The following is a 144,179-nucleotide window of genomic DNA, read 5'->3' on the forward strand; positions in this document are numbered from 1 at the left end:
GTATCACACATGATAGGCTCAGATGCAGGAGACAGTATCACACTTGATGGGCTTAGATACAGGAGACAGTATCACACATGATAGGCTCAGATACAGGAGACAGTATCACACATGATAGGCTCAGATGCAGGAGACAGTATCACACATGATAGGCTCAGATGCAGGAGACAGTATCACACTTGATGGGCTTAGATACAGAAGACAATATCACACATGATAGGCTCAGATGCAGAAGACAGTATCACACATGATAGGCTCAGATACAGGAGACAGTATCACACATGATAGGCTCAGATACAGGAGACAGTATCAGATGGTAGGCTTAGATACTGGAGACAGTATCACACATGACAGGCTCAGATACAGGAGAAAGTATCACACATGATAGGCTCAGATACAGGAGACAGTATCACACATGATAGGCTCAGATACAGGAGACAGTATCAGATGATAGGCTTAGATACTGGAGACAGTATCACACATGATAGGCTTAGATACCGGAGACAGTATCACACATGATAGGCTTAGATACCGGAGACAGTATCACACATGATAGGCTTAGATACCGGAGACAGTATCACACATGATAGGCTTAGATACAGGAGAAAGTATCACACATGATAGGCTTAGATACTGGAGACAGTATCACACATGATAGGCTCAGATGCAGGAGACAGTATCACACATGATAGGCTTAGATACCGGAGACAGTACCACACATGATAGGCTTAGATACAGGAGAAAGTATCACACATGATAGGCTTAGATACAGGAGACAGTACCACACATGATAGACTTAGATACAAGAGAAAGTATCACACATGATGGGCTTAGATACTGGAGACAGTATCACACATGATAGGCTCAGATACAGGAGAAAGTATCACACATGATAGGCTCAGATACAGGAGACAGTACCATACATGATAGACTTAGATACAAGAGAAAGTATCACACATGATAGGCTCAGATACAGGAGAAAGTATCACACATGATAGGCTCAGATACAGGAGACAGTATCATACATGATAGACTTAGATACAAGAGAAAGTATCATACATGATAGACTTAGATACAAGAGAAAGTATCACACATGATAGGCTCAGATACAGGAGAAAGTATCACACATGATAGGCTCAGATACAGGAGACAGTATCAGATGATAGGCTTAGATACTGGAGACAGTATCACACATGATAGGCTCAGATACAGGAGACAGTATCACACATGATAGGCTCAGATACAGGAGAAAGTATCACACATGATAGGCTTAGATACCGGAGACAGTATCAGATGATAGGCTTAGATACTGGAGACAGTATCACACATGATAGGCTCAGATACAGGAGACAGTATCACACATGATAGGCTCAGATACAGGAGACAGTATCACACATGATAGGCTCAGATACAGGAGACAGTATCACACATGATAGGCTTAGATACCGGAGACAGTATCACACATGATAGGCTCAGATACAGGAGACAGTATCACACATGATAGGCTCAGATGCAGGAGACAGTATCACACTTGATGGGCTTAGATACAGAAGACAATATCACACATGATAGGCTCAGATACAGGAGACAGTATCACACATGATAGGCTCAGATGCAGGAGACAGTATCACACTTGATGGGCTTAGATACAGGAGACAGTATCACACATGATAGGCTCAGATACAGGAGACAGTATCACACATGATAGGCTCAGATGCAGGAGACAGTATCACACATGATAGGCTCAGATGCAGGAGACAGTATCACACTTGATGGGCTTAGATACAGAAGACAATATCACACATGATAGGCTCAGATGCAGAAGACAGTATCACACATGATGGGCTTAGATACAGAAGACAATATCACACATGATAGGCTCAGATACAGGAGACAGTATCACACATGAAAAGATTAGATACAGCAGCTCAACAGACAGCAGGTAGTATCATACAGTAGCTCAGCAGACTGTTTCACACATAATAGGCTTAGATACAGCGGCTCATCTGTTATTTTTTTCCCATATGGGAATATTTTGTGATTTCCAGGATCCGAACATTTCTTGCTGTCCCTTTAAGTTAACCCCTGGTGTTTCTGGAGGTTTATTTATGGTGACCTTATTCGCAGATGATATAGTTGTGATCATACGGCAGCTGCGGCCGTCCGGTTTCTCGCTGTCTCTTGAAGGTGACTTTGGTCATTTGCTGCAGGTTCAGGTTTCAGATCTAGAATGCCCCCCCCCCCCCTCCGTTCTCTGTTTCTAGCTATTGTCTCTAATAATAGCATTTTCCACTGAGGGAGACGGAGGTGATAATGACCGATATCGGGAACGTAATGAGCAGTATGGGGGGGATAATGACCAGTATGGGGGGGATAATGACCAGTATGGGGAATAATGACCAGTATGGTGGAATAATGACCAGTATGGGGAATAATAACCAGTATGGGGGAGATAATGACCAGTATGGGGAATAATGACCAATATGGTGGAATAATGACCAGTATGGTGGAATAATGACCAGTATGGGGGAATAATAACCAGTATGGTGGAATAATGACCAGTATGGGGGAATAATGACCAGTATGGGGAATAATAACCAGTATGGGGGAATAATGACCAGTATGGGGAATAATAACCAGTATGGGGGAGATAATGACCAGTATGGTGGAATAATAACCAGTATGGTGGAATAATGACCAGTATGGTGGAATAATAACCAGTATGGTGGAATAATGACCAGTATGGGGGAATAATGACCAGTATGGGGAATAATAACCAGTATGGGGGAATAATGACCAGTATGTGGGGGATAATGACCAGTATGTGGGGGATAATGACCAGTATGGGGAATAATAACCAGTATGGGGGAGATAATGACCAGTATGGGGAATAATGACCAATATGGTGGAATAATGACCAGTATGGTGGAATAATGACCAGTATGGGGGAATAATAACCAGTATGGTGGAATAATGACCAGTATGGGGGAATAATGACCAGTATGGGGAATAATAACCAGTATGGGGGAATAATGACCAGTATGGGGAATAATAACCAGTATGGGGGAGATAATGACCAGTATGGTGGAATAATAACCAGTATGGTGGAATAATGACCAGTATGGTGGAATAATAACCAGTATGGTGGAATAATGACCAGTATGGGGGAATAATGACCAGTATGGGGAATAATAACCAGTATGGGGGAATAATGACCAGTATGGGGAATAATAACCAGTATGGGGGAGATAATGACCAGTATGGTGGAATAATAACCAGTATGGGGGACATAATGACCAGTATGTGGGGGATAATGACCAGTATGGGGGAATAATGACCAGTATGGGGGACATAATGACCAGTATGGGGAATAATAACCAGTATGGTGGAGATAATGACCAGTATGGGGGACATAATGACCAGTATGGGGGAATAATGACTAGTATGGGGGACATAATGACCAGTATGGGGGGGATAATGACCAGTATGGGGAATAATAATCAGTATGGTGGAATAATGACCAGTATGGTGGAATAATGACCAGTATGGGGGAATAATGACCAGTATGGGGAATAATAACCAGTATGGGGGAGATAATGACCAGTATGGGGAATAATAACCAGTATGGGGGAGGTAATGACCAGTATGGGGGAATAATGACCAGTATGGGGGACATAATGACCAGTATGTGGGGGATAATGACCAGTATGGGGGAATAATGACCAGTATGGGGGAATAATGACCAGTATGGGGGACATAATGACCAGTATGGGAGAGATAATGACCAGTAGGGGGAAGATACTGACCAGTATGGGGGAATAATGACCAGTATGGAGGGGATAATGACCTGTATGGGGGAGATAATGACCAGTATAGGGGATATAATGACCAGTATGGAGGGGATAATGACCAGTATGGGGGATAATAACCAATATGGGGGTAATAATGACCACTATGGGTGGGTGTTAATGATCAGTATTGGGGAAATAATGACCAGTATGGGGGGGTATACTGACCAGTATGGGGGATAATGACCAGTATGAATGGATAATGACCAGTGTGTGGGGGGAGGAGGGAATGACCAGTATGGGGGAAAATGACCAGTGTGGGGGGGAGGGGATAATCTGCAACCCAATGACTGAAATGAAAATACTACAAGAAGGGCAGTTCTGTATATAGCGTGTAGAGCTGCTCACCATCTGCTTTGTCAGATAATCTCAGATTATTGGGGTATCTTGAAGATTGGGGCCAATGTTTTTCCAATATGTTGAATTAGATATTGTTAGAGGGGAGCCCATGTTATAGCAGGATGTGCTATATCTGCAGCTGCTATGGGGCCCCTGGAGAAAGTGGGGGCCCGTCCTGGTTAGTGTAAGGGTACCTTTACACGGGATGACTGTTTTACTCAGGAGTGATAGTGGTTCTGTGAACGGAATCAGAGCAGACCAGGAATCCTTCCGCCCGCCTCCATTCACTGGAAACAGGAGACGTTCAAATGTTAATCGGCAGCTGCTCCCGGTCTGCTTTTAGTTGTGCTAAAAACCAAGTGACTCTGACAAGTGAGCCTCTCGGCGGTCGCATGTAAAGGTACCTTCATAGAAGGTTAGAATCTGTGCAGCAACCTCCTCTATATGAACAATGGTCCTTAAAAAACAGGGGGACAAATAAGTAGCACATCCTCATGTGGTCAGGGGTGTCATGGTGTTGACCCTTCACCTCTGTGCCCTTGGTCTGTACAGCCTGCACCCCAGTGATTCCAACAAGGGGCTCTTATATGTTAAACTTATATGTTTCTATGTTTGTTATTGAGGCCCATTTACACGCAAAGACAATATTTCAAATGGTTAAAAGATTGACAGTTCTAGCGATCGTTTTGCATAAACTGCTAATGGACACTAATGTCCATTTCCAGTTTATTACCTTCATTTGCATGTAAATGAGCCTTCAGCAGCTATTTGCAAATCCCAGCATGTGGTCTGGACTTTGCACTCAGCTGCATTGTCTTTGCATGGGCTGCTGCAGGCTGTCAGCTGATTACAATATAATCAGCTGATCCCGTGGGGAACACAGTGTGCGGTCCCTGCCATCTCTCTCCAGCTGAACAATGGATTTTATGCTCACCTAAAAATCATTGTTCAGCTGAAGAGTGAAAGATGGAAGCGTTTACACGCAACGATTATCGCTCAAAAGTCATCGTTTGGATGAATTTTAAACAATAATCATTGCGTGTAAATTGGGCATGAGTTCATTCAACTGATCATGAGGCCGCATGAAAGGGGTTTAAGCCACTGCTGGACACCTATGGGGTCCGTCTCACCTGTGAGAATAAGAGATCATTCACAAGGGCGATTTTACCACATCCCCTGAACAAATCCTCCCCTCACCCCCTACAACATGCCCTCTGCCCCTCCCACCACACACCTTGACTATTGTCTACCTGCAGCACCCCACACTCTCCCCTTTGCCTACCAATAGTCCGTATAAAAAAATCGCAGCACGTCCTATTCAATCAAGTCAATGAGTGTGTTTAAAAAAACGGAATGCGCTCGCATGGCACGCATGTGGGTTTCATCTTTTTTCACCCACCTATTGACTTTAATGGGAGTTTTAAATGGCATCAATTGGTCCAACTTCCATGTTTTTGACGCACATGAAAAACAGATGACAGTCATGTATTAGGCTGGGTTCACACACTGGAATACCGGCGGAAATCTCGCGGTTTGGCCGCAGCGAAAAACTGCGAGATTTCCGCCCGGGGAAGCGCTGCTTCAAAACCCGCGGCACTTAGCCGCGGATTTTGAAGCGGCCTGGCCGCTCGCTCTTCCGCTGCGTCCGGTGCTCCCATAGAGTAGAAGAAGAAAAAAAATGAACATGTTGCGGCCCGCGAATCCACACTGCAGCGCCGGCTTCTGCCAGCTTTGCCGCGGTGGATTCGCCGTCCCGTGTGGACGAGATTTGTGAGAAATCCTGTCCACATGGCTGGCTAATCCAGGGATTAGCGGCCACAGGCGGATTTGCCGCGGCAAAGTTCCGGACAGAATTTCCGCGGCAAATCCGCCCCGTGTGAACCCAGCCTGAGAGACGCAAAAACGGAGCAAACACTGATGTAAATGTAGAATCACTCATAGTGAAATTGGCCAGTTTTAACTGACCTAAATCGCACTTGCCCGTGTGAATATAGCCTTATGGGATCCCGTCGCCTTGGAAGCACACCGTAATCTTACAGGTAGTTATGGTGCTGTTCAGGGGGTGGCGAGGAGCCGGGGGAGTATTTTTTATACTCACCTGCTCCCCGTTCCCACGCTGTTCCTTAGTGAAATCACCACACAGGCTGAAAATACTATAGGGCAGCACATGCGAACTTAGGGGACACTGCGGGAATGAGGGGGTGAGTATAAAAAATACATTCCCTGCCACCTCCCTGAATAGCACCATAGCTTAATTTATGCTTTTCCAAGGTGACAGGTTCGCTTTAAGGATCTTCCATCAGGGGAGAGTCAGGACGCCCCCATATACATTAAATAGTCGTCCGGGGCCCAATGTGTTTGGGTACCTTTCATTGCTGCTCAGACACACTGATAATGTGCCATGTACATAAAGTGTAATACTAGCAGTGGCCACCAGGAGGAGCCGCATTCACACCTGGTGACAAATAAGAGTCATACTCATCAGTGATACAAAGTATTTAAAATGTAACAACACATACAATCTATATACAGGAGAGCGCAGTAACAGGCAGGAAGCGGCGCCGGACGTAACCGCACGGACTCCATGAGTGTGAATGTGTACAAATACATATATATATAGAGAGAGAGGAATAGCTGCCCCAGACTGCGGGTCCCCCTGGATAAGGCTGTTGGGTCCCCCTCCTGTTATTATTGGGAAATCCTCAGTGTTGGGGGGGCTACACTTTTAGGGTCCTTTTTTACAAGCGAGAAACTGTTTGAATGAGAGAACAATGACAGTCGTCTGCATTAAAATGCCGCTAGTTTTCGTCATTTGCTCATTTTCTCGGCTGATGGGCATTCAGGGCGCTGCGCCAGGGAATGAATGATCGCTTTTTAACACATAAGGACCTGCAAACGACTGAAGGATGATTTTTATGTCTGCATAAAATGAATGGCGAACGATAAGTGAGCGAATTATCGTTCGCCATTCAATCATTGAATGATTATCGTTTAGATTCGCACAACCCAACGATTCATTGAACAATAATCATTCCGTGTAAAAGGGCCTGAAGACTTTGCAGGAACAACTTATCACTAACGATGGCTTGCTGTGAAATCCGTGATCACTAGTGATAAATCGATGCAGCGCGAGCCTAACCAGGAGCAAGCTACTAGGGCACAGGCACGCCTGTGTGTCCAAACTGCACGGGATTTCCAATTTTGTAGCATAATGTTTTGATATTGTGACAAAAACCCCGTCCTAAATTCACTCGTATATAGCGAATCATGGGCGATCTCATCCATCTCTAAGAATAGCAATTATTTTGCAACCGCACAGATCACTGGGATTGCACTAGAATATGTCTAGATCTAGCCTGAACTTTAAAGGGATTAGTGCAGAACTAGCAAAAGGATCTGCAGTTTTTCCAGAAACAGCTCCACACCTGTCTACAGGCTGTGTCGGGTATTACAACTCATCCCCATACAAGTAAATGGAGCTGAACTGCAATACCAGACGCAGCCTATGGACGGATGTGGCGCTGTTTCTGGCAAAGCAGCAAAGTCTTTTTGAGTTGTCCGCATGTTGTGTTTGACATCTCTGCTCTGGCTAAGGGGGGGTCGAAATAAGGGAACTCCAACCCCAATATCCTCTAATGACCGATTATAAAATAACCGACATACCTCCTAAAGCTCTGGCGCGCTCCACCTCCATTCACGGAGCGATCATTGCTCCTGATAATCGCTTAAGCGCCCGACAAGCGTTTCGTGTAGAAGGACCCTTCGCTATATCTATACGTGGCTCTCTCATTGCGGGTGCATTCACACGGGGTGGTTTGCATGTGGTAAGAACTACAGCGAAAAGTGCCTTAGAAAAACTGTGTCCATTTTTCTTGCGGTTTTCTGGTGTTTTTGGTGTGGTTTTTACCGCAAATATGACAAAACTGCGGCAAAAAGACGTGCATTTTTCCCAGTACAGTTTTTGCGCAGTTTTTAACACGAACAAACCACCCGTGTCGGCGCTGCTCACGTCTCCAGACATCATTCTGTTTTTCTGTTCCATCATAGAAACAGAGAAATGGAACAACAGCCAGGAATGCATCCGTCATATAAAGGAGCGAGTGGCACGGGTCAGACCCTTTCTCCTATAATGGAGTTTTCAGGCTTCCGCTATGCCCTTGGCTATTTTCCCAGCATGCTGCACTATTTCGTCCAGGATTTTAGGACGAATCTTCATCGAAGGCTCCAACGCCGACATTAACCCTTTCCAATCCACTGTCTGACGTCTTCCTACATTCTGATTGAAGCCTCTACAGCTCCAATGTCAGAAGACGTCCCACAGGGTATTCTTACCGTCTATTGCCAGCCACTCCGCTGTCGGAGCCTTTCTGGTGCACACACACTGGCTTTAGCTAGCAGATGGCACCGTTGTATAACAGCAACAAGAGAAAGCCTTTTAGGAAACCCTGAATCCAAAATTGGATTGGAAAGGGTTAAGAGAGCCTAACCCAGACACTTTCAAAAGTCCTTTAAGTGGAGACACAGTGCTAGTAATGACGGCAGAGCCCGTACCCCATCATCATCCTGTTATGTGTCTGTTTGCACACAAGGAACCCAAAAATCTACAGTCTCCTCTGGAATGTCCACAGCAGAAATGGATGCTAAGTGCCCTCGACAGACTCACTACCGCCACCTATCAGTGCATTCACACTAATCATGAAGTCAAATTCATTCGGGGATGTGGTTTGGGTGCAGGGATGAGGCCGTGTGTCCGGCGCCCCCTCCTCCTCACATGTCTCTAGATTTTAATTTCAGTCCGGAACGTTTGGTGGTCCGTGTGCTTGCTGGGGCTTCTCTCAGCCTTGACAATCAACATGCCATTCTCTCCAAGGACAGAGGTCACTGTGGTGGGGTCCACATCCTCAGGCAGCTGGCACTTGTGGGTGAAGGTGTTCATGATGGTCCCGTCTGTGGCCAGCTGAGGAACAAGATAGAGTGTGTTAGGAGTAGGAGAAGTGAGATAACATCAGAATTGTGAATGTAGCCAATCAATGTGACTGGAGTATAAAAACAGAGTAAGCAGAACTGTGATTGCAGCTCTGGATGTGACTGGAGTATAAGAAATAACTCAGGATCAGTACAGAAAATATAGTCAATGTTATATAAACATCCATATCACTCAGTGTAAATAATAGGAGGACAGGATTTCCGGGGTGTCACTTACTTTCTCAGCATGCACCTCGATCTGGTTGTTGGACGTTGTGACAATGATGTCCTCTGGTGAGAAATCTCTGACATCTACTTCAAACTGATAAGTGTTTCCCAAGGTCTTCACATTCTGAGCGGCTCCAGCTGCAGGAAGATATTAAGAAAGAAGGACCTTATATTGTATTTCCTCTACATTAATGGAAGCAGCCTGTCAGCTAAACCAGTGAATCCCTACATCCACATGTATTATACTCCAGAGCTGCACTCACTATTCTGCTGGTGGAGTCACTGTGTACATAAATTACTTATCCTGTAGTGATCCTGAGTTACATCCTGTATTATACTCCAGAGCTGCACTCACTATTCTGCTGGTGGAGTCACCGTGTACATACATTACTTATCCTGTACTGATCCTGAGTTACATCCTGTATTATACTCCAGAGCTGCACTCACTATTCTGCTGGTGGAGTCACTGTGTACATGCATTACTTATCCTGTACTGATCCTGAGTTACATCCTGTATTATACCCCAGAGCTGCACTCACTATTCTGCTGGTGGAGTCACTGTGTACATACATTACTTATCCTGTACTGATCCTGAGTTACATCCTGTATTATCCTCCAGAGCTGCACTCACTATTCTGCTAGTGGAGTCACTGTGTACATACATTACTTATCCTGTACTGATCCTGAGTTACATCCTGCATTATACCCCAGAGCTGCACTCACTATTCTGCTGGCAGAGTCACTGTGTACATACATTTCTTATCCTGTACTGATCCTGAGTTACATCCTGTATTATACTCCAGAGCTGCACTCACTATTCTGCTGGTGGAGTCACTGTGTATACAGATCAGTGCTCACCCCTGAAGCTGTGCATAGAGGAGGACACTCCAGTAACTTATGAGGATCAGATGGGAGAAGCCATGTACAACAAAATATCCCTATGTCCATTCATGCTAACACTCAACACACATGCTGGGAGTTGTAGTGCAGCAGTGTCTGGGAAGCCCTTAAAGGGATAGTCTGTAGAGGATCGCTTATTTGCTCTCTCGGGTTCCTAATGATAATGCTCCATCATTTCAGAATAAACGTTCTGCAACTTTGATGATTCATTTCTACATCATTTTCAATCAGCACATTTCATCACAAATCCTCCATGATCTAGTTCTACTCACAGCTGAGGGTTTGCTACAGTGTAGACAATCCCATGTGAGAAGAACAAAGTAGCAGCATATCTCTCTCCTGTCTGAGCTGCAGCTCTTATCTACAATGATACATTGTTGCAATCCCGCAGTTGCGTGAGCAGGACAAGATCAGGACACATTTCAGCTTCTGGTCGTGAACAAGAACGTTGCCATTCACTGACAGCAAGGAGAGATCTTGAAAATGGAAAGGAAACTTTTGAAAGTTTGAGAACTTTGCCTGGTACAACAATGAAGCTTCTCGTTTAGATAAGACTGCATCCCTATACCCACATGATGAGCACCAACACTTTGGACACTGATGGGGGCAGTTATCACTCAGGCGGACTCTAGTTGAGATGATCCCACTAACTGGCTGCGCCCCTATAATCCTGGAGTGTCACCCCCATCATACATAAACATCCGCAGCTTCTTTAGGGATGGAGGTTGTGGCGTGACAGTGGAGCGGTCGCCCGGTCGTGGTCACCTCTGTCTAGTCCACAACCCGGTGATCAACCTCCTACTATTCTCCCCGTGAGTCCAACTTGCCTGTGAAGCCCAGGGGTTCATGGGGTCTCCTGAACTTGCCGAAATCCTCAGTGAAGATGCCCAAAGTCTTGTCCATGAACGGTTCCCGGGGCTGCGCGCCGGAGCTGGAGGATGAGGAGGATGAGGTCTTTTTGAAGCTGTGCTCCGAGCGGAAGGCCGACGATGATTGCAGGTTCATTGAATTTATCCGGAATGAAACCGAACACCGGGACGGGCCAATACACAGAGCGGGACAATGTGACGCTGCGGTCGGTGCGGCTCTGAAGCATGGCACATCTCCCTCATTCAGGGTTTATATAGTGACGTCCCGGCAGCCCGCAGCCCCCATGACTATATTTAGCCGCCTGCAGCATCTCTCGGGCAGCTGTGGAAAGTTTCAGCGCGGAGAGGTGATGGTGTCCCGTGATCATGTGACCTCATACCTCAGATAGTCCATAATATTCCCTCTCTGCTCCGGGGGGATTTCCAACATCACTAGATTATTATAAACCGAGGGTCACAACGTTTCTGAAGCCGTCTGAACGCCGAAAGTGTCACGCAAATCTTTATACAGCATAAGGGCTCATTCACAAGGGCATAAGCGGGTTTCAACGTATTTACGTGACCGAAAATCGCAATTGTTTGCGTTTGTCGGCCGTTCCTGATGGTTTTGTGCGCTCATATATGCTACGTATTTATGCATGCAAAAAATGGCAGAAGGGTCCATTGCTTAGTGGCGCAAATACGCCTTGAAGTTGTAGGTTTCCTGCGTTTTCCCTGCATATTTGTGATGGCCAATTCACTTCAATGCCCTATTTTGCTGTGCATTACATACTGAAGTAGGACATGCTGCATTTTTTTTTCATGCAAGCGAACATCTAGTGAAAAAATACACATAAGTGAACGCAGCCATGGGTTCCATTCACTGCATATTATGCGCATAATGCGCTGTGCAAATACGTTCGTGTGAATGAGCCCTAAAAAGTGAGGTATCCACGGCCGGCTGATATCCTGATTACAGATCACGGCATCACATCATTTGCAGATTCTTGACAGACGATCATGACAGAAATGGACCATCTACAACCACCGTATATGAGATCAGGCGTAAATATCCATGTTGTCACTAAAGCGCTCTCGCAGCACGTAACGCGGGTGCAACTGCCAGGGATTAGTCTATCGCAGCCGCTCAATCTTGCACACAGTTTCCACTCAGGCAGCCAATTGAGCACAACACAGTCCATACACCCCAAACTCTGGCTGCCACCACCCCTACTCTCCAGCAATCAAAGGGTTAACCCCACCAAAGGGTCCTTTAACACGGAGCAAAAATCATTCAATTGAGTTAACAAGCAAACCATGATAGAATCGCTTGCTTCAAAACGCCGCCCGTTTACACGCACAGATAATAGCTTCCATTTTTTCGTCATTCGCTCGTTCACTCGATTATTGGTCTTTTACGGGACTGCGCCAGAAAACGGGAGTGACTGGTCCTTGTTGTAGATGTAATAACTTACAAATGACTGAACGATGGTGTTTATATCCGCATGAAAGGAATGATGAGCGATAAGCAAATGCATTATCATTAGAGATGAGCGAGTATTGCCTTTAGCGAGTACCTGCCCGCTCGAGACTGAAGGTTCGGGTGCCGACGCGGGGGAGCGGTGAGCAGCGGCTGTCAGCAGGAGGGAGCGGGGGGGAGAGAGGGAGAGAGAGATCTCCCCTCCGTTCCTCCCCGCTCTCCCCCGCAGCTCCCTGCCCACCGCCGGCAGCCGAACCTTCAGTCTCGAGCGGGCAGGTACTCGCTAAGGGCAATGCTCGCTCATCTCTAGTTATCATTCTTCGCTTTTTTATACTCTCCATGTAATAAGACCCTCGGGGTCAGAGCCGCAAGGAATGCACTTGGCAAAGTTTTTAGACTTTAATGCAGGAAATGCAGAGCTTACAAAAAAGGATAAAGAAAAGACAAAGTAAAGAAAGACATCGTACAAGAAATGCAAAGAGAAACATACAGAAACCTGAAACCTGCCGGGCATTCTAAAGACTTTACGTTGCTGAGGGTGGTTGAAAGGATGGCGCACATTTCCGCTGCGAGCTGCCCTCATCAATACCCCTTGCTATTGCCCCACACATCTCTTTAAAGTTCTCAGACCCCGCTCAGTTTGCAGAATGGCTCTTTAGTTCGTTAAGTGAATCCCTATTAATATTAAAGTGACCGTCCGGTTTCAGGGTGAAATTCCGTCCTGGGACAGAAGGGGGAGGGCTGTATATCATCTGCAGTTGTTCTTCTCTGTCGCCTTTCCTATCCGTTGTTTTCAGCTGTCTGCGATTGCTATAGCAATTTTTTAACTACTTAATGCACACTGTGTACTGCTCTCTTATTGGCCAGCATTAATCACATGAGCAACTCTAGCCAATCAGAAAAAAGATATAATACATTGATAGTGCACGGTGGCGATTAGGTAGTCTGAAGATTGCCTCAGGCATATTGGATAGCCAAAAACAGGACCTGGAATTGGTGGATGGGAGGGGGCAGCAGAGAAGGTAAACAGCAGGCGGTATACCTCCTCCCCCTCCAATGTCGAGGCTAAAATTTGTCCCAAAACCAGAGAGTCACTTTGAAAAGATGCAATCCGTTGGAAGCCTGATGAAGAGACCTAAGGAGGTCTGAAAGCTTTCTGTAACATCATTTCTTTTTGTGAGCCATTACGAGGTATCAAATCTACAAGATCACTTTGCTTCTCTTACTGAGAACAATCTTTCATCCCCAAACCCAATATGCCCCCCGTGGAGTTACAGCTGGTACAGATTAGCTCTGGGCATGTGGACACCGGACAGTGAGCTGTTTGCCCAGATGCAGGACATTTGACTGCATATCTAGACAATGGTGACGAGTTCGACCATTGACCTTGAGGTGACTTGCGGCGACCTTGTGCGTCTCTCTTCAAATCTCTTCTGCTATTTCAGGAAGAACAATAAATGTCAGGCATACAGAGCGCCAGGAATGAGCCCGGCCGATGCCACGTCAGAACGTCTTGTTTTAGAAATATTTGTCCAGTAATCCAGAGATCCAGCGATTATAGTGGATTAATGAGTTAATGTCCAAACAACAGAGGAACAATCCTGCCTGGTGCCAGCCAGGATTCATTGTACTCACCCAGAACATGGTGCCATCAGGGATTGAGTGTGCTCACCCAGAACCTGGTGCCATCCGGAATTAAGTGTACCACCGCGAGACTAGTGCCATCCGTTAAGTGTACCACCCAGTGCACTCACTTCAAGCCTAGTGCCATCCAGAATTCGTTGCTCTCACCATGAGCCTGGTGCCATCTGGGATTCAGCGTACTCACCCAGAACCTGATGCCATCCGGGATTCAGTGTACGACCATGAGACTAGTGCCAGCCAGGATTCCGTGTACGACCACGAGACTAGTGCCAGCCGGGATTCTTTGTACTCACTCCAAGCCTAGTGCCATCCAGAATTCATTGTACTCACCCCAAGCCTAGTGCCATCCTGCATTCCGTGTGCACACCCAGAACCTGGTGCCATCCAGGATTCAGTGTACCACCCCAAGGCTAGTGCCATCCGGGATTCAGTGTGCTCATCCAGAGACTGGTGTTAACCTGTATTCAGTGTACTCACTTACAACCAGGTGCCTTCTGGGATTCAGTGTACTCCTCCGAGCCTAGTGGTAACCAGGATTCAGTGTACTTACCTAGAACGTGATGCCAGCCCAGATTCAATATACTCACACCGAACCTGTTGCCAGCCAGAATTCAGTGTACTTACCCAGAACCTGCTGGCAGCCTAGATTAAGTTTACTCACCTAGAGCTTGGTGCCAACCAGGATTCAGTATACTCAAATAGAACCTCGTGCCAGCCCGGATTTAGTGTACTCAGAGCCTGTGCCAGCCAGAATTCTGTGTGCTCACCCAGGACCTTATACCCTGTATCCTGGTGCCAGCCCAAATTCAGTATAGTCACCCAGAAGCTGGTGCCAGCCTGGATTCAGTGCACCGACCAAGAACCCAGTGCTGGTCTGGATTTTAAGTTACTGTTGTTTAAAAACCTACAAACCCCAGCGCCACATTGCCCTGCGCAGAACTGAATAGAGCTCCATTTATTGCCCGCTGCACGTCGCGCAGAATAATCCTGACGGCTACAAAGATGAGATTTTTCATGGACAGTAAAATAAAATTAGAGAAAAATCATCAATGGAGGCTACAAAGGATTAAAAAAAACTAATCCTGTTTGCTTGAAGCTGCGCAATCTATGTTTTTGTTGTGTCGGTCGCCATAATGATGAGAGAAGACTCCACAGTCTTGGAGGCGCCGCGGCCGCATTGCTGGAGGGCAGAGGCATCTCAGGAATGTAATTGGTGAAATCTCCGAGTCGGCGACATATTGTACAGAACCTCCAGCTGGGGGCACTTATGTGTCCGCTGCTCACCGACCCCGGACTGAGGGGACCTTTACACGTAATGAGAAATCATTTCCCCAAGCAAACGATGTCGCCGTTCGCTCGTTCTCGCTGGCGATCAGTTAAAACACAAAGATAAATCGTTTATTATGTTTTTACAGGATCGTTCAGTCGTTCCGTCCGCTGCAGCGGTGAATGAGAATGAATGAACAATCGCTTTTTAAACTGAACGATTAGAGAATGAGCCAATAATGATTCTTCTGCCTGCATAAAATGAACGATAAGCAAATTAATAAATGTTTATTGTCGGATCATTCAATTTGGAATGATGCAGCGCTTTTTTTTTTTGGAACAACAGTCGTTCCGTGTAAAATAACCTTTAGATTGGGGAACTGCACAGCAAGTAATTGTCTAATGATATCCTAAGGCCGGCGTCACACTGGCGTATGCAAATGTGCAGGAAAAAAACACACTGAGCTGAGAGCTGCCTCTAATTGGTCACAGTGCTCAGCCAATCAGAAGCAGCCCTTTCAGCAGGCGGGGATTTTAAATCCCTGCCTGCTGAAAGCACTTCAGAGCAGTGCAGGCAGAAGACCTGGCTGGATGCACTTGAGCCCCGGCAGATGCAGAGAGGTGAATATATATATATTTATTTTTGTTTTACACATTTTAGGGATGATTTTTCTGGGAAGGGCTTATATTTAAAGCCCTTCCCAGAAAATCACTGCAGGGCTTGCCAGCAGTCCATTGCTTTCATTGAATTCAATGGGAGAACATTGCAATCCTCTGCTACAGCTGTGGCAGAGGATTTCTTCATTTCCACGGGGAGTCCTGGACACTGTGACAATGCTGTCACGGCTGTAGCAGAGGATCGCGATATTCTCTGTATGTCAATGGGGCCGCCTCTGCTGCCGTCGGCCCCATTAACCAGAGGTGAAACCCCTGAATGTGACAGCATCTAGAGGTTTCACATCCAAGGAATCCCCTGCTGCAGCTGTCACAGCCGCAGCTTGGGATAGCGGGCAGCGCATTTTATGTGCACAAAAACGCGGCCAAGTGCATTTCGGTCCCGCAAATTTTTTTTGGCATCCGTTTTTGCGCACATAAATTTGCATGTTAAAACACCGTCTCACTGAGCCCTAAGAAACACCTCAGCGGATAGCATCACTAGGCAGATTTGCCATGCAGGACTCTAGGAAAGCTGGGTGACAACCCCTATAGGAATTTTTCCAGTAGGGATTTGGTCCTGAAAGATCTATGCATGGCGCTCCTGTAGATGAAGGGTTAACAACAAATGATGTCGCCTGGAGCATAACTGATATCATTCTGAGTATGTCAGCTGAAGGGTTAACATAGGGTGAGGCGCTAGAGACAGGCACGAGCCACGGTGCCCGCTCTCCTGTCACCTGTATTATGTTGCTACCTATTATGGAACGTGTGAAATAAAGGATCCCAGGGTAAAGTGACTGGAAAGACTGGACGACCAGAAAACAATCCACTACATGAGGCATATATATATATACACACATCAGACTAACGCAATGCAGACAGACACAAAGGGCCTCGTTTACCCAAACTGTCTCACAGTAAGACTGTCCAATCACTTTCATTTTACCTGAACAGTTTATTGCCCATAGCAACCAATCAGAGCTCAGCTTTCATTTTTTATATTGCTCTGGTGAAATGAAAGCTGTGCTCTGATTGGTTGCAACAAGAACATCTTAGTGTGAGACAGTTTACATAAATGAGGCTCAATATGTTACTACAGACTCTGGTCATATGAGGCGCTGCACATGTCTCTCATCTGTTCGCCGTCCATAATGTCATTGCAACTCAGAATTCCCCAGCATGCTGCACAGAATTTATGAAGCCAACATTTTTTATTGCTTTAATTCATTTAAAATCAAAAAAGTGAGGCAACTGTGCAGAAAGTGGTGCTAAAACATCTCCTGTCTTGTGTATACAGCTCCTGTGTAGATCTGTGTGTCTCCATGGCTGATCATGTAGTCGTGTCTTAAGTCCCAGCATCCCCCCCAAAAAAGCATTATGTCACTAACGATAAAAATAGAGTATACATATGTATGTATATATATACATATATATATATATATATATATATATATATATATATATATATATATATATATAGGGAGAGAGAGACATAGCATAGAAAGACAGCTATGAGATAGATAGATAGATAGATAGATAGATAGATAGATAGATAGATAGATAGATGAGAGAGATATGTAGTACCCCAGAGTTGGGTACTCCAGCACTTTCTGTGCCGACTATATCCTTACAGTCAGGTGATAATGTGATGTATAATAAGTTATGACGTTATTGTTCCTATTCCTCACTGTAATATGTATTCTGGTAATATTCCCAGCCCCTGGTGTGTACAGGTCAACTAGCAACAGTCAGGGGAGTGTTTAGCCAGGCTCAGAAAGAGTAGCCTGGGATTGGCAGCCTAGATTCCCATTACAGGTTGAGCTAGTTTTGCAGTATAAAAGAGAGGTGTGGGCGGAGTTAAAGGATTCTAGTCCAGGGAAGCCTGAGATAGAGACCAGGGAGTAACAAGGAAAAAGCCAATGCGGTGGGAAGTGGGAAGTGTGAGTAACCAAGTACACATTCTCTTGAAGAAGTTAGCAGTGTAGAGAAATAGAGAAGGAAAAGAGTTTGGCCAGCAAGAAGCTAGTATAGACAAGCAAGTCAGAAACAGTCAGTTCTTTGTAATCCCAGCCAGTGAAGTAAAGCTGGAGTGTAAAGTCAAGAGGTCAATAAAGTAGAAATTCAACCCTCACCTCCCACGTCTAATCAAAGTGTTTTGCTAATGTCAAGTTGCCTTAATCTACTTCAAGTAACTGTAATTCTAGTTGTATAACTGCTGCCAAGTAAAGAACTCTCTCTCTCTGCCAATAAAGTGTTTTACCAACTAAAACCTGCTTCTTGGAGCGACTTCCCACCATCTATAACATCTGCACTGAGATACCACACTGAACACTCCAGGCAAGGACTACGACCCTATTTTTGTTTAGTTCACTTTTTTGTATTTATTATTTTCGTTCGGAACGGGTCCCTACCCGTTCATGGACTGGCATCATGACAAAATAACATCTTCCCCTACCCGACTCCGCGGGTAGCGCCCCACTGGGATATCACCAATCTTACCCTGTCTGACCCCGCTAGCAGCACGCAGTGAGAACTGACAAATTTTGCCACTGTCTCCACATCCAGACCATATTCACCACCCTTCCAGGAGGAGCAGCAGAGCCACCATGAATACCATCTTAATCTCTCTTGCTGCTTAACCCCTCCTAGGTCTGTCTTGCTCTAGATAGATAGATAGATAGATAGATTTAGCAATTAAATTATGTGTGTACAATGCCCACGATACAGCATGCCACAGAGAATAACCCTAAAACAATTTGAATACTCCAAATATAATATTGTAATCATTAATAATACAACACCAGAACCAGGCTCAGTACATAAATACAGCCTCAGAACCCGGCTCAGTACATAAATACAGCACCAGAACCAGGCTCAGTACATAAATACAGCACCAGAACCAAGCCCAGTACATAAATACAACATCAGAATTAAGATCAGTAAAGAGATAAACTGTAAAGTCAAGTCAGCGCCTGTTATTTAAGTTTGTACTTCCTAGTACAACCTGAAAAAGACTGCTATCACCCATCATCACTCCACAGGCCATACAGGACTGATCAGAGGCAGCCAGTGCCAATAAACAATGACTCTGTGACTCACACATGACATCAGCTCTAATTAGCATTGTGGTTTTCTTCTTCATTCACTTCAGACCAACATGACAACTCTTGGACACAAGTTGTCTCTTCAGTGGTTTCCACACAGATGTCTTTGACTCTTTGCCTTTTCCTATACTTAATCCCTGTATTAAGATAAACTTTTAATAGTGCCACACATGGTTTCCCCTAAATATCGTATAACAGTGCAGCTCACAGCACCCTCTGAGCAATGAATAACAAGCCACCATATCCACCTGTAATGAACAATGATTTGCACTGCCCCCTGTAGTAAATAAAAAGCCATACTGTCCCCCAGTATTAATAAATTGCCATACTGTTTTGTGGAAATGAAGTCATAATGTTCTCCTGTAGTAATAAATATCTGTAATGCTCCCTGTAGTAAATAAGGAGCCATACTGTTTTCCTGTCGTAATAAATAGCCATACTGTCCCCTGTATTAACAAATAGCTGTACTGTCCTCCTGTAGTAAATAAGAAGCCATATTGTTCTCCTGTAGTAATAAATAGCCACACTGTCCTCCTGTAATAAAGAATGATCTACACTGTCCCCCTGTAGTAAATAAGGAGCCATACTGTCCTCCTGTAGTAATAAATAGCCATACTGTTCACCTGTTGAAAATAATAAACCATACTGTCTCCAGTATTAATATATAGCCATACTCTTCCTGTAGAATAGTATACAGCCGCAATGTCTCCTTGTAGTAATAAATAGCTGTATTGTCGCCTGTAGTAATAGCCATATTGTCCCCTGGAGTAACAGCCAGATTGTTTCTGTTAGTAATATCTATATTGTCCTCTGTAGTAGCCATACTGTCCCCTGTAGAAGCCATGCTGTCCCTTATAGTAATAGTTATATTGTTCCCTATAGTAGCAATACTGTCCCTTGTAGTCATAGCCAGATTGTCCTCTGTAGTAATAGCCATTCTGTCCACTGTAGTAATAGCCATATTTTCCCTTGCAGTAGCCATACTGTCCCCTATAGTAAAGGCCATATTCTCCCCGTTATTAACAGCCATATTGTCATCTGTTGTAAAAGATATATTGTCCCTGTTAGTAATAATAACCATGTTACAACCTGAAGAAGTTGTAACCCTGTAAATTCACTGCCCAGTTGCATTTATCATCAAGCCATGTTTCCATTATTCCTACTATATCATAGTTTTCTTCAGACTTTCTCGTTTCAAGCTCACCCACTTTACCGATCAGACTTCTTGCATTTGTTGCCATACAGTTTTTACGGTTGTAGTTATTTGTTTTCATTATGCTACTCATGGTCCTATTAGCTGCTCTGTCACTTATAACTGTACTAACTCCCACTCCAGCTCAACCCCATTTTCATTCCTTAGTCCCAGAACTCTGTATACATTGTCTTCCCCCCTATTTATTTTGTCCCCCCCCCCCCCCCAGTTTAAACACTCCTCCAACCTTGTAGCCATCTTCTCCCCAGAACAGCTGCACCCTTCCCACTGAGATGCAGTCCATCCCTACGGTAGAACCTCTAATCAACAGAAAAGTCAGCCCAATTCTACAGAAACCTAAACCGCTCCTTCCTACACCAATTCTGGAGCCACTTGTTTACCCCCCTAATCTCCCACTGCCTTTCTGGTGTGGCTCATGGTACAGGAATAGAGATGAGCGAGCATACTCGTTAAGGGACAATACTCGAGCGAGTATCGTCCTTTTCGAGTACCTGCTTGCTCATCAGAAAAGATTTGGGTGCCGGCGGGGGTGAGTGGTGGGTTGCGGGAGTGAGCAGGGGAGAGTGGGAAAAGAGAGAGTCCCCCCCCCCGCCCCCCACCGGCACCCGAATTTTTTCTGATGTGCAGGCAGGTACTCGAAAAGGACGATACTCGCTCTTCTCATTTTAAAACTTATTGAGGTGTGCCACTTCAGGACTAGCCTCCCTGGTTCTCTTTCCTCTACCTCTCCTAACTGTCACCCCGCTAGCTGCCTGCTCATCTTGCTCTACCAAACTACCATCCACCCCCCACATCTACCCTAGTGAGTGCTAATCAGTGAGCAGCAAACTCTTTTCTATGTTGTCAATGAATCTCATTGTTGCAAGCTGTTCATTTAGATCCAGGATCTGGGCTTCCAAATGCACAATGTACTTACATCTTGCACAACAGTATGCACCCTCAACCAGCTGGTCAAGGACTGTATACATGGCAGAAGATGCCCACTGGACAGCATTGTCAAATATGGAGCACATATATATTTTTTTTATATCAAACTCACGCTCCCACTGCCTGCTTGCTCTTAGTCACACTGGTTTATGTGCCCACCGCTCGTTCAAACTCACTTACACCACTTGTTCACACTTGCTCACTTAAGAATTATACTTATCTGCCCGGCTCAGCAGCAATCTTACTAGCTCCTCTTCACCCCTGTAGTAATAGCCATATTGTCCCTTGTAGTAGCCATATGGTCATCTGTAGTAAAGGTCATATTGTTCTAGTTATTAACAGCCATATGGTCCTCTGTAGTAAAAGATATATTGTTCTCGTTAGTAATAACCATAATGTCCATTTTATTAATAGTCATACTCTCCCCTGTACTAAAAGCCGTATTGTCCACTTTAGTAACAGCCATATTGTCCCTGATAGTAATATATACATATATTGTCCTCTGTAGTAGCCATACTGTCCCCTGTAATAGCCATGCTGTGCCTTATAGTAATAGCCATATAGTTCCCTATAGTAACAATATTGTCCCCTGTAGCAATAGCCATACTGTCTCCTGTAGTAATAGCCAGATTGTCCTCTGTAATAGCCATACCGTCCCCGTTAGTAATAGCCATACTGTCTCCTGTAGTAATAGCCAGATTGTCCTCTGTAATAGCCATACCGTCCCCGTTAGTAATAGCCATACTGTCCCCTGTAGAAATAGCCATATTGTCCCCTGTAGTAAAAGACATACTGTCCCCTGTAGTAATAGCCATTGTCTGCTGTAGTAAAGCCATACTATCCCCTGTAGTTATAGCCATATTGTCTTCTGTAGTACCCATACTGTCCCCTGTAATAATAGCCTGATTGTCTCCTGTAGTAATAGCCATAATGTCCCCTGTAGCAATAGCCATATTGTCCTTTGTATTAAAGCCATACTGTCCCTTGTAGTAACAGCCATACTGCTCCTGTTAGTAACAGCCATAACGTCTCATGTAGCAATAGCAATATTGTCTATTGGTAGTAATAGGAATATTGTACTCTGTAGAAGTAATACTGTCCCCTGTAGTAATAGCCATAGTAATAGCCCCTATAAAAAATAAGAAGCCATACTGTCCGCCTGTATAAATAAATAGCCATACTGTTACCTTGTAGTAATACACAGCCACAATGCCCCTCTGTAGTAATAACCAACCATATTGTCCCCTCAAGTAACAGCCATATTGATCCCTGTAGTAATACCCATATTGTCCCGTTAGTAATAGTCTTATTATCCCCTGCAGTTATAGCCACATTGTTCCTTGTAGTAGCTATACTGTCCCCAATAGTAAGAGCCACAATGTCCCTGTAGTAGCCTTAGTGTGCGCTCTAGTAATAGCTATACTATCCACTGTAGTAATAGCCATACTATCCCCTGTAATAATAACCATATTGTCTCATGTAGTAATAACCATATTGTGCCCATTAGTAATAACCATATTGTCGGTATTATAAATAGCTATAATGTGCCTTTTAGTAATACCTATACTGTCCCCTGTATTTATAGCCATACTGTCCCCTGTAGTAATAATCATATTGTCCTCCATAGTAAAAACCATATTGTCTCTTGCAGTAATGTGTCCCCATTAGTGATAGCCATATTGTCCTTTGTAGTAATATCCATATTATCCCCTGTAGTAACCATACTGTCCCTTATAGTAATAGCCATACTGTCCCTATAGTAATAGCCATATTGTCTTCCGTAGTAGAAACCATATTGTCTCTGGTAGTAATAGCCATATTGTCCCTGGTAGTAATAGCCATATTTTCCCCATTGGTAATAGCCATATTGTCCTCTGTACTGTAAGTCATAATGTCCTTGTTAGAAATAGTCATAATGTCATCTTTAGTAATAGCCATATTGTTCCCTGTAGTACCAGCCATACTGTGCCCAGTTGTAATAACCATATTGTCCCCTGTAGTAATAGCCTTACTATCCCCAGTAGTAATAACCATATTGTCCCCTGTAGTAATAGCCATACTGTCCCCTGTAGTAATAGCCATACTGTCCCCTGTAGTAATGGCCACGCTGTCCCCTGTAGTAATAGCCACAATGTCCCCTGTAGTAATAGTTATATTGTTCTCTACAGTAATAGCCACATTGTCCTCTGTAGTAATAGTCATTCTGCCTCCTGTAGTAGTATCCATATTTTCCCCTGTAGAAATAGCCATATTGTCCTTTGTGGAAAAAGCCATAATATCCCCTTATAGTTATAGTCAAATTGTTCCCTGTAGTAACCATACAGTCCTTTGTAGTAATAGCCAGATAGTCCTCTGTAGTAGGCATAGTGTCCCCTATAGTAACATTCATACTGTACCCTGTAGTAATATCCATATAGTCCTTGTTAGTAATAGCCAGACTGTCCCCTGTAAAAGTAGCCATACTGTCCCCTGTAGTAACAGCCAGACTGTCCCCTGTAGTAATAGCCAGATTGTCTCCTGTAGTAATAGCCAGATTGTCCCTGTTAGTACTAGCCTTACTGTCCCCTGTAGTAATAGCCATATTTTCCCTTGTAGTAGCCATACTGCTCCCTGTAGCAATAGCCATATTGTCCCCATTAGTAATAGCCATAATGTCCCCTCTATTAATAGCCATACTGTCCCTTGTAGTAATAGCCAGATTGTCCTCTGTAGTAGCCATATTGTCCCCCTTAGTAATAGCCATACTATCCCCTGTTGTAGTAACCATACTGTCCCATGTAGTAATAGCCATATTGTCTATTGTAGTAATAGCCATATTGTCTGCTGTAGTAATAGCCAGATTGCCCTCTGTAACAATAGCTATACTGTTCCCTGTAGTAATAGCATTATTATCCCTTGTAGTAGCCATACTATCCCCTGTAGTAACAGCCATACTGTCCCCTGTAGTAATAGGCATACTGTCCCTTGTCATGGCCATACTGTCCCCTTCAGTAAAACACATATTGTCCTTTGTAGTAAAGCCATACTGTCTAGTGTAGCATTAGCCATACTGTTCCCTGTAGTAATAGTTAAGTTGTCCCTGGTAGATAGTAGCCATACTGTCCATTGTAGTAGCCATATTGTTCCCTGTGGTAATAGCCATACTCTCCCATGCAGTGATAGCTATACATTCTCCAGCACAGTAAAATAATAAAAGTATTGCCTCCTGCCCACCTCCCGGCGGACTTTTTGCGGTACAACACAGGAGACATGGTGATATCATCATACCGCCTGCATTACATAAAGGTGCTGAGTAGCATAGCAGGGAGCCCAGAGTGGCTTCTAGTGCCAGTGCTGCCAATGTTAATTAAATTTCAATCCAGCCATAGGTGATCAACAGCCAGCGGATCACTGATCCCAGGCAGCAGCATGGCCCACTAGGAATCCATCTGGTAGGGCAGATTACTAGTACAGGCCTGAATGCAGGCAGTGGGGGGCCACTACTGGGAGCAGTACTCAGGGACACTATTACTACTGGCGGCACCATTACTACTGGGGCAAGTAATCGGGGACACTATCACTTATGGGACCACTACTAGGTAACACTATCACTACTGAGGGCATTATTACTACTTGGGCCACTACTCAGGGACACGATTATTACTAGGGACACTTCAATATATAGAAGGGTATCAGCAGCACACTTTCATATACCCATTATGGGTTGGACAAAAAATGCATAGCCACCTGTATGGATCTTAATCCAAAACGATCTGTAGATTCCAGCACAAAGAAAGGATGATGGTCATACTTTCTTTGTATTACTAGGGACACTATTACTACTGGGACTGCTACTAGGGACACTATTACTACTGGGGCCACTACTCGGGGACACGATTATTACTAGGGACACTATTACTACTGGGACTGCTACTAGGGACACTATTACTACTGGGGCCACTACTCGGGGACACGATTATTACTAGGGACACTATTACTACTGGGACTGCTACTAGGGACACTATTACTACTGGGGCCACTACTAGGGACACTATTATAATGGGGACACTCTTACTATGGGGGCAACTATGACTACTGGAACCGCTACTGAAGGACACTATTACTACTGCAGGCGCTATTACTACTGGGGTCACTACTCAGGGACACTATTACTACTGAGACAGCTACTGGGGGACACTATTAATACTGGGGCCACTACAGGGACACAATTACCACTGGGGCCACTACTTGGGGAAACTATTACTACTGGGGGCACTACTACTACTTTGCCACTACTCAGGGATACTATTACTACTAGGGAGACTATCACTACTGGGGCCATTACTCGGGGACACTATTACTCCTGGGACCGCTACTGGGTGCAGTATTACTACTTGGGACACTATTATTACTCGGGACACTATTACTACTTGGACCACTACTGAGGGACACTATTAATACTGGGGCTGCTACTGTGTACAGTATTACTACTGGGGACACTATTACTACTGGGGCCACTACTTGGGGAAAGTATTACAACGGGGACCACTACTGGGGGAAACTATTACTACTGGATGCACTTTGACTACTAGGGCCACTACTCACTTTTACTCTTGGAGGCTCTATTACTACTGGGGTCGCTACTATTACTGGGGCCAGTATTACTACTGGGAACACTATTACTACTTGAGCTGCTACTGGCGTACTTTTACTACATTGGCTTGTGTAAACAGGCAGTACCATCTATGAACGACTGCCTGTTTACTGTGACTGTGGGTGGGAGGGCCAGAACGATTATCGCTGGTATGACTTGTTGCACCCTATCTCATAGTAACATAGTATGTTAGGCTGAATGAAGACAATGTCCAACTTGTTGAGCCTGTTTCAACACCCCCGCCCCCCCTGTTGGTCCAGAGGATGGCAAAAAAAAATACAAGCAGCCATTTAGCTCATTTGGAGGGGAAAAAATCCTTCCTGACTCCACAATGGCAGCCAGAGTAGTCCCTGGACCGACATTTCAGATCATCAATCCTACTGGTCACCTAATGTCTATATCCTGTAATATCATAGCGTTCTACAAAGACATCTAGTCCCTCTTAAACTCCTCTATGGATTTTGCCATCACCACCTTTTCAGGCAGAGAGTTCCACAGTCTCACTGCTCTTACAGTAAAGAACCCTCTTCTATGTTGGTGATGAAACCTTCTTTCTTCTAGATGTAGCAGATGCCCTCTTGTTACCGTCGCAGTCCTGGGTATAAACAGATCATGGCAGAGATCCTTGTATTGTCCCCTCATGTATTTATACATAGTTATTTGGTCGCCCCTTAGCCGTCTTTTTTAGAGGGTGAATAATCCCAGTTTTGGTGCCTCTCTGGGTATTCCAGTCCCTTCATTCCATGTATTAGTTTAGTTGCTCTTATTTGAACCCCCTCAAGCGCTGTAACAACCTTCCTGAGCAACGGTGACCAGAACTGTGCGCAGTATTCCATGTGGGGCCTGACAAGTGCCTTATATAGTGGGAGGATAATGTGCTCGCCCCTCGCCCCTATACCTCTTTTAATGCACCCCAAGACTTTATTAACTTTTGCAGCAGCTGACTGACATTGGTTACTCCAGTTCAGTCTACAATCCACCAGTACCCCCAGGTCTTTTTCCATATCACTTTTCCCTAGCAGTACCCCATTTAGTGTATATTGGTGACATCCGTTTCTCCTGCCCATGTGCAGAACCTTACATTTATCAACATTGAACTTCATTTGCCATTTCTCTCCCCAAGCCCCCGGCTTATCTCGGTCCGTTTGTAGCCGCACATTGTCCTCCGTTGCATTGATTATATTGTATAATTTTGTATCATCTGCAAATATTGATATTTTGCTGTGCAGCCCCTCTATCAGGTGGTTAATAAATATATTGAACAGAATGGGGCCCAATACTGAGCCCCGTGGCCCCCCACTAGCGACGGTGGCCCAATCAGAGTATGAACCATTTGTTACCACCCTCTGCTTTCTATCTCTGAGCCGGTTCTTTACCCAGATACACACGTTCTCACCCAATCCGAGCTTCTCATTTTATATATCAGCCTATTATGTGGCACGGTTTCAAATGTCTTAGAGAAATCCAGATATACGAGATCAATAGACTCTCCCAGGTCCAGCTTAGAACTTCATCGTAGAAGCTGATCAGATTGGTATGACATGATCAACCCCTCATGAACCCATGCTGCTGAGGAATTATTCCGTTGTTCTCCTTGAGGTATTCTAGGATGGTGGCTCTCAGAAACCTCTCAAATATTTTTTCAGTTATTGAAGTGAGACTTACCGGCCTGTAGTTACCAGGCTCTCTTTTGGACCCCTTTTTGTATATTGGAACCACATTGGCAATGTGCCAATCCAGTGGTACAACCCCAGTCTCTATAGTGTCCAGAAATAGCATTGTAGCTATCATGTCACTTAGCTCCCTTAGAACCCTTGGATGTATTCCATCTGGGCCCAGAGATTTATCGATTTTAATCTTCTGTGTTAGGCATGCAATATTTAGCGGGGGGTTCATTTAATTCCCCTGCATCTCGTGTGACATTACTTTTTCATTTGTGAATACACTTGAAAAGAAACCATTTAATAGATTTGCCTTCCTCCCATCGTCTGCTATGGTTTCTCCTGCATTATCTGTTAAAGGGCCAGCGCTCTCAGTGCACATCCTTTTACTGTTTATATAATTGAAGAAAAGTTTCGGGTTGTTCTTGCTCTCTTTGGCGATCAGACTTTCTGCCTCCTCCTTGGCAATTTTGATCCTTTCTTTACATATTTAGTTTTTTTCCCTGTATCTCATGTCCTAGCCCTGTTTTCACTGACATCAGAGCGATGTCATAATATATTACTGACATCGTTATAAGGTGCGGCTCCATGTACAATCAGCTTGTAATCTACATTGAAAAACGTTTGAGGATGTCGCCAAACATACGAAAACCTCTCAATAAATTCAACATCAATATTCTGATCCTAAAAGTGACATTAAAAGTTACAAGTAAATTGTAGAGCGGAGAATGTAACGAGCTGTTATCATATAAACATCATCATACAGACGTTCATACCACAACAGTCATGTGACCCTGGGCACGGCCCACCTCCACAGGGCGCCACCACATTAGGGGGCTTGCTGCCTTTCTCTCCTTCAAGCCTTAAAGGGTGGCGAAATAAGGTGGCATCAACCCGCACACCTGAGTGGTAATATTTGCAATCGGGTCAGAGACGTGTGCTGGTCGAGCAGATGATTTGGTGACGGTGTCAGTCGTCTGGACATAGATGGCGGTGTCTGCGGGCTGCGCTGAACAGCTGTGAACTGCAGACCTTAGTAATGATGAGTCACTGCCCGTCCCCATCCATGACATCACCCCGTCCTGTGCCCAAGTGCCATATCAACAAGCAGCGGGGGAATAATCTGCAGGATATATCACTGTGTATCTGTCAGGAGGTAGAGAGGAGAGAGCGATGTTCTGCAGATCTCTAGAGAGGTCAGTTGTGTAATGCTCTGCAGAATATATCACTGTGTACCTACCAGGAGGTAGAGAGGAGAGAGCGATGTTCTGCAGATCTCTAGAGAGGTCAGTGGTGTAATAATCTGCAGAATATATCACTATGTATCTGTCAGGAGGTAGAGGGGATAGAGCGATGTTCTGCAGATCTTTAGAGAGGTCAGTGGTGTAATGCTCTGCAGAATATATCACTGTGTACCTACCAGGAGGTAGAGAGGAGAGAGCGATGTTCTGCAGATCTCTAGAGAGGTCAGTTGTGTAATGCTCTGCAGAATATATCACTGTGTACCTAGCAGAAGGTAGAGAGGAGAGAGCGATGTTCTGCAGCTCTCTGGAGAGGTCACTGGTGTAATAATCTGCAGAATATGTCACTAAGTATCTATCAGGAGGTAGAGGGGACAGAGCGATGTTCTGCAGCTCTCTGGAGAGGTCAGTGGTGTAATAATCTGCAGATTTCTTCTCTGGGGTGAGGAGCTCTTGTCATTCGCTCCTCGGCGCTGTTATGCCGCAGGTGTCGCTTTGTTGTGTCATTTGTTGTCAGTTCACTTTTATTAAATGTTGTTACAACACGGGGATTTATTGTCACAATAGTTGGGGGGGAGCGGGGGAGGGGCACCGTGTTTGTGGAGAGTTATTGCTAATTGCCTCCATTGTCTCCTTGGATAATGACCACATTTAATCCTCAATCTGCGGTTTTCACCTGTCTGTCTGGAGCGACAGTCGTGGATGCTCTTGGTCGTTGTCAGTGCCGAACCTCCAAATCTTCCTGGAATCCCAAGCGTCAGGCGTCACAAATGTGGAGGGGCTACGAGATTTGACATCTGTCCTCGTCTTCCCGATCCGCAGAGGGTCACGTGAATCACGATTTATACAATCATCTCTGGGAAAAACCGCTGCAGCGAGGGCCGTGTGCGCCAATGTGATCATTATCAGAGGACAATTACAGAGAACTGAAAGTTACAGAGATCCGCAATACCACACCAGAGCCCCCCGAATAACCCAGATGGTCAATTCCCTTAATTTACTCTCAGAATAACATGGAATGTGCGTACCCCCAATCCACCCCTCAAATAACGCAGTGTCACTGTCCCCCAGTGTACCCTCATAAAAACCCACAAGGTTACTGGCCCCAATATACCTAAAGAAGAACAATGAGAGTCATTGTGCCTAATCTACCCTGACTTTAAAGCGGCAGTCAGTGCCCCCCTATCTAGCCTCATAATCACCCCCAACCTACATCCAGAAGAAGGCACCCCTAATCGATGCAAAAAATAACATGGCATTCAGTTTCCACTAATCTAACCCAGAAGTACACAAAGGGCAATTACCTCTAATCTACCCTGAGAATAAAGTAGCAGTCAGTACCCCATAATCTACCCCTAAAATAACGAGGAGGCTCAATGCCCCCCAATATACTTTCATAATAACCTGGAAGGTTGTTGCCCCTCTAGCCTACCACGGAAGAACGCAGAGGGTCATTGCCTCCAATCTACCCTGCAAATAAAGTGGCAGCCAGTGCGCCCCACCCAACCTACCCGTAGAACAACGAGGAGGGTCAGTGCCCCCTAATCTACCTTCAGAATAATTTGGAAGGTCATTCACCCCCAAATAACCCAGAAAAAGGCAGAAAGTCATTGCCACTAATCTACCTTCAGAATAACGTGGGGGTCACTGTCCCCTAATCTAATCCTAGAAGCACACAGAGGTCAGTGCCCCTAACCTACCATGAGAATAAAGCAACGGTCATTGCCCCCCAGTCTGCCCCTGATGTTACCCCCCACCTCCCAGCAGTGGGCTAGGTGAGGCTGGTGTCCCCTCCTGCTGCTGGGATGAAGGTGACTGAGCAGGAATTCTTGCCCGGGGCCGGTTCTGCCTGACTTCTCAAGGACGTTGTAATATTGTCTATAAACCTGGAGGGGGGGCAGCAGGTAGTGCCAGTCCTAGGAGAAGGAGGTGGCACCTGTAGAGCAGCACAGGACCTGCAGTCCAGCAGCACCTGTCATCACCTGGACAGACCCTGCACCCGGTGAGTCCTGAGTGGGGGATGTAATTTCGGAGGGATGGGCAGGGCTGCCGTTCAGGAGCCTGGGAAGGCTGGGTGATAAATCCTGTGGGAACTGTGATGGTGGCCATACTGGATGGGAGCTACATATCATCAGTCATCGTTCAAGCGGACACAGAAGTAAAGTTGCCCCTTCATCATCAGAACGTTCCTCAATAAATGGCGCAGGAATCTCGGATTATAGCTCAGAGAGTGTGAAATTCTTCAGCTTGAGAAAAAAGCAACAGAAATGTTACTGCAGCTTTGGATGTGAGTGGAGTATAAGGTGTAATTCAGGAGCAATTGAAGAGAAGTAAAGCAGATGATTCACATTTACTTAGTGACATCCTGGGGAGACTTCTGTACAGCGATGTCCACAGGGGTGTCGTTATATATGTAACTCCCAGGGCAGCGATGAGAGGTGACAGAGCGCTCCCCACAGAGGACCCCCCGAAATATCCTATGCTGAGCTGTAATTAGTATTACCATATATGATATGTATAAGTACACCACCGGGGGTCATGAAGGGTCTGTGCCTGTTATTTAATTTTGGTATTGTGTGCCTCCTCCAGGTGTCCAGCAGGGGGCGCCTCCTTTCTTCCATCACTAAGGGCAGATATTTGTACTCATGTCTGTATTAGTTCAGCTCCTCTCTGGTGCCTGATATGTTATCAGCGTCCCGCGAATATTTATAGCTCTAAGAGAAGAGAATGTGTCAGATTAATCGCAGAGCGGCGATAAAACAGGCGATGACGGAGCGCAGATCAGATACACAGACAGTGACACAAAGTCTGACCTTCACAAGTCACTGCATGTGCCACAGCTATTCATATCCTGTATACATGGACACGCACAATACCACTTCTCCTGTCCTGTGTGTGTATATATATATATACACACCGCCCAGTACTGTTCAGAACCTCCGTCACTATTTCATCCTGTAATTTCTGGAAAAATGCCAGAACACACTCCATTATAGTCAGTAGGGGTCCGTTCGCCGGGTTGCTGTTTTCCTGCTCCCCAAATGGAATGAAAATCCCTAACACTGATGTCAACGAGGAGTTGGTGGAGTTTAAGTCTGAAAACTGTGCAGGCTATTCCATTCTTTGAAACCTACAGGCTTCTTCTTGTCTTCTTAAGTAGTTCTGATACAACCTAGAAGTATGTGCTGGATCCTTGTCTTGCTGTAATATGAAACCCTGACCAACTAGGCGTGCACCAGAGGGTATTGTATGTTGCATCAGAATGCTCTGGTAGCCCAATTTGTCTAGTGTGCCAGTCACTCTGTGCGAGTTGCCAACTCTGGATCCAGCAGAAGAGCTCCAGACCATCACGCTTCCTTCTCCATGCTTGACAGTTGGTGTCACACACTAAGGCATCACCCTTTCACCTGCTTGAGGGCGTACAAAAACCCTGCTTGATACCCAAGATGTCAGAGTTTGAGTCATCAGTACATAAGACCATCTTCCACTCTTCAGTAGTCCACTGGAGGTGCCACTTGGCCCAGGCAAGTGTTTTATCTTGCACCCTTAGCAGTGTCTTCCTTACTGATCTTCTACCTGTCAGAACTACAGATAGAAGTTTTCTCTTCACAATAGAAACGGAAACTTGCTGCTTTTTTGGTGCATTAAGCAGTGCTTGAAGATTTTGTGCTGTGAGGCGCCGATCACGCAAACTGTTGACTTTAAAACACCGATGCACCGCTAGGGGTCGCAATTGCAACCCAGGCCCCCTAACGTACGAGAGCCTGTGAGCCCCCACCATATACCGTTTCACTGCTGTGGCCCGCGGCCGGCTGTGGATGGCACTCAGGGAGGAGAGGGCCATTACCCGGCAGCCAATTGCAGGTTGCAGACTGCCCCCGGCACGTGGTCCTCCCTTTCCCTGAGAGACTGCAGTTGTGATTAGTCACAACTGCAGTCTATCACTGCACTGCCAGCCACGTGATTGGTCTGGTCAACAGTGCACTGAGAGTGCCGGGGAGCGGAAGAAGAGAGCAGAGTCAGCGGACCATGCTGACAGTATGTACTGTATATAATCATCTGTGTATACAGTAGCTGGAATACGTTATGCCAGTTGTACATACATAATTACATACAGGAGATACCCACTGTATGCCAGCATAGTCCATATCACTATATACAGAAGATGTACATCCCACTGTATACCCGTATATAGTGATATGGACTATGCTGGTATAACCTGGGTATCTCCTGTATACAATTATATACACAGCTGGTATAACTTATATACATCCTGTAACATAGTAACATAGAATAAGCTGAAGGGAGACAATGTCCATCCAGTTCGGACTGTTTCCACCCCCTCCCCTCCCTTCCCTGTTGATCCAGAGGAAGGGAAAAAAAACAATGAGGCTGAAGCTAGTTTCGCCCATTTGGGGAAAAAAAATCCTTCCTGACTCCATAATGGCAGTAATGGCAGTCAGAATAATCCCTGGATCAACATTTGAAAGTTCCTACCTGACTCTAAGACCCGGATCAACAACCACGCTGTTTATTTAATGTCTATATCTTGTAATGTCATAGCGTTCTAGAAAGTCTCACTGCTCTTACAGTAAAGAACCCCCTTCTTTGCTGGTGATAAAACCTTCTTTCCTCTAGACGTAGAGAATGCCCTCTGGTTACTGTCGCAGTCCTCGGTATAAACGGATCATGGGAGAGTATATAGTGATATGTACCATACTGGTATAACTTGGGTATCTCCTGTATATAATTATATACATATAGCTGGTATATGTTATACATCCTGTATATAGCGATATGGACCATACTGGTATTACCTGGGTATCTCCTGTATATAATTATACATGTACAGCTGGTATAAGTTATACATCCTGTATATAGTGATATTGACCAGGGTGGTATAATCTGGGTACCTCCTGTATATAATTCTATATGTACAGCTGGTATAAATTATACATCTCCTATATATAGTGATATGGACGATGCTGGTATAACCTGGGTATCTCCTGTATATGATTACACACTTTACACACAATTAAAAGTGTGATTGTTCTTAGTGAGAGAAACTAAGTAATCTTGTAGATATGATACCTTTTAATAGCTAACAAAAATACATGATGTTACAGCGAGCTTATGGGTCTTCTATCGATGCTTCTTCAGGCTAGAATGGAACTGGTTTGGATGGGGCACATATATAATATCTAAATGTAGAGAGGACACCTCTCTTGATTGAAATACAAATGTTCACACACAGAGATTTGAGATTGTTTTGCACTCAAAGCTTAAAACAACAGACAAACTGAGCTGAGACATAAATACTTAATCAGTCCACTGAGCTCAGGAATGTGACAGGTTTATGATGTGTCTTATCTCTCCTTCAACCCGCACATGGTAGGAGATGCAGCACCACCTATTGGATGGCAACATTATTACAAGTCAAGTTCTGAATTTTTATTAAAGTTAAAAAAAAATAATAATAATAAAATAAAAAAATTAAATGATTCAGAGTAGGACATCCCTCTTGACCTCCTTCAGACCTTTCATATTCTCCACTTATGCAAGAATCCGGGGCTGAGGTTCATTCCATTCTTGAGGGTATCAAACATGGCCATAAATTTGTACTCCCAAATTCTTCTGTGACGCAGCGACTTGAAACTGCCCTTCAGTATGTTAACTCTCATCTGTTCTATGTTGTGTCCGTGACTAGAAGAATGTTTAGCCACAGGTAATTCAGTCCTTCCCTCTTTAAATGAGTGGCGATGAGTTCTCATCCTGGCTCTCAGTTTTTGTCCTGTTTTTCCAATATAAAGCCTCCCAACAGGACATTTGCTGCACATGATCAGGTACACAACATCAGACGTGGAACATGTGAATGTCCCCTGCATCTTATAGTCCTGCTGTGTGTTGGGGATCCGTATCCTGTCCGCGGTCCGTACATGTCAGCAGGTCTCGCAGCTCCTTACATTACAGGGATAAGTTCTTTTTTGTGTGTCAGAGGGTAATGCACTCCTGATTATAAAGTTCCTCAAATTAGGAGGTTGCCTGTAACACAGAGGGAGGCGGTCCGGGAATATGGTATTCAGACGGTCATCCTTGTGTAGGTATGATGGAGTTTCCTTGCAATCTTCCTTAGTACCTCCAGCTGTGAATTGTAGGTCCCTACTATAGGGCACATGTCCGTTTCCTTCCCTCTCTGTGGATTGGACTAGTTGATTCCTGGGTATCCTGGTGGCTCTGGTGATTTTGTCATCAATTGAGGTGGGATGGTAGCCTTTATTTAAAATGCCTTTTTGAGATTATGCAAATGTCCCTCTCTGTCTGTTGGGTTGGAGCAGATCTGGTTGTATCTGATGGCCTGGCTGTAGACGATGGACTTTTTGATGTGTTTAGGATGGTAACTGTCCCATCTGAGGTATGTGGGCCCATCAATCGTTTTTCAGTATAGGGATGTCTGTATTGAGTTGTTCGAAATTTTTATGTTGGTGTCCAAGAAGGTTGATTTCTGTATACGAGTAGCTTAATATCATGTTTATGGTGGGGTGAAATGCATTGAATCTCTCATGGAATTGTAATAGTTCTTGTTCGGAGTTGGTCCAGATGATTATGATGTCATCAATGTAGCGGAAGTAGGCCAATAGTTTGTTGGGGCAGGAGGCCAGAAAGTCACTCTCCAGTTTTGCCATGAAAAGGTTGGCATATTGCGGTGCCATGTTACTGCCCAGGGTGGTTCCAGTGAGTTGCAGGAATTTCTCTTTGTCAAAGGAGAAATAATTGTGTGTGAGGATGAATCTTGTGAGTTGTAGCACTGATTCAAAGGCGACCCCATTGGTCTCAAGGTGCGCCTGGCAGTCAGTCAGTCCATCTTTGTGTGGGATGTTGCAGTATAAGGACTCCAAATCCATGGTGGCCAGGATTGCACCATCTGGGAGGAGACCTATGGTTGACAGTTTGCTCAGTAGGTCCATGGTGTTCAGTAGGTCCGTGGTGTCTTGCAAGTAGCTAGTTGTATTCCTCACCAGTGGTTTGAGGACATCTTCCACCCATCCTGAGATTTTTTGGTTTTACACAATTAAAAGATGCATCAAAAACCTGCATGTGTTTTAAAAAAAAATGCATGCATTGTTTAAATCCACATACGGCTTTTAATAGTGTATGCAGTTTTTTTATGTGATTTTAATTGTGGTTCAAAAATGCTACAAAAAACATGAACAGCCTAAGGGGCTACAAGAAATTTTCACGGAGTCCAGGAAATGAGTCATGGGGCTAGATCATGTATTAAATTTGTTTTTCAGCTGTATGCAGCACGGTTTAGGTATGGGTACGGGAATACGTACAGGTGGGTGGGTGGGGCCTGAGCTGAACTTTTGTACCTGGACCCCTGAGCCTTTAGTTAAGCCCCGGCTCTCCAAGATTTGTCATTTGATTTTGTAGTGGCCTTTTTGGTCGGCCAAGCCTCTTCCTCAGTTTCTTCCAGTTTCCAAGTGCTGTTTGATAGTATATGAAACGGTACTGACGGCAACTTGCGTTTCTTGGCAATTTCTCTATAGGACAGACCTACACTTCTAAGGGTTATACTATATGCTATTATGATAGCAATGTGTTCTGTCCTGGAGAGCAAATCTTGCCCCAAATGGTGTTGTATTACAGTCTGTTCCAACACTGGTTATGCAGAATCAGAGGGTTTAAAAGTAATCTACAAAAGCTGAGACACCTGTAAGAATAGTTTTCATCCAATTTCAAACCATATTTTGCTCTCTGTGTTGCAGAGCAGCTGTCATTGATGTGCTCCCTGAAGAAGCCCTATGGTTAAAATCGTAAATTCAGATAATTGTTGAGTTTCAAAATATTTTTTATGTTTTTAACTTACTTTTGAATCTTTGAACCGCTTCACATTACTTGCTGGACTGTGTTAATGTCAAAAATTACAGGAAAAATGGAGGTTTTCTAAAGCTTTTGACCAGTAATGTATTGAAGGACCACTTTTGTCATATATATATACATACAATACTATGCAAAAGTTTTAGGCAGGTGTCGAAAAAATACTGCAAAGTAAAGGCCCTTTTATACACAACAATTATCGGTCAAAATTCGCTCAAAAGCCATCTTTCGAGTGATAACCATTGTGTGTAAATGTGTGCAGTAAGTGCGGTTAAGTGCACTTTTCGTCCATTGCTGACTTCAGGTCAGCATGAAATCTATAGTCCCTGATAAGACGGACTGCACGCTGAGTTCTCTGTGGGCAGCGCTGATAACATTCTTTCAGCTGCTGTCACTCTGGAGAACAACAGTGATGTATTTAGAGAACAGACCACCCACTGCTCTCTAAACACATGCAAATGAAGCTACTAACTTCATTCATTACTAATTACCTATGCAAAATGATTGATCACTCAAACTGTCAGTTTCTACCGAACTTTGAGCGATCATTTGTGTGTGTAAATGCACCTTAAGAAGGCTTTCAAAAATAGAAGTGATAATACTTAATTTTTCTCAAAACAAAAACTCAGAAAATGTAACGTGAGTGAACTAAAGAGAAATGTAAATCCCATCAATCTTTGGTGTGACCGTCCTTTACCTTCACAACAGCATCAGTTCTTCTAGGTACACTTGCACACAGTTTTTGAAGGAACTTGGTGGGGAAGTTGTTCCAGACATCTTGGAGAACTAAGCACAGATCTTCTGTGGATGTCGGCTCGCTCAGATCCTTCTGTCTCTTCATGTAATCCCAGACCGACTGGATGATCTGAGATCCGGGCTCTGTGGGGTCATATCATCGCTTCCTGGACTCCTTGTTCTTCTTTACACTGAAGATAACTCTTAGGGCTTCTTCAGATTGTGGTATGCACAACTATGGTCGCTGCATCGGAGTGTAGTTCCACATGAACCAGAGTTGTTTTTTTTTGGACCATTCAAACTCCATGCTATTGCGTGCGAGTTTTAAAAAAAAGCAGGAAGATGAGTCCGGCCCTTCTTTCTGCACGTAGCATTAACACCGCTAGTGAAAGCAAAGCCAATGAAATCAACGGTTTCCTTTTGTCCTGTTATGTGGTTTTAAAAAATCATGGCCGCATAAGGCCTCCTACACATGGGCTTATATGCATTGCGGAGTCCGCAGTGGGCGTCTGCCTTTGAACTCTGCAGCAAATACTGCCCATAGCATTCAATGGCAAAACACCATTTCATCTGCAGGAGCGGAAATCGATTGCGATTTTCTGCTCACAGAGAAGAAATTGCAGCATGCTGTGATTTTGTGTGGGTTATGCACGGCCGGCTTCTATTGAAGTCAATGGAAGCTGTCTGTCCTGCAGTACTTCTGCAGTAAGCACTGTGAAAGTATCGCGGGATACGCGTCATCCCCCAGAACCGGCGGCTACTGCGCATGTGCAACGAAGTGCCGGGGGGCACATCCTCAGCGCTCGCAGAAGACACTGGACAGGTATGCAGGGGTCACCGGCTGGGCACCGGGTCGAACTCTGCTGCGGGAATCCCGCATGCGGAGTCAGACCCGCCCGTGTGCAGGAAGCCTTACGGGATAAAATCACGCCCATCTGCTTAAACCCTTAAAGGGACTTATACGAACGGAAAGATGTAACAATGCCTCTACAGCGCCACCAATTGGAAGGCAGCATTCCTGCAAGTCCATGTCAAACTTTTTAACAAGCCTTCTAACAGTGACTGGGAATATGAACTAAAGCTAGAATTTTCCCCAGAAGGAACAGATAACCATGTACAACATTCGGGATATTTACCTCTCATCAGTGTGCAGTAGATTGCTGGCTTGGCTAGGTGAGGGGCTTTTGACATGGGTCGGGAAGTCTCCTCACTTGGTGCTCTTCCAAGGAGAATCTATTCCTGACCCACATCAAAGGCCTCTCACCCGGCTAAGCCAACAACCTACTGCACACTGATGAGGGGCGAATACCTGGCAGCGAAATAATAGTGAATGATATCCTTTAAAGACATTTGCTGGATGTTGAGGGTTGTTGTTGTGCTGTAGAATGAATCTGAAGTCAATCAGACGCCTCCCTGATAATATTACATGATGGGTAAGTATCTGCCTGTACTTCTCAGCATTGGGGACACCATTAATCATGACCAAATCTAAACTCCATATGCTGGATTGTAGCCTCAAACTTGCAAAGACCCTCCATCATGCTTCACAGCTGCTTGCAGACACTTATTATTGTACCTCTCTCCACCATGCTTCACAGCTGCCTGCAGACACCCATTATTGTACAGCTCTCCACCATGCTTCACTGCTGCCTGCAGACACTCATTATTATACCGTTCTCCACCATGCATCACTGCTGCCTGCAGACACTCATTATTGTACCGCTCTCCACCATGCTTCACTGCTGCCTGCAGACACTCATTATTATACCGTTCTCCACCATGCTTCACTGCTGCCTACAGAAACTCATTATTATACCGTTCTCCACCATGCATCACTGCTGCCTGCAGACACTCATTTTTGTCCAGCTGTCGATCATGCTTCACAGCTGCTTGCAGACACTCATTATTGTACCGCTGTCCACCATGCTTCACAGCTGCTTGCAGACACTCATTATTGTACCTCTCTCCACCATGCTTCACAGCTGCCTGCAGACACCCATTATTGTACTGCTCTCCACCATGATTCACTGCTGCCTGCAGACACTCATTATTGTACTGCCCTCCACCATGCTTCACAGCTGCCTGCAGACACCCATTATTGTACTGCTCTCCACCATGATTCACTGCTGCCTGCAGACACTCATTATTGTACAGCTCTCCACCATGCTTCACAGCTGCTTGCAGGCACTCATTATTGTACCGCTCTCCACCATGCTTCACTGCTGCCTGAAGACACTCATTATTGTACCGTTCTCCACCATGCTTCACTGCTGCCAGCAGACACCCATTATTGTACAGCTCTCCACCATGCTTCACAGTTGCTTGCAGACACTCATCATTGTACAGCTGTCCACCATGCTTCACTGCTGGCTGCAGGCACTCATTATTGTACTGCTCTCCACCATGATTCACTGTTGCCTGCAGACACCCATTCTTGTACTACTCTCCACCATGATTCACAGCTGCCTGCAGACACTCATTATTGTACTGCTCTCCACCATGATTCACTGCTGCCTGCAGACACTCATTATTGTACAGCTCTCCACCATGCTTCACTGCTGCCTACAGACACTCATTATTGTACCTCTCTCCACCATGCTTCACAGCTGCTTGCAGACACTCATTATTGTACCTCTCTCCACCATGCTTCACTGCTGCCTACAGACACTCATTATTGTACCTCTCTCCACCATGCTTCACAGCTGCCTGCAGACACTCATTATTGTACTGCTCTCCACCATGATTCACTGCTGCCTACAGACACTCATTATTGTACAGCTTTCCACCATGCTTCACAGCTGCTTGCAGACAATCATTATTGTACAGCTCTCCACCATGCTTCACTGCTGGCTGCAGATACTCATTATTGTATTACATGATGGGTAAGTATCTGCCTGTATTTCCCAGCATTGAGGACACCATTAATCCTGACCAAATCCACAACTCCATTGTAGCCTCAAACTTGCAAGGACCCTCCACCATGCTTCACAGCTGCCTGCAGACACTTATTATTGTACCGTTCTCCAACATGCTTCACAGCTGCCTGCAGACACCCATTATTGTACCGCTCTCCACCATGCTTCACAGCTGCCTGCAGACACTTATTATTGTACCGTTCTCCAACATGCTTCACAGCTGCCTGCAGACACCCATTATTGTACCGCTCTCCACCATGCTTCACAGCTGCCTGCAGACACTTATTATTGTACCGTTCTCCAACATGCTTCACAGCTGCCTGCAGACACTCATTATTGTACAGCTCTCCACCATGCTTCACAACTGCTTGCAGGCACTCATTATTGTACCGCTCTCCACCATGCTTCACTGCTGCCTGAAGACACTCATTATTGTACCGTTCTCCACCATGCTTCACTGCTGCCAGCAGACACCCTTTATTGTACAGCTCTCCACCATGCTTCACAGTTGCTTGCAGACACTCATCATTGTACAGCTGTCCACCATGCTTCACTGCTGGCTGCAGGCACTCATTATTGTACTGCTCTCCACCATGATTCACTGTTGCCTGCATACACCCATTCTTGTACTACTCTCCACCATGATTCACAGCTGCTTGCAGACACTCATTATTGTACAGCTCTCCACCATGCTTCACTGCTGCCTGCAGAGACCCATTATTGTATTACATGATGGGTAAGTATCTGCCTGTATTTCCCAGCATTGAGGACACCATTAATCCTGACCAAATCCACAACTCCATATGCTGCATTGTAGCCTCAAACTTGCAAGGACCCTCCACCATGCTTAACAGCTGCCTGCAGACACTTATTATTGTACCGCGCTCCACCATGCTTCACTGCTGCCTGCAGACACTCGTTATTATACCGTTCTCCACCATGCATCACTGCTGCCTGCATACACCCATTATTGTACTACTCTCCACCATGCTTCACAGCTGCTTGCAGACACTCATTATTGTACCGTTCTCCACCATGCATCACTGCTGCCTGCAGACACTCATTATTGTACTACTCTCCACCATGTTTCACTGCTGCCTGCAGACAATCATTATTGTAATACTCTCAACCATGCTTCACAGCTGCTTGCAGACACTCATTATTATATCGTTCTCCATCTTGCATCACTGCTGCCTGCAGACACTCATTATTGTACTACTCTCCACCATGCTTCACTGCTGCCTGCAGACACTCATGATTGTACTACTCTCAACCATGCTTCACAGCTGCTTGCAGATACTCATTATTGTACCGCTCTCCACCATGCTTCACTGCTGCCTGAAGACACTCATTATTGTACCGTTCTCCACCATGCTTCACTGCTGCCAGCAGACACCCATTATTGTACAGCTCTCCACCATGCTTCACAGTTGCTTGCAGACACTCATCATTGTACAGCTGTCCACCATGCTTCACTGCTGGCTGCAGGCACTCATTATTGTACTGCTCTCCACCATGATTCACTGTTGCCTGCAGACACCCATTCTTGTACTACTCTCCACCATGATTCACAGCTGCCTGCAGACACTCATTATTGTACTGCTCTCCACCATGATTCACTGCTGCCTGCAGACACTCATTATTGTACAGCTCTCCACCATGCTTCACTGCTGCCTACAGACACTCATTATTGTACCTCTCTCCACCATGCTTCACAGCTGCTTGCAGACACTCATTATTGTACCTCTCTCCACCATGCTTCACTGCTGCCTACAGACACTCATTATTGTACCTCTCTCCACCATGCTTCACAGCTGCCTGCAGACACTCATTATTGTACTGCTCTCCACCATGATTCACTGCTGCCTGCAGACACTCATTATTGTACAGCTCTCCACCATGCTTCACTGCTGGCTGCAGATACTCATTATTGTATTACATGATGGGTAAGTATCTGCCTGTATTTCCCAGCATTGAGGACACCATTAATCCTGACCAAATCCACAACTCCATTGTAGCCTCAAACTTGCAAGGACCCTCCACCATGCTTCACAGCTGCCTGCAGACACTTATTATTGTACCGTTCTCCAACATGCTTCACAGCTGCCTGCAGACACCCATTATTGTACCGCTCTCCACCATGCTTCACAGCTGCCTGCAGACACTTATTATTGTACCGTTCTCCAACATGCTTCACAGCTGCCTGCAGACACTCATTATTGTACAGCTCTCCACCATGCTTCACAACTGCTTGCAGGCACTCATTATTGTACCGCTCTCCACCATGCTTCACTGCTGCCTGAAGACACTCATTATTGTACCGTTCTCCACCATGCTTCACTGCTGCCAGCAGACACCCATTATTGTACAGCTCTCCACCATGCTTCACAGTTGCTTGCAGACACTCATCATTGTACAGCTGTCCACCATGCTTCACTGCTGGCTGCAGGCACTCATTATTGTACTGCTCTCCACCATGATTCACTGTTGCCTGCATACACCCATTCTTGTACTACTCTCCACCATGATTCACAGCTGCTTGCAGACACTCATTATTGTACAGCTCTCCACCATGCTTCACTGCTGCCTGCAGAGACCCATTATTGTATTACATGATGGGTAAGTATCTGCCTGTATTTCCCAGCATTGAGGACACCATTAATCCTGACCAAATCCACAACTCCATATGCTGCATTGTAGCCTCAAACTTGCAAGGACCCTCCACCATGCTTAACAGCTGCCTGCAGACACTTATTATTGTACCGCGCTCCACCATGCTTCACTGCTGCCTGCAGACACTCGTTATTATACCGTTCTCCACCATGCATCACTGCTGCCTGCAGACACCCATTATTGTACTACTCTCCACCATGCTTCACAGCTGCTTGCAGACACTCATTATTGTACCGTTCTCCACCATGCATCACTGCTGCCTGCAGACACTCATTATTGTACTACTCTCCACCATGTTTCACTGCTGCCTGCAGACAATCATTATTGTAATACTCTCAACCATGCTTCACAGCTGCTTGCAGACACTCATTATTATATCGTTCTCCATCTTGCATCACTGCTGCCTGCAGACACTCATTATTGTACTACTCTCCACCATGCTTCACTGCTGCCTGCAGACACTCATGATTGTACTACTCTCAACCATGCTTCACAGCTGCTTGCAGATACTCATTATTGTACCGTTCTCCACCATGCATCACGGCTGCCTGCAGACACTCATTATTGTACTACTCTCCACCATGCTTCACTGCAGCCTGCAGACACTCATTATTATATCGTTCTCCACCTTGCATCACTGCTGCCTGCAGACACTTGTTATTGTATTACATGATGGGTAAGTATCTGCCTGTATTTCCCAGCATTGAGGACACCATTAATCCTGACCAAATCCACAACTCCATATGCTGCATTGTAGCCTCAAACTTGCAAGGACCCTCCACCATTATATCGTTCTCCACCTTGCATCACTGCTGCCTGCAGACACTCATTATTGTACTACTCTCCACCATGCTTCACTGCTGCCTGCAGACACTCATTCTTGTACCGTTTTCCACCATGCATCACTGCTGCCTGCAGACACCCATTATTGTACTACTCTCCACCATGCTTCACTGCTGCCTGCAGACACTCATTATTATATCGTTCTCCACCTTGCATCACTGCTGCCTGCAGACACTTATTATTGTACTACTCTCCACCATGCTTCACTGCTGTCTGCAGACACTCATTATTGTACCACTCTTCACCATGCTTCACTGCTGCCTGCAGACACTTATTACTGTATTACATGATGGGTAAGTATCTGCCTGTATTTCCCAGCATTGAGGAGACCATTAATCCTGACCTAATCCACAACTCCATATGCTGCACTGTAGCCTCAAACTTGCAAGGACCCTCCACCATGCTTCACTGCTTCCTGCAGACACTCATTATTGTACAGCACTCCACCATGCTTCACAGCTGCCTGCACACACTTATTATTGTACTGCTCTCCACCATGCTTTACTGCTGCCTGTTGACACTCATTATTATACCGTTCTCCACCATGCTTCACTTCTGCCTGCAGACACTCATTATTGTACCGCTCTCCACCATGCATCACTGCTACCTGCAGACACTCACTAATGTACAGCTCTCCATCATGCTTCACAGCTGCCTGCAGACACTCATTATTGTGCAGCTCCCCTCCATGCTTCACTGCTGCCTGCAAACACTCTACTGTACCGCTCTCCACCATGCTTTACTGCTGCCTGCAGACACTCATTATTGTAGCACTCTCCACCATGCTTCACTGCTGCCTGCAGACACTCATTATTGTATCACTCTTCCCCATGCTTCACTGCTGCCTGCAGACACTCATTATTGTAGCACTCTCCACCATGCTTCACTGCTGCCTGCAGACACTCATTATTGTACCGCTCTCCACCATGCTTCACTGCTGCCTGCAGACACTCATTATGGTATTGCATTTTCCCCATGCTTCACTGCTGCCTGCAGACACTCATTATTGTATCACTCTTCCCCATGCTTCACTGCTGCCTGCAGACACTCATTATTGTAGCACTCTCCACCATGCTTCATAGCTGCCTGCATACACTTATCATTGTACCGCTCTCCACCATGCTTCACTGCTGCCTGCAGACACTTATTATTGTACCGCTCTCAACCATGCTTCACTGCTGCCTGCAGACACTCACTATTGTATCGCTCTCCACCATTCTTTCCTGCTGCCTGCAGACACTCATTATTGGATCACTCTCCCACATGATTCACTGTTGCCTGCAGAAACTCATTATTGTATCACTACTGCCCTGTGGTTCACTGCTGCCTGGAGACACCCATTGTTTTGCTCTCCACCATGCCTCACTGCTTCCTGCAGACACTCATTATTGTACCGCTTTCCACCATGCTTCACTGCTCTCTGCAATCACTCATTATTGTACCGCTCTCCATCATGCTTCACTGCTGCCTGCAGACACTCATTATTGTATTGCTCTTCCCCATGCTTCACTGCTGCCTGCAGACACTCATTATTGTATCACTCTTCCGCATGCTTCACTGCTGTCTGCAGACACTCATTATTGTACCACTCTTCACCATGCTTCACTGCTGCCTGCAGACACTTATTACTGTATTACATGATGGGTAAGTATCTGCCTGTATTTCCCAGCATTGAGGAGACCATTAATCCTGACCTAATCCACAACTCCATATGCTGCACTGTAGCCTCAAACTTGCAAGGACCCTCCACCATGCTTCACTGCTTCCTGCAGACACTCATTATTGTACAGCACTCCACCATGCTTCACAGCTGCCTGCACACACTTATTATTGTACTGCTCTCCACCATGCTTTACTGCTGCCTGTTGACACTCATTATTATACCGTTCTCCACCATGCTTCACTTCTGCCTGCAGACACTCATTATTGTACCGCTCTCCACCATGCATCACTGCTACCTGCAGACACTCACTAATGTACAGCTCTCCATCATGCTTCACAGCTGCCTGCAGACACTCATTATTGTGCAGCTCCCCTCCATGCTTCACTGCTGCCTGCAAACACTCTACTGTACCGCTCTCCACCATGCTTTACTGCTGCCTGCAGACACTCATTATTGTAGCACTCTCCACCATGCTTCACTGCTGCCTGCAGACACTCATTATTGTATCACTCTTCCCCATGCTTCACTGCTGCCTGCAGACACTCATTATTGTAGCACTCTCCACCATGCTTCACTGCTGCCTGCAGACACTCATTATTGTACCGCTCTCCACCATGCTTCACTGCTGCCTGCAGACACTCATTATGGTATTGCATTTTCCCCATGCTTCACTGCTGCCTGCAGACACTCATTATTGTATCACTCTTCCCCATGCTTCACTGCTGCCTGCAGACACTCATTATTGTAGCACTCTCCACCATGCTTCATAGCTGCCTGCATACACTTATCATTGTACCGCTCTCCACCATGCTTCACTGCTGCCTGCAGACACTTATTATTGTACCGCTCTCAACCATGCTTCACTGCTGCCTGCAGACACTCACTATTGTATCGCTCTCCACCATTCTTTCCTGCTGCCTGCAGACACTCATTATTGGATCACTCTCCCACATGATTCACTGTTGCCTGCAGAAACTCATTATTGTATCACTACTGCCCTGTGGTTCACTGCTGCCTGGAGACACCCATTGTTTTGCTCTCCACCATGCCTCACTGCTTCCTGCAGACACTCATTATTGTACCGCTTTCCACCATGCTTCACTGCTCTCTGCAATCACTCATTATTGTACCGCTCTCCATCATGCTTCACTGCTGCCTGCAGACACTCATTATTGTATTGCTCTTCCCCATGCTTCACTGCTGCCTGCAGACACTCATTATTGTATCACTCTTCCGCATGCTTCACTGCTGCCTGCAGACACTCATTATTGTACCGCTCTCCACTATGCTTCACTGCTGCCTGCAGACGCTCATTATTGTACTGCTGTCCACTATGCTTCACTGCTGCCTGCAGACACTCACTATTGTACAGCTCTCCACCATGCTTTACAGCTGCCTGCAGACACTCATTATTGTGCAGCTCCCCTCCATGCTTCACTGCTGCCTGCAGGCACTCTACTGTACCGCTCTCCACCATGCTTCACTGCTGCCTGCAGACAGTCATTATTGTAGCACTCTCCACCTTGCTTCATAGCTGCCTGCAGACACTTATTATTGTACCGCTCTCCACCATGCTTCACTGCTGCCTGCAAATGCTTATTATTGTACCGCTCTCCACCATGCTTCACTGCTGCCTGCAGACACTCTACTGTACCGCTCTCCACCATGCTGCACTGCTGCCTGCAAACGCTTATTATTGTACCGTTCTCCAACATGCTTCACTGCTGCCTGCAGACACTCATTATTGTATTGCTCTTCCCCATGCTTCACTGCTGCCTGCAGACACTCATTATTGTATCACTCTTCCCCATGCTTCACTGCTGCCTGCAGACACTCATTATTGTAGAACTCTCCACCATGCTTCATAGCTGCCTGCATACACTTATTATTGTACCGCTCTCCACCATGCTTCACTGCTGCCTGCAGACACTCATTATTGTATCGCTCTCCACCATTCTTCACTGCTGCCTGCAGACACTCATTATTGTATCACTCTCCCCCATGATTCACTGCTGCCTGCAGAAACTCATTATTGTATCACTACTCCCCTGTGATTCACTGCTGCCTGGAGACACCCATTGTACTGCTCTCCACCATGCCTCACTGCTTCCTGCAGACACTAATTATTGTACCGCTTTCCACTATGCTTCACTGCTATCTGCAATCACTCATTATTGTACCGCTCTCCATCATGCTTCACTGCTGCCTGCAGACACTCATTATTGTATCACTCTTCCGCATGCTTCACTGCTGCCTGCAGACACTCATTATTGTATTGCTCTCCACTATGCTTCACTGCTGCCTGCAGACGCTCATTATTGTACTGCTGTCCACTATGCTTCACTGCTGCCTGCAGACACTCATTATTGTACCGCTCTCGACTATGCTTCACTGCTGCCTGCAGACACTCATTATTGTATCACTCTCCACTATGCTTCACTGCTGCCTGCAGACACTCATTATTGTACCGCTCTCGACTATGCTTCACTGCTCCCTGCAGACACTCATTATTGTACCGCTCCCCTCCATGCTTCACTGCTGCCTGCAGACACTCATTATTGTACCGCTGTCCGACCCTTCAGAGAACAGATTGCCTTCTGCTACAGCCAAGTGTTTCACATTTTAGTTCCTCAGTCCAGAGCACCTGTCGTCATTTTTGTGCACCCCAGTTCCTATGTTTTCTTACACAGTTCAGTCGCTTGGCCTTGTTTCAACATGTAAGATATGGCTTTTTGGCCGCAATTGATCTGTGAAGACCACTTCTGGACAGACCTCTCCGAACAAAGAAAAGTAAGCATGATGTGTTTTTCAATTGCTGCACTATTTCCTTGGCTGACCGCTGTGTCTGCTGCCATACACGCTGCCCGTTTCTTTGTGCTTCTTCAACAGAGTTTGAACAGTACATCTAGCAGACTATGACCTGTGCATGAAATTGTCTTCCACAACCTCACCTATGTAGCAGAGTTTGGTTGTTCCTCGCTCAGTTTCAGCCTCCTACACAGCTGTTACTGTTTCAGATAATGACTGTATTTCATCCTATATATGTAAATAATGATCATTATCACATGTTTGGTATAATTGGTTAATCATACACCTACAAAAGTGTGCGCAGGTGTACTGAGATGAACTAATGTGTGTGTTTTATTTATATATATATATATATATATATATACATGCACTGTGCAAACGTGTTAGGAAGGTGACGAAACAATGCAAATAGTTTGTTTTTCTCAACCAACAAGATGCAAAGTGACTGAACAAAAGAAAAATGTAAATCACATCAATATTATTTGGCGTGACCGCCCTTTACCTTCACAACAGCATCAGTGTACAACTGCACAGTACAAGTTCTGCTCTGTATGAAACACCTTTCTGCCCTCACATACAGTCTATTGGTGATGGCAGATTTTGTTGTGTGCTGCCATCTGGTGGTAGATGTGAGATATTACAGAACACACCTATCTGTGCTGCAAGTGAATTGTTGCTCCATGATCAACAGTATATTATATTGCACTTACGGTAATTAGGTTATATTACTGTATATTGTACTCATTGTACTCCAGAGCTGCTAAGAGGTCTGGTCTTTGGCAGAATGCGGGGTAACACTATGGCTACACCCCCTTCCCCTCCATCCTGTTATTCTTACTTGCCTTACAGCCACAGTTTGTAATCATGCAAATGATAAAGCTGGAAAGAGACATAGGAAGTTCCTGCTCCCAAGAGCTTACAATCTACAGGCAGAGAGATCCGGCCATTATATTCTAATAAATTGCTTCTGCATCTCTTGTCTCTCTTGTATTAGACCCTCCTCTGGGGCCCCTTGAAGTTTCTTGCTGGGGCCACAATTATGGAGTCCCTGGTGATTGAACAGGGGGAAGCAGAGGATAAGCTGCTGGCACAGAAAGATGTCCTCAGGCCGTTCCCCAAAACACGAAGGACGATGAAAGGTGAGGGTGGAAGGTGACCACCAGGGGGCAGCGCACTGCTATAAACTCTACACAAACTGTAATGCTAACACAATAATGGTACTGGGGCCTTAAATTGAGGGGTGGGGTGTGATTATAGCTGAGCTGAGATGATCAGTATGGAGTAGTGAAAGATGTTACGGGCAGAGATCCCCTATACATAAGACACTGAGCTCTTCCTATTTACTGCAGCGCTCCTCCTGGGGGTGAAAGGGATCTTGTTCCGCGTGGGCGATGACTGGTATTTCCTGTTTGCTCTGGGGGTCATCATGGCTCTGATCAGCTTCTCCATGGACTTCACTGTCTCCAAACTGCTGAATGGTAAATGTTTGACCACATTATTCTTTTTGTGAATCGGTGCAGTGCATCGTCCCTCTACCGCGTCATTCCTCACGCCTCACTCACAGCCCTCTATTTTCTGAGGTTTCCCTTTTTAGATTTCCTTCACTTTTCTTCTTCATGTCTCCCCACAGCTCAACGATGGCTCCAGCAAGAACTGGGCGACAACACGCTGCTCAGATACCTCTCCTGGGTTGTCTATCCCATCGCTCTGATCGCCTTCTCCACCGGGTTTGCACAGAGCATCACCCCTCACTCCGGGGGTAAGAAGACCCCAGTGCTGCCCCATTACCCCACTGCCAGGGCAGGTTCGGAGGCACCTGGACCAGTATCAATCACTAGACATGCGGGGGAGAACATTGTCCTCTCCACATCCTCCATATTAGGTCACTTACCTTAAAGGGGTTGTCCCGCGCCGAAACGGTTTTTTTTTTTTTTTCAACCCCCCCCCCCCCCCCGTTGGGCGCGAGACAACCCCGATGCAGGGGTTAAAAAAGATCACCGGACAGCGCTTACCTGAATCCTCGCGCTCCGGTGACTTCTTACTTACCTGCTGAAGATGGCCACCGGCATCTTCTCCCTCGGTGGACCGCAGGGCTTCTGTGCGGTCCATTGCCGATTCCAGCCTCCTGATTGGCTGGAATCGGCACGTGACGGGGCGGAGCTACACAGAGCCCCATTGAGAAAAGCAGAAGACCCGGACTGCGCAAGCGCGTCTAATTTGGCCATTAGACGGCGAAAATTAGATGGCAACCATGGAGACGAGGACGCCAGCAACGGAACAGGTAAGTGAATAACTTTTGATAACTTCTGTATGGCTCATAATTAATGCACAATGTACATTACAAAGTGCATTATTATGGCCATACAGAAGTGTATAGACCCACTTGCTGCCGCGGGACAACCCCTTTAAAGGTCCCCTCTGGCCCCCAACACAGCATCACACTGTAGGAGAGCCGTGATGATCAAAAAAACCCTTAATTATTAATTACAGTAAGGCTATATTCAAAACAAAAATCACAACGTGTTTCTACAAATTGCAATCACAAACTTCCGTGTAAATATACTTCACTTATTGCAGCCACTTTATAAGTCTTTCCCCTCCTGGGTGGAGCTTAGATATCACATGACTGTGCAGGTGGTGGGGAATAGTATGTGGGAGGAGTCTGAATTGCTACAATATAGAGATCTCAAGGCTGTATCGTTAACTATGAGGGTGGGGCAACAAGAGTTTGCTCTGCGGAGGAGGAACTTGTTATGCTGGAAGACTATACAGCTGCTTCTCCATCCCGTTGGGGTGATCTATGGGAGGAGCTTATGGCTCCTCATTCTATAGTGCCCCTTATTCATGTCTCTCCTTATCTCCAGGCTCAGGAATCCCAGAACTGAAGACGATCCTTACCGGCGTCATCCTGGAGGAATACTTAACCATCAAGAACTTTGGCGCCAAGGTGGTGGGTCTGACCTGTACTCTGTCTGCGGGCAGCGCCATGTTCCTGGGTAAAGTGGTGAGTGCTGGATTCATGGTGCAGGAATGATGGGGTTAATGATGACATCTATCATGGGATCTCTTGTGGGGTAATTCCACCATGAAGAACATGTCGGACTGTACATAGTAAGGTGGTCACTTCCTGTTGTTACAGGGCCCCTTTGTTCATTTGTCCAGCATGATTGCAGCGTACCTCGGACGGATGAGGACCTCTGTCACCGGACCCTATGAGGTTTGTATCTCCCCATATGCTGTAGCAGTACTGCTGCTATAATGTGCTTTAGTGATCAATATAAGGTAAATGGACGACCCCCAGAGGTCGGTTTGATTGGGTCAGGCTGAAGGTCATTGTCCATCCTGACCCCATAATTGGTGCAGCCCACTCCCCTATTATATTGTAAAGGTTTACACTCAAGCTATTATAGTAAATTATCTCCACAGAACAAGAGTAAGGAGCACGAGATGCTGGTGGCGGCCGCCGCAGTTGGCGTCTCCACTGTGTTTGGTGCACCGATTAGCGGTAAGCGATTCTGCCTTTTCTCTGTATGATTCTGTTGGTCCATCAGTGATAGTGATGTATGATCTCCGCAGGCGTGCTGTTCAGCGTGGAGGTGATGTCGTCACATTTCGCTGTTCGGAATTATTGGCGCGGATTCTTTGCTGCCACCTGCGGAGCGTTTATGTTTCGTCTCTTAGCCGTGTTCAACAGTGAGCAGGGTAAAACCAAGGCTATGCTTATATATATATATCCAAATACCAAAACTAGTGAGGGGTGTCGAAACTTAGTACTGCAGTGGCCAGGACTAGAAAGCAGGGTTATTGGAGACTGCAAGTAGAGTTTAGGGTTAGTAGAAACTGTGAGTAGAATGTAGGGTTGGTGGAGAAAATAGTTTAGGGTTAGCGGAGGCTGTGAGTAGAGTGTAGGGTTGGTGGAGACCATGAAGAAAGTTTAGGGTTAGCGGAGGCTGTGAGTAGAGTGTAGGGTTAGTGGATGGCACTAGTAAAGTGTAGGAATAGCAAAGGCTACTAGTGGAGTGTAGGGTTGGCGGAGACTGCTAAAAGAGTTTAGGGTTAGTGGAGGCTACAACTAGAGTGCAGAGTTAGCGGAGGCTGTTGGTAGGATTCGTGGAGGCTGTGAGTAGAGTGTCGGGTTGGCAGAGATTGCTAGTAGAATACAGGGTTAGCAGAGGCTACGACTAGAATGTAGGGTTAGTAGAGGCTATGAGTAGAGTGTAGAATTAGTGGGGCCTTCGAGTAGAGTTTAGGGTTGGCAAAGGCTGCTAGTAGAGTGTAGGGTTAGCGAAGGCTCCGACTAGACTGTTTTTATTAGGGTTAGTGGAAGATATGCGTAGAGTGTAGGTTTGGCAGAGATTGCTAGTAGAGTGTAGGGTTAGCGGAGGCTACAATTAGAATGTAAGGTTAGTGGGGGCTACAACTAGAGTGTAGGGTTAGTGGAGGCTACAAGTAGAGTGTAGCGTTAGTGGAGGCTACGAGTAGAGTGTAGGGTTAGTGGAGGCTACGAGTAGAGTGTAGAGTTAGTGGAGGCTACGAGTAGAGTGTAGGGTTAGTGGAGGCTACGAGTAGAGTGTAGGGTTAGTGGAGGCTACGAGTAGAGTGTAGGGTTAGTGGAGGCTACGAGTAGAGTGTAGAGTTAGTGGAGGCTACGAGTAGAGTGTAGGGTTAGTGGAGGCTACGAGTAGAGTGTAGAGTTAGTGGAGGCTACGAGTAGAGTGTAGGGTTAGTGGAGGCTACGAGTAGAGTGTAGGGTTAGTGGAGGCTACGAGTAGAGTGTAGGGTTAGTGGAGGCTACGAGTAGAGTGTAGGGTTGGTTGAGGCTGCTAGCAGAGCGTAGGGTTAACGGAGCCTACGAATAGAGTATAGGGTTGATGAAGGCTACTAGTAGATTGTAGGGTTAGCGGAGCCTACCAGTAGAGTATAGGGTTGGTGGAGGATGCTAGTAGAGTGTAGGGTTAGCGGTGGCTACGAGTAGAGTTTTGGGTTGGTGGAGGCTGCTACTGTAATACAGTATAGGCTTGGTAGAGGCTACGAGTAGAGTGTAGGGTTGGTGGAGGCTATGAGTAGAGTTTAGGGTTAGCGGAGGCTACAATTAGAATGTAGGGTTAGTGGAGGCTACGAGTAGAGTTTAGGGTTAGTGGAGGCTACAATTAGAATGTAGGGTTAGTGGGGGCTATGAGAAGAGTTTAGGGTTAGTGGGGGCTATGAGTAGAATGTAGGGTTAGTGGGGGCTACGAGTAGAGTGTAGGGTTAGTGGAGGCTGCGAGTAGAGTGTAGGGTTAGCGGAGGCTACAATTAGAGTGTAGGGTTAGTGGGGGCTGCGAGTAGAGTGTAGGGTTAGTGGAGGCTGCGAGTAGAGTGTAGGGTTAGTGGGGGCTACGAGTAGAGTGTAGGGTTAGTGGAGGCTACGAGTAGAGTGTAGGGTTAGTGGGGGCTACGAGTAGAGTGTAGGGTTAGTGGAGGCTACGAGTAGAGTGTAGGGTTAGCGGAGGCTACAATTAGAGTGTAGGGTTAGTGGGGGCTACGAGTAGAGTGTAGGGTTGGCAGAGGCTGCTACTGTAGTAGAGTGCAGGGTTGGCGGGCGCTGAGCGTAGCATATACAGTAACGTGTTTCTCTCCTCCTAGAGACGATCTCCGCTGTTTTCAAAACCAACTTTAAGATCACTTTCCCCTTTGATCTCCCAGAGACGTTCTTCTTCATGATGCTGGGGTGAGGATGAGCGCGGCTCTGCGGTCCGACCCGTCACGGCCGTTAGATGAAGTATATGATGCATGTTATAAAAATTATTTTTGTAAAATCTGTAGCATTTTTTCCCAATTTCGCAGCAATTGCAACAATAAACCATGGGAGGGTGTGAATACATATTCTAGGGCAGTGCTGATCTCTGCTTATACCACAGGGTAATATGCGGGACGGTGAGCTGCGCCTACTTGTTCTGCCAGCGCTGGCTCCTGGGCTACGTCAGAAGGAATCCTTACACCACCAAGCTAATGGCGAACGAGTAAGTGTGAGGCTGATGTGTAGAATTGTGGATGCTGCTCTGGATGTGACTGGAGTATAAGCTATGATGTAACTCCAGATAGTAAAGTTGCTTATTTTGAGCTGACATGTTGTCCTGTCCCTCTTTCCAGTAAACCCATGTATTCGGCACTGGTGGGGCTCCTTATAGCATCCATAACGTTTCCGGATTTCCTTGGGCAGTACTTGGCATCACGGGTCAGTGTATACTGTAGTTCTGGAATTCTGTTCATAAACTAGATGCTCAGTTATAAGCTCCTCTCTTATAGTACCACAGAGTAGGGGATGGTGCGTGTCCGGGGAGGAGTGTCATGATTTATGGGGGTCCAGAGGAAGGGGTGGGGGCATATGCTATGAGGGACCCTGGGGAGCTCTAGAACCTTTCACATTAGCCTTTTCTCTGCTGCAGGAATACCCAACATTAACCCTTTCACCCTTTGCTGGGTGCGGAAGCTCTATATCTATGTGATCCATTTCTCACTGTGTTACGCCATTTCCATTTGTCCTTATTCATAGCTCACTATGAAGGAACTCCTCGTCTCTCTCTTCGACAACCGCACATGGTGGAACCTTTCCCAGAACATGTCAGCGTCGAGTCCCATGGAAGTGGACCCCAATAATCTGTGGATGGAATGGGCAAACCCACGAATCTCCATCTTCGGCACGCTGGCGTTTTTCATCGTCATGAAGGTGAATTGCGGTTACATTGTATCCTGTCCGACATTTTCTCTGGAGCTGAATATTATATTAACGGATATGACTGAGCCAGAACACGAACTACCGGACGCATCAACTGCGCCATTTTTAGCTTAACCTCATGAGTGTTAGTCAGTGATGTCACAGCTCAGAATATGGTGGCTTCATTGTTCTGTTCTTCCTCTCTTCTCCAGTTCTGGATGTTCACCCTCGCCACCACGCTGCCCTTACCCGCCGGGTACTTCATGCCAGTCTTTGTATATGGTAAGCGCAATTCCAGAATAATATGGTAAAGTATCCAGAAATAATTCCCATCATGCCTCTCTGCACTTCTACAGGAGCCGCCATTGGACGGTTGGTGGGTGAGACAGTAGCGTATATATTCCCAGATGGTATCACCACTGATGGCGTAGTTAACCCCATCATCCCTGGAGGATATGCTCTGGCAGGTATGTATCAGGTATATTTGGCTCATTTTATTGAGGGTCTGCTTCCCAAGATCTGCGTGAAGATTCAAGCTGAACAATGGCAGCAGAGACGAGATCTCATAAACTCATTCATCCTCAGATCCCTAAAGTAAGACCCCAGACCAGAGCTGCAAAAGTTTGATCCCAAAACAGCGCTCTAACATAAGACCCCAGACCAGACCCCTAAACTCATTCATATCCCAGACTGGACCACTAACATAAGACCCCAGACCAGAGCTCTAAAATAAGACCCAAAAAGAGAGCTCTAACATAACACCTCAGATCAGACTCCTAAAGGAGAAACCCAGACCAGAGCTCTAAAATCATTTAGACCCCAGACCAGACCCCTAAATTCGTTCATACCCAAGATCCCTAAAGTAAGACACTAGACCAGACCCCTAAACTCATTTATATCCCAAACTAGAATCCTAATTTTAATTCTGATTTCCAACCAGACCCCTGAAAGGAATTCAGACCCCAGAGCATACTACTAGTATAAGACCTCAGCCCAGACTAAAATTAATAGGACTCCAGAGCAAAGAAAAAAAACGTAGCGCTCCGGGTCCTATTCACTTTCAGGCCCTGCTGCACACTAAGCCATGACCAGGTCCCTGTGTCAGTTTCTCTCCTGATGGCTGGCTTGCCCACGATGCAGTCAGCTGGCATCCCTCATTTTAATTGTTGTTGTATTCTTGCAGTGATTGGACTTTATATAACTTCTTATACTCCAGTCACACCCAGAGCTGCAGTCATAATTCTGCTGATTTCTTGTCAGCTCTCAGGCTGCAGTACCTCACATTTCACTGCTGCCCCCTGCTGGTTAGTTGTGCAGTACCTGATAGGTGATGAAGTGTTTAGATTCAAACATGTGCAAAGCTCTAGAAAAAGCTACATCACCCACAATGCAGGAAAGGAGGTTGAAAAGCATCATGGGATGTTGTAACAGCAATACATTTTGTTTGCAGCTGTGGATGTGACTGGAGTACGCTGTGACTCAGCTTCAGTATGTGAGCATTGTACGAAAATCACACGCTAACCTTATGTTGTGCGTTGCGTTACGTCTCTTTTTTCGTATACGCGTTTTGTGTGATCTGATATTGGCGTCTGCTTTGTCCCCTCTATTGTTAGGGGCAGCCGCCTATTCGGGGGCAGTGACGCACACACTCTCTACCGCGCTACTTGCGTTTGAAGCCACCGGTCAATTAGCGCACATCCTTCCGGTGATCTTGTCGGTGCTGATCGCCAATGCCATTGCCCAGAAATTCCAGCCGTCCTTCTACGATGGCACCATCATCGTGAAGAAGCTGCCGTACCTGCCACGAATCCGTAGCCGGCAGATAGAGTAAGGCGGAGTTTATACCACCCTGGTACGTGGTGATTATAACGTTATAACGTCTTTCTTTGCTGCAGCTCTTACAAGGTGAAGACCAATGAGTTTATGAAGACGGACATCGAGGTGCTGCCCCGCGACGCCAGCTTCGACCATGTACTCCAGGTCATTACGTCCTCAGATGACGCAGAGTTTCCCGTGGTAGACAACACAGGTACATGAGCTGATGTCCTATCTGGGTGTGGGCCTATGATTCTGTTCATCCTGAACTTTCTGGTTCATGAATAGAATGCAAAAGCTGACAGTACAAGACTGACACACGTTTTGTACTTGCAGTGATCACCAGGTAAGGGGGGCAGCTGAGAGATATGGGGAGTCATATACTGTGTACACTCGCAGTCCCCTTCCTGAGGCTTTAAAACTACAGCAAAACTACAACTCCCATCATATCCTAACAGTCACAGGCTGTCAGTGCATGCTGAGAATTGTAGTTCTCCACAGCTGGAGAGTCAGAGTCTGAGTGCGTCTGGTGTAGTCACTTCCTAGCCATGAGTCCAGACCCCACAGTGAACCTTTCTTCCCACAGAGGCTCGTGTCTTGGTCGGAACGGTGAAGAGAAGTTACCTGATCACTTTTCTGGAGACGCACGAGTCCAACCAGCAGCCCCAGAGCCCGGAGCAGAAGGTAAAGGGGCATCACCGGGATTAAGGGGGCAATCTAGCAGGGTATGCTGTTTGCAGAAACTGAAGCAGCAGAGGGCAGGAAAGAGATGAAATTGTACAGCTTGAGAGTTAACAGGAAACCAGCAGAATTGTGGATGCAGCTTTGAAGGCGACTAGAGTTGATGCAAGTGAAGCGCATTACAAATACATTGTTTACTGCTGAGCGGCCTGAAACTGTCAAACTCGGTTACAGGGCGAACTTTGCTAAAAGAAAAGAAGGAAAAAGAATCTTTTTTCTTTTTTGCCTTAGGCCTTCTTTGTCCTCCTTCCTTCTTCTTTGTCCTTCTCCATCCTTCTCCTTCCTTCTAGTCCTTCGCCTACCTTCTTGCCCTTCTCCTTCTTTCTCCTTCTCCTTCCTTCTTGTTCTTTCCCTTTCTTCTTGTTCTTCTCCTTCCCTCTAGTCATTCTCCTTCCTTCTCGCCCTTCTTCTTCATTCTCCTTCCTTCTTCTTCGTCCTTCTCCTTTCTTCTTCTTTGTCCTTCTCTTTCCTACTTCTTTCTCCTCCTCCTTTCTTCTTTGTCCTTCTCCTTCCTTCTCATCATTCTCCATCCTTCTTGCCCTTCTTCTTCATTCTCCTTCCTTCTTCTTTGTCTTTCTCCTTCCTACTTCTTTGTCCTTCTCTTTCCTACTTCTTTCTGCTCCTCCTTTCTTCTTGTCCTTCTCCTTCCTTCTCATCATTCTCCTTCATTCTCGCCCTTCTCCTTTCTTCTCATCATTCTTATGCTACAGAGACTAGTAGGCCTGTCTCAGCGTACATTTTATATCAGCCCATTCAGGCTAGGCTGTATGGCAGCCATTTTGTGTGCAGTTAGCATTGGTCATTTTTCAGGCCCCTCACCTATTTCCTCCCCCCTGCCTGCTGGATATTTGCATTTAGAAAGGTAATTGTATTACCTCACATTAGCTGTAATGTAAATAAGCCCCTATATTCCCCTTAAGTCTCCTGGCTCCAAATGTCTGCTTAGTTAGAATTAGCATGATGACACCGCATTGTTTTATTGCTTCCCTGTTAATAAAGTCTCAGGAAGCTCATTCCCCTAGGAGTGGAGTTCTCCCCGATGTTAAGGCACCGACAGTCAAATTAAAGGAAAATTTGGTAATAAAGATTCTTGGTCATGTGAAGGTCCCAGCCTGATATGAATTATATTTTCAGAATCGGACGGGCCAGCTCAAAAAAACACACCTAGACTCATTGAGGTCCGAAGCCCAGAACCCCCGAATGCCGTATCCGCATACTTGGGCACAATTTACGTGTCATGCTTAGTACCGCTGAATAGATAAAATCATGACCGGAAATATGCCAGGCACAAATTCACGTTCCGAGGATCTTCTGCGAAGATATGGGAAAAATGGGGAATTATGGTTTTTCCACTAGGGATGCATGGCCCCACCCCAACCCTCCTAAATGACATAAGAGGGTGCAGGGGAAGGTTTGTTCTGAGGGATCCTTTATAATTCGGGGCTCCACAGACCCCTGTTGTCAGACTTAAGAGATACGCCTTGGCGTAAGGCTGCTTCTATTGTTTCAGTGACTCTGCATGGATCAGAATCTTAGGCTGGACATCCCAAATCTGGGATCTTTCGTGTATTTTTCTCCTTGTTTTATTTTAAAATACTGTCTTGTTGTGTATACCTGTATACCCTAATACTCCTGTGTAATAACCTTTTTGCATATCCTTTGTATATGTTTATATATTTGCACTGCTAGTCTTTTTCTAGAATAAATCTGCAATTTATTAGTTAAGCTTTGTCTGTTTTAAAACGAACCATAAATTCTGAAGATTGTGTTTCTAATTCATAGTCTGGATCCCAGCTTCCCTGAACAGCTGGTGGTGGCAGGGTGTGTATGTGCGTCACATTGTAGAGTGCTGGAGTATGTTAGGCCGGATCAGGGGGTGATTTGTGCTTCCGGTCTGCATGTGGCAGGACCCCGTGAAAGCTGGTTACAAATCCACCTATAGTCTGTAGTAAAGTGATCGATCGAGGCTCGGCCATGACACGTTCTCATAGCGGTGAAGTACTCGGAACAGTCAATCTGTGACAAATCGGTGACAAAGGTGGGATCAGTCGGGGTTCCCCCTCTCTCTCCATGATAATTCTCCTTCCTTCTCGACTCTCTCCTTCCTTCTTGTCATTCTTCTTTATTTGTGACCTGCTTTCTTATTGTCCTCCTTTCTGCTTTTCCTTCTCCTCCATTCTCCTTTCTTCTTCTCCTTCTCCTTCTTCGTCCGTCTTTTTTTCGTTCTACGTCTTCTTTTTCCTTCTTCTTTTCTGTCTTTATCATCTTTTTCCTTCTGTCTGTTTTCTTTTTTAAAGGGGTTGTCCAGCCATGACAAATGCATGTATATACTTCTGCACGGTCATTGCAAAGCACTTAATATATAGTACTTAACCCCTTAACGACCAGCCCATAGTGTTTTTACGTCCTCCCGAAGTGGGCTTTATTCTCTGAGGACGTAAAAACACACCTGCTGCAGAGAGGCGACAGCTCCATGCTGTCGGTGTCCGCAGGTAGCCGACAGCATGGAGCTGTCATCCCGGGCTGCGGGGACCCCCCCCCCCCCCGACATTGCGATCGGCGCTATCCAATGGATAGCGCCGATCACAAAAAAGTAAATAAAAGTGCCCAAAAAGTTAAAGTTTCAGCTGCCCTGATGGATCGGATCCATCAAGGCAGCTGAAAATTCTCACCTGGCTTGTCGGCGGTGTCCCCCCCGAGATCTGGTCCTCCCGGACCCGCCGCCGCTCTTCTGCGCGCCAGACGATGAAGTCACGCGCACGCGCAGAAGCCCGGGAGCCCTCGGCAGATTCAAAATCTCCTGGCTCCTGGCTCCTGAAGGTAGCCGGGAGCCAGGAGGTATTACCGGGGACCGTGGTGAGCGGTCCCCGGGCCCGCGATCGCCGCTATCCAATGGATAGCGGCGATCGCGAAAAAGTTTAAAAAGTTTAAAAAAAGTGCTAGTGTCACCTCCCCTCATGGATCCGATCCAGGTGAAAATACTTACCTCGGGTCCGCCGATGTCCCCGGTGTATCGGGACCCGAAGTCCCCCTGTGCGCATGCGCGCCCGATGATTGACATCGGGCGCGTACACAGAGGGGCTCGAGCCCCGGGAAATTCAAAATCCATCTGCTCCTGGCTGCCATGTGTAGCCAAGAGCAGAGGGATGTCACTGGGGACATGATCACTGTCATCCAATGGATGACAGTAATCATGTAAAGTTAAAAAAAAGTGTAAAAAAGTTAAAAAAAAAAAGTTAAAAAAAGTTTTAAAAAGTTTAAAAAGCGTACGTTTCTTCTCCCCTCACGGATCATATCCGTAAGGGAGGATGAAAGTACGTACCTAAGGCCCCCAGATTTATCCGCGGACCTTACCCCAGCTTCTGCGCACACGCCCGTCGCCAAAATGGCGGGCGCATGCGCAAAAGCTGTGGATTGCCAGGATAATAGAATTTCTCCCTGCTCCTGGCTACAAAACTGAGCCAAGAGCCTGGAGATTTCACAGGGGGCCGCGGTGAGCGGTTCCTGGTCACGTGTTCGCCATTATACAATGGCGATCACGTAAAAGTTTTAAAAAAAATTGAAGTTTCATCTCCCCTCACCGATGCGATCGGTGAGAGGAGATGAAACTTTTTACCGGAGGCCTCCGTATTTTGGGCGGAGAAGCATAGAGTCTAGATCACGTGGGGTCGTTATCCCCCTCTACTCTTCCTTAGTCAGACCTCATCTGGAATACTGCGTCCGGTTCTGGGCACCCCACTTTCAAAAAGACAGAGACAAACTGGAGCAAGTTCAGAGAAGAGTTACCAAGGTGGTGAGCGGTCTGCAAATCATGTCCTATGAGGAACAGTTAAAGGATCTGGGAATGTTTAGCTTGCAGAAGAGAAGGCTGAGAGGAGACTTAATAGCTGTCTACAAATATCTGAAGGGCAGTCACAGTGCAGAGGGATCAGCCCTATTCTCATCTGCACAAGGAAAGACTAGAAGCAATGGGATGAAACTGAAATGGAGGAGACACAGATTAGATATTAGACAGTGAGGGGATCAATGAGTGGAACAGGTTACCACAGGAGGTGGTGAGTTCTCCTTCAATGGAAGTGTTCAAACAAAGGCTGAACAAATATCTGTCTGGGATGACTTAGTGATCCTGCACTGAGCAGGGGGTTGGACCAGATGACCCTGGAGGACCCTTCCAACTCTACCATTCTATGATTCTACTGGGGCAACTATTGGAGGTCATTATTACTGCTGGGGCAACCATTGGGGGGCATATCCTGTGTTTTACATCTTCTGAATAGATGCATCAAATCCGATCATGTGACACGTCTGCTGAGACGCTGTATCACACAGGATCTGCTTAGAAACAGCAGCTCAGCAGACGTATCACACAAGATCTGCTTAGATACAGTGTCTCAGCAGATGCATCACATAGGAACAGCGTAACATAGTAATATAGTATGTAAGGCCGAATGAAGACAATGTCCATCTAGTTCAGCCTGTTTATCCTCCTGTGTTGTTGATCCAGAGGAAGGCAAAAAACCCCAAGAGCAGAAGCCAATTAGCCCTTTTAGGGGAAAAATTTCTTCCCGACTCCTTAATGGCAATCAGACTGCTCCCTGGATCAACCCCTAATAGTTCCTACCTGCCTGTATACCCGGATTAACAATTACCTAGGATTTATATCCTGTTCTAAACTCCTCTATGGATTTTGCCATCACCACGTCCTCAGGCAGAGAGTTCCACAGTCTCACTGCTCTTACAGTAAAGGACAGCGTAGATACAGCAGCTCAGCAAACGTATCACACAAGATGGGCTTATATACAGCGTCTCAGCAGACGTATCACACAGGAGCTGCTTAAATACAGTATCTCAGCAGACATATCACATAGGAAGGGATTAGATACAGCAACTCAGCTGACGTATCACACGGGACCGGCTTAGATAAAGAATCTCAGCAGTTGTATCTAAGCCGATCTGCTGAGCTGCTGTATCTAAGCCAATCCTGTGTGATACGTCTGCTGAGACACTGTATCTAAGCGGATCCTGTGTTATTCGTCTGCTGCGGATCCTGTGTTATACGTCCACAGACGTATCATATGATCAGATTAGATACATCTGCTCAGCAGACGTATCACACGGGATCTGCTTAGATACAGCATGTCAGCACATGTATCACACAGGATCAGCTTAAATACAGTGTCTCAGCAGACGTATCACACAGGATCAGCAGACCTATCACATGATAGGCTTAGATACTGCGACTCAGCAGACGTATCACACAGGACTCGCTTAAATACAGCATCTCAGCAGACATATCTAAGCTGATCCTGTGTGTATGTCTGCTGACCTGCTGTATCTAAGCCGATCCTGGGTGGTGGTGTATCTAATCCAAGTGGGAGGGAGGGGTAGTGTATCTCATCCGAGATGGTGGGGTGAGGGGTAGTGGAACTATGCCTGTGAGGTGTGATGCTGTCTTCTGAGATACTGTATCACACTTGAGCGGTTTAGATACACAGCTCAGCAGACAGTCAGCACAGTGAAACTAGAATGAGTGGGAGCAGGAGAAAGTCCAATACTGTAGAGTGAAATTAGAGAGGGCGGGGCCTGGGCGGGGCCAGGAGAGACTGCCTATGAGTTCAATGTGTCCCGCTGTCATTGGGAGCATGCACACAGAGGGAGGTGGTGCAGGGCATTGTGGGATTGCAGCACAACGGCGCCATCTTTGAAATCTGCTTGCAACATCAGTTTATAAAGTAAGAAAAGGACAGAACAGGTAATATGCCGGGCATTTAAACCCGTGGTAAATGCTAAAGTGAAAAGAAAGCATTATTATTATTAAAAAACCTTGACTCTGTGGGCCGGACAACCCCTTTAACTTATACACAGCTCAGTAGTACAGTACTTAGGCCCCCTCCTAGGTGAGCTGAGAGTGCTATACAGGGTGCTTATCTCACAGTAATACATATGTACCGCGCGTTTGCTGCATATGTTAAATCTCCATAGTCTATATTGGAAGGTAATACGAAGGGCTTTCGTAATACGCAGCCCCCATATGCCCATGTGAGTGAGCCTTTAGTAATATATACCAATTTTAGGGGTATTGGTGAAGGCTCGGTTCGAACTGATTCAGGCTGAACGGGATGTTTTACCGAAATTCGGCCACACAGCTGAACTAAACCTTTCAGACGTTCGCTCATTACTATTATTGGTATATCTCGTCTGTAGACTCTTTGTGATGGAAGCCTTAGTGATGGATGCAGGATTGATCCGGTCACCTTCCAGCTGTCGTCATGGATGTCCTTACATGAGGTGGGTCCCAGACAATGATGAGCGCTCAGCAGGACCCCCGTAGTGTCCTCTATAACCCCACCATCTCTCTACCTCAGGCTCATCACCTCTTTGAGCTGCTAAATCTCCAGCGAGCCTTTGTCACAGAAGTTGGGAAGATTGTCGGCTACGTCACCCGGAAGGAGGTACGCCGCCCTCGTGTCCTCCATGTTTGCTTGTGTGGACTTTGAAGCCATGTTGAGACACTGGACATTGATGCAGATGTCTGACGCAGCCATGCAGGTGTAGGCCGCATTTAACGGATTTCATCCTCTTCAGTGGGCAGATCCATACACGTATGGAAACATTTGTGCCCTATAGATAACAGCACGGATTCCCATTGGAAGAGACAGAGTGCAGATTTAATGCAGAATTTGACATTCTGCAGCAACAATCCGCTGTGTGAACAAGGCTGTAGTTATTGCCGTAGATTCGCATGGGGATTTAGCGCTGTCAATGGTCAAAATTGGCATAGGGAATTCTGACACGCTTGAGTGGATCACCGTGGTCCATGTGGAAGCATGGTGGAATTCTGTACTCGGATTTTGGCCATTGACAGGACTTAATCTGTGTATGGATCCACGGCAAAAACTATGGCAGAATAGCCACGGATTTCAGCTGCAGTTTTGCCGGTGAATTCCACGCTGAAAATTCTGCAGCAGATTTTGGTGCAGATCTATGGAAAATCTTCTATGGATTTGCTCCTAAATCCACATCAGAATCTGCACAATTTGGAGCGGATTTTGACTCGGATCCGCAGCAGGCTTTACCCTTTCAACTGAAGGGATGACGTCTGCTGTGGATGGCTGCTTGCAGACGGGCGGAAATTCCGCCGCAGAGTTTCCGCCCCTGGAAGCTGCCAAGTGATTGCATTAACAAACGCAATCCTATCAGATGGCCGCGCGAAATCTGGTGCGGCAAACAAATCGCGGCATGCCCTATTTCTGTGTGGGGCTCGCAGAGCCTCGCACAGAAACGTCACTCACCAGCCGCCGGCTCCGCTCTGCGCATGCGCCGGCGGCCCAGCAGCCGGAACGTGAGAGAGCCGGGACCGTGGGAGCAGGTGAGTGCCTGCGCTGCCCTCTGCAGATGCGTGGGTCGGGTCCCGCTGCGAGAATTCTCGCAGCCGGATCCGACCCGGCCGTCTGCAGGCGGCCGATCTGTGACAAAATCTGCACCAAACAGTATGAATTTTGACACAGAATTTGCTGTAGATTTTGGAGTTTCTGCTGCGGAAAATCTGCTATTTGCGCCAATTAGTCTAGGAATGTTTGTTGCCCTCCGCATCTGTACAGATGACCTCCTGTCCCGTTCCTTATGTGAAGGTTACATGGGGTATAAAGGAGTCTTGCGCTGGCTGCTGAGTCGGGCGCCCACTATTGATTCAGTAATAAATATTTATGCCATATTTCAGATGAGGAAAGCTATCGAGAAACTTGCAGACCCCAAATGAAGCAGCTGGAGGTCAGGAAAAGGACATCTGAAGAAACTTCCATGGCGCCGATCCTCATGAACACAAGATGCTGCTGGCCATTACAGATGGGGATCACAACCCCCAACAGCCTCTCTGGTCTCATGTAAATACATACAGCAAAAGATCTGCAACTTTCTAAGATTCAGTTTTTCAATATTTTTTTTTACATTTTCATGCTCTCTGCTTGCTGTTAATGAATAGAAACACTGATCTTTACATTCAAAAGCTGGAAATCTCCAAATTCTACTTTCAATAATATCTGCTCATTGTCAGTCGCGTCCCTCCCCTGGAAGATGTTGGAATGAAATGAAACTTTCTCTGTGTGATTGTAACGTTTATGTAGGTAAGTGATTACAATATCAGAGCAAAAGGACCATTTATAGTGGAAACCTGGTCTCTACTGGTGCTTGTCGGACGATCAGACGCTCCTCTCTACTGGTGGTCTGTTACGGGTCCTAATCCCAGTCACCTTGTGTGCCCTCACACACCCACTGGTGCCAACACCCCCTAGAAGTCTGGTCAGACGCTCCTCTCTAATGGTGGTCTGTAGGGGGTCCTGAGCCCGGTCACCTTGTGTGTCCTCACACATCCACTGGTCCCAACACCTCCTAACAGACTGGTCAGACGCTCCTCTCTACTGGGGGTCTGTAGGGGGCGTCCTGAGCCCGGTCACCTTGTGTGCCCTCACACATCCACTGGTCCCAACACCTAACAGACTGGTCAGACGCTCCTCTCTACTGGTGGTCTGTAGGGGGCGTCCTGAGCCCGGTCCCCTTGTGTGCCCTCACACATCCACTGGTCCCAACACCCCCTAACAGTCTGGTCAGACGCTCCTCTCTACTGGTGGTCTGTTGGGGGTCCTCAGCCCGGTCACCTTGTGTGCCCTCACACATCCACTGGTCCCAACATCTCCTAACAGACTGGTCAGACGCTCCTCTCTACTGGTGGTCTGTAGGGGGTCCTGAGCCCGGTCACCTTGTGTGCCCTCACACATCCACTGGTCCCAACACCCCCTAACAGTCTGGTCAGATGCTCCTCTCTACTGGTGGTCTGTAGGGGGCATCCTGAGCCCGGTCACCTTGTGTGCCCTCACACATCCACTGGTCCCAACACCTCCTAACAGTCTGGTCAGACGCTCCTCTCTACTGGTGGTCTGTTGGGGGTCCTGAGCCTGGTCACCTTGTGTGCCCTCAGACATCCACTAGTCCCAACACCCCCTAACAGTTGGGTCAGAACAGCCCGGTGAGGGACAATTCATGGATACGACCCTCCAGCTTCTCACATCCCAATAATGCGCCCCTCTCAGACTCTGGTAACGGGGTGAAATCTCTTCCCTGTGTCGTAGAGGCGTCTACAACAAGCTCTACAAGTGGAAGAAGAGCTCACTACACACAAGGAGCCTCTGAGAGCCTTTTATAGGCCAAGGGGAAACCACTTGACAAGACCGTTCATCTAATCACCACAGCTCTCATCATCTGTATATCTGCCTGAGATGGAACTGCAGGTCGAGGTTTACAGCAAAATGACAATTTCCTCAGGGGATCGGATTGTTTCAAGTAACATTGGCCTTACAAATGTTTCTCCTGCCCAGATAATTTGTTACAATGTATTAGTGCAGGTACAATGTATCAGAATAGCGTCCAGACTGTTTACCTCACTGATTATTGTCTATACTGGATACAATTGTAACAAGCCCTCAGCTGTGTGAAGTATTAGGTGGAGATGGCTTTCAGCTTCAGGATGCAGACAAGCAGGGGCGTAGTTATAGGGGGAGCACAGGTTGCAGTTGCTACCGGGCCCTGTAGCCTTATGCCCCCTGCACACAGGCGGAAATTCCGCAGCGGGATTTCCCAGAGAATCTCCGCACGTGGCTGCTGTCATAGGATTGTGTTAGAAAATGCAATCCTAGTCAGATAGCCGTGATTTGTCCGTGCAAAATCACGCGCGGAAAACAAGTCGCCAGGTGCTCTATTTCTGACACTCCCCGGCCGACGGCTCCGCTCTGCGCATGCACTGGCTGGCCAGCAGCCGGCACATGAAAGAGCCGGAGCCGCGGGAGAGGTGAGTGCCGCGCTGGTCCCTGCAGGGGCTCAGGTCTGGTCCTGCTGCGAGGATTCTCGCAGCGGAATCCGACCCGGACGTCTGCAGGCGGCCTTAGGGAGCCCAAAGGCCCTTCTATCATATAAGAAAACACCAGTATTATAAATGACATATGGATGGTTGAGGGGCCATGATACAGATTTGGCATTGAGGCCCCCTACATTTAGCCTCTGCCTAATCTTTTAGCATTCTAGCAATGCCCCCGCCTGCTCTTGTTACATCACTGGGCTTCTTTAGAGTCTCAACGATGCTGAGGAAAGCTGTGGAAGGGCCCCCTGCTGAATGTTTGCATCCGGGCTCACGAGCCTTTTGTTACGCCTCTGCAGACAAGAATATTTCCATTCGATGACAGCAAGCAGAAACATGGTGAGGAGGTGAAACACAAAGTCTATTAGAAAGTTGCAGAAGTTGTCATTGCACAGAAGACTGGACAAGCTTTATAAGGGTACTCCGCTGTGCAGAACAATCCGCACCAAAATCCACATGTCTAATATGTATAACATGCGGATTTAGACGTGGATTTGAAAATGGTTCCAGCAAATCTGTATCAAAATCTGCATGTGGACCTGCGGATTTTGACTGCAGAATATTCTGGTGTGTGTGTGAAATGCGTTAATACTCCAGCCAGGAGGGCGCCAATGCTCTGTATCACCTGATCTGTCACTGAAGACCAGGACATACAGAAGCGATCCATGTGAACAAAAAAAAATCTAAATGACTGGTGGCGGCCATCTTGGATTGTCATTGGCATCTTTTGATACCTAAAGAGATATGTGATTAGTATTTTCCATACAACAAAATTCAACATAGAAACTTTATTAATTTTCAATATGACATCAGCCATAACTCAGAAATGGTTGCAGGCATTGAGAAAATGATTGCACCTATGAATTGCTGATGAAATTCTGCTCTTAGATCACATATCCAAAGACCCCCTTTCCACTTAAGTTTTTTGGGCAGAACCTAAGATGAATGCTATCAGTAATTTTGAACTTTTTTGCACATGGATCGCCTCTGCATGTCCTGGATAGTATTATTACCAAGTTTGATTCAGTTATGCCCGGTAGGTATCTAGACATCTCTAAATAGGGATACTTAAAGGGGTTGTCTCGCGGCAGCAAGTGGGGTTAAGCTCTTCTGCATGGCCATATTAATGCACTTTGTAATATACATTGTGCATTAAATATGAGCCATACAGAAGTTATTCACTTACCTGCTCCGTTGCTGGCGTCCCCGTCTCCATGGCTCCGTCTAATTTCGGTGTCTTCTTGCTTTTTTAGACGCGCTTGCGCAAATGGGTCTTCTCCCTTCGGCTCGACTTGGTAGCAGCGGCGTTTTGGCTCCGCCCCCTTGTACACGTCATCGCGTAGCTCCGCCCCCGTCACATGTGCCGATTCCAGCCTCCTGACAACCTCTTTAAGGGTTATGATCTCTGTGTGTGTGTGTGTGTGATATATATATATATCGTATATGCATAGACCTGTTACAATTTTGCATTTCTTTGGATGAAGCCTGCAGTGTACAGCATGGAGGATTTCATTCTGGTTACCATGTCCATATCTATATATGTAACTGCACAATCTTTTCTGGTCTATACAAGATATACTAATAATATAGATATTAAAAATAAGCAATTCACAAAAATTACAATTACTGCAGAGAATCACTAAGGCTGGGTTCTCACAGGGCGGATTCTCGGCGGAAATCTCGCGATTTGGCCGCAGCAAAAAGCGCGAGATTTCCGCCGGTAGAACCGCTGCTGCAAAACCCGCGGCGGCTTTGAAGCGGCCCGGCCGCTCGCTCTATGGGAGCGCCGGCCGCAGCGGGAAAAAAAAATGGACATGCTGCGCTCGGCAAATCCGCGCCGCAGCGGCAGCTTCTGCCGGCTTAGCCCAGCGGATTTGCCGTCCCGTGTGGACGAGATTTCTGAGAAATCTCGTCCACATGGCTGGCTAATCCCGGGATTAGCGGCCGCATGCGGATTTGCCGTGGCGAAATTCCGCACGGAATTTCCGCAGCAAATCCGCCCCATGTGAACCCAGCCTAAAGGATGCATCCACAGCAACCAGAATTAAATCCCTCCATCCTTTACAGTGCAGGTATATATTACAAAGTGATGTTGTATATTGACTCCTACCATTCCCTGTGGACAGCGTGTCACCACCAGCGCCAGTCTTGTACTGTGTTCCCATTTGCACTGAGTATTGATAAACTCCAGTCACCTGTAATCAGAGAATTGTCACGATAAATGATGCACGGACAAGAGATAAAAGTTTGTATAACTTCTTGGTGTGTGGATTAATATTGTGCAGGGATGATTGTGTTACATCGGACACAGCTGCGGCCCCGTTGCTGTGGGTGACACCTCTCTGTTACGTTGCTGGAGATGTCTCATGTTATTACAGCTGACAAGTTATTATAAGACAGCAGAGAATCCAATTCCTTTGTGTCACTGATCGTTTAAGGTGGCGAAAGCGGCGCACTAGTGACATGTGTAATCATCGCTGCACTACCTGTTACACCCACAAGATGGCACCAGCTTAATTCACAGATCTGCAGCATACCCAACATGTTGTTAATACAGACAATGCTTCAAAGAGTTCAAGGGGGTTTCCCATAGAATTAAAGGGGTTGTTCAGGAATTTTACAGTTGGTGACCTATCCTCAGAGTAGGTCATCAATAGTTAAATAGGACTTCAAAGTGAATGGTACTGTGCAAATATTCAGTGAATACAAATGAACAGTGTATTCGCGTATTTGCGCATAATATCAATCATCGCATCTTGCAGGTTTTTTTCTGTGTGTAAATACGCTGTGCTCATGCGTGAAAAAAATGCAAGAAGGGACAAAAGATCCACTCTGAATAACTGCGTATTCACAGACCGAAACCCGCATATGGCCATGTGAATGAGCCCCGAGTCTACGTGTTTCCTGTAGCGGACAGGCGGACGACATGGTGGGGACTATGGTGTATTGTATAGTTCGGCGCGGTGATGATATGGCGCAGGGATCCTGTCGATCATCCTGTATAATAACGCATTGGATGTAACAGAAAAGGCCAATACATTCACTAACACATCACAGAAGTGGACGACACATGGCGCCGGCACCCAGCGCCCAACATGGCACCGCACAACACATTCCTGTGAAGTAAGGCTCGAGGCCGAACCCTGGAAGAGGTCCGGGCCTCTCGAAGTGACAAACATATTGCTGATAGGACGGTTCTAGACCATCGCTGCTCCAGGGTCCCCGTCTCCCATGTCCAACCTGGAGACCAGAAGATCTCACTGCTTCCAGATTTTGAGCTTTGTAGTTCACCCCTGTAACCAGCGACAAAGACCCCTCTGTAGTGACGGTCCTGAAATAACGTGAGCCCAGGAGCTGACACTCATCAGTCCTTAAAGGTCACTGGACCAGTGAGGCTCCAGCGTCCCGCTCAGTTGTAGAACACCTCATCCTCGGATAACGAGCTGCTGTCCACGTAATGAAGCGAGCTGTTGAGTCGGGGTTTGCAGGGTCCGGGGGCGCTCTCGCCCTCCGCCAGCACCGCCGCTTTGGAGTTTTCTGAGCTGCTGCTTCTCCCACCTGTCAGTAAGGGGCAGGGGAATAAGGACTGGTGAGAACGTGGCTCGCTGATGTCCCATCTCTCCATGGGCAGCACTGGCTGAGAAGCTGCAGCCAAAGACAAGGCGGAGGAATAGGAGAGGCCGGGGAGGCTTCCCCCCAGATCGGAGCCGCAGGCCCCCTGAGTGTAGCTCAGCAGCCGACTCTGCAGGTACAGACTCTCGAGTTCTGCAAGAAAAAGAGAGGGTCAGTTCTGCCGTTACACCAGGTGTTATACTCCAGTCACATCCAGAGCTGCATGCACCATCCTGCCGTTACATCATGTGTTATACTCCTGTCACACCCAGAGCTGCATCCACAATTCTGCTGTTACACCATGTTATATACTCCAGTCACACCCAGAGCTGCATCAAAAATTCTGTTGTTAAACCATGTGTTATACTCCAGTCACATCCAATACTCAAGTCCCATCCAGAGCTGCATCCACAATCCTGCCATTACACCATGTGTTATATTCCAGTCACACCCAGAGCTGCATCCACGATTCTGTTGTTACACCATGTGTTATACTCCAGTCACATCCAGAGCTGCATCCACAATTCTGCTGTTACACCATGTGCTATACTCCAGTCATACCCAGTGCTGCATCCACAATTCTACTGTTACACCATGTTTTATATTCCAATCACATCCAGAGCTGCTTCCACAATTCTACTGTTACATTATGTCTTATATTTCTGTCATATCCTGAGCTGTATCAATGGTTCTTTAGTAACATACCCAAAGCTGCATCCACAACTCTGCTGTTACATCATGCCCTATACTCCAGTCACATCCAGAGCTGCATACACAGTTGTACTATTACATCATATTCTATCCTCCAGTCACACCCAGAGCTGCAAACATAATTTTGCTGTGACATCTTGTCCTATGCTGTGTCACCATGTTTGTGCCCTGTTATGACAGCTACATCTCCTCATAGAGCTGCAACTACAATTCTGCAGTTTTTTCATACCCTATATTCCACTCACCCCCAGAGCTGCATACATAATTCTGCTGCGCCGTGGTGTTTGTGCTGCATTGTGGTATAGCCTTGTACCCTTCTGACAGATACGTCTCCTCACAGAGCTGCGCTCCAAGGTACTGTCTTGTTCCCCACATCTGGCTATTATTCATTAGATGCTCATCAGAGCTTGCTGGGAGCAGTAGTTGCAGTTGAAGGTGACAAGCTGCAGACCACTATTCTATGGTGTACACTCACATCTCCCACAATGCAGCACAGCAGAGTATACTTTGAACAGACAGTCAGCAATGAGAAGTGAAGTTCTGCCGTCTGAGAGCTAACAGAAGACCAGCAGAACAGCGATTTCAGCTCTGGAGTAACAGAATCTTATAGATGAAGTCTCCTCATTTGTCTCTGTCAGTTTCATATATTGCGTATCCTTCATTTGACTGCAGTCCATCCAGTATAAACCAGAGACAGCAGGCAAGGGGTGCAGCACAAGACCCCCAGCGAGCAGATGGGGGCACCCACCTTCTGGATGGCCGACATGACCCAGATTATGCGGCCGGCGCTCGGCTCACACAGAAGCTGGGTTCTTACCATTCATCAACATTGCATAACCCAGAAATAGAAAGCACTCAGCCAGTTACCAGGGGGAGGCGGAGAACGCGGGGCCCCGGGGAGATGTGCGCAGCAGCTGGGGCCCCGTAATTACCTCTACACTAGAAGACTCAGCAGTGTATAACATGACGATGACCCAAAACCACACAGTGACCTGCATGCACGCCATGACACCAGATTTAACCCTTCCCGTCGCAGACAGTTTTAGTTTTCTCATTGTCGTTTCTTCATTCCAAAAGCTGTAACTTTATGACTTTTCCTCATCAGAGTTGGACGAGGGCTTAGACGCTTGTGGGATGAGTTTCACTTTTCTTAACACCATTTAAAGTACTGAAAATCTTTCTAAAAATGGTTAAATTGGTCAAAAAGGAAAAAAAAAACCCCACAATTCTGCCATTATTTTGTGGGGTTAGTTTGTACAGCGCTCACTGAGCAGTAAAGTGATCCGGTGACTTTATTCTGCAGGTCAGTATGAGAGCGAATTCGGGCAGTTTTTTTTTATGTTTGACTACTTTTGAAAACTAAAAAAAATCATTTTGTATCACTAAATTCGGCACTCCAGAACTTATTTTATTTTCCTGTCGATTGTGCTGTGTGGGGGCTTGTTTTTTGGGGGGTGAGCTGTAGTTTAAACTCCGTGTCAAAAAACATTCCAGCCTCTAGAAGAAGTTGTAATTTTGCTGCAGAACCCGGCATGCAGTTCCATCTCAGGGTCTTGTCACCGGCGGCCCTAAAAGTGGTTCCCCCCTTGGCCTTTAAGAGGCTCTCGGAGGCTCCTTGTGTGTAGTGACCTCTTCTTCTGCTTGTAGAGCTTGTTGATCACTTGACGCCTCTACCACGCAAAGAAGAGATTTCACCCTGTTACCAGAAGGGGGCGCATTATTGGGATGTGAGAAGCTGGATGGTCGTATCGCTGAATTGTCCCTCACTGGCCGTTCTGACCAGACTGTTAGGAGGTGTTGGGACCAGTGGATGTGTGAGGGCACACAAGGTGACCGGGCTCAAGGCGCCCCTACAGACCACCAGTAAAAAGGACCGTCTGACCAAACTGTTAGGAGGTGTTGGGACCGGTGGATGTGTGAGGGCACACAAGGTGACCAGACTCAGGACCCCCTACAGACCACCAGTAGAGAGGAGCGTCTGACCAGACTGTTAGGGGGTGTTGGGACCAGTGGATGTGTGAGGGCACACAATGTGACCGGGCTCAGGACGCCCCGACAGACCACCAGTAGAGAGGAGCGTCTGACCAGACTGTTAGGGGCTGTTGGGACCAGTGGATGGGGCCACACAAGGTGACCAGACTCAGGCCCCCCGACAGACCACCAATAGAGAGGAGCGTCTGACCAGACTGTTAGGGGGTGTTGAGACCAGTGGATGAGGGCACACAAGGTGACTGGGCTCAGGACACCCCCTACAGACCACCAGTAGAGAGGAGCGTCTGACCAGACTGTTAGGAGGTGTTGGGACCAGTGGATGAGGGCACACAAGGTGACCGGGCTCAGGATGCCCCCTACAGACCACCAGTAGAGAAGAGCGTATGACCAGACTGTTAGGAGGTGTTGAGACCAGTGGATGTGTAAGGACACACAAGGTGACCGGGCTCAGGACCCCCAACAGACCACCAGTAGAGAGGAGCGTCTGATTGTCCGACAAGCACCAGCAGCTCTAACTGTTTCATTGTCCGCCATCCAGAGACAAGGGGCGCCATAGTTACATTCCTGTGCCTGTCTGAACCATTTGCAGGTGCTTGGCTGAAGGAAATTTGGTCTCACGGCCCCCATTACATGTACGGCCTCTGACCTCCACCGTCGCCTCCGTTTGCAGTGATGTCATGAATGATGACACTGGACGCTACGGAGGGGAACCAGGTTTTTCTTCAGCAATGAATCCAGGTTTAGTTTGGAGACCTCAGGGTGAGCGCCTCAATCCTGCCTTCGAGGGGATCAGCACACTGCCCTCTACTGGTGTAATGGTCTGGGGGGCGATCGCATACAACAGTAGGCCCCCCTACTAGTGGTACGAGGGACAATGACAGCTCAGCGATATGTTCAGGACTTCCTGCAGCCACATGTGTTCCTCTCATGGCTGCTTCCAAGAGCCAGAAGAATAATGCCCCACAACATTGTCACACTTCCTTGGCCAACTGGTTGTCAGATTCACCGCCAATAGAACATGTATAGGACCATCTGGGACGGCAACTTTTACAGCCTACGAGTGTACTCGATCTATAGGCTCAGTTACAGCGATAAGCCGCAGGTAGCCATATGGAAGCTAGAGGCAGTAGAACAGGGTACTAGAGCCTCCATGCCCCTCGTATCACATCTTGTATCCAATGTTACAATCACACAGAAAAACTTTCGTCCCATCCGACAACTTCTAGGGGACAATGATTGTACACACACACACACTCTCCTTCTAGGGTAGGGAGGTAACTGACAATGAGTATATATATATATATATATATATGCACACATGTAAGGGTGCATTTAGACTGAAAGATGATTGCTCAAAAATCGCTCAAACGGCAGTTTGAGTGACAGTTTTGAGCGATCATCTTTGCATAATTAATTAGTTACTTAAAGAGTTAAATGCAGGCAGAGCAGGACAATGCTGATAACTGTTTTGTATATGCAAATACCTGCTTTGTTTTCGGAGCTTTCAGCCCTGTCTGCTGAGAAAATCATAGCTCGGTGCTGATAAGAGTCATCATTGAATTCTAGCTTGCTACAAATCAACGATGAACGAACAGTGCATGATGGAAGCGCATTTAGACACAACGACTATTGCTCAAAAGATGGCTTTTCAGTGATCTTTGAGTGATAATCGTTGTGTCTAAATGGGCCTTAAAGGGGTTGTCTCGCGGGAGCAAGTGGGGTTTTACACTTCTGTATGGCCATATTAATGCGCATGCGCTGCCGTGGTCTTCTGCGCATGCGCAGACCAGCTCTCCGGCGCGAGCACACCGGAGCGGCTCCATTGAAACAGCAGAAGACCGCACAGCGCAAGCGCGTCTAAATGGAAGGAGAAGACAGCGTTAGACGGCACCATGGAGACGAGGATGCCAGCACCGGAGGGGGTAAGTGTATAACGTCTGTATGGCTCATATTTAATGCACGATGTATATTACAAAGTGCATTAATATGGCCATACAGAAGTGTATAACCCCACTTGCTCCCGCGAGACAACCCCTTTAATAGGTATACTTCCACGTCTTTGCTATTATACACTTATGGGGTGACTACCTGAGGGGTTGTGGGCTCGGGGCCGGTTCAAGGAGGAATTTATTTTCAATACTCTGCGAGGAAGACATTTTGCGTGGCAGTCAGGATTCCTTAATGTGACAATCTTTAAATTGTCTGAAGCTCCATAATAGGAAGCCGTGGTCTCATTCGGTCGCTCCATGACTTACCTTGAAGCTGTCGAACCTCTTGGGAGCCGAGTCCATAATGCATCTCTTCCTCATCCAAGGAGGACCATGCGCTGAGAGTCGCTTCAGTGATGGCAAACTGCTCCGCAACTCCTGAGGAGCAGACAACATGAAGCGTTAGATAAGAGGCGGCCAAGCAGCTTGTGGAAGAGCAACCCTAAATCTAGATCCCAACTTCTGTTCATGACGACTGCAATGTAGAGGAATGGTAATTTAAAGGGACGTTAGCACTTGGATCCTTATAGTCCTCCTCACTCTAACCTTCACTCGTACCTCACAATATGATTGATAATGGGAGGGGAAGCAGCCTGCTCCCTGTTCTGCTGTTTTCATAGGACAGCTCCCCCCACATATATATACACATGTTCAGTCGAGCAGTCATGTGTTCTGAAAAGGGGGAGGGGAGTAAGTCGCTGCCAGACTCCTCCGCCCCCTTTATACTCCCCTGGCCATGATTGATCTCTTTAAAAACAAGAGGATAGGGCATACTGAAATCCATCTGCCCGATCCTTCTCTCCCCGATAGTGGCCGTTGGGAAGAGTTGTGAGGCCGCCATACACATACGATGGGTGGTCCATCCCACCTGGTTGGGCTGACAATGCCACTCAACCTGTCTGCATGTTTGGACTCCTTTCTGCACAGGTGGCAGTAAATGTCCAGGAGCTCCCACTTCTCACCTGCAGCAAACCGCGCTTCCTTCAGCTCATCCGTCAGGTCGGAGTAGTGTTCCTCATCGGTCAGGGTGGAGTCCCAGCCAGTCTGGGGGGCGCTCCAACCTTTCCATTCGATCAGATGGGCTACACGTCCACGGGCCATAGCTGTAGGCTTGGTGATGTGGTCCTTAATGGTTTGTACCAGACCTAGAGATGGAGGTAGAAGTGGCAGTTCATGGTGAGCGGTCATATCATACTGGAAACACTCCCCAAGCCCCAGCAGTATTGGGGGGGGATGTAACACACGGAAGGTTGCGAAAATAGTGTGTACACAAGAACTGGGGCCCCATCTGACTGGGGGCCCCTGCTCAGTCATCCCTCTTCTCTGTCACATAGTTTTGGGGAGGGGAGTCCATTCTTCATGCTATCTGCACATTGCGTTCTACGCGGCATCGTACGTTCTGAGAAGAGTCAGATCCATGTAGTTACCACAGAAACGCTCATCACGCTGATCTCAAGATCACAGTAATTATGGAAGCGCAAGAGAACCTGAAACTCCTGGATGTGTGACCATCGCTTATCCCGGCACGACCGAAGCAGATGGGGAAACCACACAGAGGAGTCATGATGGGGGATGTGTCACAATCACACAAGCAGTGCAAATGGGGCCCTGTGAAACAGGCAAAGAGGTAAAGCACCCCCCATCCTAAAGTGACAAAGTAATGCTAATAAACACAACTCACATAATACCGCCATAACACGACCAAAACTGCCAGATACAGCTCCCATAATACTGCCATATGATGACTAAATAGTACTGCCAAACACAGCCTACATAATACCACCATAAAGTGCCAAAATTATATTATGTCATGACCAAATAATACTGCTAGATACAACCCACATAATACTGCTATAAGAAAAATGTGGTCCTGTGCAACAAGCAAAGAAGTTTAAAAGCCCCTCTCCTCATTGATTGCCATATAGTACCTCCATAAAGCACCAAAATATTGTTGGCAAAGAAAGTACAAATCATATCACCATATCGTGACCAAATACTGCCAAATACAAGCCACATCATACCACAATAAAGTGCCAAAATAATATTGCCATATCATCACCAAATGATACTGCCAGACAACAGCATACACAATATCACAATACCAACATAAAGTGCCACAATAATATTTCCAGACACAGTGCACATATCACTGCCATAACATTCTACAGTAATATTGCCATATCCTGGCCAAATAATCATGCCAGACACCACCTATATAATGCCACTGTATCGCAACCAAATAATACTGTCAAATACCACTAACATATACTGCCACAAAGTGCCAAATTAATACAGCCCATATAATACTGCCATATAATGACTAAATAGTACTGCCAAACACAGCCTACATAATACCACCATAAAGTGCCAAAATAATATTGCCATATCATGAACAAATACTGCCACACACCGCCCACATACTACTGCTATATCACAGCCAAGTAATACTGCCAGACACTACTGACATAATACTGCCATATCATGACCAAATAATATTGCCGTTGACATAATGCCACCATAAAGTGCCTAAATAATATTACCAAACATAACCCACATAAAGTGAAAAAATAATATTGCTATATCATGACCAAATAATACTGCTAGACAACGCCCACATAATAGCGCTATACCTCAGCCAAATAACACTGCCAGACACCACTGACATAATACCACCACTGAGTACCAAAATAATATTGCCAGACACCTACCATATAATACCACTATATCATGACCAAAAAATACTGCCAGACACAGCTAATATATTAGTGCCATAAAGTACCAAAATAATACTGCCAGACACAGCCCATAGAAGGATGAGTTCAGACATGGCGGGGAAAATAAAAGCCACAATGGATCGCGAATCCTCAGCAAAATCCACATGCAGTGCGCCCGCCTCAAAAAGGACAGGTCAGCAAAATTGAAAAGATTATTAAGCGAACTACATGCCAAAGAGCAAATAAACAAGGGCCACCCAGAGGAAACTTTGAAAGCCGAAATTTCTACAATACGACATCAAATATTGTCTATTCTGGACCAGAGGTCGATGGGATTCAGAGACAGAATGCGAAGATGCGCATTCGAATACGGAGATAAATGCGGGAGATGGCTGGCCAGAACCCTACACCCCAATGACCCTCATCCGATGACCCACATCCCTAAGATCCAGAAACAAGACGGGGGAGTCGCCCACTCGACCTCTGAGATCCTAGAGGTCTTCCATAAATACTACAAAAACCTATATGATATAGAAGGCAACTCCAACACGGCGCGGGGAGGGGCGGAAGGGGGGGTAGAGGAGTTCTTGGATAGCTATGCCCCAGGCCCGGTGGACCCAGAGGAATCCACCAATATGGAGGAGGATTTCTCGAGTGCAGAACTATTGGGTCTGATAAAAGAACTTAAAACAGGAAAAAGCCCGGGCCCAGATGGGCTCACCGCCAAATTTTATAAACTTTTCAGAGAAGAGCTGTCCCCCATGATCCTGAAAGCCTTTAACGCTATCAACAGAGGGTGCCCCTTCCCAGACCAGGCGCTTCAAGCACACTTGGTCGTACTGCCCAAGCCAGGGAGAGATCCCATGGCATGCGGGAACTATAGGCCCATTTCACTCTTAAACGTAGACGTAAAAATATTTGCGAAGTTGATAGCGACCCGACTACAGCCCTGTATACCAAAACCTATACATAGAGACCAGGTTGGATTTGTCCCAGGGAGGGAGGGTAGGGACAACATAATAAAAACCATGTCACTCATGTCACGCGCCCGGAATGCGGGGTCCCCGCTCTGCCTCATGGCAATAGACGCAGGCTTTTGATAGAGTCGGATGGAGGTTCCTGGAAGCCACTCTGGGGAGAGTGGGGCTGGGACCCCACATGAGGGACTGGATAATGGCCCTATACCAAAGACCTTCAGCCAGAGTGAGGGTCAATGGGACTCTATCAGATAACATCCTCATAAAAAATGGAACGAGACAGGGATGCTCACTGTCACCGTTCGTATACATTTTAACAATGGAATCCCTAGCTAATGCCATTAGAAAGAATGACTCAATCATGGGCGTCAGAGTGGGACAAGCGGAACATAAACTTTCCTTGTTCGCGGACGACGTCCTCATATACCTGTCCAGCCCAAACGTGGGTATCCCGGTCCTACTGCGAAAGTTTGATAGATTTAGCGCAGTGAGTAACTTTAAAATCAATGTACAGAAAACGGAAATGCTGAACATATCCCTCCCACGACGGGAGAGGAGGTCCCTACAAGGGCAATTCCCATTCAAATGGCAAGCCAACTCCATTAAGTACTTGGGGGTTCAACTCCCATCAGAACCGGCGGATGTGATCAAACTGAACTACAAACCGCTCGTAACTAACCTAGAAAAAGACCTAAACAAATGGAGCCCGCTATTCCTGTCTTGGATGGGAAGAATCAACGCAATCAAAATGGATGCGCTTCCGAAATTTTTATACATCTGCCAGGCTTTCCCAGTCAGGCTGTGTAGGCCCTATTTAAGGCACATCCGATCCCTAATTACTAAATTCATATGGCGGGGCCGTAGACCCAGACTAAAATTCAGCACGCTAGCCAGAGCTAAGGAGAGAGGGGGACTGGGACTACCAGACTTCTCATTATATTACAAGGCCAACATAGCCAACTGCGCGTTGAACCTCCTAAAACACAAAGAGTCCAAGCTGTGGGTCGAGATCGAATACGAGCTGGACCCCGAGATTGGCACAAAGTGCATTCTGGATACCGAGCGGCCTGATTAGAGGTTCCCCCGATCTGTCCCCCCTGCTGAGACAATTGACAGAGGCCTGGTCGGATCTACTGAGAGGCTACCCGCTAGTCTCGGTCCCGGGCCCACTCACCCCACTGTTGGCAAATCCTCAATTTAAAGCCTTTGAGCAGAGAAAATCCCTGTTGATCACTCCCGCTAATACATCACCACGCCTGAGAGACGTGTGGGGACAGACGGGACTGAAACAACTAATAGAGCTTTTCCCAGAGGGACGGGTCCTCCCGGGGGCATGGATGGAATACCTGCAGATAAGAGGTTCACTGGACTCCCTGTCGCCTGGACAAAGCCCAACACAAGAACTCACACCCTTTGAAAAAATAAGCATGTCCACGGGCATAATCAAACACACAATCTCTCTGCTCTATAAGATGTTGCTGGAGTGGGAGATGGGGGACACCCATACACAACGTCCGCGGCGGTGCCGCCCCTCGGCGGAGCTGACCAAACCCCGGAATGCCCCCACGTACGGCAGCGCGAGGTCTACTATTGAGACATGATAAAAGCGCGTCACCTACCCCTACTTCCCAGTCACCCCACAACCCCCCCTGTCTTGTCATCTGATTTGTTCTTCCCGCTGATATCTTCTCAGCATCTTACGGTCACTTGCTTTTGTTATAAGTGTACACCAAACTATTCAGATTTTAGGTTTTAATAAAGAGAAAATCTAAGGACAGCAAAGCCCAAACGCTGGATACCAGAATATGCAATGGATGGGAGAGAGTCAATGTAAGAAATTTTACTGAATGGTATTCAATGTAGCGCAATAAGAAATGATATGTATGTATAACGCTATATGTCCTAATAAAAACATCTTGAACCAAAATCCACATGCAGTGCAAAGGATGAAATCCACAGTGAGAGTCATTAGCATTCCTGCATCTGTATTAACACGATGTGGATCTGAAAATATCGCCATGAACTGCCAAAATATTTCTGCCAGACACAGCCCACATAATACTGCCATAAAGTACCAAAATAATTCTGCTAAACAGAGCCCACATAATACTTGTTACCATGAGGCGGTTGCTGGTCCTCCCGGGGCGGCGGTGTATGGGGGTCCCACGGTCCCACGCCCCCGGCTTGTTGTTCGGCTGCCGGGAGCGTGGGTGCCTGGCCGGCGTGGTGCTGGTGGCGAGCGGCACCGTGCGCGCGCACCTGTGAGTGCAGCTGCCGTGCACAAGCTCCCTTTTATTATGCTCTGTTGGGAGTTGGCTGTCTCCCTCTCTCCGCCCCTGGGCGGAGGCTTTTGCTTAAAGGTCCGGCAGAGACTGGTAATCACTGCCAGTTATTGGTTTCCCTCAGTGTGCTAGCTAGTCTGCCTCTGTTGGTTCCTGCTTCTGTCATCTTGTCTGCTATACTTTGCTATTATCCGCCAGGTTTTCCCATCTGCCTCAGTTCTGCTTAGTATTGTTCATGTTCGTTATTTACATCTGCCTTTTCTGTCGGTATTCAACCCTTTCCATCCAGGTACGCCAGCGTCCCTTGTTCGGTCCCTAGTGAGAGTAGAGATCGCCGGCCAGTTGCCCGCCTGGGGTTAGCCAGGAGTGGAGGCAAGTAGACAGTGACAGGGCTTGTGGGTGAGATCTAGGGCACCCGGGCTGGCGTATCAAGGGTAGTATACCGTAACAATACTCTCATATAATGACGCAATAATACTGGCGGAAACAGCAAACATGCCGCCATAAACTGCCAAAATAATATGGCCAGACAACAGCCCACATATAGTACCCCTATAAAGTGCCAAAATAACACTGCCAAACACTGCTGAAATAACAAAGCCGTGAAGTGCCAAAATAATATGCTGCATCCAAATAATACAACCTTCCATCCTATAATACCTCTCGTTTGGGATCCAGCCCTCGCGGGCCTTCTCAGAAAAACACTGCGCTTGGCAAATGTGCATTTTACTACCCCCTAAAATCTGGGAACCCCCATGGGCACTGAAATCCCTCCATACGGTAGTGGCTATCAACCTTAAAGGGGTTTTCCAGGATTTTTACAATGGTGCTCTATCTTCAGGCCCCCCTCAGGTCGACTGCTTGCCGGGGCCACTGCTCTAATGAATGGAGCTGCTGTGTGCCGGAAACAGCACTGTACATTGTGCAGTGGCCTGCAGTGGTATTGCAGTACAGTTCTATGGACTCACCCATCATTTATTGATGACTTATCCTGAGGAGAGGTCACTGAGAAAAGTCAAAATCATGGAAAACATCCTAAAAGGTGGAGAAACGACCGCACACAGACGACCCGTCCGATATTTCCGGATCATTCCTATATTATACACAGCACTAATAGCCGATCCCCCGGGACAGATGGTGAGAGCATCAGTGATCTGCCCCCCACTACTCACCAATCAGTGAGGAGGTCGCCAGCTCTGTGATCTCGTAGCTCACAGAGTTCGCCTTGGATTCGCACATGAAGCCGTTGGGTGTCTTAAAACATTTCTGTTGGGGATAGAGAAGTGGCAGATTATGACGGGAGAGGGGCACGGGCACAGGGGGATTCTACCCCACCAACTTACCTGCCCCGGCATATTGTCCTCTTCCTCCTCATCCTCCTCAGGGCTGTCAGTGGGCGCGGTGCCCTCTGCTGGTGGCGGTATTTCTGCACATACCACAGGGGGGCTGGACGGCTTTGTGTTGCTGTTGGAGAAGTGAAGTTCTTTGTGTCCACTGAAGAAAAACTCTGCAAAAAAGAAGATGGAGACAAAGACGAGTGTCAGAAGGAGTAAAGCTTCTTAAGCTGGCTGTCCACGGGCGTTGCGATATACCGCCGCCGGAGAACATTTTGTCACCATGTTTTTCCGCGATGAACGCATCATTGTGATAGTTTCATTGAGGTAAATCGCCGTGTACATGGAGCTGCGCATTCCAGAGTTAGTTTATGAAAAGCGTTCATTGTGTTACCCGCGTGCGGATTATCATTACAGGTAACGCAGTGAAATATCGCCCGTGGACAGCAGGCCTTAGGGAGAGCACCTAGCGGGTGTGAGCAGACTTATAAGGCCGTGCATGCTACTCTGGGAAATTTATGCAAATACAAAGATGGAGCAATACCTCTACAGCGCCACCTATTGGAGGGCAGCATTTCTGCAGGTCAATGTCAGACCTTTTAACAAGCCTTGTAACAACAACTGGGAATAAACAAAGACGAAAAAGCCAAAACGCTAAGAGTAAGGCTGCCTTCACACAGGCGAGAAATTGCGTGAGATTTGTGCGTTGCGAGCATGTTCTATCTGGCGCCGTGATCTCACATCGCAGCCCCGTTGAAAACAATGAGAGAACTCCACAATGTTTTCACTTGAAAATGCCTGACGTCCACGGGGCGGCACATGGATGGTGAAGGCGATATCGTCCGTAAATCATGACCCGATATCGCCCTCATCCGTGTGAAGTTAGCAAAGGAGTGCTCCCCCGAACTCACTGCCACGTACCAAGCCATAGGAGACTACAGCTATAGTTCCAGTAATGACCACCAGGTGTCACCTACTAGTCAGACTTGACAAATTGTATATTACAACAGTCAGGAATCACATAGACCGAACGGGTGTATTATAGGCTTCATTATTATATGCTGTACTAGTATATCATTATTATAGACTACTGGTGTATTGTATGCAGTACTATTATATACTGTACTATTATAAACTGCTGGTGTATTATATGTAGTACTATTACATACTGAACTATTATATCTTTATTATAGACTGTTGGTGTATTATATGCTGTACTATTATATATTACACTAGTGGATCCTTATTACGTGCAGGTGTATTATATGCTGCATGCTTACATACTGCACTGTAATATTATAACATTATTATAGACTGTACTTGTATATTATAGAGATGTGGACTGATTATTATGCTCTACTGTACATTTCTCCTGTCTGTATCATTATAGTTTATATTGTACGTCTTCTATCCGGCTGTCCAGGAGCTTCCAGTAGAGCCTTGCAGGTTTCTTTTGCTCCAGTACATGGAGGAGGCGTCAGGGATGAAGGCCGGGGGTCTCCATGACAACACCGACACGCAGGATGCAGAAAAACACATCAAATACACAAACAACCTCACATGATGAGACCCCCGCACACGTCATCATGTGACATCCAGCGCCGTATGTACTCCTGAAATAACCCTCGCCGTACTTTATACACCGTGTCACACATTATAAACTACACTGTATATTATAAACTACACCGTACATTATAAACCACACTGTATATTATACACCGTGTCACACATTATACACCACACCATACATTGTGAACTACACTGTATATTATACATCACTCTATATTATACACCGAGTCACACATTATAAACTACACCGTACATTATAAACCACACTGTATATTATAAACTACACTGTACATTATACATCACTCTTTATTACACCCCATGTTGTACATTATAAACCACACTACAACACATTCTCTGATTTAGTCCCCCTGCACACGGCCGGGTCGTATTCTGCATGCGGGATCCCGCAGCGGTATCCGATCCTGTGCCCGGCGGGAATCCCTGCGTACCTCTCTGGATTTTCATAATCTGTATTGCGGATGTACGGCCGACGTGCCAGCTCACATGTGCAATACAGATTATGCCACGTCACAGCTAGGCGATGGCGTGGATTTCGCAATAATGATTGCAGAAGGGCCGTGGATCGGACGGCTTCCATTCCAAGCCGTCCGCTCGGAATCCGCGCTGGAACAGAACATGCTGCGATTTTCCCTCAGCAAGTGGAAAATCGCAATTGATTTCCAATCTTGGACATGGCAAAGCGATTCTCCATAGCATGTCTAGGGGCAGCATGTGCTGCGGAATCTGAAGGCAGACGCCCGCTCCGGATTCCACAATGCAAATACGACTGTGTGCAGTCGGACATATACTATTTATCAGACTGTGCATTATATCCTACACCGTATATTATACATCGTGCCATACATTATACTTAGAGATGAGCGAGTATACTCGCGAAGGCTAACTACTCGAGCGATTATTGCCTTAGCCGAGTATCTTCCCGCTCGACTGTAAAGATTCGGGGGCCGGCGGGGGGCGGGGGGGGGGGGGGAACGGAGAAAAGATCTCTCTCTCCCTCTCCCCCCCCCCCCCCCCGCACCCCCTGCTCACCGCCGTAACTCACCTGTCACCCGCGCCAGCAGCCGAATCTTTACGGACGAGCGGGAGGATACTCGGCTAAGGCACTAGTCGCTCGAGTAGTTAGCCTTAGCGAGTATACTCGCTCATCTCTAATTATACTCCATAATATATATTATTTATTACTGTGTGAATGATATATAGGTCATATATTATAAAGCACATAATACATTATACTCTATAACAGTATATCATTTAGTCGTTCACGACCCTCGGCGACCCTACAGGCTCCCTCCCTCCAAGGGTTTCGTTTTGCGCTGCTTCTTCCAGTTGTGTGATATCCATGCCAGTATCCGCTCTGACAGTATTAGCCATCGTGTTATTTGGCGCTGGGTCTTCTTTTGCCGCTGATCTACCCAAGCATTAGAGATATTTCTAGCGACTCTGCTTGTATAACATGGCCAGAATCCGTGATCGAGATCTCAACCAAAGATGGCAATGCGTACTCCAGGGACAAACCAGGATGATATGAGCGCAAGGTTATAATAAGGCATGCAACTTACTTTTATGAAAGCCCGAAGTTCCTGAGAATTATTGCATACCAGAATCCGTGAGTCTGAGTATATCAGCTACACAGTAATACATTATATATAGGTCATCTTGTATATAAAACACTAAATCTGTTTGTTTGTGTCTAGAGATGAGCGAGTAATGCCTTATGCGAGTACCTGCCCGCTCGTCTCTAAAGATTCGGCTGCCGGCAGGGGGCGGGGAGCAGTGGGGGAGAGCGGGGAGATCTCTTTCTCACTCTCTCCCCCCTGCTCACTCCCGCAACTAACCGCTCAACCGCGCCGGCAGCCGAATCTTTAGATCTTACATGTCACTATTACAAAACAGCCACCACTAGGGGGAGCTCACAGTGTATGGATGTATACAGCAGTCACTAGGGGGAGCTCCTCAAATACAGATGTATACAGCTACCACTAGGGGGAGCTCTACACATACAGGTGTATACAGCCACCACTGAGGGGAGTTCGTCACATACAGATGTATACAGCAGCCACCAGGGGAAGCTCCTAAAATACAGATGTATACAGTGAGAGATGAAGAGATCACTGTATATGGATATACACAGCCACCACTAGGGTGAGATCACAGTATGGACATATACAGTCTCCACTAGGGGGAGCTCCCTGTATATGGATGTATGCAGGCATGGCTAGGGCAGGGTTTCCCAAACTGTGCTCCGCAGAGCCCTTGGGGCTCGACGAGTGATTGTCAGGGGCTCCGACAGAGGGTCTAGGTCCACGCTATACCTACTGCTGTAGCGGTGTCCCGACAGGCTAAACTGAGGAAAGCAATGTCCAGGATCTGGGGTCAGCATAGCAACGTGGATCATATGAGCTTGCTGCGGTCCTGTGATCCGCGTTGCTATGCCAATCCCAGGTCCTGGACGTTCATTTGCTCAAAACAGCCTATCGGGGCACCACTACAACAGTGAGTAGAATGGGGACTGATGGCTCCATCACACTGGCGTGGGCGATATTGGGTCATCATTCACGGCCCAATATTGCCCTTGCCATCCATCTGAAACCCCTATGTGCAACATGTGTCCACGTGGAAATAGCCTTGCATCACTGCTGTGCTGATGGAATCCCCCCGTCGTGCCTGTCACAGCCACGGCAGAGGATCGTGGAGTCCTCCCATTGAAAGCAATGGGTGAAATCGCAGGAAGATAGGACTCCTTGATCCTCTAACGCTACTGTGGCAGCCGCGATGGGAATTCCCTTCATTCCCGCAGTGGGCCATCAATATAGGGGGTCACTATTACTACTAGGGCCAATATAGAGAATGCTATTGCTACTGGGGCAACCAATATAGGGAATGCTATTACTACTGGGTCCACCAATATAGGAAACACTATTACTACTAGGGTGATCAATGAGTGGAACAGGTTACCACAGGAGGTGGTGAGTTCTCCTTCAATGGAAATGTTCAAACAAAGGCTGGACACACATCTGTCTGGGATGATTTAGTGATCCTGCACTGAGCAGGGGGTCGGACCCGATGACCCTGGAGGTCCCTTCCAACTCTACCATTCTGTGATTCTATGATACTTGGGCCACTAATATAGGGAATGCTATTACTACTGGGGCCACCAATATAGGGGGTCACTATTACTACACGGGGGAATATTTGCTGTGGGATTTTGAAAAGCTGATCCACACGCTGTGGAAAAAATCTGCACAAAACCCATGGGAATATTGACATGTGGTGCGAGATTTAATTCCACAGCAGGTTAATTTTAAATATAATGTATATCAATAGCCCATCCAGCGCCCCAGCGTTCGTCCCTGTTTTTTTTTTTTAACAGCCCTATCCATTTTTTTAATAATGGAGGTAAAACTCATATGTCGTGTTAAGCCACGCCCCTAACCCCTCCCTTGACCACACCCTCCATGGGGCTTCATGAGAAACTTTTGCTTCAAAAAGGGCTCCATGGCTGAAAAGGTTTGGGAACCACTTCACTAGGGGGAGCTCCCGGTATATGGATGTACACAGCCACCACTAGGGGGAGCTCACTGCATAATGATGTATACAGCCCGTATTGAGCTCAGTGGGCACTGTATACTGTAAGTCCGGATGCAGTGTGCTCCTCTTAGTGGCAGCTACAAGTCACTATGACAGCAGTAAGGGAAGGAAGGTTGGGGTTGTTCCCTTGCTATCACAGTCATGGGACGACCTCTATGGTAGGTACACCAGTGAAGGGTCTCATGGGTCAGAGAAAAGTGATCAGGCAATGCTGAGTTCTGTATCCAGAGAGGTGACCCAATAAACTGTGCCATTGTATATTGCTGCATTAGAAGCTCTGGCGTTACATTCAGATTCGGATCTATGTCGCCATGGGAACAATATTATTACCGACAACTCCTCGGTGGGACGATGGCATGGAGAGAATTCCACAAACGACAGGAATCCGGCTACAAATACTTAGCCAAAAGTCAGAGACACAGGGCAGGGGGCTAATACCTGAGAGAGCTGGAAAACTATGTATCTAAGCTTATCATGTGTGATACTGCTTGCTGAGCTGCTGTATCTAATCCTATCATGCGCTTTTTTTCACACGGTTGTCAATGGGACTTTCTAATGTTAAAAACGCATCGCACAAAAATTGCAAAGCACCAACTTGTGATGCGTTTTTAACATTAGAAAGTCCCATTGACAGTCGCATGAAAAAAGCGCAGCGATATTGCAGCGTTAAAAAAACGCAAGTGGGTGTGAGCCCGGAGAGTGAGGATCTGGGCTATGGTTAGTAGGAGGCTCACTACCCTCACTTTCCGGTCAAGGCCGGCGGAGGGTAGGAATGTATTGCAACCAGCTACCCAGGAGGGAATGAGGAGCGCAAGCTGGAGGCGCAGCGATGTGTCTCCTGCACCCCTCCTGGAGATTGCCCAAAGTGGCTGCTAGGGTAACCAAGGTGAGGGATGGCGGTCATTTGGGACCTTGGCTGCAAGGAGCTCTAGCAAAGGCCTTTCTAGAGCCAGGGCAGGTGCTTCCGGTGGAGACCCTGGACCCTCCATCGAGAACTGGGGGACACTGTGACCCCTGGAGAATTTAAGCAGTTTTGCCTCCAGGATAGCTGCAAGAACCCATGAGGCTGATAGCACCATCCAAAGGCTCCAGGAGGAGTTACAGGCAGCCAAGTCCCTGGCCAATAACTCAGGTGGGGCAAGGAGGGCCCAATATAATCAAGCCGTCCAAGAGTTAAAGGGAGAGATTCTCACCATGGTTGAAAGAAGGAAGGTCATCTTTAAGAGTGCAGGTCCCTTTGCGTAGAAGCTGGGGAGCAATGACTAGTTAGAAGGATCTTCACCGGGTCTAGCTAACATCTTTGATGACATCAAGGAGCTAGTGTCCAACATAGAGCAAGCCTCTGCCAGAGAACTGCAGACAGCGGAAAGTCAGCAGTCCCTGTGTAGTGAGATTCCAGCCGGGCAAGTTAGCGCTGGGATTACATTGGGTATGGTAGCGAGGCTGAAGACCGTCCCGTGTGTGGGGCCAGAAGTAACTAGTGAGAAAAGTGACGCAGGTGTAGTAGCCCAAAATTTATATTTCTGGCCCCTCCATAAATGTCATACATATCATGTCTTCAATGTAGATGCACTGTGCAAAGTGTCTTGTCTGCTGTTATGTGTATTGCACAGCTGCAGCATATGAGAGGTTAATGTCTGAGATATGCTGGAAAAGTATCAATATCTGTCTAGTCACGTGATGTCTGCACCCTATAAATGTGAGTGATTGGGTGTGGTGCGAGAGTCCATGATCTTCAATGGTAGTGAGAGGAGTGAGAGTGCCGGCCACATAGGGGTACCTTTAACCCTCATGTAGTGAAGAGAATGGAGGCTGAGGAAAGGTATCCTAATGTCCCGTCCCTATCCCAGGAACCTTCATTTAAGAGTGAGAGCTGAGTGGAGAGAAGAGTCCACCATGCAGTGATCCACGTTTTGAATCGAGTGAGTGTCTATGGAGTGATCCTACTTCCATCCTCCTCCGGAATGTTCCCCTTCCAGGAGTAGTACCTTACAGATATCGAGGACTATAGGACCGGTGTCATCCTGTGTCTTCTCGCTGACCTCAAGTCTACAGTCCTGCCTGCACTGGTGTGTATTAAGCTGTATACTCTCAAGCTTCAAATAAAGTTTCTCCAGTCTCTGTCCGTTCCCAGGGACTGAAGTATTTAAGTTAACTGTGTGTGTGGACTTTCTTTATTTAACTGCTGGGTACAAGCTACACTGAGAAGGAACCGTGGCCTCACACTTGACAAGTCTACAGTCCACCACATGAATACAGGTAATCGCTGTTCCAGGAAGAGGCCTAGCGCTACTTGGGCCGAGGTTGCGTGCGTGCCTCCAGGAAGGAGTCTGGTAAGAGCCACCATGACAAGTGCCAACTCTACCCTCCCAGCTCCTCAGCGTAGGCCTTGTGTTTAGGTGGCCATTGGGGTACCACACAGCCATGTCTGGTGGGTTGTGTCTAGTTTCGGAATGTCCGGTGATTTCAGGAGGAGTGGGAGCACTGGTCCATCTGCCCCCTGGTGGTGGCTGTTCCTAAGAGCTTTACAAGTTTGCCGCTAGGGTAGGGGGACCTTTGCCTTCTAGCTTCAGAGACTCGAGGTCACATAATCTCTTCCTGTCTGCTTTAGAGAGGAGAGAGGTTGGTACTATAGAGGGTGAAAATGACCACTTATCTCTTGACCGATAGATTTTCGCGGAGGGGCTTTACGAGAGCAGAGGCGGTGAAAGGAGGCATGGTCTTGTCCTACAGCCGGACAAGTAGGGTCCAGGAGGAATGTGGTCCGTCTCTGATGGGGAGGCAGTGATGCCTGCCCTAACCGTGCTAGGGTGGTGGAGCATCTCAGCGGAATGGAATTCAAAGTGCGAACTGGCTCAGACAGAACCCGAGTCGCAGGATTTTGTGGCACAAGCAATTTCCCGTCAGAATGACACTAAGAGAGTGACTGTTTTGACTAATAAATCTTTCTCTTATGTTGAATTGATGACTTGGATGAGCAGATATGATATACTCCATCCTCCCCAGAAAAACAGGGACGCACACGGTCTCTGGTCAGAGGCCTGGACTTTCATGGAGAAAGTGAAACGTGCAGGTAATTGTGTTACCCACAACCCTTCTTCTGCATTTCTGGGAAGTGTCAGGATTCTGTTTTTCTACCAGGGGCAGCCAAACACATTTTAGCCCACAATGCAAGGCACTGGTATGTACACTGTGTGTTGGGAGAGGTCATGCACCCTCGTCCTGTGGAAACATTTAGTGTAACTTTTGTGGTGCTTTAGGGTACCCATTCAGTCACTGTCCTTTCTCTTTTGCCAATATCGGCGGGGTGCAGTTGGAGAGTCAGCAGGCCCATCCATCTGGAGGCAAGGCTGGTGGAGACGAGGAGGAAGAAGAGCTATGGGTCTCAGTGAAGTGCCTGACCAGCCCAAGCAGGAGCAGTGTCTGACTGCTCGCGGGAAGGGTAAACTCCAAGAATCCAGAATTTCTTCTGGCAGGGAAATGCACCCCGCTGCTGAGACCCCCAGGGTTAGTGATGTGGATGAGGAAACCTGAAGGATGAAGGATGGAGAGAGAGGAGGTGGCTGCCAATTCTACTGCATCCTTCCATGAAGACAATGCAGATAGGAAGGTGACAAATGACAAAAACAGAAAAAAAGGTTAAGAGAAGAACAAGATGGAAAAACAGAGGTTCTTCCTCTCTAGAGTGGGATCATTTGGTGCCACTTACTCTGGTGCAGATGCCAAAGGAAGGCCTAAGTGGTTCCCTCCTGGTCGACCTTTTTAACCGATTCCAAGCCCTCAATAACACCTCCTCTTCTTTGCCAGGGAAAGAGACCGAGGGTGAGGTGCCAGATGTCTTAAAGGAGGGAATTCCGGGAGACACTAGGTCTCTTTCTGTGGGGGATCTGGTTTACTCAGGGAAGGGGGCTACCTTGAAGCTGAAAGTCGAAGGTAAGGATGCGAGTGGGGGGCGAGAAAGAAAGCATGGATGTTCCGGTACTTTAAAGAGAAATAAAGAGGAGGCCTCTTCCTCTGATAGGAAAGAGGGGAAAATTAAGAGGAAAGCCATTCAACTTGATCACCAAAGATGGTGGGACTCACCTTGTTGATGCTGGCATCCATTATTGTTGCCAGCATTAAGTAAGATAGGGCTAGGTTTGTGGCCTTTGATTTTCTCAGATGAGTTGAAGCTGGAGACCTTTAGACTGCACAGGCACAATGCAGATGGGTTATGGAGTTAGAAATTTGGAGGTGCCTCATCTTGGATATTCTCATGGGAGGTCTAAGTGGGGCAATAAAGACTTCTATGAGTATTAAGCCTTAACGTTTTGCAAGTCGGAAAGTGGTCTTTGGAGGAGACTTCAATAATGTCATAAGGGTCTGTGATAGAGGAGGTTTCAATGACCGGTTGGACTATGATAGCATTGCATTAAATAGTATAGTTAGTGAAGCACGCCTTGTGGATATACATATTCAGCACACCACAGGGCGCACAGGGTTCACTTACTTCAAAAGTAGTAGTTGCAGGTCTGGAATAGATAGGTTTTATTTAAAGTAGGAAACTGTCTCCTCATAGTTATCGGTGGAGTTCTCCGATCACTTTTTTGATTCTTTGTTCTCTGAATGTTACAGAGACCCCTTGGATGGGCAAATGTTTATGAAAGTTGAATTTGTTACTCCTGGAAAAAGCGGAAATAAGACAGATGTTTGAGGAGTTTCTTCAGAGCCAGAAACCACTACTGGGCCTATGCAGCAGTAAGTCAGAGTGGTGGGAGATGGTGAGATGTTCAAACATCAGGTAAGAGGTCTTTTCAGCTTATGGTGCAGCGGTTCTGAAGGTTTTAGGGCAATAGGGGCTGACCGTGGGGAAAGTCAGAGTGCTGGTTAGGTGTGTGCTTGACCAGAGGGTTCTTGCAACTCACTTTCAGAGCTCATTGGCCCTCGGAGACTGCCCAGGTTGGGATTTGATGGTAGGCTTGTTTTAATTCAGTAAGAATACCCTTGAAGTATTGGGACTTGACCTGGCACTGCTTCTATGGTAAGCTATATGTAGGGGACAACTTGAAGTACAGGAACCCCAAGGAAAGGGGTTATCCCTGGGAGGTGTGTCAAAACTCTAGCAATTATGGAGCACTTTGTGCTTCTTTGTCCCTTTTAATATGGAGGTATACAGAGGATAGGGGCTTCCATCAGTTGGCCTTGGGTATCTGGCCTTACCTATGCTGAGTGGTGTTATTGCGCATTCAGAGATCTGGGTGGTCGGCACGGCTGCACTTTGTATTTAGTAAGTCTAATGGTTAGGTATTTCACATGGAACGCACGGTGCTTACGCTGTTTCCCTGAAAATAAGACATACCCGGAAAATAAGGGTGCATTCCCACGAACGTATATCGGCTCGGTTTTCACACCAAGACGATATACGTTGTCCTCGTGTGCAAGGGGGGGGGGGAGGATGGAAGAGCCAGGAGCAGGAACTGAGCTTCTGCCCCCTCTCTGCCTCCTCTCCGCCCCTCTGCACTATTTGCAATGGGGGGAGGCGGGGGCAGGGCTAATTCTTGAAACTTAGCCACACCCTACCCCGCCTCTCCCCATTGCAAATAGTGCAGAGGAGCGGAGAGGAGGCAGAGAGGGGGCGGGAGCGCAGTTCCTGCTCCTGGCTCTTCCATCCTTCCCCCCCTGCACACGAGGACAACGTATATCGGCTCGGCGTGAAAACGGAGCCGATATACGTTCGTTGGAATGCACCCTAAGACATAGCATGATTTTCCAGAATTTGTGAGGATGCAAAATGATTTTTCAGGCTTTTTGAGGATGCTTGAAATATAAGCCCTACTCCAAAATTAAGCCCTGCTAACAGTTTATTTAAAAAGTCAATTTAAATCGTGTCCAGGCAGCTATACATGTAAAAAAGTTTAACCTTTTTGAACAAAAATTAATATAAGACAATGTCTTATTTTTGGGGAAACACGGTAGTATCGCCGCAGCATAAAATCCTCCTCAAGAATGAGGTGAGTAGGAACACTCTCAGTGATCTGGTGAAGGTGCCTTCTCTGGAGGTTGTAAGGTTGGGCGAGTCTAAAGGCCCATTTACACCAGTAGATGATCGCTCAAAGATCACTCAAACGACAGTTTGAGTGACAGCTTTGAGCGATCATTTTGCATAAAGTATTAAGCAGCTACTCAGCTACTTAAGTACCAATTAGGTGTGCAAATGATGCCTTCACTGAATGCAGTTATTAGGGCTATTATCTGTGCTCAGATCCTTTGTTCTCCACAGGGAAACAATGCTATCAGCACTCCCTGTGGAGAACTTCTGATAAGAGTGAACAGCGATTTTTAGGTTGGAATAAATTTAACGATCAGCGAGCAGTGCCCGAAAAGTGCATGATGGGAACACATTTACACGCACCGATTATCACTAAAACGATCGCTGATTAGCGATTTTCCTTTTTTTTTTTTTTAGCAATCATCGGCTGGTGTAAATGGGCTTTTAAACAGTCTTCCTTTGAAGGGGTTCCCTAGCCTGGAGAACTCTGTGTGTGTGTTGGTGGAAGGATGGGGGGGCTGGGTTATTTCACCCATGCTTTTTGTTTTGCTGTCAGGTTAAAAATTGAAAAGCTTACAGTAACTAAAGCAGGGCTGGGGGGGGGGGGGGGGGGGGGGGGGGGTTGTCTATATGTTTTTGTTACATGTATTTAGTCTGTGGGATATTGGTATTGTGGAGGTCATGTATTAGGTCTTATTGTGTACTACGGTATGTATACTATGTGTTTTTTTAGGTGGTTGGTATTATGCTATTATGTGTTGGGGGGGAGAGGAGGAAGGGAAGGAAAAGAAAAAAAAAATATATATATTTATTCCTTGAATATTTTATGTTTGGTAGGTGCTGGTAGTGGACCAGGGTGCAGGTATAGGGTGTGGGTATGGGGGAAGCACAGGTACATAAATATCTTATGTTTTAATGTGTTTTTTGTCTTTTTTCTTAGTAGGTTGGAGGGTGAGGGTATATATGTCAGGGTGTATATCAAATATATATTCTATACCAGCGATGGTGAACCTTTTAGAGACCAAGTGCCCAAACTGCAACCCAAAACCCACTGATTTATCGCAAAGTGCCAACATGTCAGGGGGCGGGGCTCATCACGACGTATGATTTTACCTCTGTCGTTCTAAATAGGACAGGGCCGCTTCAAAATAGACAGGGTGCGGATTTTGACTGCTTTTTGGATGTGAAAATACTGCAGAACGTCCTCAGCGGAAATTTCTGTGGAGCATTCAAAAAGCAGTCAAAATCTGCATGTTGTCTATTTCGAAAAAGCCCTGCCCATTTCCGCCACTTGTAAACATACCCCAGCGGTAATAGCGACCCCCCCCCCAACAGCGGCCCCCGGTATAATAGTGGCCCCCCCACGGAGGCCCCCGCTATAATAGCCCCCCCCCCCCCACGGTGGCTCCCGGTATAATAATCCCCCCCCCACGGTGGCCCCCGGTAAAATAGTGACCCCTCCCTACAGTGGCCCCTGGTATAATAGTGCCCCCTCCCCCGACGGCAGCCCCCGGTATAATAGTGACTCCCCCCACAGCGGCCCCCAGTATAATAGTGACTCCCCCTACGTCGCCCCCCGGTAGAATAGTAACACCCCCGGTGGCCCCCAGTATAATAGTGACCCCCCCTCCCCCTGACGGCAGCCCCCAGTATAAAAGTGACTCCCCCCACAGCGGCCCCCAGTATAAAAGTGACTCCCCCCACAGCGGCCCCCGCTAGAATAGTGACTCCCCCCACGGCGGCCCCCGGTAGAATAGTGACTCCCCCCACGGCGGCCCCCGGTAGAATAGTGACTCCCCCCACGGCAGCCCCCGGTAGAATAGTGACTCCTCCCATGGCGGCCCCCGGTAGAATAGTGACTCCCCCCACGGTGGCCCCTGGTAGAATAGTGACTCCCCCCACGGCGGCCCCTGGTAGAATAGTGACACCCCCCACGGCGGCCCCCGGTAGAAGAGTGACACCCCCCACGGCGGCCCCCGGTAAAAGAGTGACACCTCCCACGGCGGCCCCCGGTAGAAGAGTGACACCTCCCACGGCGGCCCCCGGTAGAACAGTGACATCTCCCACGGCGGCCCCCGGTAGAATAGTGACACCTCCCACGACGGCCCCCGATAGAATAGTGACACCGCCCACGGCAGCCCCCGGTAGAATAGTGACTCCCCCCACGGCGGCCCCCGGTAGAATAGTGACTCCCCCCACGGCGGCCCCCGGTAGAATAGTGACTCCCCCCACGGCGGCCCCCGGTAGAATAGTGACTCCCCCCACGGCGGCCCCCGGTAGAATAGTGACTCCCCCCACGGCGGCCCCCGGTAGAATAGTGACTCCCCCCACGGCGGCCCCCGGTAGAATAGTGACTCCCCCCACGGCGGCCCCCGGTAAAATAGTGACTCCCCCCATGGCGGCCCCCGGTAGAATAGTGACTTCCCCCACGGCGGCCCCCGGTAGAATAGTGACTCCCCCCCACGGCGGCCCCCCGGTAGAATAGTGACTCCCCCCCACGTCGACCCCCGGTAGAATAGTGACTCCCCCCCACGGCGGCGCCCGGTAGAATAGTGACTCCCCCCCACGGCGGCCCCCGGTAGAATAGTGACTCCCCCCACGGCGGCCCACGGTAGAATAGTGACTCCCCCCATGGCAGCCCCCGGTAGAATAGTGACTCCCCCCACGGCGGCCCCCCGGTAGAACAGTGACTCCCTCCACGGCGGCCCCCGGTAGAACAGTGACTCCCTCCACGGCGGCCCCCGGTAGAACAGTGACTTCCCCCACGGCGGCCCCCGGTAGAACAGTGACTCCCCCCACGGCGGCCCCAGGTAGAATAGTGAATCCCCCAACGGCGGCAAACGGTAGAGTAGTGACAACCCACAGCGGCCCCTAGTAGAGTAGTGACACCCCACAGCGGCCCCTCATTATATGTAAGCCTCACTGGAAAATAACCCTCCAGGTCAGGTAAAATGAAAAGCAAAATTAAATGCATACGCTGACCTCTCCTGCAGCGCTCGCTGCTAGCGGGTATGATGACGGTGCCGCTGCTCCCTCCAGCATCCGCTGACAGCGGCTCTGGTCCTGCCGCCGCTCCCCGACCTCATCCCGCCAGCGCTGCATGTGCTGCTGCTGCCACCCCCTCCCTGACCTCATCCCAACGGCGCTGCATGTGCTGCTGCCACCGCCCCTCCTCTGACCTCATCCCGCCGGCACTGCATGTGCTGCTGCCGCCGCCCCAGCCTCCTTTCCTCAGGCCCCACACACCCCCAGCCAATCACAAGCTGGGGGCGTGACTACATGTCAGATTCCTGTATTATTTCGCCACCCCTAACTTCAGGTGGCAACATAATACAAGAATACTGACGTCAGGGGAGGAGGATCCCGGCTGCACACTGATGTCACAGTGTGCGCCGGGATCAGTGCCGCTTGCTGCGCAGTTGAGTGAATGCCGACAGGGGAGCCGCTGCCCCTAGCAGTATTCACTAAAGTGGTTAGTGGCTGATGGCAGCGTGTGCCAGCAAGGAGGGCTCTGCGTGCCGCCTCTGGCACATGTGCCATAGGTTCGCCACCACTGTTCTATACATATATGTATCCTGTATGAATGCTTATGCAACTAGACCAGTGTGTTTGTTTTTTCTTGGTTATTTTGTAAATATCCTGTGTTTTATTCGCTTGTGGCTATCGTATTTTTAGGATTTGTGTTGGTATATGTACTTTGCAATTTTATCAATTTTCCAGTTATTTATTATCTCTTGTTATGCTTTTTACTTTTATATGTGTGATACTGCCTTCCGAGCTACTGTGTATCTAATCCTGTCATGTTTGATACTGCCTTCCGAGCTGCTGTGTATCTAATCCTGTCATGTGTGATACTGCCTTCCGAGCTGCTGTGTATCTAATCCTGTCATGTGTGATACTGCCTGCCGAGCTGCTGTGTATCTAATCCTGTCATGTGTGATACCGCCTGCCGAGCTGCTGTGTATCTAATCCTGTCATAGATACTGCCTGCCGAGCTGCTGTGTATTTAATCTTGTCATGTGTGATACCGCCTGCCAAGCTGCTGTGTATCTAATCCTGTCATGTGTGATGCCGCCTGCCAAGCTGCTGTGTATCTAATCCAGTCATGTGTGATATCGCCTGCCGAGCTGCTGTGTATCTAATCCTGCCATGTGTGATACTGACTGCCGAGCTGGTGTGTATCTAATCCTGCCATGTGTGATAGTACCTCCAAGCTGCTGTGTATCTAATCCTGTCATGTGTGATACAGCCTTCCGAGCTACTGTGTATCTAATCCTGTCATGTGTGATACTGTCTCTGAGCTGCTGTGTATCTAATCCTGTCATGTGTGATACTGTCTCCGAGCTGCTGTGTACCTAATCCTGTCATGTGTGATACTATCTATGAGCTGTGTATCTAATCCTGTCATGTGTGATACTATCTCCGAGCTGCTGTGTATCTGTCTCCGAGCTGCTGTGTACCTAATCCTGTCATGTGTGATACTGTCTCTGAGCTGTGTATCTAATCCTGTCATGTGTGATACTATCTATGAGCTGTGTATCTAATCCTGTCATGTGTGATACTATCTATGAGCTCTGTATCTAATCCTGTCATGTGTGATACTGTCTCTGAGCTGTGTATCTAATCCTGTCATGTGTGATACTGTCTCTGAGCTGTGTATCTAATCCTGTCATGTGTGATGCTGTTGCCAGGTAACCCCCTAGTTCTATGGTTGTGGACTCGGACCGGCCACTCTGCTGTTCGCTATGATGTTGGATGATGTTTCTGTGTTTTTGCTGCCACCGTCATCTTCAGCTTCATCACTCTTCATTCAGTGTTTCGGGCTCTGTTCACTTCCATGTTGGAGGCTTTGTCACAGTTTTGGTACAAAATGCTGGACAAAATAGCGCAATATTCTGTGTTATTTAGTCCATAGAAATGCCTTGCAGCATGACGGAAACCCGATGGACCCCATTATACAGGGGGCCACGGAAACATAGGCCGACACCACAAGGTCTATAGGAAGACCTGTCTTTGTTGCCCATAGCAACCAATCACAGCACAGCTTTCATTTTACCTCAGCAGTATAAGAAATAACAACCAATAACAGCGCAGCTTTTATTTTACCTGACATTATGAGAAATAGCAACCAATCACAGCGCAGCTTTCACTTCTTATACTACTGAGGTAAAATGAAAGCTGCGCTGTGATTGGTTGCTATGGACAACAAAAACAGATCTTATAGACAGCTGCCATAAGTGTGGTGCCGGCCTACTTCTCCGTGGGCCCCTGTAGGGGTTTATTGGGTGCCAGTTATGTCCTATAGTGCTGATGTCATGTGAAGTGAAGGCTCCCCGTCCATTCAGATTAAACATGCCTGCAGCTGATGCGGACCGGCAGCGTCCCGCCAGCCGTTTGGTCGCAGGCAGCAGGTATGTTTTGTTTTTGCGTGGCAGCAAGTTTAATTCCAAAGCAATTATCATCTCTTGCACCCGCCCGCTGTTTACCGGCGTCAGCAAAACAACAGCTGTCACTCAGCGGCCTGGAACGTGGGAGGCGCTGCAGCTGCCATGTGATCAGCGGACTCAAAGGGTGAGCGACAATTCCTCAAATTACCTGTCTGATTACAAACAGAGCAACGGAAAAAAAGATTGTGGGGAGTCCTGGAGGTGGCGGCGATGAAAGCGCCAAGATTAAATAAAACCCCCATATGGCGAATAACTGCGTAAAATAGTAGATGTGACCTGTAGTCCTATGTAACACTACAGATAACACAGTGATACCTGAGGACAGATAATGTAGTAGATGTGACCTGCAGTCCTATGTAACACCACAGATAAAACAGTGATATCTGAGGACAGATAATGTAGTAGATGTGGCCTGCAGTCCTATGTAACACCACAGATAAAACAGTGATATCTGAGGACAGATAATGTAGTAGATGTGACCTGCAGTCCTATGTAACCCCACACAACACAGGGATATCTGAGGACAGATAATGTAGTAGATGTGACCTGCAGTCCTATGTAACCCCACAGATAAAACAGTGATATCTGAGGACACATAATGTAGTAGATGTGACCTGCAGTCCTATGTAACCCCGCAGATAACACAGGGATATCTGAGGACAGATAATGTAGTAGATGTGACCTGCAGTCCTATGTAACACCACAGATCACACAGTGATATCTGAGGACAGATAATGTAGTAGATGTGACCTGCAGTCCTATGTAACACCACTGATAACACAGTGATAACTCAGGACACATAATGTAGTAGATGTCACCGGTATTATTGTATTTTGAAGCCACCAGAAGTAGTGGTGGAGCCAAAATAAGGGGGTTGTTGCCCCCTGTTCCTGATTGGCTGCAGGCTACTGTCCCCTTTCTTGTGCTCACAGGTCCTGCTTTTTTCCCGGTGACTGTAGCCCCGCTGTCACTGTCCCTGGCAGCCCTTTTTTTTTGCTTTACAGCTTTTGCTGCTGGCCCCGCTGTCACCTCCGCTGCCTTGTAGCGGACCGCTGTGACTCTCCCTGGCGACCCTTTCTCCACCCTTGCTGTGAATGTAGCGGAGCCGTGGGGAAACTACAACTGCTAAGGTGAGTATAGCTCACTGATCCGTGCGTCTGAAGTGACGACCGCCGCCACTCAGCGCTGCGGCCCACAGCACAGCGCTGGGCCGCCGCTCACCGCTCCCTTGCACAATAGCGCTGTAGAGTGCACACCGACCGCTCTCCCCTTCCTCCACAGCCTTGTCCGCTGCCCAGCACCGCTAATAAGTCCTGAGCGCCGCCTCTCACCTTCTTTCACGGCGCCTGCCCGGTGGTGGCTACAGGACCTGTGAGGGCAAGAACGGGGAGAATGCAGAAAGCCAATCAGTAACAGGGGTCGTACTCCTTGTATCTTGGCTCCACCTGTACTTCTGGTGGCGTCAAGATACAATAATAACGATGTCACCTGCAGTCCTTTGTAACACCACAGATAACACAGTGATATCTGAGGACAGATAAAGTAGTAGATGTGGCCTGCAGTCTTATGAAGCACTACAGATAACACAGTGATATGTAAGGACAGATAATGTAATAGATGCGACCTGTAGTCCTATGTAACACCACAGATAACACAGTGATATGTAAGGACAGATAATGTAGTAGATGTGACCTGCAGTCCTATCTACGTCCACAGATAACACAGTAAATCTAAGTACAGATAATGTAATAGATGTGACCTGCCGTCCTATGTAACCCCACAGGTAACACAGTGATAACTGAGTACAGGTAATGTAGTAGATGTGACTTGCAGTCTTATGTAACCTCACAGATAACACAGTGATAACTGAGTACAGGTAATGTAGTAGATGTGACTTGCAGTCCTATGTAACCTCACAGATAACACAGGGAAGTCTGAGGACAGATGATGTAGTAGATGTGACCTGCAGTCCTATGTAACCCCACAGATAACACAGTGATAACTGAGTACAGGTAATGTAGTAGATGTGACTTGCAGTCCTATGTAACCTCACAGATAACACAGGGAAGTCTGAGGACAGATAATGTAGTAGATGTGACCTGCAGTCCTATGTAACCCCACAGATAACACAGTGATAACTGAGTACAGGTAATGTAGTAGATGTGACTTGCAGTCCTATGTAACCTCACAGATAACACAGGGAAGTCTGAGGATAGATAATGTGGTAGATGTGACCTGCAGTCCTATGTAACCCCACAGATAACACAGTGATAACTGAGTACAGGTAATGTAGTAGATGTGACTTGCAGTCCTATGTAACCTCACAGATAACACAGGGAAGTCTGAGGACAGATAATGTAGTAGATGTGACCTGCAGTCCTATGTAACCCCACAGATAACACAGTGATAACTGAGTACAGGTAATGTAGTAGATGTGACTTGCAGTCCTATGTAACCTCACAGATAACACAGGGAAGTCTGAGTACAGATAATGTAGTACATGTGACCTGCAGTCCTATGTAACACTACAGATAACATAGAGATATCCGAGGACAGATAATGTGGCAGATGTGGCCTGCAGTCCTATGTAACACCATAGATAACACAGTGATAACGGAAGACACATAATGTGATAGATGTGACCTGCAGTCCTATGTAACCCCACAGATAACACAGGAATAACTTTCTGAGTACAGATAATGTAGTAGATGTTTTGTGCAGTCCTGTGTAACATACTGTGTTATCACCAGTCAGCTCTGCTACATCTCTAAGCTGATCTCCATGTCCTCCATACAACAGGTTGTGCTCTCACTTTCCTGCTGCCTCTGTGTGAGAACACATTCTGCTCCATCTGCGTGCTCCTTGCGCTCGTCGTCTTCCTCCTTGACATCAAGGTTACAGTCACTTTGACTTCTTTCTCATTAGCTCCCCTCAGCAGTGAAAGTGTTAACCCCTCCATGACACTAGATTAACTCCTTGCTATTGTCACCTACCTTTTGAGATACATGAGCCCATGATGGTGACCCGCATGCCATGAAACCCCCCTTAGATGATGAGAGTCAGCTCTGTGGGATCACTTTTTTCCCTCTGACGGTCCAAATCCTGTCATTGTGAATGATTCCCGGGGGGCTTCAGATCCGGGGGTTTCCTCACAGCCGGGGATCTGAGACGTTTGGCCAACTCCTTCACCTGGTTAATCCACAGTGGTCTCCTGGTTGGAGTTGGCAGGGGGGCAGTTTGGAGGAGCTGACAGACATGGCAGTGCCAGGGCGAGGGAGCCTCTGTCTGCATACGCCTCTCTGTGTATGGATTATACTGGGAATAGCGAGCAAGGAAAGAGCGTCACGTTGAAGATCGCTGTTGCTCGGCTGCAGATTCCGCCCCTCTCTCCTCTTTGGGAGGGTTTGTCATGTAACCGGTGACAGAAAGGACCCAGCCTCATCTTTTATCTGTGAAGGTGACGGTGGTCGCTGCTCCTTCTGGGATTAACACTATGCCTGCTGGAGAAATCCTCCTTTTCCCCGGCAGCAACAGGCGGCAAGCTTCCATTGCTGGTGACACCAGGCCGGCATGTGACAAGATACCAGACCGTACCTGACAGATGACAGCAGAGCAAGCTTCAAGTCTCCTCCGATTCTGCAATCGCTACGCCAAGCGGTCTCATAGATAACTGAACCGAAGAGTTGTCATATAGAGAAGTCGGGATGAGTCAGAACTATAGCAAACGTCTGCGCTAAACCGCACATCGCCGCTCCCCTATAGCCAGGACAACCTGGTATAATGAAGCCCCAGAGGTGTGTAAGCATCTGCGTGGGCAGAATAACTCCCCGTATCGTCACCCTTATCAAGACTATTTCCAAAGTTTCTTGCAAATTTATCTACATTATTAAAGAAGATGACATTGTCATTTTAAGAAACATGGCTGTACACGTTGTAATGGCGCGCAACAGAATGTGGCATGGGTAACTGAGTATAGAAAAGAGACGTGACTGATGTACGCTTACGGAAGTGCATTATATAATGGGTTCCCGTTCAGAGCAAAACGTGTGATGATTATAAGACATGTTACCGCAGCACGGTTGCGCCGTGGGTGGGCATAAGATGCTGTACTGTGAGAGCCAGGGTCAGGCAATCATGTCTCCCCTAGCTCCATATAAACTTTTGTATCAAACTTAAGCCCCATTTACACGCAATGATTATTGTTTAAAATTCGCTCACACAATGTATTTTGAGTGATAATCGTTGCACATAAATGCTACCATTGTTTGCTTTTTGTCCAAATGATGATTTTTAGTTGAGTTTAAAATCCATCATTCGCTGGGCAGCTGATAGCAGGGACCACATGCTGTAATTCTCCACGAAATTACTGATAATATTGTATTCAGCTGCAGTCCCAAAGAGGCTGTATGCAGATAACAGACCACCTGGTGTTATCTGCATACAGTGAAGGGAGGCTCATTTACATGCAAATGAAGCTAATAAGCTACTAATGAGCATTAGTGCCCATTAGCAGCTTATGAGATATGATCGCTCAAACTGGCATTCATCCTATCTTTTGAACATATTTTGAGCGATCATCTCTGCGTGTAAATGAGGCTTTAACGAAGCAAGTAATAATTAAACAACAGTAATGTAAACATCACCTGTCTTACAACATTGAGATATGAAATATGAGCGCTCCCTCAAGTATGATTCCCGGAGGACAGAAAACATTGGTGAGAGCCTAAGTGTGTGCAGATGGAGCCACATAGCGGTATTATCCCATCTGAGTGCCGAGCTGTTGCCAGTGAATAAAAGCCCAAGTTCTACCAGATGCGTAATGCCTGGGGAGCGTGAGCAGACCAAGCACCATAGCTGAAAGGAATCCCAGGCAGGGGGCCCTCAGGCAGAGGCTTTATTAGACTCACCATGGGGTAGACAGTAGGGATGACTGGCTCCTTTCTGCGGACTACCACTGGAGAACACCAGTAGATGTCCGTGTCACAGACCCGCCTTGGCACCATACGGCTATGTGGTACATGGCCCTGAAGGACAGACCACGTTTGCTTCTTCAATGTATTATTAGCTGTTAACGTCAACAGGAATGAACTGGTAGCACTTTTCCATAAAAGTGTTCGCCCGGTACTGAGTCTCGCAAGCGGAGGTACAGAGCTTTGCCTACAATAGGTAGCTCCTTTCTCTCTCGCAGCAGCCCTTGGGACTTTTCATGCTCCCTTCTACCCAGACCAAAACTACTGCGTCTTTTCTTTGACTTCCTTTCCCCCATGAAGCTTTATCAGTATGAGGACCGCCTAGTTACAGGAGGTACCACTCACCGTCATACACATCCTGTACCATCATGCCCCTCCATTCAGCAACCATGGTGGTGCAAAGCTTAAAGAAACATAAAAAATGTCCTTATCGTAAGGGAGTAACTGTGATGCACAGGTTCAGTTTAGTCGTTATTGGCAAATGTTTGTGACTGTCACTTTAAAAGTGGCATAGAGATGGATCTCGGGGTGTGGCTGCTCCTCTCACTCATGATGAGTGGAACTTTTTTATGTTGCACGGCTGCGCCAGAAACTGAGTTTTGTTAAAGGGGTGGTCTCGCGAAACCAAGTGGGGTTATACACTTCCGTATGGCCATATTAATGCACTTTGTAATATACATCGTGCATTAAATATGAGCCATACAGAAGTTATTCCACTTACCTGCTCCGTTGCTAGCGTCCTCGTCTCCATGGTTCCGTCTAAATTCGCTGGCAGCTTGCTTTTTTAGACGCGCTTGCGCAGTCCGGTCTTCTCCATTCAGCACGAGCCGCTTCAGTGTGCTCCCCGCTACAGCTCTTCTGCGCATGCGCAGACGAGCTGTCACTGCTCGGGAGCGCGCTGAAGCGGCCATTCTGCACCATCCTCTGTTAGAGGAAGGTGCAGAAACTGGAGCTGCCCAGCGGAGAAGCCCAGCCCAGCCCAGCCCAGCAGCCCCGAGAAGCCTCCCAGGTAAGTGATGGGTCGGGGGGGGGGGCTGCCGCTGCGCCGGGCTGCGCCGGGGGGGGGGGGCTGTCGCTGCGCCGGGGGGGGGGGCTGTCGCTGCGCCGGGGGGGGCTGTCGCTGCGCCGGGGGGGCTGTCGCTAGGCCGGGGGGGCTGCCGCTAGGCCGGGGGGGCTGTCGCTAGGCCGGGGGGGGCTGCCGCTAGGCCGGGGGGGCTGTCGCTAGGCCGGGGGGGGGCTGCCGCTAGGCCGGGGGGGCTGTCGGTAGGCCGGGGGGGGCTGCCGCTAGGCCGGGGGGGGCTGCCGCTGCGCCGGGGGGGCTGTCGCTAGGCCGGGGGGGCTGTCGCTGCGCCGGGGGGGCTGTCGCTGCGCCGGGGGGGCTGTCGCTAGGCCGGGGGGGCTGTCGCTAGGCCGGGGGGGGCTGCCGCTAGGCCGGGGGGGGCTGCCGCTAGGCCGGGGGGGGCTGCCGCTGCGCCGGGGGGGCTGTCGCTAGGCCGGGGGGGCTGTCGCTAGGCCGGGGGGGGGCTGCCGCTGCGCCGGGGGGGCTTGCCGCTGCGCCGGGGGGGCTGTCGCTAGGCCGGGGGGGCTGTCGCTAGGCCGGGGGGGCTGTCGCTAGGCCGGGGGGGGCTGCCGCTGCGCCGGGCTGCGCCGGGGGGGGCTGCCGCTAGGCCGGGGGAACTAGCGCTGGGCTCCGGAACCTAGCGCTGGGCTCCGGGGCCTTCACCTGGGCTGAGGGTCTAGCGCTGGGGAGCCGGGGGCTAGCGCCGGTTACCTGCTGTCTGGTCGGCGGCTGCGGGGCGTCTGGTCGGCGGCTGCGATGCGTCCGGTTGCCATGGAGACACAGCTGGCGGCGTCTCGGGAGCGCGCACGTCGGGCTGCAGCGAGCGACGGGGAAAGAGCCGGCGGCCATCTTGAGGAAACTTTTATAAGTTGCTGAAACGCTGGAACGGTAAGTACGAACCAGCTAGAAATGTCATTTACAGGGGGGCTTTGTAATGTATGTTTAATGGGGGGGACTGGGCAAAAAAAAAAATTAACTGCTTCCTCGAGACATCTCCTTTAAGTCTTATTCCTGGATTCGGCCTTGTTGTTTGCACAGTTTACAATTGCCATTTTGCTCTGATTCCTGTACAAACTCTGCGTCCGGATCGCCTAGTTATTGGTGTTTATTAAACATCCACAAATGTCTGAGCAACTGCACTTTCCTTGCCGATCACACTGGGTGCTGCTCCCAGAAGCCACTACATGAAGGTGGTGTTAAATTTGTGTGGGCAAATAAGCACAAGGCCCACACAAACGTGCCCAAAGGCAGGGATATAACTAACGCAGGGGCCTAAAAAGGGACTACAGACTGGACGAGCTGACGGAAACTCCAACTGGACAGAGAACTGCATACTGCGGACTGGACTAACAGACAGCCATAACATAGGACAAACGGCCAACACACTCACCAAACATCCTCGCACGCTAAAGTGGATGAAATAGCTGAAATATAAATACAAGGAATTCGTTTGTGAATTGGCTAAGACACTTAAGCCGCGAGCCCAGAGATCAGGGGGGCCTCGTGTATCGCGGTCCCTACTCTAACGAGACATATAATCCAGCAGCACCGGACACAGTTCACACAGCAAGCAGCAACAGCGCAGACAACAGGACACAAGTCATGCAGCAAGCTGCAGCATAGAAGTGACGGGACACAAGTCACACAGCAAGCTGCAACACAGAAGGAAATATGACTGCTCACCCTGGACACCAAAGAGACACTGACAGGAACTGGGTATATATGTGAGCAAAGACCTGGGGGATTGGCTAGCAGGAGATCAGCACAATCATGCCATATCTGTGGAAATGTGCTCCTAGAAACCATAGTACTACAGGTCCCAGCAGCACAACCTAACAGGTGGCCCATCGGCCCATTTAATCATTTCATCTTCGCTATGGCCAGATCCAGGACATGTGGGGCTGATGACGTTCCTGCCCACCATAGCAGACAAAGAGAGTATGACTCCTTTCTTGGTGCAGATGCCTACAGAAAACCGATATTAGTCAGCCATTAAGAAAACAAGTTCCAGCCGAATCAGCCCAACCAAAGAGAGGGGATAGTGATTCACCTCAGCCTAACCATCGGCCACCCTTACATTATCAACCATAAAGGCTATAATTGACATAGCTAAGCCAATACTGCGGTTTGCAACAAAGGAGTTCCAAGTCCTTGAGACCCCTCGTATCCTTGCAAATTTTGGAGAACCTCAAATCACATGATGAACATATTCTCAGACAGTGATGTGTCAAGAAACGTGACATCTCATGCTTACTTCTCCCTCCTAGTACCACTCATCTGGTGTGCAACACGAACACCAGGTGGCGATATAACATCAATACTAAACCCGTTACTGTATCCTAATGTATCTAACTGAGTGAAACATAAAAAACAGTTACATGCAACATGTGTCCCCCTCTTCACGAACGGAATGGTTTAACAGGATGCAGAAGAATTTGCCGTCCTGCAGAAAATTCTGCACTAAAGTCCTTATGTCTAATGTGTGAATTTTGAGACAAAATTGAAATTGATTTAATTCAGTTGGCAATTCTGCATCAAAATCCCCATTTAGATGCGCAGATTTTGGTGCTAATTTCCACAATGGCAAATTCTGCTGTGTCCTGTGGAAAAATTTGTGCCCATGTGAAAGGTCCCTCTACAAAATATCAGTACATCAAATTACCACTAGAGTAATAAACACACAAGATGCTACAGAACCTTTTATAATTCATGTAAACTGCTTGAAAACCTCTTAGATTTGCCATAAAACATTCCAGCACATTCATTGCTTTTAGTAGTGACTGGCCTAGATCTCTATAATGTTAAGGGACCCATCCACAAAGAGGTTCTGCAGCATCTTATGCCGTTTATAGGCTCAGGTAGCAGCTTCATAGCGTGATCTGATGAGACTGGCCCTACACAATGGCACCAAATACAGGAGGCCAGGGAGAATAAAGAGTTAATGTATAGCCTGTTGTCCGCACCTCTCAGTGCACATATACTGTACATCAATCAGTACACTCTGAGGCTTCTTTCCCACGAGCTATATCAGCCGGTCGTTTTCACTACCATGTCGTCCCCCCTTCTCCCTCCCTCCCCATCGCAGGCTCACCTCTCTTCTCCTCTCTGCATGTTCTTTGCAATATGGTCCCCCCATGTAACCTGAATATAACTACTATAATACTACTCTCTATTTACAGGAATATAACTACTATAATACTGTTCCCCATGTGCTAGAATATAACTACTACAATACTGCGCCCCTATGTACAAGAATATAACTACTATAATACTGCCCCTATGTACAAGAATATAACTGCTATAATACTGCTCCTATGTACAAGAATATAACTACTATAATACTGCCCCCTATGTACAAGAATATAACTACTATAATACTGCCGCCTATGTGCAAGAATATACTATAATACTGCCACCTATGTACAAGAATATAACTACTATAATACTGCCCCCTATGTACAAGAACATAACTATTATAATACTGCCCCCTATGTACAAGAATATAACTACTATAATACTGCCCCCTATGTACAGGAATATAACTATTATAATACTGCCCCCTATGTACAAGAATATAACTACTATAATACTGCCCCCTATGTACAAGAACATAACTATTATAATACTGCCCCCTATGTACAAGAATATAACTACTATAATACTGCTCCTATGTACAAGAACATAACTATTATAATACTGCCCCCTATGTACAAGAATATAACTACTATAATACTGCCCCCTATGTACAAGAACATAACTATTATAATACTGCCCCCTATGTACAAGAATATAACTACTATAATACTGCCCCCTATGTACAAGAATATAACTACTATGATACTGCTCCTATGTACAAGAATATAACTACTATAATACTGCTCCGATATACAAGGATATAACTACTATAATACTGGCCCCTATGTACAAGAATATAACTACTATAATACTGCCCCCTATGTACAAGAATATAACTACTATGATACTGCTCCTATGTACAAGAATATAACTACTATAATACTGCTCCGATATACAAGGATATAACTACTATAATACTGGCCCCTATGTACAAGAATATAACTACTATAATACTGCCCCCTATGTACAAAAATATAACTACTATAATACTGCCACCTATATACAAGAATATAACTACTATAATACTGCCCCCTATGTACATGAATATAACTACTATAATACTGCCCCCTATGTACATGAATATAACTACTATAATACTGCCCCCTATGTACAAGAATATAACTACTATAATACTGCTCCCTATGTACAAGAATATAACTACTATAATACTGCTCCGATATACAAGGATATAACTACTATAATACTGGCCCCTATGTACAAGAATATAACTACTATAATACTGCCCCCTATGTACATGAATATAACTACTATAATACTGCCCCCTATGTACAAGAATATAACTACTATAATACTGCCCCCTATGTACAAGAATATAACTACTATAATACTGCCCCCTATGTACATGAATATAACTACTATAATACTGCCCCCTATGTACATGAATATAACTACTATAATACTGCCCCCTATGTACAAGAATATAACTACTATAATACTGCCCCCTATGTACAAGAATATAACTACTATAATACTGCCCCCATATGTACAAGAATATAACTACTATAATACTGCCCCCTATGTACAAGAATATAACTACTATACTATCTTTCCATCGTACTTTCTCTCTGTACATCCCACTTCGCATTTTGGCTAACTAAATACTGATGAAAAGTAAGCCCGTGTGAATTAGCCCAGTCAGAGGCAGAGAATGTGTGAGTGAAGTCTGTAGAGGAGCAGAACCAGAGCTACTGCCGTATGTAGACAGTGAGAGACTAAGGGAAGACTAAAAGCCCTATAGAGTTTTCTTGTTTGCTGCATCTTCTGCATACACTTCAAAAAAAATTATGTGAGTTCTGTGTGTTTTTGCGAGGGACAGAACTAGCGCGGTGCATTAACCCATTGTTTTCAATGGGTTAATTTACATAGGCGTCTTTCCCCTCGCACTGACGGAACCGAAGCAGATCTTATTTTCATGCGATTCACATGTGACAGTAGGACTTGCTATGTCTCACACATCTGAAAGCACATGAACGGAGTGTTTGTGTACTGTGTGATGCAAGCTGCACCTGAGATCCCCGGACGCAACATTCTGTCACCCGTGTAAATCCAGCCTTATACCTCTTAGACAGATATTCCCAATACAACCAAACATAGCCTTGATAGGAATACTCCCTGTACAAGATGGCCAGGAGGACAGACAGGAAACAGGAATGGGAGTTACAGAAACGCTGTAGTGCAGTAAGCGCTGCAGTTTCCGTAACTGGGAGCTGTAGATACAGAGTAGTTCGCTGTGCTACATTGTTTCCGTAACTCCCACTGACTACTATGAGAGTTATGGAAGCAGCACAGAGCGGCCCGCTTAGCTGTTTCTGTAATTCCCAGTCGCCACATTTAGAACATTAGCACAAGGTACGGGACAAATGAAAGAAAGTATGAGACTGCAAGATTACACCACATGGAGTTAGTTGTCAGTTACCATGGAGATGCATTGCCTGCACAGGAGCAGCAGGATATATTTAATTAAGACTTAGTGTAAAATTGTTTCATTTTTCATTTCCGATGCGTTGTGACAATAACACATTTCGCTTGTGAAGATGGACAAGGTCTTATTTACGCCGGCGGTGGCGCTATTCTGTGTGGGTAATTGGCATCTGACACACGTAGAGCTGAGATGACTTTGCCCAAGGACGCAGGTCCGCTTCCCTGAAGATTTTGTGATGGTGCTGTCACCAGTGCGTGCTGAGAGGAATCAAGTACATGTGCCAGCGACGGCGAGGGATTAACCCTTGCAGGGAAGCTCCACTGCTAGCAGCGCAGATACTGGATTGCAGTTTGTATTGATTGTATCTAATCCTATCATGTGTAATACTGTCTAATAAGCTCTTGTGTTTAGGACTTTCTTGTGTGATACCGTCTGCTGAGCTGTGTATCTAATCATATCAAGTTTGATACTGTCTGCTGAGCAGCTGAATCCACCTACTGACTCCTATGAGTGTGATTCAGCTTCTGTGCAGGAGGGGGCACAGGTGATTGCAGCTCCAAGCCTCCCATTGCTATCTCCAGGCCCTGGGCTTTTACTCTCTGTTACCTGGGGAAGGGGAAGCATATATTTATTTTCAGCTCCACTTCAGCACTATTCACCAATCAGGTTGCTGGAATTCTGAAACAGACAACCAATCAGGTTGCTGGAATTGTGAATCAGAACCAAGGGGTCTCAGCCGGGTCTAGCTGAGGTCTGTGACGATATGAAGGACCCAGTGTCCAACATGGAGCAGGCCTCTGCTAAAGAACTGCAGACTGTGGAAAGTCAGCAGTCCCTGTGCAGTGAGCTTTCAGTTAAGCAAATTGCAGTCATTTCAAGCTCAGACTGCTCTGGGGAAGAGGACGAGGACAGCAGACCCGGAGGAATACTAATGGCTTATATAAAGTACCTGGAATCCCCTGGAGGGTCTCTGTTTTTGAATGACCTGCCTGAACAGGACTCCCGGGCTAAGAAGAAGAAAAAAGGTCTTTAAGTGTGGGGGTCATCTGGCATCGGTTGACCCCCCCCAAAAAATAACAACAAGGGCTGTGGGGAAAGTGGGGGGTCATTCTGTGTTGGGTGGCCTCCAGAGGGGTCCTATGGTAGCCCTAGGTAAGGGGGTTGCCTGGCATCAGTTGAACTCAAGAATTGGAAGGTGGAAGGAAAAATTGGGGGCCATCTGGCAATGGGTGCCCCCCAGAATGGCCCTGCAGTGGTCCCAAAGAAAGGAGGTTGCTCAATGCCAGATGACCCCACTGCAATGATGGCAGGTGTTGGGGGTTGTTTGGAATTGGAAAGCCCCTTAAAAACCACAGTAGGGGGTAGTGGAACTGTAAATATGGTGATTGGGGAAGTTCCGGTACCCCTCAAAGTTTTCTTCAAGTTTCCCACCAGATCTCTTTTGGCAGGAATACACTGGGTATGTGTTACGTTCGTGTGAGCAAACAAACACCGGGCCCACACGAACGTGACACAGAAGGGGTTAGGGACCACTGGGAACAGTGTCAGGAAACAGACTCAGACTGGACGTACTGGTAGAAGACACAAACAGGAACCGACTGATGACACACACTCGCCATGCATACCTGTACACATAAGCAAATGGAATAGCTATAAAAGTACAAGGTATTGGTTCGTATATTGGCCAAAATACTTAAGCCCGCAAGCCGTGATCAAGGCTTTTCATTGTCTTGTGGGTCCCCATACTAGCAAGACAACTGACCCCAAGCTGTAGGGAGAAAGGCAGGACCCTACCTAATAAGCAAGGTGATCACCTCGATAAAGGCGGCCCGCGCTGGAACCTCGGTCCTGACTATCCCTCAAGGGTTAATTCACGGAACCAGAACAGACTGGCACACAGAACACAAATCACACAGCAACACACTAGGGTTAGCATGCCAGACACACAACCACATAGAACAGGACAGTTCACTCCTCATGTCTAGCCCCCAGCAAAGACATACAGAACATGACACTGTTCACACCATATACACAAACCAGGAAATCCACACCTAATGTCTGGCCACCTGCACAAACACATAACACACGTACAGGCAGGCAAGACCAATAAACCCTAGAGTGAAGGGAAACCAGCTTCCTCTTGCAGAAGAAGGATATTTATATGCAAACAGACTGGTGGTGATTGGCTAGCAGGAGAACACCACACCCAGCCAGCTCAATCATTCCACACCTGTGGGGCTGTGCTGCTAGAAACCTATGTGGTGCAACAAATCCCAGCCAGCACAACCCTTACAGTATGGCTGAAGACTGTCCTATGTGTGCGTCTGGAAGTGCTGTTTCCTTCGTAACTGAAAATGGGGGTGGAGCTGGTGGCTTGGAGGAGGCTATCTTTAAGAAGCCATCTCTGGGTTACTCCCCTGCAGGTGTTGGGTGGAGGTACCAGGGGCCCTCCAAGCCACCAAGTGCCTTTTACTCCCCCTCCCTGGAGAAGAGCTGTTACTGGTCTGGTAGCAGAGAAGGGTGAGAATGATTAGGGTAAATAAAACTGTAGTGACCCAGAAGGGTACTATGAATCTCTAATGAGAAACTGGGGTAGTTTTAGCACTTACCGCAGGTCCAGAAATGGGTTAAAGCAGTGTCTCTGGTGAGTAAGGAAGTTCGCCTAGCAACAAGGTAGACCCTTGCTATTGGTTGCGGGCAGTCTGCCAAATGAGAGAAATAACAGGATTGGCCAGAAGACAGTGGTATGAGAACAATACAGATCCTGGGATTGGGGGGTCGGTAGCCTAAGTGACAGAAGGTCCTGCTGAGACCCGCACAAGTATGACATGTGTGAGGAGACTGCTGGAGTTGCTGAGAGAGACCCGCATGGGCAGGACGTGAGTGAGGAGACTGCTGGAGTTGCTGAGAGAGACCCGCATGGGTATGATGTGTGTGAGGAGACTGCCGAGGCTGCTGAGAGAGACCTGAACAGGCAGGACATGTGTGAGGAGACTGCCAGAGCTGCTGAGAGAGACCCGCACGGGTATGACGTGTGTAAGGAGACTGCTGGAGCTGATGAGAGAGACCCGCAGGGGCAGGACGTGTGTGACGAAACTGCCGGAGCTGCCGAGAGATCTGCATTAGTAGGACGTGTGTGAGGAGACTGCCGGAGCTGCCAAGAGAGACCCGCACGAGTAGGACATGTGTGAGGAGACTGCTGAAGCTGCTGAGAGAGACACACATGGGCAGGACATGTGTGAGGAGACTGCCGTTGCTGCCAAAAGAGACCTGCATGGGCAGGATGTGTGTGAGGAGACTGCCGGAGCTGCCGAGAGAGACGCCCATGGGTAGGACGTGTGTGAGGAGACTGCTCAAGCTGCTGAAAAAGACACGCATGGGTAGGATGTGTGTGAGGAGACTGCTGGAGCTGCCGAGAGAGACCTGAACAGGCAGGACATGTGTAAGGAGATTGCGGGAGCTGCCAAGAGAGACCCGCATAGACAGGACATGTGTGAGGAGACTGCTGGAGCTGCTGAGAGAGACTGACACGGGTACGATGTGTGTGAGGAGATAGCTGGAGCTGCAGAGAGAGACCCGCACGGGTAGGACATGTGTGAGGAGACTGCCGGAGCTGCCGAGAGACACCAGCACGGGTAGGACATGTGTGAGGAGACTGCTGAAGCTGCTGAAAAAGACACACACGGGTAGGATGTGTGTGAGGAGACTGCTGGAGCTGCCGAGAGACACCAGCACGGATAGGACATGTGTGAAGAGACTGCTGGAGCTGCTGAGAGAGACCCGCACGGGCAGGACATGTGTGAGGAGACTGCCGGAGCTGCCGAGAGACACCAGCACCGGTAGGACATGTGTGAAGAGACTGCCGGAGCTGCCGAGAGACACCAGCACGGGTAGGACATGTGTTAGGAGACTGCCGGAGCTGCCGAGAGACACCAGCACGGGTAGGACATGTGTGAAGAGACTGCCGGAGCTGCCGAGAGACACCAGCACGGGTAGGACATGTGTTAGGAGACTGCCGGAGCTGCCGAGAGACACCAGCATGGGTAGGATATGTGTGAGGAGACTGCTAGAGCTGCTGAGAGAGACCGCATGGGCAGGACATGTGTGAGGAGATTGCGGGAGCTGTCAAGAGAGACCCGCATGGGTATGACGTGTGTGAGGAGACTGCTGAAGCTGCTGAGAGAGACCCGCATGGGCAGGACATGTGTGAGGAGACTGCTGGAGCTGTCAAGAGAGACCCGCATGGGTATGACGTGTGTGAGGAGACTGCTGAAGCTGCTGAAAAAGACACGCATGGGTAGGATATGTGTGAGGAGACTGCTAGAGCTGCTGAGAGAGACCCGCATGGGCAGGACATGTGTGAGGAGACTGCTGGAGCTGTCAAGAGAGACCCGCATGGGTATGACGTGTGTGAGGAGACTGCTGAAGCTGCTGAAAAAGACACGCATGGGTAGGATGTGTGTAAGTAGACTGCTGGAGCTGCTGAGAGAGACCCGCATGAGTAGGATGTGTGTGACTAGACTGCCGGAGCTGCTGAAAGAGACCCGCATGGGTAGGACGTGTGAGGAGACTGCCGGAGCTGCCGACAGAGACCCGCATGGGTAGGACGTGTGAGGAGACTGCCGGAGCTGCCGAGAGAGACCCGCATGGGTAGGACGTGTGAGGAGACTACCGGAGCTGCCGAGAGAGACCTGTATGAGTAGGACGTGTGTGAGGAGACTGCCGGAGCTGCCGAGAGACACCAGCACGGGTAGGACATGTGTGCGGAGACTGCCGGAGCTGCTGACGATTTAGTACACAGAGCAGCTGAGCAGAAAGACCTAGAGTGAATCCGGCGAGCAGCCTAAGCTACAAGCAAGTGATTGCGGAGACGCCGCTACCGCCAGAGTGTGAGTGGCGACAGAAGATCCCATAAGCTATATTATTAATGGAGAGTTGTGACAGGAAAAGCCATAATACCAGAACAGAACGGGAAAAGTGGAGGAGAAGCGTGTAAAGTGGATGGGAAGGTATCTGGAGGTAAAGCTCCCGGCTTCAGGGACCCTAGGTCACATCATCTGTTCCTGCTAGAGAGAGGTTACTTAATATAGAGGGTGAGGAACGTGACCTGTCTTTTTGGATAGATAGGTTTGAAGCAGGGGTCTTCTGAGAGCAAAGGCAAGGAGAGGAGGTATGGTCGCTTCTTACACCTGGACAAGAGGGGTCTAAAAGAAATGTGGTCCATCTCCAATGGGGAGGCAGTGATGCCTGCCCTAACCGTGCTAGGGTGGTGGAGCTTCTCCGCGATCTCCCTGCATACACCCCCCGAACATACAGGACGTAACCTTACGTGCTGTGTCGTTAAGGGGTTAAGGCACCGATTCAGGCACTGTCCTTTCTCTATTGCCAACACCGGCTAGTTGATAGAGGAGGTTCAAATGACGGGCTGGACTATGATAGCGTCGCATTAAATAGCATAGTTAGTGAGGCACGCCTTGTGGATGTCCACATTCAGCACACTGCAGGGCACACGGGACTCACTTATTTCAAGGTAGTAATTGTATGTCTAGGATAGATTGGTTTTATTTAAAGGCAGAAGCTGTCTCCTCATCATTATCGGTGGTGGAGGTGGAGTTCTCTGATCACTGTTTGATTCTTTTTTCCCTGAATGTTCCAGAGATCTCTCTGATGGACAAAGGTTTTTGGAAACTTAAAGGGGTTGTCTCGCGAAACCAAGTGGGGTTATACACTTCCGTATGGCCATATTAATGCACTTTGTAATATACATCGTGCATTAAATATGAGCCATACAGAAGTTATTCCACTTACCTGCTCCGTTGCTAGCGTCCTCGTCTCCATGGTTCCGTCTAAATTCGCTGGCAGCTTGCTTTTTTAGACGCGCTTGCGCAGTCCGGTCTTCTCCTTTCAGCACGAGCCGCTTCAGTGTGCTCCCCGCTACAGCTCTTCTGCGCATGCGCAGACGAGCTGTCACTGCTCGAGAGCGCGCTGGAGCGGCCATTCTGTACCTTCCTCTGTTAGAGGAAGGTGCAGAGCTGCCGAGCTGTCCGGAGAAGCCGCCCAGCTGTCCCGCCGTCCAGCTGTCCTGGTAAGTGATGGGCCGGGGGGGCTGCCGCTGCGCCGGGCTGCGCCGGGGGGGGGCTGCCGCTGCGATGGGGGGGGCTGTCGCTGCGCCGGGGGAACTAGCGCTGGGCCGGGGGAACTAGCGCTGGGCCGGGGGGGGGGCTGTCGCTGCGCCGGGGGAACTAGCGCTGGGCCGGGGGGGGCTGTCGCTGGGCCGGGGGGGCTGCCGCTGTGATGGGGGGGGGCTGCGCCGGTTACCTTCTGTCTGGCGGTGGGTGACTGGTCGGCCGTGTTCACTCCAGGGGTCCGGTCGGCGGCTGCGGGGCGTCTGGCTGCCATGGAGACACAGCTGGTAGCGTCTCGGGAGCGCGCACGTCGGGCTACAGCAAGCGATGCGAAAAGAGCTGGCGGCCATCTTGGGAAAAAGTTTTATAAGTTGCTGAAACGCTGGAACGGTAAGTAGAAACCAGCTAGGAAAGTCATTTACAGGGGTAATTAGTAATGTATGTTTAATTAGGGGGACTGGGCAAAAAAAAAAATTCACTGCTTCCTCGAGACATCTCCTTCAATTCATCACTCCTGGAAGAAGCTGAAATAAGATGGTCATTTAAGGATGCTGAACAGAAAGCATGTCAGAGCCTGAGGAGGAAACTCGAGCGTTTGGTCTCAACTGGCGGTATCCTTGTTCAAGAGATGTCAGTATGATAGGCACGCATCTTTGGGATTTTGGGAAGTACCCCTCGCCTGACCCCTACAGGTACTGTAAGATATCAATGAGTTATAAATTGATCACGGGTCTGTTAGACAGTACGGGGTCCCTAAAAGGTCCAGATTAGGGATCCTGGGGGTCATCAGATCCTTCTACTCACATCTCTTAAGTAGGAGGGAAAGTAATTGGGACAGAAACCGGGCTTTCCTGGTGGAAACCATTCCTGAACCAGGAATAGATCCCTCTCTTGATGCGTAATTACAGAAGAGGAAATTGGACTGACGATTGATGGGCTTAGGTCCAAAAATTTGTCAGGTCCGGATGGCTTCACATCCGAGTTTTCTAAAACTTTAAGGAAGTTTTGGTTTCCCTCTTGACTGAGATCTTTAATGAATGTCTTTCCTCTGGCATTCTGCCAAAGTCAATGAGGAGGTCAGCCCTAATTATTCTGTCAAAGGGAAAAGATCCGTTCCGTATTGAGAATTGGTGTTCCATTGCGCCCCTCAATATGGACAGATTCTGGCAAAAGTGCTTTTCAGTAGGTTGGTGAACTCTGCACCCCAGCTCCGTTCTTGGGCTCAACACACTGCTCTGTTCCCGGTCAAAGCACATTTACGGTAGTGCCATACTGAATGTCCGGGAGGCTGTGAAACAGGGCAGGAAGAGTCTCTGGAAGAGTTTTTACTTTCCCTGGATCAGACAAAAGCTTTTGATAAAGTAAATCATGAGTATCTTTGGTCGGTCCTTTTGAGATACGGTCTGCTGATGGGTTCTGTAAGTTGGTTAAAAACTTTGTATTCAGGGGCTGAGAGTTTCCAACTTGTGAACGGTTGGGTTGATCGTCCTTTTGGGGTCGGGCCTGGTATCCACCAGGGATACCCTCTGAGCCTCTTCCTTTATGTATTCGCTGTTGATCCCTTCTCATAAGGGTAGACGGGGGACCCTTGGCAGGGGTGAGGATGGACTTTGGGGGTGCCTGGCTCGGCCTTGAAGACAGTGGCATATGCTGCTGATGTTACTACGAGAGGAGGCGAGGTGGGTGATGTTGGACATTGACCGCTACTTGGAGGTCTCTGGGCCAAAGATCAATTGGGAAAAGTGCGTGGGTCTCTGGCTGGGAGAGGGAGTTCCTGATTTTCATCTACTGGACACTCTCCCAGAACCCCAGGATGTTGCTAAGAATTTTGGCATTGAATTTGATAAAGGGAATTATCCTGAGAAAAACTGGGAAGACAGATTGAGCAATGCTGCTCAAAAGATAGATTAATGGAAAGGGTGGTCTTTGACCCTGAGAAAAAGGGCTTGCTTGATGAAAACCTACCTGCTCCTGGGAAGTGTCTGCATTTTGCTGGAACCTCTTTGGTCTACAGCCTGTTCTTCCAGCTGTTATGGGGAAATAAGTTGAACCCAGTCAAGAAGGAGTTTACTTACTATAGGGGGAAACTAGGTGGGTTGGATCTGGTGGAGCCAGTGGTATTCCTTGTGAATACCTTTATGAAAATTAATATCGCAAACCTTTCAAAAGAAAGAGCTCCTACATGGGTATCCTTCTGTAAGGGATAGTTTCATCCTCCTTTCCAGGAATGGGAGACAGGAGGGTGTGAAGGATTTTTGTACATCATACGGACATCTTCCAGCTTATGTTGCAGCGGTTCTGAAGGTTTACGCCAATGGGGGGCTGACCATGGGGCAACTCACTTCCACAGTCCATTGGCCCTCAGAGACTGCCCAGGCTGGGATTTGAGGGGTTTGTTTCTTTTAAATTCAGTAAGACTCCCCTTGAAGTATTGAGACTTGACCTGACGCTTCCATGGTAAACTGTATGTAGAGGATAACGTGAAGTACAGAAACAGTACAACGCAATGCAACCTGCGTTTTTGGTGCATTGCGTTGTGTTTTTAACATTAGAAAGTCCCATTGACAATCGCGTTAACAAAAAACGCAAACGCGAGTGTGTGGGAGCCCTAATACAGAGGGTAGGGGCTTCCATCAGTTGGCCTTGGCTATCTGACCTTACCTCTACTGAGATCTGGGTGGTCGGCACGGTTGCACTTTATTTTCAGTAAGTCTAGTGGTTAAGTATTACACATGGAACGCACGGTGCTTAGTATCCCCACAGCATAAAATCCTCCTCGAGGATGAGGTGAGTAGGAACATTCTCGGTGACCTGAAGAAGGTGCGCTTTCTGGAGTTCAAGGCCACTCTCACACATGGCGTTAGCGAAACGCTGCAATTTCTATCTTCGTGTTTGAACACTCTCTGCAGTGTCTTCTACCACACTTTTTAACGCACCCTTTCTTTATCATGGGTGATAAGGTGGGTAGAAAATGCTGCATTTGAGTGCAGATCTTTGAGGCCCCATTGAAATCAACGGGAGCATTGTACCACCGCGGTGATTGCAATAAAATGCGCATTTGTGAGAGTGGCCTAAGAGGTTGGGTGAGCCTTGGGCATTCTTTCTTTTAAGGGATTTTTGCTTTGGGGTTCCCTCGCCTTCAGAACTGTTTCCTGGTGGGGGCTGGGTTCTTTCATTCTAGCTTTTTGTTTTGTTTTTAGGTTAAAATTTGAGTAAAAGGCTTACTGGACCTAAACCAGGGCTGGAGGTCCGGAGGCTGGGGCAATCGGCTATGTTTTTGTTCAATGTACTTAGTCTGTGGGATATTGGTGTTGTGGATGTCATGTATCATGTCTTATTGTGTACTATGTATATTGTTTTTGTGGGTGGTTGGTATATTATGTGTTAAGGGGAGTTGGTTGGGAGAGGCGAAGGAGAAAAAAAAGAGGTGGGATCTGTATTTATTTTATTCCTTGTATGCTTTATAAATATGCTTGGTAAGTATTGGCAGTGGACCGGATGTGGGTACAGGGTATATGGGTGTGGGGTACAGGTATAAGATCTATGGGTGTAGGGTATGCATATGTGTTTAAATATTATGTTACTAATGTGTGTTTCTCCTCTCAGTGGTTCGGAGTCTGTGGGAATATTGGAGATCTTTTCCTAGATATATTTTGTATTAGATATAAATTATTTGGTATAAATGGGACATGTATAATATTATGCAGCTGGACCAGTTTTTTTTCTTCTCTTGGTTCTGTAATATTTTGTAAATATTTTTATTTGCTTTTTACTACTGTATTTTGATCATTTATTTTTGGTATATTGTTTTCTTTGCAATTTTGGCAATTTTCCTGTTATTTTGCTATTATCCTTTGTTATGCTTTTATAATAAAAATATCTTCTGTATGTAAGCTTATGCAAAGGGCTGGCACCCTGCTGAAATGTCACAGATACTTTAGGCCTCATGCCCACGGCCGGGTCGGATTCCAACTGCGAAATCTCATAGCGGAATCAGACCCGGCGCCCCCAGAGACCCTATACTCACCTCTCCGGATCCAGCGCAAGCGTCTCGGCCGGCAAGCTGGCACGCATGCATAGTGACATGGTTTCCCGCGATACTTCCGCTGTCGCATGATGGACGTCTTCCATTGACTACAATGGAAGCAGCCCGTGCAATTTTATGCACAAATTAGTACATGCTGCGATTCCCCAGCTCCCCGTGAGTGGAAAATCGCAGTTGATTTCCGTTCATGGGTGGGGGAGAATCATTTAACATGGCATGTCTATGAACAGATATTGCTGCGGAGTTTGCGGTGGGTGTCTGACTGCGAATTCCGCAGCAATAATCCGTCCATAGACATGCATTCGGCCTTATGCAGGAACAAAGTATTTTCTTCTTCTCAGAGAGACACATCAGCTTAGTGGTTATAGTCACTTATAATGACACAACAGCTTAATGGTTACATTCACACTTATTAGGGAGCTTGTACTTGGATGGTTGGAGAGTTACAGAACCAGCAGCAGTCTGGGGCCGAGAGATTTGAGCACTACACCACCAGTCCTTCAGGTGGGCAGCTGGCACCCAACATGGCTGACATCTCCTGACCAAACCTTCCGTGCTGCTTTACCTTTCTCAGAAATTACCTCCTGACTACTCACAGCCACATAGGTGCAGCGTGCATACCGCTAACAATTGCATCTTCACTGGAGAGCAATCCGTGACACCAATGTGTGCTCAACACAGTTCAAGTCCAAAGTCTTTTGCAAGGATTACAAGCAATTTATCAAAAAAGCTACAGTGAATGCAGCAGAAAATCCACACCAAATCTGTACCTAATGTTTCTCCTTCACACTGGCGATTGCAATATCACCGTGAGAAAATCGGGCAAAATCGCACTTTGGTTCATGAGATGTTTGAGCGTCAGCGATGCCTTTTCCTGAAAATAATCTTGCATCGCTGCCGCTTGCAATTTTCTTGTGCGATAGACAATAGCAGTTTCTAATGTTAAAAAGGCATCACACAAACATCGCAAGTTCATGCGTTGCAATGTGATAAAACAGAAGCTGCATAGGAAAACATAGGTGATTTTTAAAAATTGCAAAGCGCAGAAAGATAGCGCAGGCAGCGACTTCTAAATCTCACAACATCACATGAATCAAAATATCGCAGATATGAATGAAACCATTGAAACCATTTCATAATTCTGCGTTTTCACTCACTCTTGCATCACACGATTTTATCAGAAGTGTGAAGGCAGCCTAAAGGAGTGAAAACTGCTGCGAAAATACGCAACATCTATTGACAAGCTACAGATGTAAAATCTTCAGTGCAGGTCACTTTAGGTTGGCGAGTTTCTCTGCAACGTGAGGATGGGATACTTAGAAATCCCATCCACAATGCTTGTACTGTAAAACTGCAGAAAATCCACATAATTCCCGACCCATGTGAATGGAAGTTCCCAGGGGCAGCAGCGGATGCGGTTTTGTAGTCTGGCATCATCCTAGGGGGGCGTATCCACACCTGCGGATACAGGGGCACCTCTGTCTAAGTGTGGTCTAACTCCTTTGTCCTTTTTATATCTGCAGCATGACCCCGCATAAGCTCTTGCGGACCTCCATGACGTCACCTCGCGCTATGATTTTATCGCGTTTCCCCAAAAATAAGACCCTGTCTTATATTAATTTTTGCCCCAAAAGAAGCATAGGGTCTTATTTTTGGGTGATATCTTTATACTTGCATAGCAGGCGCCGTCTACCACCCTCCTACCACTGCTCTCCTGCAGGCTTCCGTGCAGTTGTCAGCGCTGACAGAACAGCTCTTGCTGGTAATGGGGTTTGAAAACCCTGTCTCCAGCAAGAGATTGCTCTGATTGGTACTCGAGCGCCGCAGCTCAGCCAATCAGAGCCAGCGCTTGGTGCACCAATCACAGCCATTCATTTTCAAACCTTGTTACGGACAAGAGATGTTCTGTCGACACTGACAACTGCACGGAATCCTCCAGGAATGCCGGAGAGCAGCGGGAGGGACCTAGACGGCGCTTGCTAGGTAAGTATTGCTTTTTTGTTTTGCGTAGTGTAGCTAGAGCTTATTTTCGGGGTAGGGCTTATATTTCAAGCCCCACCTCCCCTCAGAAACACAGTAGTTAGAATGTATCAGAAGTACAAGGGCACTTAACTGTAATGGTTCAAACTGTACTAATGAACATCATTAGCTTCCCCATTACATGATCATACCCTAAGGCCGCCTGCAGACGAGCGGGTCGGATCCAGCGGCGAGAATTCTCGCCGCGGGACCCGACCCGAGAGCCTGCAGGGACGAGCGCATACTCACCCGGGCCTGGCGGCCCCGGCTCTTTCATGTGCCGGTTGCCGGGCAGCCGGCACATGCGCAGACCGGAGCCGGCACCGGGTGAGTGACGTTTCTGTGCGAGGCTCTGCGAGCCCCGAACAGAAAAAGGACATGCCGCGGTTTGTTTGCCGCGCGACATTTCACGCGGCCAAACCGCGGCCGTCTGCATAGGAGTGCGTATTGTAATGCACTCCTATGCAGGCTTTCATGGGCGGAAATCCCGCGGGGAATACCGCCGCGGGATTTCCGCCCGTGTGCAGGCGGCCTTAGGCTGAATTTACATTTATTTACACAGCGTAATAAGCACAAAAAATTTGCACGCTCAATACGCAGTGAATACAACCCATTCAATGGTTCCGTTGACATAATCGTATTTTGTACTCACATTTTGTTCACGCAGCCTGCTTTATTTTCCTGCATTATTTGTGCAGAGGAAGAACACATATGGAACTAATTGCCCATTACAATGAATGGTGGCATGTTTTTTTGCACTTGCAAATGCGCATGATTTGTGTGCACAAAAAGTACAGTAAACACACACATGCATGAGCAAATTCGCAACGCCCATTGCACAAATACACGTCACAACTGTACACGTAAATGCACTTACACCCGTGTGACACCGGCCGATGAGTCACACTTGAAGTTCAGCTTGTTGTAACAGCCCACAAGACAACTTGAACGGGATTGCTGTAAACACTTTTGGGTGGCTTTGACCACTGGATGCCAACTGCAGCATTTCCACTTGTAGGAGGAGGATTACTACATAGAAGTGCTGCGCTTAGGATGGAGCCAAGTCATTATAAGGCTCTATAGATTCCAAGTAAATCACAATAAACTGCTGTTTTATAGTATATAAGAGCTGTGTGACCCAACGAACAATCAGATATGAGAAACCCATGTGACCCTGGGGCCAACAATACACACAGTTATGGACTCTGCCCACTAGAGGGAGCTCCATCACTACACTTTCTCCACAGTGAAACTTCTCCAATTTCTTATATCCATACATAATCTCATCAGAGTTGATCCCATATCCAAAGCTGATCTCTTATTCAGTGCTGATCCTACATCCAAAAGTAATCCCATATCCAGAGCAGATGCCTACAGAGTTGATCCGTATCCTCAGTTTATCCGACATCAAGAGCTGATCCCATATCTAACACTTTTTTCATATTTAAAGTTGATCCCATATCCAGAATTTATCCTATATCCAAAACTGATCCCATTTTCAGAGCTGATCTGTCATACAAAGCTGAACCATACCTAGATCCGATATCTTATCCAAGTCTGTACTACTCTAACTTAAGTAGTTCTTAGAAACTACAAGCATCCAAAATTGATCCCACATGCAAAGCCAATCCCATATCTAGAGCTGACCTCATACTCAAAGCTGATCAGATATCTACAGCTAATCCCATATACAAAGCTCATTCCATATCTAGAGCTAGTGCTTCGGGGAGAGCTGATACCACATCCAAAGCTAATCTAATATACAGAGCTGGGGCCTTAGCCAGAGCTCATCCGTATCCTGAATTTATCCCACAACCAGTGCTCATCCTACATCCAACATTTATCCTATATGCAGAATTGATCTCACATCCAAAGTTGAACCCATATCCAGAGCTAATCCTGTATCCAGTTGACGTCCAACCAGTGCTGCACCCATGCTGCGGCTGTCAATTCCACGCCGCATCGCTGGTTCCGCCCAGCTTTGCCGCAACGGATTGGCCGCCCCGTGTGGACGAGATTTTTGCAAAATCTCATCCACATGGCTGGCTAATCCCAGGATCAGGAGCAGCGGGCGGATTTGCTGCACAGAAATTCCGCGCTGAATGTCCGTGGCAAATCCGTCCTGTATGAACCCAGCCTCAGCATTTCCGGGTACACCTACCCTCTTCAGATTGTAGGCATTGCACAACTCTGGGCTTGGTGGGCGCCGGCATGGCAGACTGGCCTTCTTCTAAGGAAGGTGAGCACAATTGGAAAGTATATTTTTTTCTTCGAAATACAGAACAATTGTTAAAGTCCATCAAGTCAAGGGACCAGGATGATGACCAAGGGGAGGCGCGTATGTGCCCCTCTAGGGGGCCTTCAAAGTGGATGAAAGTTTTTTGTAAAAAACTTTGATGGCAGAATGGAAACATCCTGAAGAAAGGCCCAATCCTTACTATAGATTTAAGTCCAAGTTCTCTATGGATAAAGTCTGCACCATATTAAGCAGAATGTGCCTGCTCTTGGAGTACAGGCGATGCAGAGATTCAGGCCTGGCAAGTACAACTTCAAGAGTGGGGTCATTTCCAAAAGTTGATATCGCTAAATGTTCAAGGAAAATCATTACCACAGGCCTTCAGGGAAAATTTAGACCCTCCAGACACAGAAGACTAGGTCCATGAAGGCAATACCAAGGCAAAGAGAGGTCCATAAAGTGTGATGAAGAGGCCCCAAGGTTCCCAACATAGTCAGGATGGCTGAGCAGTCTACTCTAAGTCTCTGTGCTAAAGTCAGTGTTCCCTGGAGGTTTAGAACCCACTTCTGAAAGCCTGACTTCTGATGCCGGGCAGTCACTTCCAACGTTCTTTATAGATTTCTGGGTTCTAAATATCATCTTGTAAGACATGGCATCCTGCAAGACTCCATTCTGCGATTTCTGGAAATGAAGGTCTTATAGGAGGAGTTTATTCTTCAGTAATTTTAGCTCCTTAACATTCAGCCATATGAAGGCCAAGTATTATCATCAGAGTCCTCAGCTACTTCATGAAGAACACATTCAGCATGGAGACCATCAGATCCATGATCACCTTTTTAAAGAAATGGATATTTCATGTTTTTTATGAACTTGGGGAATATGCATTTTCCAAGCACCTGCAATTCACAGCTTTTCTGTTTAGGATCTCCTCAGCTCCTCACTTCTTTACATAAAATGGTGTCCACTACAGCTCCTATCTATGGATCCATACCTGGTAATTGTCTACTAAGCGCCATCTTCAGACTCCTGTCCAATTACATCAATGCCCAAGTTGAATATAAAATTGGGAGAAATTAAATATAATTTCATCAAGAACAAAGATATTTTTAGGTTTTGGCATAAATTCCCAGGGAATATTTCTCTCGCTTTCTACCGTTTGGCAGCAGAGGGTCTTAGGGCATATTCACTTTGCCCCCTGCCTGATTTTCATTGTTCTGTCCCGATAGATCCGGCACATGCTGATACCCAAACGGTGTTGGATGGATGATGCTGACTACAATGGGATCCTTCCAGCTTCTGGCATTCTGACCAGCATTTTCCTGGACAAAATAGTGCAGTATGCTGTGCTGTTTCATCTGGGATTTCATGACAGATCTGAGCAGGAAGCTCCAATTGGAGCCTCTGACACAAATGTAAAAGGAGTCTTAGGTCTCATGTCCGCAGCTACAGAGCCAGTTCCTTGAGCCTTATGGCCCCTAGAGAGATATTGTGAGCTAATAAAACCACAACCCAGGGGAATTGAAAAGTTAGTGCACCTTGTCAAGTTTGTCAATCCCTCAGATAGTAGAAACACCCCAGAGATGAGTGATCCTCGATTCAGCCTCTCTGGATCCAGTTGACTACAAATGCTGTTCAACATAGTTGAGATTCATACAGTCCTGGACTCATAGAGTCCCTTTGAGTGATCTTTGTCCTCAAACTTCAAAAACATTGAGCCATACCGTATGCTCTCTTTCACTTGCTCCACAGTTCCAAGGAAAAGCAGTCCATGTATAGTGGACAACAAGACATCAGTGCTCTACATCAATAAGCAATGTGACACCCAATCAGAATCCCCTTCTCAAGGAATTGGAAAGGATCACTGCATAGATAGAGCTGAACCAAACCCATCTGTCTGCTATGGATAATCAAAGCTTCTTCAACGTTGTTGCTGACCAACTGAGTCGAGGTCCTGCTGTTCTGTGAGAATGGTCTTTGATCCCAGAGATCTTCAAGTAGATAACCAGGATGTGGGGAATGCCAGAGATTGATTTCATGGCGAGCAGGTTCAACGCCAAGATGGAAACATTCTTTTTCCTTTATCATGAGCACAATTCCTGTTCATGCCTTGGAGATTCAGGTTTGCTTACATTTTCCCTCCGGTTTTCTTGATCCCTAGAGCATTATCAGGTAAGACTAGACCATGACAATACCCATCCTACCGTTCTGTCTGAAGAGGTTATGGTTTCCCATCTCATTCATATGAGAAGACTTTCCCCAGTGCTGAACTTCATGCCTTAGACCTCATGTCCACGGGGAAATTAAGAATTAAAATTCGGAGCGTTTTTCCCGCACGCAGATCCGCGCCCCATAGGGATGCATTAGACACCTGCAGGTAGTTAAATACCTGCGGATGTCATTTTTCCCATGTGCAGGAAAAAATCCGGACATGCTCCATTTTAGTGCGGCTGAATTAAACTCACCTGCTCCGGACGGTACAGGTCTTCCCTTCTTCGCGGCCTGATCTTCCTTCTTCGCGGCCGGATCTTCTTTCTTCGGCCCGGCGGATGTGCCCGACGCGCGCGGCACGCAGCCGGCGTGCCGAGCACATCCGCCGGGCCGAAGAAAGAAGATCCGGCCATGAAGAAGGGAAGACCCGCACCGTCCTCAGCAGGTGAGTTTATTCTTATTTTAATGCCTCATGTCCGCGGGGCAGGAGGGACCCGCTATGGACTCTCCATGGAGAATCCGTAGCGGGCCTGATTTTCCCCGTGGACATGAGGCCTTAGGCCGGGTACTCAATTCTGACAAAACCTGAAGAGATTCAGACTGATAGCCTAAAGGTTGATCAGTTTATATTAAAATCTGGAGGGCTCACTGATGCAACCTGGAAGACCATGCCATAGTTCATGTCTCAGTCCAACCAAAGGACTTATACCATTATCAAACTAACCTCTTCAGTTGGTATTCTACTCAAGAATCGTTTCAATCCGTATTTCTCAATATCTTAGGCTAGGTTCACACTGGGCGGAATTGTCACGGAATCCTAAACCCAAGCCTAGACAGCAAAGTGGACGAGATTTGCAAAAATCTCATCCACACGCTATGGACAAGCTGACATGCCGCGCGGAATTCAAAGCCACGGCATGTCAATTTTATCGCTGCTTCCGCTGTGGGCTCTCCTCTCTATGGGGAGGGATGGCCGCAGTGGAATACAAGCGGTTAAGCTGCTTCAGAACCCATGCCGGACGGCAGGGGTTTTAAAGCTGCCTTTCTGCTGCGGAAATCTCATAGAGCCTTGTCATAAGAGCCATTGGTGAAAAGCTTCCTGAAACAGTCTGCTAAAAAGAGACCTACTATCTTCAAAACTATGATAAAATGGGTGTTGGCCCTAGAGGCATGAGTGAAAATGATCTTGAAAGGGTCTGCTAAAATGAGACCTACCATGTCAAACCTGTGGCAAAAAGGTTTATGCTAATCTGCCTTTGAACCGCTGGTAAATCACTATTCCTAAAAGTTACTTTCTCCTGGGCATCACATCTACTCAGAGTATCAGGGAGATCCAAGCCTTATCATCCGTGGATCCATACATCAAGTTCCTCCCTGATGGGGTCTTGCTAGGAGGACTGCCAAACTTCTGTCCTAAAGTTCCTTCACTGGTAACTGTAATCAGGTGCTCTCCCGGAGTCTTCTGTTATAATCTCCACTAGATCTGTCCTGTTGTGGACATATATTCAGCATGACGTAAAGAGATCAGGAAGGTCAACAATTTACCCTTTTTTTCTGGGAGAATCAAAGGCTTAAAGGGCCGCCTTCAGGGGCAAAACAATCGTGGTTGTAGGAATGGGGTGTCAAACTCATTTTCACCAAAGGCCACATCAGCATCATGGTTACCATCAAAGGGCCATCTATAAGGGGTAATTCGCACGGACGTATTTGCGCTTCATATTACTCAGGTACTTTTGATGCGCATAATACGGACAGCTTAATCCCCATTGAATTGCATTGGGGTATTCAGACATGCATTTTTCACACGTGTATTTTACACGTGTGAAAAAAACCGCAGCATATCCTATTTTAGTGTATTGCGGACTGAAATTGGCCATTAAAGTCAATAGGATTGCATAAATACACAGTGAATATATGTAATATGTGCGACTAACAGAAAGGTATTTAACAAGGTGAAATGCAAAATCCTACATCTGGGCAAGAAAACTGAAAAAAGCACATACAGAATGGGGGGAATTGGGCTAAGCAGCAGCACATGTGAAGAAGACTTGGGTATATGTTGCAGCAGTGCTGGGATTGCTGCCGGATTGACGGAGTCCGGTGCGGGTTTCAGACATGGTTCTGCACCTTCTAGCTTAGTAGGTGTGCCGTAATGTGGTCACATATGTGGGTGATCAGCTGGCTTTTTACCTGGGAATCATAGTGAGCTAAGGTGCTGTAAATTGTCAGATGCTCGCTGTCTGAGCTGGCAGTTAGTGGCTCCCATGGACAGCGTGGTGTCCACTGTTCCTTACTCCAGATGGCTCCGTGTGCTGCGGCTTATTCTACCAAGCTAAGTGCTGTGTTTTACTTTGTTTTGTCCTTTATCTTGTTGGCCAAATAAAGTTACTTAGGTCGCAGGAACGAGTGCAGGCCCGCACCTATCGGAGCGATCAGTCGCCCATGTTAGGCAGGGCTCTCTCCCTTGTTCATCACGTATTCAGGGAAAAACTTGCTGTCTACAATTATTTGAAGGTCCGTCACATTGCAGAGGGACCTGAGGCGTCCCGTAGGGTGACCCCAGACACAGGGCATATGTTGAGGAGCTGGGAGGGTAAGATGCTGGCTTGTCACGGCGGCACTTACCACGCTCCCTCCCGGAGGGATGCATGTAGCCTCGGCCAGGGCAGCGCTGAGCCTCTTCTGGACGCCCCTCGGAGAGTGATGCCCAATAAACATGAGAGCAAGGATAGTAGTGGTCACGGGTGATGCCACCGTTCTGTTACCCACCGGTATGACCCTCGGCAGTAAATAAATGAGCCACAGACAGAATTAATGTACCTCAGGTCCCTGGGAACGATCAGGGCCTGGAAGGACTTTACTTGAATAAAATTTGGAAAATACAAGGCACAATTGACAGTACTTGAAGTGCAGGTATTAAGATAGACTTGTGAAGTAGTACCTCCACCTGGTGATCCCAAACTTCAGGACGGCTGGGTGTGAAAGACAAATGGGTGTACCTCTACGCGGTGATCCACTAGCTCCAGACGGCCGCGTAGGAAAAGACAAAGAGTACCTGTGCACTAGGCCTTGGGGAAAAGTGCACTTACTGATCACTAACGCGCTCTCTCCACTTGGGGCTCACTCTTCTCTCATGCTAGAACAGTCAATCCAGGGAACCTCTCTTCTTCTTCCATTCTTCACTACATGAGGGTTGAAGGTACCCTCATGTAGCTGGCACTCTTGGTCAGGAACCCAGAAGACATGGACCACTTCCCGCTCTCAGACACTCCCATTTATCATCACACTTATACCACGTGACAGGACATAAATTGATACATTCACAGGCAATCTACAGGCTTTTGCAAACACTTAAAGGGGTTGTCCCGCGGCAGCAAGTGGGTCTATACACTTCTGTATGGCCATAATAATGCACTTTGTAATATACATTGTGCATTAATTATGAGCCATACAGAAGTTATAAAAAGTTTTATACTTACCTGCTCCGTTGCTGGCGTCCTCGTCTCCATGGTGCCGACTAATTTTCGCCCTCCGATGGCCAAATTAGCCGCGCTTGCGCAGTCCGGGTCTTCTCCTGTTCTCTATGGGGCTCCGTGTAGCTCCGTGTAGCTCCGCCCCGTCACGTGCCGATTCCAGCCAATCAGGAGGCTGGAATCGGCAATGGACCGCACAGAAGAGCTGCGGTCCACGGAGGAAGAGGATCCCGGCGGCCATCTTCACCGGTAAGTATAGAAGTCACCGGAGCGCGGGGATTAAGGTAAGCGCTCCGGTAAGCTTTCTTTAGGTCCCTGCATCGGGGTTGTCTCGCGCCGAACGGGGGGGGGGGGGGGGATGAAAAAAAAAAAAACACGTTTCGGCGCGGGACAACCCCTTTAACTTCTCACTTGCTGCAGCTGTGCAATACACATAACAGAATGACTAGACACTTTTGCACAGCGCACCAACATAAGGGCTAATGCCCACAGACGGATTGCTGCCGCGTTGTCCCGCAGCTATTAGTTTCTATTGAATCTAATAGCTCAATGCTCATGCTGCGGAATTCCACCGCGGAGTTCCGCAGCGTAAAAATAAACCGCGGCATGTTCTAAATACCGTGAGAATATATGTAGTTAATGGAAGCCGGATGTCACACCATACTTCCGCTGTAGCACAGCGGAAATATAGAGTGAATACGCTTCCCTGCCCACCGCCGGCCGCGTCATATGGCACTGCTGACATGTCATATGACACTTCCGTTGCGTCATGTGAGACTCACACAGCAGATCTGGGAGGTGAGTATGGGGTCTTTGGGGGGGCGCTATGACGGACTCCGCTGCGGTATTCTGCTGGCGGAGGCCGTCACGGCCGTGGGCATAAGCCCTAAGACATGACATGTATGACATAATGGAGGGGGCCAGGAAGGCATGCACTGGGCCACTACAGATCAGCCCTATTCTCATTTGCACAAGGAAAGACTAGATGCAATGGAATGAAACTGAAAGGGAAGAGACACAGATTAGATATTAGACAGTGAGGGGGATCAATGAGTGGAACAGGTTGCCACGGGAGGTGGCGAATGTTGAAACAAAGGCTGGATAAATATCTGTCTGGGATGATTTAGTGATCCTGCACTGAGCAGGGGGTTGGACCAGATGACCCTGGAGGTCCCTCCCAACTCTACCATTCTATGATTCACTGCATATTTATGCATAAATGCAGGAGGAATCTATGGGACCTTCTTGTGCTTCTTTTTGCACACATGAAAAACGCAATGAATACGTATGCAAAAAAAAATTAAAGAAGATCCAGAATGTACCTACATCTTACAGGGCTGTGCCGCTCTCTGCACTATGATGGGTTTCTCCCCTTCCACCTCTCTAGCATGGAGCTTCCTACCTTGGCGGGTGGCTAGGATGGCGGGTAGGGCTGTCAGAGCTGAGCCGCCACCTGTAAGCTGCTGAACAGAGCGTTGTGGGGGTCCGCTCAAGCTCTGAAATCCAAGATGGCAGCTGCTCCCTGTGCAGGCGCTGCTTCTCTGCTAAGTACTGGCTGCGTCCCACGAGGAAAATGGAGAGTCGGTCCTTCTACATGTGGACCTCGATAAGGGCCACATAAAATTACATGGCGGGCTGGATTCTGGCCGCAAGCATTGAGTTTGATACATGTGTTGTAGCAAGTGCAAGTGCGACTTGACCCAAAGGGAAAGTGGGTCTGACCGGATTTCTGAGCAAGCGCTGTTTTTCACTGGAGACACAGGTCTCATTGAAAATGAAGTGGGTGCGGGACCTACATTGGCTGGGACTCCGAAGCAGTCAGGTTTCATGCTCAGGAGGCAGGATGACATCACTGCAGTGGGTTGGACCTCTTTTGGAGTAATTTGTGTTTTGGCTGACAAGAGCTGATTTACATACTTTTTCCCATGGAGCTTTGCTTGAGAATAAGTCTCCATACACCCACTGGGTCCCTTTAATGATAAGTCACTGTGGTATAAAGATGAATAAGTATCTTAGAGCACCCAGCCATGACACCATACAACAAATATATCATTACATGACTGCAATGCCTCCGTGGGAACAGAAATGGCAGCCATACTAATTGTCACTCAGCCTTCCTGGGAAGAGACATAACTAATAAATATACAGTATATGACACAAAAGCAGCTGAGCAGTTCCAGCGGAGGGTCCGGAGAGCAGGTGGAGCAGACCCCGGCCCGGACTCTGCACTGTGGAGCTGGAGTCTGGGCGTTCCTGGCCACAACTGGAATGTCTGAGTCACATCCTGGTGATGAAGAAGAACATTCCGGACATACCGTCCTATAATTATTCTGATCCGCTCTACCTGACCGTCGAATGCAACCACTCAGCGCGTATCTAAGGGCACGGCGGCCTCGCCATATACTGTACAGTCACACGCATCATATACTGCACAGACCGGCGCACCACATGAGCTTACAATCTAGGTTTCCAGAACAAAAATATATGAAGATCTGGAACATCACTCTGTCCCCTCTACCTCCTAATAGATACATAGTGATATATTCTGCAGATTAATATGTAGTGGCCCAGAGCCAGTGGCGCCCCTCCATAATATTATATGTCTGTCTCATTGTCCTGTCTATATCTTTATTGTAGTGTGCATTCGGTATGTGTATTGCATCTCTGCAGTACTGAATGGATTAATGTCTGGGCTATGTTTGGAAAATGTATCTTGTTGTATGTCACATGACCTTATGATATATACGTGTGTGCAAGGTGCAAGGAGAGAGAGTCGTAGTCGTCTTCTTGAAGGAGTGCTTGCAAAGAATGGGAGTTAGTTAACCAGTCTGCAAGTCAGTGAACCCCACAGACATTGATCGGTCTGTGCGTGGAGAATGGAAAAAGCTGAGCAATTCCCTTCAGCTTGGCCTGGGTCTACCCTACCCAGGATGTGCCGGTGCTCCCACTAAGCACTGAGAGAGAAAGAAGGACCGCTGCTTGAGAGAGAGGCACCAGAAGCGTGAGTGATGACCGGTAGAGTGTTGGAGGGAGAAAGAGAGTCGCCGGGAGCGAGATCACACAGATAACTGGAACTGTGGATTGTCCGATTACCTTGAGAAGTTCTTCCTGTCACACCAGCTTCTAGAAGTGTAATTTGTGCTAAACTACTGTTGTACGTTGAAACTTTGCTGAAGTTACAGTAAACGGACATTACCGACTGTTCCCAGTTTGTCCAGAAAGTTTCCCTTTCTGTGGATTAAGTTATTTACTTCAGTGAGATTTACCGCAGAGGACGGAACGGTGGCGTCACGAGTGACAAGAAGATTGCAGGTGACCTCCGGTTACATTTTCCCTGTGACCTCCCCCAGCAGTAACTTTGACGGGTCCCGAGCTACCCCCAGGGGAGGAGATGGTAGCGCCACCTTGACATGATTATCCTTATCTACCCCGTCATCTCCTCGGCTGTGGGCCTGCTCCTCGGACGCTGCAATTACACCACTGACCTCTCTAAAGATCTGCAAAACATTGCTCTGTCATCTCTACCTCCTGACAGATACACAGTAATATATTCTGCAGATTATTACATTGCTGACCTCCCTGCAGAACATCGCTGACTCTGCACAGAACTCTTTGTCTCGGCTGTTCTGGGGTGTATACATTGTATATTCTTTCTGCAGGAGTCATTACTGGGTTGGAGGCGAGATATTTGTGGTTGGGGAGCGGTCCTCAGTTTTGTCATCCGGTTGTCATGGAGATGAGATAAGAGTTGCGCTGGTTGTATTGTCGCTGGACACGTGGCGTGTTCTGATATCGATATGTTGCTCTTTGTTCTCTGATTACCCTCTGTACAATGGGAGGAAGCGTTACAAGGTCGCTGTCAGCTTTGTACCTGAGCCCGGCGGTCAGAGGCCATGTACTGTCTGGAATTTTGCGCTACAGAAACAAGAATTAATCTTATCTGTTTTCTCGCTGGACTCTTCACCTGTAATCACAGGCGGCGCCTCCTACTGAAGAGCTCTGTACCCTGGAAATACAAGTCACAGGGTTCTCTGCTTCTGTCAAAATGTTTATGTCCGTTTCTGAGAAAGGAGGGTGACAACCAATATGGCCGCCATTACTCTGCTTTCCTAGAGCTCTGAATAACAAGTCCGCCATGTTATACCGAGTACATCCGCTGCACCCCTAGTAACAGGAGATCCGCCATGTTATTCCCGAAACATCTCCTGCGCCCCTAGTAATAAAAGGCACAAGACACCTGCAGGTCACCTGTAGAAATGGTGGTAGCCACAAGTGTCAGCCAAGTGTTACCCCAGATACAAGTGACTGGTGTAGTCTGACAGCTCGATCACCGGGGGGGTCAGAGGTGATATCACCGTCAAAAAGTATTCAGGACAGCGCCTCTACGAATAGTGATGTTGATTGCAGCCAAATCTTTAAATGCACAACCTGCAGAAATTTGTCGTAGTGCCCGTGATATACATAAGGGGATATGCTAGATGTGGAGGACACCCTGTACCAAAGGACATTCAAGGAAAGCAAGCAAGGAGAAGCTCTGTGGTATTGATACCACCCCAGGTGTCAATAGAAATAAAAAGTTGCAAGAAAAAAACTCCTGCGCTCAGGACACCAGAAACACCAAAATAGTGAGAAAAATGACATCTATAAAGATCTTGTGAGATCGGCGGGAGTCTATCAGTAAGGAGTAATCATAAATAGGCCCAGAAGCCTCAGTGTTGTAATCAAATTAATATTTATTAACCCTTTCCAATCCAATTTGTATTGTGGTGTTCCTAGGGGACTTACTCTTTTTCTGTCGTTATACAATGGCGCTATCTGCTGGATAAAGCCAGTACTGCATGAGGTGACACGTTGGATAGGCTCCGACAGCAGAGAGGCTGGCAATATACAGTAAAAGAACCCCGATGGATGTCTTTCAACATTGGCGCTGTACAGCCTTAAATCATAATGTCTTCAGACGTCGGACAGTGGATTGGAAAGGGTTAACTGAAGAAACTGGACGGCAGCACAAGTACAACAGATCTAATGTCGCTCCTTTATCAAGCACAGACCTGAAATATAAAGAGTGGTCAGCAGGACATCACAGTAATTGATCCATAGATGATGTAAAAGCACTTCTTTATTTCAACTTCATAAAATAGATACAGGCAGCGACGTTTCGACCATTAATTGGTCTTTATTAGGGATGAGCGAACGTGTCCGTTACGGACACATCCGCACCCGGACACCGGCTTTGCCGAACACTGCAGTGTTCGCGCGTAAGTGTCCGGGTGCCGCCGGGGGGCGGGGAGATGCGCGGCGGCGCTGGCGGCAGTAGCGGGGAACAGGGGGGAGCCCTCTCTCTCTCCCTCTCCCCCCCACTCCCCGCCGCACCCCCCCGCGCTGCCACGGCGGCCCCCGAACTTTTTCGCCCGAACACTGAAGTGTTCGCAAAGTTCGGTGTTCGGGCGAAAAAGGGGCGGAGCCGAACGTGTTCGCTCATCTCTAGTCTTTATCAAGCATGCTTGATAAAGACCAATTAATGGTCGAAACGTCGCTGCCTGTATCTATTTCATGAAGTTGAAATAAAGAAGTGCTTTTACATCATCTGCGGTCTGCTGCGGATCCTCTTCATACTTTGACTGAAAGATACGAAAAGGTTGGTCCACCTATCTGTCGGATTTGCAGAGGATTCCTCCCCATGATTCGGTGTGCAATACGGTGCTGCGGGGTTCCTTCTTGGTTGTGAGAGTAATTGATCCATATGGACACAACGATGACTTGAACTTGTTAAATGATGATTTTTTCAATGAGAATGGTTGATGCATAAAGGTAATCCAAGTCTGGGACATGCTTTCTTGGAAGCAAAGCCATAGAGGGAAATTCTACTTTAGGCTGCACTCGGCTCCCACAGTGTCCTTCTGGGGAGTGGAGGCAGAGGAGGAGGACACTGCGGTACAATGTTCCGATTCTTCTCCTCTCCTCCTCTGCTTCCTCCCTTTTTCCTCCTCTTCTTTCTGCTTATCCTCTTCCCTCCCTTCCTCCTCCTTCACTTCCTCTTGCTCCCTCTCCTCCTCCTCTCCATCTTCCCCTTTCTTTTCCTCCCTTTCCCCCTCCTCCCCCTCTTCCTCTTCCTCCTCCTCCACTTTCTCTTCCATTTCCTCCTCTTCTCCCCTTCTCTCTCCTTTTACTCCTCCTCTTACACCGCCTTCTTCCCTTTCTCCTCTCTCTCCATCTTCCCCTCTTCCTCTTCCTTCTCCTCTCCTCCTCCGCTTCCTCCCTTTCCTCCTCTTCTTTCTGCTCCTCCTCTTTCCTCTCTTCCTCCTCCTCCCCTTACTCTTGCTCCCTCTCCTGCTCATCTCCATCTTATCTTCCCTTTCCCCCTCCTCCTTCTTCCTCTTCCTTCTCTTGCACTTTCCTCTTCCTCCTCCCCTCCCCTTCTCCCTCCTTTTACTCCTCCCCTTACACCACCTTATCCCCTATCTCTTTCTCCTCCCCTTCTTCCTTCTCCCCTTGCTCTTTCTCCCCCATCTTCCCCCTCCTCCATCCATTAGTACTAGTCATCCACCATTTTTTGACTATGTAGGAGACCAATGAGCTGAACTCTCAAAACCATCTTCCATCTCTAGTAATCTCTTTACTGGTTGGTGTTTGGATGTCTGATGCCGGTGAATTAGCAGGGTATTCTGCAGACTCCAGAATGAAGAAGGGAAGGTGTGAGGACGGGCCATACCTCACCTCATGGGGGGTGCAGCTCTGACCAGGGAAGGTGCTCTTCAGTAGACATTTTGGGCATCATCTGTAAAACCAATAACCCACAGTGACCAACCAGGATCAGTATCAGAAATATGTGGGCCCAGTAAAGCATGGTATCATCACATCGTTAGGGCCCCTTGTGGGCACCAGGCAATCTGGCCACTTCTGCAGGCCCTAGTAATTGACATAAAGGGGCCATTTCCAGGCGTCAGTCAAGGAGGGGTTAGGAAGCCGCAGTTGCTGGCGTCTGGTGGTTTCAGGCCCTATTTTCTAGCAGCTAACTTATGGCGGTGCCAGGTAGACTGCCGTCATGGCTGCCATCATGTAAGGGTGTGGTTGTGCTGCCCCATTGTCTGCCGCTGTTCTCCTTGCACTTATTTTGTGCCCACTGCCCATGTTTGTATCCAGTGCAAAAATCAATGTGACGCCAGGAGACACGGGCATAAATCCTCACATGGTGAATCACAGGGACGTCTCATCCAGAAAGCCCAGAGTCTGACTCATTTTACTTCTATCCGTGTCCACTCGCCAGGCAGTGTCAGCTCTGCCAATTACTGCCAATTACTCCGGATTGCATTCAGGTCGTTAGTGGGGCACCCTATGTTCATGCGAGCAGTCGCCACCACCCTCCATTGTGCTGCAGACGTGCCGGTGCACATAGCTCCTGCAGTCTAGATGGTGGACATGTCTGGGCACAGTCCCTGGTGCTCTCATCACTTCTCTAACTTTCCCTCATCTGTGTGAACCGATTCTGTGATGGCATCTGGGAGTTGGTAATAGTCAGGCTAGCCAGCTGATGGCGCACTTAGCTCTTCAGTGAAACCCCCTATTGTCAGATTGTTTGGGGTACGGTGGACTTTCTTTGTGCTTATTGTGTTTGGGGTCACAAGCCCCTTTAGCTTCAAAGAAATTGCAGCTGAATCAGATTTTTTACGGACTCTAGAAAAAAGTGCCCTATTTTTACGGACTGTCCAGGAATTTATGGATGCTCGGCAGCCTTGGCGGGCGCGTCTTGGGAGCAGCCGCACCTGAAGGAGAATCTGCAGCCACCGTCGCCTCATAATCCCTAAAGACACCTGAAAATCTCACTTTGTTGGGTCCATTGTAACTTCCACTGACTCCAGTTGGATGCTTAGCCACTAATTGGCGCGGGACACAGAAATGTTTCTCAGCTGACGCAACATACGGCAGCTGTTATATCGGTCTGTATGGATAACGGTTGAAGGCCAAATACAAGCAAATGTCTTCAATGCCGCCAACCTGAAAACAAATGGAGTCCCCACAGCCCCCCGCGTCCCTCCATACGGGGCCCGATGGCAGAGATATCCTCCCCTGTAGCAACGTATGAACCACATTTGGCGTCCGCTGGAATATTCCACCATATTTTTCTGTTGGGGTTCTATAGAAGGTGACAGAAGACATGATATTACTTCAGAGGCCAGTAAGGTCCGCCGTCTTCTATAGGTGCCGTATTGCAGCTCCATAGAAGTCAGAGGTGTTAGAGAGGGCAAGGAGTATAGATATAGCAGTTCAGCAGTAGGTATCACACATGCTAGGCTTAGATACATCAGCTCAGCAGACAGTATCACACATGCTAGGCTTAGATACATCAGCTCAGCAGACAGTATCACACATGCTAGGCTTAGATTCAGCAGTGTGGTGGGGAGTAGATGTCTGGTTGTATGTACGGTCTGGTATACGTGCGCTCCGTGCTGGAGGTCATTATGTGGCGCTGGGAGGTCTCTGATCTGTTGCTGCAGGCGCCACATCCAGCAGGTAAATCCTTCAGCATCCATCAGTCATCGTCCTAAGCGTCGCCAGCACACGCTCAGGTGTTCTTACCTGTCCAGTATGCCAGCACTCGCTCTCTCCGGGATGATGAGAGTTATCTTACTACAATAATGGTGGATTAGGATGAGATCCGCAGGGACAGATGGGAGTTGTCATCCGATGTGAGGGGGTTATTGCAGTTTGGGGATCTGCACAGCAATGATGAGAGTGGTGATAGTGTCCATTGGGTGGCACGGCCGCCTGCAGCCCTGGGTCTTGTCTGCAGGTATGAGCTGCGCAGGCGGAGCACTCGCCCCTCTCTCCCATTCCTCTTATGTACATGCCATTCTATCTGATGGACATGCTATAGGGGCAGACCATGCAGCTGCTTTGGGGCTCTTGGAGATACGGGGCGTAAATTATCGCTCATATCTGTGACAGGCTTTATTTGTCGTAGATTTCTGAAAGTGATGCACGGCCGGCCCAGGAGGCACCACAATTACTAATGGAGCTGCATCTCTTATTATACTTGGTGCAGCTTAAGGCCCATTTACACGTAACGATTATCGCTCGAAATTCGTCCAAACAGCCAAAATTTAGCGATAATTGTTACATGTGAAAGTGACACTATTGCTCGCTTGTCGTTAGCGGTTGTTTAAGCTGACTTTTGTGTCAGCCTAAAGGACCTCGTTAGATGGCTGGCTTCTCCTGCTGTGTGACAGCTCCCCGCACAGCGCTTCCCATTGGAAGCGGGGAAAGAGAAGCCAGCGAGCGTCCGGCAGGACTTTCAGTTTGAATGCGCTGCACGAGTGCCAGCGACCTTAGCGATGATGTCAGCACTTGTGCAGTCGCTGCCGGCCCGTGTAAGAGGGGCTTTAGGGCTTTTTGTGTGATAACACTGGTCTTAGATAATTGCACTCCATAGTCTGGTCTGGGGCCTGAACTGATGTACAGTGTGACTAAAGTCAGAGCTCCAACCAGGAATCTGGTGTGGGGTCTTACTCTATTTAGGGTCTAGTCTGGGGACAGAATATTGTTTTTTATCTGATCTGGGGTCTGAGGTCTCATATAAATATGTACCGCCACTAGCTTGGATACAAGATGTGATACGGGCGGGCATGGAGACTGTAGTACTCTGTACTGCCTCCAGCTTGGATACAAGATGTGATACGGCGGGCATGGAGGCTCTAGTACCCTGTTGTACCACCTCTATCTTGGATACAAGATGTGATACATGCCGGCATGCAGGCTCTATAACCCTGTTGGGCTACCTCCAGCTTGGATACAAGATGTGATACGTGCGTGCATGGAGGCTCTAGTACCCTTTGGGCCACCACTAGCTTGGATACAAGATGTGATACGTGCATGCATGGAGGCTCTAGTATCCTGTTGGGTCGGCTCTAACCTGGATACAAGATGTGATATGGGTGGGCATGGAGGCTCTAGTACCCTGTTGGGCCACCTTTGGCTTGGATACAAGATATGATATGGGTGGGCATGGAAGCTCTAGTACCCTGTTAGGCTGTCTCTGGCTTGAATACAAGATGTGATACGGGCAGGCATGGAGGCTCTAGTTCCCTGTTGGACCACCTCTGGCTTGGATGCAAGATATGATACGGGCATGGAGGCTCTAGTACCCTGTTAGGCTGTCTCTGGCTTGAATACAGGATACAATACGGGCGGGCGTGGAAGATCTAGTACCTTGTTGTACCACCTCTAGGTTTGATACAAGATGTGATACGGGTGGCATGAAGGCATACAGGTTCTGTATGGTATCCCGTGGCATATTGCTCCACATTTGCTGTTACTGAGCATCTAGATCATGTACACTCGCAGGCTGTGGAAGTTGGCGTCCAAGATGGTCTCATATATGTTCTATTGGCAATAAATCTGGCATCCATGGAAGTGTGACAATGTTGTGGGTTCTTCCTGTGACGCCATTGTGTGCGGCCGAGCATTAACCTGCTGCCTCTTGGAAGCCGCCATGAGAGGAACACATGTGGCTACAGGATGTCCTGAACATATCACTGAGCTGTTATTGTCCCTCCTACCACTACTAGGGGTGGCCGACTGTCGTATGCAATGCCCCCAGACCATCACACCAGCAGGGGGCAGTGTGCCGCTCCACAGCAAAGGCAAATGGCTGCCGTCAGTGCCCAAACTAAACCTGGATTCATCGCTGCAGACAACCCGGTTCCCCTCCGTAGCGTCCAGTTTTGTCATTCATGATATTGCTGCCAACAGAAGCGACAGTAGGGGTCAGAGGCCATACATGTAATGGGGGCTGTTAGACCAAATGTCCTTCATCCAAGTGCCTGTAAATGGTTCTGACAGACACAGGGGTGTAACAATAGCGCCACCTGTCTACGGTTGGCAGACAATGAAACAGCTGGAGCTGCTGGTGCTTGTCAGACAATCATACACTCCTCTCTTCTGCTGGTCTGTAAGGGGTCCTGAACCCAGTCACCTTGTGTGCCCTCACACATCCACTGGTCCCAGCACCCCCTAACAGTCTAGTCAGACGCTCCTCTCTACTGGTGGTCTGTAGGGGGCATCCTGAGCCCGGTCACCTTGTGGGCCCTCACACATCCACTGGTCCCAACACCTCCTAACAGTCTAGTCAGACGCTCCTGTCTACTGGTGGTCTGTAGGGGGCGTCCTGAGCCCGGTCACCTTGTGTGCCCCCATCCACTGGTCCCAACACCTTCTAACAGTCTGGTCAGACGCTCTTCTCTACTGGTGGTCTCTCGGGGGTCCTGTACCCGGTCGCCTTGTGTGCCCTCACACATCTACTGGTCCCAACACCTCCTAACAGTCTGGACAGAACGGCTGGTGGGGGACAATTCATTGATACGACCATCCAGCTTCTCACATCCCAATAATGCGCCCCCTTCTGGTAACGGGGTGAAATCTCTTCTCTGCGTCGTAGAGGCGTCTAGTGGTCAGCAAGCTCTACAAGCGGAAGAAGAGGTCACTACACACAAGGAGCCTCCGAGAGCCTCTTATAGGCCAAGAGGGAACCACTTTTAGGGCCTTTGGTGACAAGACCGTCCATTTGATCACCACACCTCTCAGCATTTACGTATCTGCCTGAGATGGAACTGCAGGACGGGTTATACAGCAGAGCGACAACTTCTTCTGGGTTATTAGACATTGACTGTATGTCAGTGTATTTCCCATATTGTTGGATTCTCTCCCAGCGGATCCCTTGGACTCTCATCGCACCACAGCCCGGCGTGTTTGGCTCCCATCGGAGTTTGAATTCCTGAAGTCCAGAGAGAAAGCTGTGTTACTGGTAATTGTGTGGGGCCCTCTACAATTGGTGGCGGGTAGAGGTCTGAGGAACATTTTTTTTCTGTGTTAGTTCATGTTCAGATTAATTGCAGTTTATTCTGAGTTTTCCACTTCTTAAACGAGCCCCAATCAGCGTTCCGTGTCCTCGGAGCACCAGCAATTTATACGATTGTCAAGCAAAGCTTTCTCCTCCCGACACTTCATCTTTTTATCTCCTCTGAACCCTGCATTTAGTGGCCAGAAGACCCAGAGGGCGAGGAATTGGAGCGGAGTCGTCAGAAATACACCAAGTGAAGGTCTGCTACCTCTTAAAGGGGTAACGCAAATCAAGTCATGATATAAGGAAAGCAAGGTTGTTAGCAGTGTCTATGAAGGAGAATCTAACCACTGAAATCCAAGTGCGCCAATAAATTAAAGTCTCGGAATCTCCTCCTCTATCAAGATGGCTAAACTTTTGTTCTGCTGTTTCTTATTCGGTTTCTGGGAAAGTTGGGTAACATCCAATATGGCCGCCATTCTAGCTCTCACAAATGTTGTCACAGTCTGCTTTGTCTGGTCTATTCATATTCCTTGCTTCATCATCACCACTCAGGGCTGTAGGGCAGCAGGGTGTGTCCAGTATAATGTGACCACCATTACAGATCCCCTACGTACGGTCACCCTACTGTCCCAGGCATCTGAGTGCACAGTCTTCATCGCTACGTCCTCAGCCGTCCCCCATAGTGATGCCATGTCACTAAATAGATTTGTCATTGGAAAAGCTGTATGCCCGGC

General features: G+C 47.5%; 5 protein-coding genes across 7 annotated transcripts; 1 reads left to right on the forward strand and 4 right to left on the reverse strand.

Moving 5' to 3' along the window:
• Positions 1 to 6,668: 6,668 nt before the first annotated feature.
• HSPB7 (heat shock protein family B (small) member 7) lies at positions 6,669 to 11,370 on the reverse strand. Its single transcript, XM_066606314.1, has 3 exons — positions 11,108 to 11,370; positions 9,391 to 9,518; positions 6,669 to 9,144 (listed from the first exon to the last, which is right to left on the reverse strand). The coding sequence occupies exons 1-3, from the start codon at positions 11,283 to 11,285 to the stop codon at positions 8,965 to 8,967; spliced, it is 486 nt and encodes a 161-aa protein (XP_066462411.1). The 5' UTR covers positions 11,286 to 11,370; the 3' UTR covers positions 6,669 to 8,964.
• A 10,501-nt stretch (positions 11,371 to 21,871) lies between these two features.
• LOC136633488 (mucin-21-like) lies at positions 21,872 to 24,420 on the reverse strand. Its single transcript, XM_066609249.1, has 2 exons — positions 23,737 to 24,420; positions 21,872 to 22,426 (listed from the first exon to the last, which is right to left on the reverse strand). The coding sequence occupies exons 1-2, from the start codon at positions 24,418 to 24,420 to the stop codon at positions 21,872 to 21,874; spliced, it is 1,239 nt and encodes a 412-aa protein (XP_066465346.1).
• Positions 24,421 to 29,161: 4,741 nt separating this feature from the next.
• LOC136631860 (chloride channel protein ClC-Kb-like) lies at positions 29,162 to 69,888 on the forward strand. Of its 3 annotated transcripts, none has more exons than XM_066606317.1 (20): positions 29,162 to 29,179; positions 49,464 to 49,608; positions 49,819 to 49,947; positions 50,100 to 50,228; positions 51,334 to 51,473; positions 51,609 to 51,686; positions 51,896 to 51,974; positions 52,046 to 52,171; positions 54,095 to 54,179; positions 54,370 to 54,471; positions 54,602 to 54,686; positions 55,005 to 55,178; positions 55,379 to 55,448; positions 55,523 to 55,633; positions 56,780 to 56,993; positions 57,062 to 57,195; positions 57,568 to 57,665; positions 63,927 to 64,010; positions 64,088 to 64,174; positions 65,443 to 69,888. In XM_066606317.1, exons 2-20 carry the CDS (start codon positions 49,509 to 49,511, stop codon positions 65,479 to 65,481), a joined length of 2,064 nt encoding a protein of 687 aa, XP_066462414.1. In that variant the 5' UTR covers positions 29,162 to 29,179; positions 49,464 to 49,508; the 3' UTR covers positions 65,482 to 69,888. The 3 variants fall into 3 exon arrangements, with proteins under 3 accessions (XP_066462414.1, XP_066462413.1, XP_066462412.1); XM_066606316.1 differs by lacking the exon at positions 29,162 to 29,179 and adding an exon at positions 30,873 to 30,956; XM_066606315.1 differs by lacking the exon at positions 29,162 to 29,179 and adding an exon at positions 48,371 to 48,451.
• Positions 69,889 to 69,899: 11 nt separating this feature from the next.
• On the reverse strand, positions 69,900 to 103,125 carry FAM131C (family with sequence similarity 131 member C). Its single transcript, XM_066606318.1, has 6 exons — positions 102,886 to 103,125; positions 83,249 to 83,412; positions 83,078 to 83,171; positions 76,895 to 77,077; positions 76,200 to 76,310; positions 69,900 to 71,394 (listed from the first exon to the last, which is right to left on the reverse strand). Exons 1-6 carry the CDS (start codon positions 102,920 to 102,922, stop codon positions 71,039 to 71,041), a joined length of 945 nt encoding a protein of 314 aa, XP_066462415.1. The 5' UTR covers positions 102,923 to 103,125; the 3' UTR covers positions 69,900 to 71,038.
• Positions 103,126 to 137,470: 34,345 nt separating this feature from the next.
• LOC136633489 (octapeptide-repeat protein T2-like) lies at positions 137,471 to 137,950 on the reverse strand. The gene has a single exon (XM_066609250.1). The coding sequence runs from the start codon at positions 137,948 to 137,950 to the stop codon at positions 137,471 to 137,473; it is 480 nt and encodes a 159-aa protein (XP_066465347.1).
• Positions 137,951 to 144,179: the final 6,229 nt, after the last annotated feature.

This window comes from Eleutherodactylus coqui, chromosome 6 (assembly GCF_035609145.1).
Source record: "Eleutherodactylus coqui strain aEleCoq1 chromosome 6, aEleCoq1.hap1, whole genome shotgun sequence".
Taxonomy (NCBI): domain Eukaryota; kingdom Metazoa; phylum Chordata; class Amphibia; order Anura; family Eleutherodactylidae; genus Eleutherodactylus; species Eleutherodactylus coqui.

Coding starts and splice junctions, on each gene's coding strand:
- HSPB7 (XM_066606314.1), bottom strand. CDS start 11,285: ATGAACCTGCAATCATCGTCGGCCTTCCGCTCGGAGCACAGCTTCAAA. Junction 9,519..11,107: donor TGAACCCCTGGGCTTCACAG/GCAAGTTGGACT, acceptor ATCTTCCTGCAG/CTGGAGCCGCTCAGAATGTG. Junction 9,145..9,390: donor TCGAGGTGCATGCTGAGAAA/GTAAGTGACACC, acceptor CTTGTTCCTCAG/CTGGCCACAGACGGGACCAT.
- LOC136633488 (XM_066609249.1), bottom strand. CDS start 24,420: ATGTGTTTTACTGAAGGGGACAGTATGGCCATGACAAGGGACAGTATG. Junction 22,427..23,736: donor TTACTACAAAGGACTGTATG/GTTACTACAGGG, acceptor TGTTACTAACAG/GAGCAGTATGGCTGTTACTA.
- LOC136631860 (XM_066606315.1), top strand. CDS start 48,386: ATGGCTTTTTGGCCGCAATTGATCTGTGAAGACCACTTCTGGACAGAC. Junction 49,609..49,818: donor AACACGAAGGACGATGAAAG/GTGAGGGTGGAA, acceptor TATTTACTGCAG/CGCTCCTCCTGGGGGTGAAA. Junction 55,179..55,378: donor CGTTTTTCATCGTCATGAAG/GTGAATTGCGGT, acceptor TCTCTTCTCCAG/TTCTGGATGTTCACCCTCGC.
- FAM131C (XM_066606318.1), bottom strand. CDS start 102,922: ATGCGGGTCACCATCATGGGCTCATGTATCTCAAAAG. Junction 83,172..83,248: donor AGGACAATATGCCGGGGCAG/GTAAGTTGGTGG, acceptor TATCCCCAACAG/AAATGTTTTAAGACACCCAA. Junction 71,395..76,199: donor AGAGGTTCGACAGCTTCAAG/GTAAGTCATGGA, acceptor TTTTTCTTGCAG/AACTCGAGAGTCTGTACCTG.
- LOC136633489 (XM_066609250.1), bottom strand. CDS start 137,950: ATGGAGATGAGCAGGAGAGGGAGCAAGAGTAAGGGGAGGAGGAGGAAG.